General features: G+C 44.7%; 1 protein-coding gene and 1 long non-coding RNA gene across 12 annotated transcripts; both read left to right on the top strand.

Annotated features, from left to right (window-relative positions):
* Window positions 1–31143: 31143 nt before the first annotated feature.
* On the top strand, window positions 31144–50849 carry LOC134361523 (uncharacterized). The gene is made up of 3 exons (XR_010021466.1): window positions 31144–31195; window positions 32893–32989; window positions 50822–50849. It is a non-coding gene; the product is annotated as an uncharacterized LOC134361523 (long non-coding RNA).
* Window positions 50850–54790: 3941 nt separating this feature from the next.
* LOC134362151 (centrosomal protein of 192 kDa-like) lies at window positions 54791–105209 on the top strand. 11 transcript variants are annotated; one of them, XR_010021522.1, is made up of 13 exons: window positions 54791–55049; window positions 60575–60741; window positions 61986–62111; window positions 68433–68596; window positions 69980–70032; window positions 72620–72740; window positions 74239–74387; window positions 77272–77398; window positions 78288–78418; window positions 92700–93730; window positions 100151–100322; window positions 103035–103145; window positions 105034–105209. XR_010021522.1 is itself a non-coding variant. In XM_063077479.1 (11 exons), exons 4-11 carry the CDS (start codon window positions 68446–68448, stop codon window positions 105130–105132), a joined length of 942 nt encoding a protein of 313 aa, XP_062933549.1. In that variant the 5' UTR covers window positions 54791–55049; window positions 60575–60741; window positions 61986–62111; window positions 68433–68445; the 3' UTR covers window positions 105133–105209. The 11 variants fall into 11 exon arrangements, 6 of the variants coding, with proteins under 6 accessions (XP_062933549.1, XP_062933547.1, XP_062933544.1 ...); XR_010021521.1 differs by lacking the exon at window positions 105034–105209 and adding an exon at window positions 99426–99528 and having other exon boundaries at window positions 103035–104852; XR_010021520.1 differs by lacking the exon at window positions 105034–105209 and having other exon boundaries at window positions 103035–104852.
* Window positions 105210–136179: the final 30970 nt, after the last annotated feature.

Here is a 136179-nt window from a genome sequence, read left to right on the forward strand (position 1 = left end):
TTCAGACAAGAGCACTGTATGGACAAGAGGATCCTTCAAACACGGAGAGAGACAATCCTCTGCCAGACAGACGAAGGCTGAGAGGATTCCCCACAGCAGACCGCTCTCCCAAAGGGCTGCACAGGGCTCTTCCATCTCAAAGATGACGCTGACGTGCCCCAGCACCACGTCTGCAGGGATGAAAGTCAGCAGTAATGGAAGTAGAAATACAAAGAACACACTCAACCTACAAGGATGACGACAAAACCGCTCCCGCCATGCCCTGCTGGCCTCGTCCCCACTGCCCTCGCAATCGCAGCGGCGGCGATGGCTCACCAGGCCCGGGAACGGAGGACACGACCCCGTGACCAGGAGGCCACAGTACAGCTGCACCTGCTACTCCGTTCTGGCCACCACACCGCCCCCTGCCGGCTGCTCCCGCAGCGGCCCTGGGACAAGGCCACCGGCGCGCTGGGGCCGTTGGACGGACGGTCGGACGGTGGAGCAGCGCTGGGCTCCTGCGGAGGGGAGGAGGGTGCCCGCCGTCTGCATCCCTCCCCGCTGGCCTCCGCCGCCACTCCCGACGTCAGGTCTCGGGGGACCCTCCTAAGGCACCCCGCGCCGCGACGACGCTTCTCCCCTGCCTCGCTCGGGAGCCACAGTCCCCTCACATGGGCCCTAGCTACTCCGCCGCGCCGCGCCGCTCCTCTCGCCGGTCTCCTCCGTCGTCCACCGCTGCCGCTGCCGCCGCTGCGTCGTCCAGCGCTCCGGTGCACACGGGGACCGAGCAGGCTCTGGTGCGCCTACCGGCCCGGCCGCGTCTGGGAGACGTGCGCGCTCCCCGCCTCTCCAGGCCGCCACAGGGGGAGTACGCGACACCCCAGACTGGGCGGGGCCAGGACAAGGGTGGGGGGAGGTGGAAGTGGCGGGAACACAGGGGTGAATGTCCGCAGGGGGTGGGGACTAATTACATGCATCATTGTGGACCCCAGCCTGGGCTCCACAACCATGCTCTCTCCTATTCACTATACAGTTGCCATCAAGGATCCTCCTAATCCATTGGCCAGAACATCCCACAGAAGCAAATACTTAGGCCTAAACAAAATCAACTCCCGACTGGCACTTTGACAAGCTGGGAAATGTCAGGTGACTACGTGACCCAGCAATTGTACTGCTGGAGACACACGCAGGAGAACTGAAAACATATGTCCCCACAGAAGTTTGTACATGAACGCTCAGATCAGTGTCACCTACACTAGCCAAAGAGTCAAACCACACAAATCACAAAGAAAGAACACTGAAACGCATGGAGACAGAAACACACACATGCACAGACACACACACACACACACACACACGCACACACTCAAAAGGGTCCAAATACAGGTTTCAGCAAATATACGAACAGAAACCTCACAGTCCAGGAAAGAATGGGATGTTGCAAAGTTTAGAAGCAGCAGAAGGAAAGACTTCCCTATCAAGAGGACTGTACCCAAACAAGGATCCTTCAAACACGGACAGCAAAAGTCCTTTCCTAGGCTAACCAAAGCTGAGAGAACTGACAAATGTCTACGGAGAACTCTTCCAAGTCCAAGAAGATACTAACAGGGAACCCCAAAAGGAAGGATAAAAGCACACTGACAACACAGAAGACCATCGACCCACTCCCGAGAAAAGCGCTCCCAGCCTGGACCCCCGCGGCCGCGTCTCCCGCCACCCTGCAGTTGCACTTACACGTGCACATGTGCACACTTGCACGCTGGCTCCCTGCCCCCACTCCTCTGCTACCCTGGCCCCAGGACCCCGAGGCCACAGCCTTGCAGCCGCTTATCCGGCCTGGCTCCCGGCACCGCCTGCCGGCCGGCCGCTCCCACAACAGCCCTAGCACGAGGCGAGCCCGGCGCGCAGAGGGGACGGATGGCGGGGCAGCGCTGGGCTCCTCCTGAGTAGGGCAGGAGGGTGCCCCGATGTCACCGCCCTGCCGTCGCTGGGCACCTCGCCGCCATCTGCTTTCCACCGCCCAGCCCCTCCCCCACTCGCGTCTTCATGGGACCCTCCCGAGGCACCCCGCGCCTCCCTCCTCTCTCACTCTGACACTGCGCCCCTGCCCTGCCTCTTTGGGGTCCCACAGCCCCCTCTCGGGAGGGGGCCTTACCTGCTCCGCCGCTGCGCCGCTTCCCTCCAGGCCTCCTGGGTCCCCTGCTGCTGCACTGCCGCCCCCTTCTCCCAGACATCTGGGCTCCAAGGGGAGGGGGGTTGGAGGCCCACAGTGGGCGGGTCCAGGCAGGTGCAGGACCGGCTGACAGGTGGGGGGTGGAGCTTGGGGGGAATGCCCTAGCGGAGGTAGCGGCGGTAGGGAATAATGAAACATATTGCTATAGATTGATTGGTTGATTGATTTTTACTATTGGTTTTTTATTTTATTTTGTCGGCATACAATGTGGTTGACTATTGCGGCGAATTACAGAAACCTCCCTCCCTCCTCCCTCTCCTTCCTCCCTCCCAACAATGTCCTTTCTGAAAGTTTGCTTGTTGTATCAATTTCAAGGAATTGCAATTGTCGCGTCTTCTTCCCCCCAACCCCTTTTTTTTTTTTTCCTGTGTGCATTTATTTGTTTATTTTTACCTCCCACAAATAAGAGAGAACGTGACATTTCTCTTTCTGGGCCTGACTTGTTTCACTTAATATAATTCTCTCTAGGTCCATCCACGTCCTTGCAAATGGCAGTATTCCATTCTTTTTTAAAGCTGAGTAGTGTTCCATTGTGTAGATATACCACATTTTCCATATCTACTCAACTGATGATGGACATTTGGGCTGGTTCCAACTCTTGGCTATTGTAAATAGTGCTGCGATGAACACTGGGGAAAAGGTATACCTTCGACTCGATGATTTCCATTCCTCTGGGTATATTCCCAGCAGTGGGATAGCTGGGAATGGTAGATCTATGGCAGATCTATCTGCAGTTGTTTGAGGAAACTCCATCCCATTTTCCATGGAGGCTGCACCATTTTGCAGTCCCACCAACAATGTATGAGAGTTCCTTTTCCTCCGCAGCCTCACCAGCATTTATCGTTCAGAGTCTTTTGGATTTGAGCCATCCTCACTGGGGTGAGATGGTATCTCAGTGTGCTTTTGATTTGCCTTTCCCGAATGCTGAGTGATGTTGAGCATTTTTTCATATGTCTGTTGGCCCTTTGTAGATCTTCCTTAGAGAAATGCCTATTTAGCTCTTTTGCCCGTTTTTTAATCAGGTTGCTTGCTTTTTCCTTGTAAAGTTGTTTGAGTTCCTTGTATGTTCTAAGTATTAATCCTTTGTCAGATGTGTATTTTGCAAATATTTTCTCCCACTGTGTTGGTTGTCTTTTAACTATGTTAATTCTTTCTTTTGCTGTGCAGAAGCTTTTCAGTTGGATATCATCCCATTTGTTTATTTTTCCTTTGGTTGCCCATGCTATTGGGGTCATGTTCATGAAGTCTGTGTCCAGTCCTACTTCCTGAAGTGTTTCTCCTATGTTTTCTTTAAGAGGTTTTATTGTTTCGGGGTGTATATTTAATTCTTCAATCCATTTTGAGTTGACTTTAGTGTATGGTGAAAGGTATGGGTCTAGTTTCATTCTCTTGCATATGGATATCCAGTTCTCCCAGCACCATTTCCTGAAGAGGCAGTCTCTTCCCCAGTGTACAGGCTTGGTGCCTTTGTCAAAGATCAGATGGCTGTAGGTGTGTGTGTTGATTTCTGGATTCTCCATTCTATTCCACTGAGCAGTGTGTCTGTTTTTATGCCAGTACCGTACTGTTTTGCTTATGTTAGCTTTGTAGTAGAGTTTAAAGTCAGGTAGTGTTATGCCTCCAGCTTTACTTTTTTTGCTCCGCGTTGCTTTGGCTGTGCATGGTCTTTTGTTATTCCATATCAGCGTCTGGATAGTTCTTTCCATTTTTGAGAAAAATGTCACTGGAATTTTGACGGGGACTGCATTGAATTTGTATATCACTTTGGTTAGTATGGACATTTTCACTATGTTGATTCTTCCAATCCAAGAGCATGGGATATCTTTCCATCGTCTTGTCTCCTCTCTACTTTCTCTCAGCAGTGGTTTGTAGTTCTCATTATAGAGATTTTTCATATCCTTGGTTAACTCGGTTCCTAAGTATCTTATGTTTTTGGTGGCTACTGTCAATGGGCAAGCTTTCTTGATTTCTCTTTCTGCATGTCCACTGTTGGAGAATAGAAATGCTACTGATTTTTGCGTGTTGATTTTGTATCCTGCTACTTTGCTGAAATCCTTTATCAACTCCAAGAGTTTTTTTGTAGAGCCTTCAGACTGTTCGACATATAGGATCATGTCATCTGCAAACAGGGACAGTTTGACTTCATCTTTTCCAATCCAGATGCCCTTTATTTCCTTCTCTTCTCTGATTGCTCTGGCTAGTACTTCCAACACTGTATTGAATAGGAGTGGTGAGGGTGGGCATCCTTGTCTAGTTCCTGTTCTTAAAGGAATGGCTTTCAGCTTTTCCCCATTCAGGATGATATTGGCAGTGTGTTTATCATATATGGCTTTAATTATGTTGAGATAGTTGCCATCTATACCTAACTTATAGAAGGTCTTTGTCATGAATGACTGTTGAATTTTATCAAATGCTCTTTTAGCAACTATAGAGATGACCACATGGTCCTTGTGTTTGATTTCATTAATATGGTGTATCACATTTATTGATTTGCGTATGTTGAACCAACCTTGCACCCCTGGGATGAATCCCACTTGATCGTGGTGAAGAATTTTACGTGTGTGTTGCATGCCATCTCTCTTTCTCTCTCTCTCTCTCTCTCTCTCTCGCTCTCTCGCTCTCGCTCTCGCTCGCTCGCTCGCTCCTGCCTTTCTCACAGTGTGGTACACTGTGTCATTGAAGTCACCACCAAACAAGGTCCTCACCAGATGTGTTACCTAGACTTTGGGCTTCCCGACATCTGAAACTGTAAGCAATAAAGACTGTTTCTTCATAAATCACCCAGTTTTAGGTAATTCTGTTCTAAGCAATAGAAATGGACAAAGACACATGCTACAGTAATCAAAACCACAAGGTAGTAGACTAAAAACATTCACATCAACCAGTGAAACAAACTGGAGCCCCATAATAAAACTACATATTGACAGTCAAATGATTTTTCAATAAAGGTACCAAGAACGCATAACGAGCAAATGACAGTTTCTTCAATAACCGGTGTTGGCAAAACCGTGTATACACATTCAGAAAAATGAAGTTGAACCCTTCTCTTATCTTACGCCACATACAAAAATCGACTCAATATGGATTGAAGATGGAAATGGAACACCTGAAACTGTAAAATTACTAGAAGAAAACATATGGGAAAAGCTCCACAACATTGGTCTGGGCAATGATTTTTTGCAGATAGCCCCAAAAGCAAGGCGACAAAATCAAACACAGACGAAAATGGGATTCCATCAAATTAAAAAGCTTCCGCACAGGAAAAGAACAAGTAGGAGAGCGAAGACACGATGACTGGAATGAGAGAAAATATTGGAAAACTATACACCTGATTATGAATAAGTATCCAAAAATACATACAAAATTCAAACAACTCAATAGCAAGACAACAACCCGATTTAAAAAATGGGCAGAGTAACTGAACATACGTTTCTCAGAATAAGACCTCCACATGGCCAACAGGCTGATGAAAAAATGCTCAACCTCCCTAATCATCAGGGAAATACAAATTAAAATCACTAGGACACATAATTACTTCATACCCATTAGAATGGCTATTATCAAAAAGACAAAAGATAACTAGCACTGGCAAGGACGTGGACAAAAGGCTACCCTTGTACACTGCTGGTAGGAACGTACAACCATTACAGAAAACAGCACGGAGGTTTCTCAAAAATCTGTAAATAGAATTACCGTATGATCCAGCAATCCCACTTCAGGGAATATCCCCCAAAGAACTGAAATCAATAGGTCGAAGAGATATCTGTACTCCCATGTTCACTGAGGCATTATCCATAAGAGTCAAGATATAGAATCAACCTAAGTGTTTATTAACCGACGAACAGATAAAGAAAACGTGGTCTAAGTACACAATGAAATACTATTCGGCCTTAGAAAAGAACAAAACTCTGTCATTTTCCAACAACTGGGATGCAACTAGAAGACATTACGCTGAGTGACGCATGCCAGGCACAGAAAGACATGCTGCATGATTTCACTTGAATGTGGAAACTGGAAAGGTCAGACTCATGGAACTAGAGACCAGAATGATGGTTAGCAGAGCCTGGGAGCTGCGGGCGGGGGGGATGGAGGAACAAGGACGAAGGGAAGTTTGACCAATGGGTACAAAGTTTCACTCTGGAGAAATAAGGTCTGGTGATCTATTACACAGCAAGGTGACTATAGTTAATAATAATGTATATTTCAGAATGACCAAAAGAGTGGATTTTCAGTGCTCTTACCACAGGGGAGGAAGTATGTGAGGTCACGAGTGTGTTACTTGCCTAACTTGCTCACTGCACAATGTACACATGTATGCAATTATCACATGGTGCCCCATAAACATATGCAGTTGCGAGCTGTCAATAAAAAGTAAAAATTCAAGTCCAATAAAAAGAAACGCAGTGCAGCGCTGGCATAAAGTGTACATCAGAGGAACAGAATTGACGGCCTAAAAGCAAGCTCATGCAGCTATGACAACTGGATTTTCACAAGTGCTTTGGGACCACAACAAATGGTGCTGAGACAACTGAATAGCCACATGGAAAGAAATGAAATCGAGCCCTTTTCTAACCCCATACCCAAAAGTGAACACCAAACGTGTCACAGAGCTAACTGTAAGAACTCAAACTACAACACTCGAGAAACACAGGAACAAACCTTTGTGATACCGGATTTGGTGGTGGTCTCTTAGGTAAGATGCCGAAAACACAAGAACCCATATAAAGAAAGAGTAAACGGGATATCATGCAACGTAAAACTGCTGTGCTTTACAGGACACCACTGAGAAAAAGAAAAGACATCAGGCTGCACAGGAAAAATACATTTTCAATTCACAGATTAAGAACAAGACTATAGAAAGAGCTCCTAAAAGAGAGTAAGCAGAATTTTTAAAAAAATGGTCAGAGGAAGAGTCGGCCCGTTAGCTCTGCTGGTTAGAGGGTGGTGCTCTCATACCAAGAGCAAGGGTTAGGATCCCCACACAGGCCAGCCGCCAGTAACAAACAAACCACAAACCTGCTCAGATCATTCAAATGAGCATTTCTCTAAGTGACAGATAGGAAAGGCCAATAAGCACCGAAGAAGATATTCATCGTCACCAGCAAGGAAATGGCTATCAATACCACAGTGAGATAATAGGTGGTACACTTTACAAGGGCTATAAATCAAAAAGACAGTCAAGACAAGGTATTGACAAGGCTATAGAGATAGCACAACCCTCATATATTGAGGGAGAGACTGGAAAATGCTACAGACTGCCAGGAAACCAGGTCGGTAGTTTTTCAAAACGAGAAATGTAAACTTACTAGGTGGCCCAGCAATTCTACCGCTGGGGACCTACGAACGAAAACTGAAAATCTGTCCACACAAAAGTTTATATATGAACGCTCCGATCAGCCTCACTTACACTAGTCAAAGAGTCAAAACCACACGGAACGCCAAGGAACAGTACTGAAACCTGCAAGAGAGGGGCGCACACACACACACACACACAAACACACACTCACTCTCACACGCGCAAACACACACACTTACACACACACTCACATAAAGTCGTAATACAGATTTCAGTAAATTCTTCAACAGAAAACTCCCAGTCCAGGAGAGAAAGAGACGTTCTAGCCAAACCAAAAATTTAACAACAACAAAAACAACAACAAAGCCTTTCAGACAAGAGCACTGTATGGACAAGAGTATCCTTCAAACAGGGAGAGAGACAATCCTCTCCCAGACAGACGAAGGCTGAGAGGATTCCCCACAGCAGACCACTCTCCCAAAGCGCTGCACAGGGCTCTTCCATCTCAACGATGACGCTCACATGCCCCAGCACCACGTCTGCAGGGACGAAAGTCAGCAGTCATGGAAGTAGAAAAACAAAGAACACACTCAACCTGCAAGGAAGACGACAAAACCGCTCCCGCCATGCCCTGCTGGCCTTGTCCCCACTGCCCTCGCAATCGCAGCGGCGGCGATGGCTCACCAGGCCCGGGAACGGAGGACACGGCCCCGTGACCAGGAGGCCACAGCACAGCTGCACCTACTACTCCGTTCTGGCCCCCACACCGCCCCCCGCCGGCTGCTCCCGCAGCAGCCCTGGGACAAGGCCACCGGCGCGCTGGGGCCGTTGGACGGACGGTCGGACTGTCGGTCGGTTGGACGGGCAGACGGACAGACAGACGGACGGACGGCGGAGCAGCGCTGGGCTCCTGCGTAGGGGAGGATGGCGCCCCAGCCTCCTGTCTGTGCCAGCGCCGGGCACCCCGCCCGCCGTCTGCATCCCTCCCCGCTGGCCTCTGCCCCCACTCCCGAAATCAGGACTCGGGGGACCCTCCTAAGACACCCCGCGGCGCGACGACGCTACTCCCCTGCCTCGCTCGGGAGCCACAGCCCCCTCACGTGGGCCCTACCTGCTCCGCCGCGCCGCGCCGCTCCTCTCGCCGGTCTCCTCCGTCGTCCACCGCTGCCGCTGCCGCCGCTGCGTCGTCCAGTGCTCCGGTGCACACGGGGACCGAGCAGGCTCTGGTGCGCCCGCCGGCCCGGCCGCGTCTGGGAGACGTGCGCGATCCCGGCCTCTCCAGGCCGCCTCAGGGGGAGGACTCGACACCCCAGACTGGGCGGGGTCGGGACAAGGGTGGGGGGAGGTGGAAGTGGCGGGAACACAGGGGTGAATGCCCGCAGGGGGGTGGGGACTAATTAGATACATCCTTGTGGACCCCAGCCTGGGCTCCACAACCATGCCCTCTCCTATTCTCTATACACTTGCCATCAAGGATCCCCCGAATCCATTGGCCAGAACATCCCACAGAAGCAAATACTTAGGCCTAAACAAAATCAACTCCCGACTGGCACTTTGACAACCTGGGAAATGTCAGGTGACTACCGTGACCCAGCAATTGTACTGCTGGAGACACACGCAGGAGAACTGAAAACATATGTCCCCACAGAAGTTTGTACACGAACGCTCAGATCAGTGTCACCTAAACTAGCCAAAGAGTCAAACCACACAAATCACAAAGAAAGAACACTGAAACGCATGGAGACAGAAACACACACATGCACACACACACACACACAGACACAGACACATACACACACGCACACACGCACACACACTCAAAAGGGTCCAAATACAGGTTTCAGCAAATATATGAACAGAAACCTCACAGTCCAGGAAAGAATGGGATGTTGCAAAGTTTAGAAGCAGCAGAAGGAAAGACTTCCCTATCAAGAGGACTGTACCCAAACAAGGATCCTTCAAACACGGACAGCAAAAGTCCTTTCCTAGGCTAACAAAAGCTGAGAGAATTGACAAGTGTCTACGGAGAACTCTTCCAAGTACAAGAAGATACTAACAGGGAACCCCGAAAGGAAGGCTAGAAACGCAGTGACAACACAGAAGACCACCGACCCACTCCTGAGAAAAGCGCTCCCGGCCTGGACGCCCCTCGGCCGCGTCTCCCGCCACCCTGCACTTGCACTTACACGTGCACACGTGCACACTTGCACGCTGGCCCCCTGCCGCCCCCTCCTCTGCTCCCCTGGCCCCAGGACCCCGAGGCCACAGCCTTGCCTTGCCGCCGCTGCAGCCGCTTATACGGCTTGGCTCCCGGCACCGCCTGCCGGCCGGCCGCTCCCACGACAGCCCTAGCACGAGGCGAGCCCGGCGCGCAGGGGGGACAGATGGCGGGACAGCGCTGGGCTCCTCCCGAGTTGGGCAGGAGGGCGCCCCGATGTCACCGCCCTGCCGGCGCTGGGCACCTCGCCGCCGTCTGCTTTCGGCCGCCCCGCCCCTCCCCCACTCGCGGCTTCCGGGGACCCTCCCGAGGCACCCCGCGCCTCCCTCCTCTCTCACTCTGACACTGCGCCCCTGCCCTGCCTCTTTGAGGACCCACAGCCCCCTCCCGGGGGCCTTACCTGCTCTGCCGCTGCGCCGCTTCCCTCGCAGGCCTCCTGGGTCCGCTGCTACTGCGCTGCCGCCCCCTCCTCCCAGACATCCGGGCTCCAAGGGGGGGGTGGAGGCCCACAGTGGGCGGGTCCAGGCAGGTGCAGGACTGGCTGACAGGTGGGGGTTGGGGCTTGGGGGGAATGCCCTGGCGGCGGTAGGGAATAGTGAAACACATTGCTATGGATTTATTGATCTATTTATTTATTTTTAGTATTAGTTTTTTATTTTAATTTATTTTGTCGACATACAATGTGGTTGATCATTGCGGCCAATTACAGAAACCTCCCTCCCTCCCCCTGAATGTTTCTGTGAAAACTCTCAGGCTTGTCCAGATTGATGGGAATAGAGATGCGTTTGTGCAGAGGCACTGGGGGTTCTGGGGGCAGGAAGCCCTGGTAATGTTTGGAGTGATGCAGCTGGGCTGTGCTGGGGTAGAAGAGAAGGCCGTGGAGAGAAGGAAGGGAACCTACCTTCCCTGGAATAGAAGGGATGAGAAGTGATGACAGCAGACACAGTCAAGTAGTCACCTGAAATACGTTGTCATCTGAAGGCTCACCCAGGAAAGAATGGGCTTCTGACCTCACTCGGGGTGTTGGCATCATTCGTGTCTGGTGGTGTGTGACTGGGAGCCCCAGCTTCTGACTGGCAAATGTGGGCTGCCCTCAGCCTAGGGGCCACTGCAGTTCCCCACCTCGTGACACTTTCCACAGTTCAGCTGGAGGGTGTCTCTCCAGGCTGCCCCGTGGTTTCTTGTACAACAGACCAGATTCATGGTGGCAGCAGCCTGTCAGCTTTCCTCTATTCACCCGGATTGGAAAAATCACAGATTCTTCCCACACTTAAAAGAGGAGAGTGACACAGAGAGCAAAGGTTGCGGACGTCATGAGGCCATTTTAAGATTCTCCCTCCTACGCCCACCTTTCTACGGAATCTGGTTCGTGATTTTAGAAAAAGCTTCCCCTCCCATTATTGGAGAAATGGTGTTCTATTAAAGAAAACCGACATAAAAATAACGGACCCCAGAGGTGGGAGAAAACAAGATGTCCCTCGATCGGGACTTCTCAGCCTTGGCAATCTTGATATTTTGGGCTGGGTAATTCTTCGCCAGGCATGAGACGGTGCGATGTAGGAGATGATGGTAGCTACCTACTAGACGCCAGTGGAAACCTTCATGTGAAAACTAGAAATGTCTCCACAGGTGTTACAAGGTGTCTTGTGGGAGGCAAAACTGCCCCAGCCGAGAAGCACTGCTACACCCCATCTGCAAATATACACACGTGCGGGCAGTCTTTGCTTGGCGTGGTAGTGCAGAACTATAAGAATGACCATACGAGCTTCCAGTATTTTACTGTTTGAACTTTCAGGGCTGTGAAATACGTCTGGGATTTCCTTGAATGTGCAGTGTTACTGGCATCACTATTTCTGGGCTATCTGTTCCTTTGACAAGTTCTCTTATTTGTGTGTGTAAGGTCACCTTCACTGTGGCTGAGTAGTGGGAGTCTTTGCAATGGCAGAAGTGTCAAGAGTCTCACAGTTGCCCACTTTCCCCGCCTCTATTTACATTTGATTCCAGTTTCCTTTCCAGCCTCATCACTTCTTGTTTCTTTGTTGCACTTTCATCCTTGTCGGCAAATTCCCTTTCCTGAGTGAGTGAGTGTCGGTCTCTGTTAACTGCCACATGGCTTATCACTGGGAGTCCGGGAGGCGACACAGCTACACAAGCTGCTGTCTGTGCATGTAGTAGGGAACAGATGCACAGCCACCCCTTGCCAAACAGACTTTGAAAGCAGGCACATGACTGGACACTGATGATGACGCCCATCTGTTGTTTGTGTAGGGACTGTGGGCCGACGGGAGAGCCCTGAGTTTGCACGGTAGCACTTGAGGTGTTCGCTCACGGTTCCTGGCCTGTGGTACTGACATTTGAACAGTGTTGTTGAGGGACTGGTGTATTTAACTAGACGGTGGTGACACAGAACCATGCGTATGGACACACTTCAAAGAAGGAAACACGTGTGTGTCCACAGAATGCTGAAAAATCTAAACTTTCTAACCCCTCCAAGAAAACGTGGGAAGATGTGGAGTGAGACAATATTTTAAAACCGAGCACCAAATGATCTGCCACTTCTCCCTCAGGAGATTAGACCCTGAGAATCTACAGAGAAGAGAAAATGCAGCTCCACGCAACTGCTATCGGTGCAGAAAGCTTTGCAGTAGCTTTCAGCGAGAAAGAGCTCTTCCGTCGGTTCAGCAGGATAGACAGATGGTGGCGTGTGTGCGCTGCTGGAGCTCGCTGTCACGTTGAAAAGCAAGCAGTTATTCTGTCTGTGTTCATAGGGCACCATCTCCAAAGATCAGATATCGTCAAATTAAATATTGAAAGACACACAACGTGCAACGTAAGTATATTGATTTTAATGAAAACGCCAAGAAAGACAATACTCCTGTGATTCCAGGTAAAGATAGGTGTGTTAGTCCGTTTAGTGTTGCTATAGGAGAATACCTGAAACTGGGTGTTGTATGAAGAAAAATGGCATTTATTTCTCTCAGTTTCCGAGGCTGGGAAGTCTAAATGCCATTTGGTGGTGGCGACAGTGACTCGGGGTCTCACCTTGCATGATGATGGGAGCAGAGAGAGCAGAGAGAGAAAGGCAGACTCTCCTCTTCTTCTTAACGCCCCCAGAACCACGCCCCCGACCACCATTTTCAATCCATTCACTACTGCAGGGTCCTACAATCCTCTCACCTCTTCAAGGCTCCACCTTTCATATTACCGTAATTGGCTATCCCACCCTCTTAACAGTCCCACGGGGGACTAAGTTTCTAATCCACAAAACTTGGTGGACACATTTCAAGCTTAAGTGAGTTTTGGGGGGACATAATTCAACCCACTCCAATAGGTAAAACTGAAAAAGGGATTGAATTTATTAGAATCAGGGCCGGTCGGAGGTGGAGCTGGGAAGGCAGTTGCCGCTGCCTGGCTTCCTTGGGCCTGCTCTTCTTTGCCTCGAGGGTGTCGCCGGCCTAGTGGGATGGGGGCTCCAGCTGGCAGGAGAGCTTGTAGCTGTAGGACAGAGAGGCAGCTGCCAGTCTACCTAGCGGGAGCCACACCTCAGCTCTCCCTCCCAGTGCGTGCCCCCTAGCTGGAGTCCTGGTGCCCCAGGGGTCACCGTGCAACAGGGTCTGTGGCTGACCAGACAGCCATGGCCCCAGGCTCTCTGCAGCTGCCACCAGAAAGAGTCCCCTATGCCCTGACTATCATCAAATTCCTGCAAGGCCCTCACCTCTCGTTGTCACTGAGCCACTCAGTGGAGGTAAACCAGTGTCCGAATTCTTCCTCCTTCTCGATGTGGTAATTGTTGGCTGCCACCTGGAGGAGCTGGATCTCTCTGAGGACTTTAACTTCCTGGGGCCACAGAAAAAAACAGGATGCTGACAGGGCCTGCGTGGGAGATGCTAAAGGGGCCTTGTGGGGGAGGGATGGAGCAGGTAGCTGGTTGGCAGACTTGTCTCTTAAGTGATACCCTCCTCTCCTTCCATCCCATCCATGCCCCAACCTGATCTCAGAGTCGGGTTCCAACAGTCTGTCCCCCAGAAATGTGTCCTTGATTCCTGTCCCCTTCCCACACCCTCCAGTGGGATGGGATGCCCCCCTCCGTCTCTCAAATCTTCCTAATGAATCAGAGTTGCAGGGGATGCAGGCAGGAAGTGTCCTGCCCGGGTGAGAGGGGCCGTCTCTGACTTCCACATCCCCACGCTCCCTTGAGCGAGGGCCACAGCTACTCACCTTCCGCCTTTTCTGGGTGTTGAATACCTTTCCCTGAAAGAGTGATGGTCCGAGTCTCTCAGAAAGGCCCCCTAGCCCATTTCTAGCCCCATCCTCACCCGTTCCCGTGTTGCACTAAGGCCAGGGCCACCGGGGTCAGGGGGTTTGCACAAAACAGGGCTTGCACCTAGGTCAGGCTCTGAGCTCTGGAGAAGGATGACATTGGAGCTGAGGATCGAGGACCTTCTGTCTCAACCCTCCCTTATGACAAGTGAGGATGCTGAAGCCTCTGATCAAAAGGGGCTGCTGGTCACTCCCAAGCTGCCTGCCATCAGAGGGGCCCGATCTCACTCTCTTCCCATGGCAAGCAGCGAAGGGAGAGGCTGAGTCCAGCTGAGCTCTGCGACTTGTCCACTTGGAGAACAGGGACTGGGTGGGGGCTTATGCGGAGGCTCCATCGCTCACGGGTGAGAAGGGCGTGACACCCCCAGCACACGGGCAGCCGTGAGGTCTCGTGAGTGGAGGTTTGCCGAGTGCTGAGTTCTAAGGGCTCTCCCCTCCCCAGCCTCAGGGTCCTGGCCCCCGAGCTGCCCGTCCCCAGGCTCACTCACATCCACATAGTCGTCCATCGCAGCGTCTAACATCACCAGGTCGCTGAGATAGGTTCCCAGGAAGGGGACGATGCCCTGTGACATTGGGGTGGTAGTGGTGATGAGAACCAGCTCTTGGGTGTCCACACTTGGCTTATTCTAACAAAATCTTATCAACCTCGTCTTTCTGGACCCCCCCTAGCCAGGTTTTCCACTTGGAGCCACAGAGCAACCTCGGGCGCCTCCCCTCTTTGGCCACACTCCTCTCTCCCCAGCTGGCGTCCAAAGACACCGTGTACCCCCTAGCTACCTCTGTGGTGAACGTTTCATGTCACAGTGGTTACGTGGTTCCTGCCACACCTCGCTCTGTAATCCCCTCTAGGCCAGCTCTTCCAAGTCCTGGACCTGGTGTCCCTAACAAAGGCATCTCAGATGCCCTGGCCACAGGAAGGCAGGCCCCTTAGGGTGGAAGCTGTCTCCTCTTTGGATGTGGAGGCCTCCAGCTGGAAGGGAGGGGCCCCTGTCATCTACTCCCGAGAGCCCCTCCCAGTCACAGACACACTCGCCTTTTTCTGCTGCCGCTGCCTCATCTGGGCTCTCTGATGGTTCATCTCTAAGGTGGCCAATTTGACAGTCTCCACCTGACAGGGTCATGGACAAGGTTAGTGCTATGTCCAAATGAATGTCCCCTCCAAAGTTCATGTGGAAACATGATACCCACTGTAACTGTATTAAGAGGGTGGAAGATTCTACAACACTGCTTGAAAGGTGGGGCCCTGTAAGAGGTGACTGGATTAGGACTACTCTGCCCTCATGAATGAACGAATTCATTCATGGGCTATCGTGGAACCGGACTGGCGGCTTCCTAAAGAGTGCGTGGAAATACACTCTTGCCCTCTTGCCATCTGATACGCTGTGCCACCCCCTGACTCTGCAGAGAGTCCCCCCCGCCCCGCTGGACTAAGACCCTCACTAGATGTACCCCCTCTGCTTGGACTTTCCAGCCTCCTAAACTGTAAGAAAAAAATGCTCGGTTTCTTTAAAAATGACCCAGTTTTAGGTGTTCTGTTGTAAGCAACAGAAAACAGTAAGATAGTGAATGAGACTGTCTTCGCCTCACCCAGTTCCACTCCTGCGCCTGACCTTCAGCTCTGGATATCTGACTCATGAGCTGGTGGAGTGCCACCACCTCCTCTGGCGGCTCTGGTTCTAGAGTTGATGCCCGCTGTGACACTCTCCAGTGTGTGGTCTTGGGCGTGCACCCTGGCCACCCTTCCCTGTTTCCTCATCTGGAGAGGATCCCCTGAGAACTCATATTACTGTCGTCGACGTTGTCCCCAGCACCCCTGGAGGAAGAGGCAGACACAGGCACGCTCCAAGAGCCTCGTTAACCTCCTCGCCACTCTGTGAGGCCCGCACAACAGGCTCGTCGTCATCCCTATGGTCTCCGGGTGAGAAAACAGAAGCCGGAGGCGGGGGCGTGCCTTGCCCAGGGCTTCGCGGCAGAGGCCTGGCTTCCTAGAAACTGCTGGGCTAGTTTGCCGAAGGAAGCCCTGCCTACCGCATCCACCAGCGGCCTGGAGGAAGCCACGTGCCGACAGGATGGAGCAGCGTGCGAGGCGGACACCGGCTGCTTCTGCAGCTCCTCTGCCCTCCTGCACAGCCCGGCTGCCATCACCGCGTCCCGTCACCAGGGCTCCTGCCACATTCTCCACCTGGCCACGGCAGACACATCCTTCTCCTGCTATTCCGCGCAAGACGGGACTGAAGTTTTCCTGTCAACTTTCAGTGAGAGAGCAAAACGCACCACAACAAAACCAAACAACTCACCTCTGCCTATGTCCCCAAACACCTGCCCCCATCTCTCAGCCTCTACTTTACCTTTTTGCTTAGTACCTTCTCTTTTCTACATAAGGTTTCAAAACTACGGGAGCCTTTTCTGTGAAGGGGAAAGAAAGAAAGATTAATTTGGGAATAATGGGGCGACCCGTAAGTTCAAGTTTGTTCGTCTGTTTGTGTGTTTGTTTTTTTGAGACTGCAAACAATCCAAACTGCCTTGAGGAGAGTTGTCAGCTGGCTTCCTCTGAGTCCTATGGGCTCCGGGGCCCTGGGAGAGGGGCTCTCGTGTTGGTCACCTGGGCCCCGTCCCCATTTCAACTGAGAAGCTCTGTTTTACAGTTTAGACGTGAGTAGGACAAGGTCTTACTGTGTATAGCAAACACTTGAAATTGCCAGTTTGGTAAAAACCCGTGCCTGACACTTAATGAAAGTAGAAAACAAAGCAAAATGAAACTTTAGCTTGGGGTAAGAAATCCTGGGCTAAGTTCCCAGGGAGTCTCCCAGGGAGACCCGAGTCATGAGCCCACTCTTGCCTCAGTGCCTCTGACCTCCCGGTCCCTGCCACGGTCATTAAGGGGGCAATGCCCAAACCTGTGGGGGCGTCCCCGGTCCAGCCCTGTGCTCCTACAGAAAGAGGCCCACCCACCTGGAAACTTCTCTCCATGTCCTTCTCATTCGATGGATCGGTGTGCTCTGCAGAGCGGAGAGGATGGCGTGGACTGAGGAGAAGTTCCTGAGGACCAAGCACTCCTGGGGAGGAAAGAGAATGAACCAGGAGGTGGGGAGTTGGAGCCCGCCTGCTCCAGCTTCAGCCCCTCGGCTGACATCTCCCCTCTTGGATGAGGCAGAGAGCCGGGCAGCCACGGGAGGGCACAGCTGGAACCCCACGAGCAGAACTCACAGAGGGAGGATGTTAGCTCAACCCAAGAGCCCAGATAGGAAGTGAGCCTCCAGCACTGGGACATGGGGGTCAAGGCCAGTGTGCCCTGACAGGAAAGGCCCAGGGATTGTGCAGGGACTTGACCACAGATGACTACCCTGATGGTGGCTGTTAATAAAAGGCAGTTCCCAAGTCTGCAGAGAGGGGATCCCCTGGGTCCTCCCACGGCTTACCCTGGCCACCTTGATCCAGTGCTCCAGCACCCTGGCTCTGTCCTGGGCCTTCCTGCTGTCATCCCCAAGGCAGGTGGTGATGACGCAATTGGCCACATTGTTAAATTGGGCGACGGTGGCACGAACGGTGGGTGCCAGGTGCTCCTTCCCCTTCTTGTGGCGTTGGGACCAGATGGAGCCCAGGCAGTCATAGGGCACCACCTCCCTAAACAGCTCCTGGAGAGGAAGAGTGTGTCACACACAGGCTACTCTTGTGAAAGAGTTTGGATCTGGCTATGCGCCCTCTAAAGGCACCCAAGAGCTAATACTGGCAGGCAAGGAACGAGTGGCATGGTCAGGCAGGCCGTTCTCACTAGCTCCAAGCACTAGAAAATGGCTCGGGTGTGCTCATCTTGAGGCCGTATCCAGTGTGCATCCTGATGAGCCCTTTGTTCTATTTCCTTCCTCAGATGCGCACTGCCTGTGGCAGCTATAACTACGGGTTCTCTTAGGGGGTCTGCTAGGGAGTCGAGTCCATCTCAGGTCCTAAGAAGTGCTGAGGTTGGTGAGGTCACACGGGAGGATGGGTGGGTAACTCCTCAACCCAGCTGCCCCTCAGTGAGCACCCTCCATCACCCAGAGAAGCCAGGCCCCCGTGCTGCTTTCTCTCTGTCCCTTTTCATTTTAGCTTGGGTCGCTCTGCAACTGGTACTGTTGATGTCTCAACTTGACTGTCGACATGTGGACAGGGAAGGCTTGGGAATGAAGAAACTCATCCGGGTCACATCATTGGTAAGATGTGGAGCTGGTATTGGACCCAGATCACTGGACTCTGGTGAGTAATGGCTTGTCTGGGACACCAGGTGCAAGAAGGACAGCCTGTCTAGGCAACCCTCCCCGCCCCCCGCAGAGGCGAGCTGCTCACCGCGTCCATCAGAGTCAGCTGCTCTGTCAGCAGCTTAGGAGGGAATGCCCTGATGTCCCACAGGTCTCCACGGGGCCGGTTCATTGCCGCCACAGGAGAGGGGCACGAGGGCTTTGAAGGGTCCTCTAGCTTCAGTCGTATCACTTGTGGTGGCTCTTCTCCTGGCACTGCTGCTGGCACGGAAGCTGGTGCTGGACCCAGTTGTACAGGTGACTCTGAGTGCAGGGCAGGCCCCAGCTCTACCGGAGGTGCTGGCACTGGCTCTAGAGCTTGCCTGGGAAGTGCCTGTGGTTCTGGACAAGAAACAGGAGCAGGGGGAAAAATAGAAAAGATTCACCAGCATCAGTCATTTCCCACTGGCCTTTCCAAACTCGGAAAGGATCTGACTGCATTAAAGGGAGTTCTAGCCCCAAAGCACCACCCCTGGTAATTCTTCCAGACTGCGGTCCCCTCACCATCTGTTTCTGCCTCAAAGAGCTCTGGATGCCTCAGGTTGGTCAGCAGAACGTACACACTGGCACCCGTGTCCAATCCAGGCAAGCTGACCTGCACGTGGTCGATCTTCACTTTCAACGATGGAAAGTGCAGGGGCTGATGGAAATCTGTGCAGAAACGCTCCAGCATAGTGACCACAGTGTGACAGTTGGTGCTGGAAGTGTGAGAGTGGGCAGCAAAGTCAGAGGCTGGCCTTTGCTTCCACGCTGTGCTCCCAGGGCACGCTTGCGTGGTTCTGGGCCCCTGGGCCTGCCACTGCCTGTCTAGAGGACACACACCCCCACCCAAGTCCTGTGTGGCGGTCCTGACAGTCGCAGACCTGGCCATTAGACAGGACAAGTACAGACCCTCGTGAGCCTCACCCTTACACTCACATGGGTTTTCCGAAGGGACGGGACACCCACCTATGTGCACCTGTGAACTAAGGACCAAGGCCCCAGGCAGGTCTGTGGGCAGGTTGCTCATAACTTCAGGCCTGAGCCGCTGTTGTCTGGGTCAGGAGGGACAGAGGTGAGATGGAGGATGGGCAGAGCTAGGATGCCACTGTCCTGGGGACGTGTCTCTCGAGAGCTGGCGGTGAGCCCCAGACTCCCCCTGTTTTGCAGGGAGACTGTGACCCCATCCACAGCTCCGTTGGACTCCTTTTCACTTGCAGGGAAAGCCCCCAGACCTCAGCGCCCTCGTGGGAATTACAAGTTGTCTCAGATTCACAGCTTTGTCAGTCCCTCCCCAGCCACGGTCCGTATGTGCCCCCGCACTCTGGGGTACAGTGAGCTCTCTTTCTGGATCAAAAGTCCACATACTTTCTAGTTGGGTGCTGGGCCTGTCATTGTGGGTAGGACGCGGGAGAATGCACCTCCACCTTGAGGAGGCCACGAGGGCGTCACAACTGACATGCTGTGGACGTGACTTGCTCACGGTGTCTACCGTGAGTATCTCACTCCATGACTAGAATTGAGACCCACTGTCGGTTGTCTGCTTTGGTCACTGAATTATGCCAAGCGTCTAGAAAAGTGACTTTACAAAGGAAGGGCTTCTAAATGTGTTGAATAAGTAAGCCCCAAGCAGAGCATTCCCAGATATCTGAGTGGACCTGGGGTCCCTTCCTCTGGTGCCCATGGAGCCTGTTCTTTCTATATCAAGGACAAAGACAAGTTAGAAGAAATCTCAAATAAAAGTGCTAAATCAGATATGCCTTCTCTGGGCTTTTGCAAACTCAGAGAGACACCGGCCATGGGGGTGGGGGGGCATGAGGCAGAGAGCTTTTTCAGCCAAACAGGAAAGAAAAATAATAAATATGAACAAGCACAGTGCATCCAGCTGAGCCAGGCACTAGGCATCTCCTTGCCATGTCTTATGCCATTTGGCCCCTATAAAGACTCTATGGGGTTCATCCTCTTACCACCCCACTCCTCAGAGGAGCAAACAGGCTCAGAGTGCTGCAGTGGCATTCCCGAGACACAGCTTCTAGGTGGCAGAGTCACCACGGTGCCTTGGAGGGGGCGGGCACTCACCTACTGAAGAGCTGGTCCAGGAACTGTGGGATGGTGGCGAAGTCCCAGTAGGAGCAAAGGAAGGCGGAGAAGTGAGGGACCGTTCTGCCCTGGAGAGCTGGCAGTAGGGACTCCAGCAGCTTCGCCCTCGTGCCTGGCTGGAGGTTCCGCATCATGCGGATCTCTTGCAGGTCCAGGGTACGACCCTTTTTACCCTGGAAGGAACAAGGAGGGACATGCTTTCAGTGTCATCACCGTGAATCGCCAGAGAACTGGGGCCTGGAGCTCAGACCAGGAAGTCCCAACGCTTTAGGGATCTGCTCATGTGGAAGACATGAGTGACCGTCGTGAAAAAGATTATAGGCTCTCAAAGTAAAATTTGACATGGGGGCGCTGGACAGAAAAGAACTAAGAAAATAGTACCTTCGCAGTATCTTCAATGTGGTTTGTTAGCTGTGGAGCAACTAAGTGCCTGTATTAGTAGCCTGTATTAGAGATCACTGTCCCAGTGAGTTCTCAAAAATGACTCCCACTGTAGCCACAGGAAACACAGGCATTTGGATGTCAGTGGCTGCTCGACAGCACACAGGTCGGCACTGAGAACTGTCCTCAGCTGTGGCTGCAGGTTCCCACTGAGCTCCCAGGGGCTTGGTCTGCTGCTGGCATGGGAAGGAAGGGGGCGGTGGGGGAACCTCATTTCCTCCCCATTTTGGAGACAGCGTGCAGAGAAAGACACCTGAAGAGAACCCTCACAACTTAAACAACACAATTGTGCTCCTTTCATTTAGATCAGAGAGAGCCACGGTGATCCCAGATGCCACACAGTAGGAATGCTGGCAGCTTCTGGGGCAGGAGGAAGCCCATTGCAGTGCCAAGATCTGAGCAGACGATTGAGGAAAAAGAAAGACCAAGTGTCCAGTAAGTGGCTGACTGTGACTGAGACGTTATCAGTTGCGAGGTTGAAAATGAAGAAAAACAAATGGTCATCTTATTTGCCACAAGGTCTTCAGACGGGTAAAATATTGAAAAGAATGTTAACACCCAGGAAAGGCTGAGGCAGGGAAGCAGCTCCGTTCTGAGACTGCTGCTGACCATGCACCTGCTACATCACTTTGGAAAGTCATCTGGCTTTAGCTATCAACATTTGACACGTGCATAGCTTTACACCCAGGAATACCTCTCCCCGGAGGCTGTTTTAGGAGGGGATTAGTATATGTTCTGGGCTGAACTGTATTCCCTTCTTAAAATTCACAATTGATGTTGTAATACCCAGTGCATAAGACGATGACTGCGGTAGGACACAGGTCTTTGGAAAGGCAATTAAGTTTGAGTAAATTTGTTAGTGTTCGCTTTGATTTGACATGACACGGGCCGTCACAGGAAGACGTGGTAAGGACACAGAGAAGCAGTAGAGAAGAGCATGTGAACAGAGGTATAGAACGTGGCTGTCTCCAAGCCCAGGAGAGAGGCCTCAGGGGAAACCACCCCAGCCAACAGCTTGACATCAAATTTCTAGCCTCCAGAATTGTGGGAACATATATTTTTGTTGTCAGAGGCCTCTAGTGTGTGGCGCTGTGTTACGGCATCCCTAGCCAGCTCACACAGTCTGTCGGGCACACATAAGATGTTCCCTGCAGCGCGGCTGAAGTGGAAATTACAACTGAACCGTGTCACGTTCCACCGGCACCGAAAGACTGAACTGCCAGGGAAAATGGCCTCTGTTACAGGAAAACATGAAGACATGGGAGGGCACAGCTCCCGGCCTGGTGGGGCTCCAGCGATGTGCTCTGCGAGATGACCCATTGCAGACAAATGTATAGAACAGCCAGACCCCCTTTTTGTGTGTGACTTCTCTTTTTTGTGTGTGTGAACACCCCCCTCCCCCATAAGGGGGATGGTTTGTAAGTCTTGGAGGAGACCTGGGAGGCAGTGGGGCTGACTGCTGCACAGGACACCTGGGGTGGGGAGCTAAAACAGTAAGAAGAGTGGCAACGAGCAGAGATACTCACGGCCTAGTGTAGAGTGAAACCACACAGAAGAGCCTACTCTTATAGTCCTGCAAGTGAGAGAACAGGGACTTTGCACCGAAGCGAGTTGCCAGTGGGTAGTACGAGAGGCCAGATTCCTGTGGGAGTGGGACTGTGGGTCACTCCAGTGGGAACGCTTGAGTATAGTTTCCAGGGGAGTCCCCATATTTGGGTCGGGGTCCTGGGACCACTCTGGTCATTTTGCGTTCCTTTCGGTGGAGACCTCTCTGTGCCTGCTCTCACCTTAGACCAGCGCTGGCCTTGGTGGGTGACATGGTGCGCCTGCCCCTTGTCCAGGGAGATGGGGTATTCGGACCCATCAAACACCTCCTCGGTGATCTCCTGCATGGAGCTCTGTAATGAGAGTGGCCGGCATTTGGGCCAATAAGAGTCAGCAGCCTCCTGCCTGTGTGCATGGGAGATATCCCGACTAGAAATTCTGCCCCCCTGATCAGGCACAGAGAAGCATCTGCATAGACCTCTAACCAGGGAGGAAACCAGATAACAGCTAGAGGTGAAGAATTTACTTCTGAGGATACAGACTTGGTCCCTAACAGTTACTTTCCCATCCTGCCAGCCACAACGTGAGACGTGGACAGACCTTCCAGGGTTTCATCCCCTAACGACCATCTCCTGTTCAGGAGGGGCCCTTCTCATCCTCTTTATTCTCTCTCTCTCTCTCTCTCTCTCTCTCTCTCTCTCTCTCTCTCTCTCTCTCTCTCTCTCTCTCTCTAACTCTATCTTGCACACACACACACACACAGGCACACACTCACACACACACAGACACACTCCCACAAACACAGAGACACACACACACACACACACACGGTGATTGGAATTTGGTGAAAAACTGCCCAGATGGGATCACAGGTGTGGACTGTCCTGGATTGGGCTACCCTGTGTTACCTGGGGGTGCCCCCTGCCAAACGGCCACAGGCATCGGAGGAGAGGACGGAACCAACGTCTCCATCGTCTCCACAGGCTCTCTCTCCAGGAATTCCTGAAGTGAGATCGTCGAAAACTCGGGATGCGACCTGAATCCATCTTTCTCTCTTGGCAGTTGCTTGCCAAGTGAGCTGCACGGTTACCAGAGTTCTAAGTTCTCTTGCGGTCCATCACTAAGGAAGTGAGGTCACTTCTTATAAGATTCCATGACATGGGGTCCTTCCTTCAGTATGATCTACGCAGTGGTCTCTCTGGGCTGACGACTGCTCACCCTCTTCCCCCATGTCAGCTCCTTAACTGCACACAAGTGTGCAAACACAGCACTCCCTCAGCCCCTTGGGTGTGCAGCAAGGGCCCCAGGTTTCAAGGCAGGGGTTGGTCAGAATCTGCTTTTTCTCACCATTTCTGTGATCCAAGACAGGATATCGTGTCTCTCAAGACCTGCCCAGTTTCCCAACATGCCCAATGGGGATTGTGCAAGCATTTATTTCCTCCGAAATTCATGAGGTGTATATGAGATAAATCTTATGGAAACTCATCGGTTGGTGTCTGTAGTGGATTGAATTATGTCCCCCCAAAAGTCATTGAAGCTTGCATCCCCCGCATTTTATGTATTAGAAGTTTAGCCCCCACTGTGATGGTTAAGAGGGTGGGAAATCCTGTTATGGTAATTGAAAGGCAGAGCCTTGGAGGGGATCGGATCGTGAGACTGTGCTGAATGGATTAAAGATGGTGGTCAGGGATGTGGTTCTGAGAGCTTTAAAAGAAGAGAAAAATCTGTCTTGCTCTCTCCTCTCTCTGCTTCCACCATCTTGCAATGCGAGACACCTGGGTTGCTGTCACCACCACCAGATGGACTTTGGACTTCCCAGTCTCAGAAACTGTAAGCAAATAAATTTCATTTTCTTTATAAATTACCCAGATCCAGGTATTCTGTTAGAGCAGCACAAAAGGGAATGAATACAGTGTCAAATGTACATACTGCACATACATGGAGATATTTGAATTACAAGAAAGAGTGAAATATAGCAGGAGATACAATTCAAAGAGGCCTGAGTTCCAGCAGTATAATCTTGGGAAAGTCCTTTGTTGTGACCAGGTTTTTTGGGGTTTTTTTCCCCCCCTGCAGTGATAACACACTGAAATTAAATTCAGGTATTGTCATCTCCTAATAGTAAACTTTTCACTGCCTTCCTATGAGATTTAGAATCAGTCCCATGGGCTTTACCTCGGCCTATGTGGTGGCAGCATGCACAATGAATGGCTCCCAGCACTAAGTGGTCAGCCACTTCCTTCTGACCAGGAGAACACAGCACAAGTGATGGGATGTCACTTCTGTCTGAGTCAGTTCAGGCTGCTGTAACAAAGTACCATAGTGTGGGTAGCTTATATCCAACATCAATTTATTCCTCAGAGATCTGGAGCATGGAAGGTGGAGATCAAAGTCCCAGCAGAGTTGGGTTCAGGTGAGGAATCTCTTTTGGTTTGAAGACAGCAGACCTCAGGTTGTATCCTTTAGAGACAGCACTCAAGTCAGCTTTCAAAAGGTACCTCTGACCGTTGACGACAGCTGAAATAACGGGTGGACAGAAGGTCAGAGACAGAACGCGGGAAAGTTGCGGGACACGAGGGAAGAAAGCCCTTCCCGCAGCACTTGGCAGGGAACAGAAACTTAGCGGCCAAACCTCCACCCTCCTGGAGGAATTGCCACACCAGGGTGTCACGATCACGCAGAAGTGAAGGTCGGACATCAAAGCAGGCCCTGTCGATACTGTTCATGGTGGGCGGGCGTACCCCCTCGCGTCACTCTACCCTTGCCAGAGGAAAGCGGGCAAGGCCCAGGGTTACAAAACAGAGACACAGACTAGGCAGAGGGAGGCCTATGTCTTTTAAGAAAAAACAAACAAGGCAGCTTCAAAAAGGAGAAAGATTACGTCCTCAGAGGCCCATACGTATCTTCTCCTTTCAAATGGTGGAATGCACCCGTCTTTATTGAAATATGAGTTATTTAAATATTGATTTCTGACCGACTGAAGCAGACAGAACAACTGAGGCTTACTTATAGTTGAGAGCTACAGATGAGGAAATCGACCGACATATGATTTTTACGTATGTCCGTATGCGTGTATATGTCTCACGTATGTGTATATGTCACATATAGACACACACAGAGACCCACGTCCGTAAGAGATAAAGTTCACTGTAACTTCTTCAGTGTGGCCTCGTACAATCTGCCACCTGTCCTCATGACATCATGTCCTCATGTCCTTATGTGTCAGAGGTGGGGTAAGGTGCCCTAGTAGGCTGAGCTTGTGCAGTACGGTCTTGGTCTTGTGTCTTCTCATCTCGGAAAGCCAGCCGAAAAGCACAGAGCTTCATTGAAATGCATTTACTGTTTACTTCATTTCAGTTTATTTAATTTAGTTCTTTGTCGTCACATCTCTCAACCCAAAGTGTGACCCTAAGGAAATGCAACTGGTTCTTTAGCCAGCACATGGGAATTTCAATATGTGGTTTGGGACTCTTCCCTAGGAGGCCATCCTCGACGTTCTGCATCTTCTTCTTGGGAACAGGTTTATGAAACAGAAACAGGTTGAAGTGCTGTACAGGAAAAGTAGACGGTCCTTGATAACCAGCTTCCTGTCTTAACAATGAAATGACAAAACTCACACGGAGAAACAGATTTGTTGTCAGTCGACTCATCCGTTTGTTCAACAAATATACATTGAGGGCCAGTCCTATGCTAGGCCCAGAGGTCTGTTTCCAAAAAGCAAACCCAAGGTTTTAAAGTGTCAGCACCCAAGATGTTCACATCATACGAGCTCAAGCTCAGGAGACAATTCCAAGCTAAGAGTCCTCAAAATGTTTGCATTATAATATCCACTTCACTAGAATATGTTCATTAACTTTATAGACAGCTACCTTCATTCATTCAAATATTTCAGTATTTATTTAAAGGGACTAATGTTCAAAATGAATTCCATTGCTAGCTATGGCATATACAGTATGTATATGAAAGCATGCATACCCATAAAGCTAAGTACATAAAATATGAACGTCACCTAAAAAGAGGATGGTTAAAGCCAAAGGGGAGGGAAGTTGCACAAATTCGTATGGCTTAAAGAAAAAAGAGGACCAGACAGAAATAAAACTAGTTTATTAAAATGTAGACTCATCCCTCAATACTTTAAACATAATCAAGAGAAATACTCATTAGTCACTTGTATCTTAATGAACTTAACACTACCATAGGTTTAACTGGATGAAAATTAAGTTAAAAAAAAACATTGGGGGTGGAGGGGTGGGCGAGCTGACCAGTGTGGGCAGCCGAACCTCTGGCCATGTTATAACACCACGTTCTAACAAACTGAGCTAACTGGCCAGCCCCAAATTAAGTAAATATTAATGAAAAATATAAAAACTCATAACCGTGATTACCAATTCACATTTTATAATCGAGATAACTATATAACCCATGGGTCAACTTCCTAATAGCTGTTCGTATTTTGGAGCCTAGCTTTACTGACTGCTCTTAACTCCAAAAAAGTTCATTCTCCCGACAAGAAAAATTAGAGAAAGAAAATTTGATACCCTGCTTTCAAGGCTTAAGCACTCAGTAAGTATAATAAACACCATCACACCGTCACTGAGACGCTGAAATAAGCTGGGGGGAAAAAAAACCTCATGTAGTTTGCAAAAGAAGAAATGAAACTGTGTGGTTGCAGGATGGCCTGTTTATCTTTATAGACTATCCCAAGTAATTCCCCCACTCCCCGGCGGGCATTCCCCCCCTGTCTTCCCGCCCGTCCCACCCACCCTTGGCCTGGGCACTGGCCTGGCCTCGCCCACTCTGGGGTGTTGACTCCTCCCCCTGAGGCAGCCTGGAGAGGCAGGGAGCGTGCCCTTCTCCCAGATGCGCGGCAGGGCAGGCGGGCGCACCAGAGCCTGCTCGGTCCCCGTGCGCAGGGGAGCGCGGAGCGACGAAGCGGCGGCAGAGGTGGAAGCAGTGGCAGAGGCTGCAGAAGGAGGAGACCTGCGAGGGGAGCGGCGTGGTGGAGCCGGTAGGACCCGGGTGAGGGGCCTGTGGCTCCCGAGCGAGGCAGGGGAGTAGCATGGTCGGGCTGAGACGGAGGCGGCACGGGGTGCATTAGGAGGGTTCCCCGGGTCCTGAGTTCGGGAGGGGCGGCGGAGGCCAGCGGGAAGGGATGCAGATGGCGGGCGGGGTGCCCGGTGCTGGCAGAGACAGGAGGCTGGGGCGCCCTCCTCCCCTCCGGTGGAGCCCAGCGCTGCCCCGCCATCCGTCCGTCCTTCCTTCCGTCCGTCCGTCCCCAGCGCGCAGGATCGCCTTGTCCCGGGGCGGTGTGGGGGCCAGACCGGAGTAGCAGGTGCAGCTGGGCTGTGCCCTCCTGGTCACGGGCCGTGTCCTGGGGTCCCGGGCCTGGTGAGCCATCGCCGCCGCTGCGAGGAGTGCGAGGGCAGCGGGGACGAGGCCACCGGGGGAGGGCGGGGAGCGGTTTTGTCCTCATCCTTGTAGGTTGAGTGTGTTCTTTGTATTTCTACTTCCATTACTGCTGACTTTCGTCCCTGCAGACATGGTGCTGGGGCACGTCAGCATCATCTTTGAGTTGGAAGAGCCCTGTGCAGCGCTTTGGGAGAGTGGCCTGCTGTGGGGGATCCTCTCGGCCTTCGTCTGTCTGGGAGAGGATTTGCTCTCTCCGTGTTTGAAGGATACTCTTGTCTTGTTATTATTGTTGTTGTTTTTGAATTTTTTCTTTGACTTGAACATCTCTTTGTGAAGAAAGACCCATGAGTTTGAAGACAGGTCAATAGAACCCGTGTAAAGTGAAACACAAAATAAAAGAGTGGGAAAAAACCCCATATAACAAGGCATCCAAGAGCTATAGAACAATATGAAATGATCTAATATACATACAGCTGGAGTCCCAGAATAAAAGAAAAGGAACAGAAGAAATATTTAAAGAGATAATGGGTAAGAATTTTTCAAATATAATGGAACTCCACCTCAGATCCAAGAAGCTCAGAGAATCCCAGCAGTGTAAATACAAAAGCAAAACAACAAAAAACACAACCAAAAATTTTTATACCACAACCGTCTTAGACACATCATAATCAATTTGCTAAAAACCAAAGATAAAGAGAACATGTACAATGCATGGGTGGAGGGCATTGTATACCCAAGAAGAAAGACAATTATACTAGATTTCTTGTCACATTTTATGCAAGCTGGAAGACAATAGAGTCTTCAAAGTATTGAAAGAAAAAAAATTATTAATCCAGAGATCTCTACCCAGTGAAAATATTTTTCAAAATTGGAGGCAAAAATAAAACTCTTAGAGCAAAAAAAAAAAAAAACTGAAGTAACTTATTGCCCACAGACCTGTGCTGCAAGAAATGTTACAGGTAGTTCTTTAGGCTGTACGAAAACTATACCAGATGGAAATTTAGATTTACACAAAGAAATGCAGACCACCAGAAATGGTTAAATTAAAGTTGATTTTCAAAATATCTTATGATTAATTATTTAAAAGATTGTGGACTAAATTAAAAATAGTAAATAAGATTTATAACACGTAGAAGTAAACTCCATGAAAACAATTGCACAACGGATGAGAGAGAGGAGTTGTAAATATAATGTTATAAATGCAAACTACTATGGTATCGTAGTATTTTGAAATTTGCAATGTTTTTCAGGCTTAGAGTAGTAATTTCAGATCAGTTGCTAGTATCAATGAATTATCAATGTTTGAAATATTGTCAAACATTAAATAGTATAAGTAGTTAGATGTGCAATCTGCAACTTAAATTTTTGAAAAGAAGACATTTAATTCAGTGGTTCCCAAATTTAGCTAACATCAGAATCACTTGGGGGAGTTTGTTGAAAAAATGTTCGAACTTTCTGGGTGCCATCCCTGAGAAATCTGATGCTGCAGGGCTCCTTTAGGTAATGCCTCTCTGTTTAAAAAGCAGCCTCCATGGTCAACATTTTTTGCCTCTCTTGGGAAGAAACTGACCTCAACTGTAATGACCTTCCTGGAGAATGATACAGAGGGGTGGAGATCCTCACACATGGTCCTCACACGGTCCTACACTAGCATGTGACAACCTCCCTCTAGAATAGGAGATACTAGTTTCCTTGGTTAATGGCTGAGCTGAGTCAGGATAGGCCAAATCAAGCAGAAATAAATTGAGTTTTTAGCGGTGGAGAGACTGCAGCCTTGGCTAAAGCAAACATACCCCTTCCTGTTAATAATGAGGTGTTTATTGGGATGGTCAGCATGAAGAAACACGAATTCTCAGAACACTGAATGTACTTGATTAAAATAAGAGCCTTTCACTCCAGGAACTTGAAGTCCATGAGACTGTGGGACACAGGTGGCAGATACACCAGCCTCTTGGTGTGGTCCTCTGTGTGGTTTTGGAGCCTCTTTGGTCACTGGAAGACCTTGCTGACCCCTTTACTTCAGACAGAGGCCATGGTCACAGTGTCTTTTGAGGGATGCAGGTGGGCTTTGAGCCATGAGTGTGGCACACCCCATGGCACCAGGGTTGAGTAGACAAAGTTGCCAAATGCTCCTGAGTCTACAACAGCCTCAGTCTGGAGGTGTGAGTATGGCAACAGAAGAAGCCATCAGTGTCGGGACAAATCACCAAGGCTAGGCATCAGCCAATGGGGTGGGCAATTCTAACATGAGGGGCTGTGGTCTGGTGGACCCCTTGGGGTGTGGTGCATGGGCAGTACTGCTCTGCCTAGAGGACAGAGTGGGCAGTGCCTTCCTCTGAGGACATCATATGGAAGCAAGAATCAGGTTTGTCTCCTTCCCTCCATGGAATAGCAGACAAAGGATCTTCCTTCTTCCCCAACCAGAATAATAGAAACTCTGGTGTCTCCCGAGTTAGCCTTTCATTTCCTCTGGGTGGCAGGAAGAGGAGATGCCACCTTGCCTTTGTGGCTATCTTGTTTTTTTCTTCTTATTCCTTCATTTTGAGGTTCCTGTATGTAAAGCCCTGATGGACACAGTGATTGTGTCTACAAACCTTACACCTGAATGAGAAACTTCTCTGCCAACTCTCCATAGAGGTGCTTCCCAAGAGGCAATATTGGCCCCAAGTTAGCAATCATAGCGTGGAACTGTAGTTTCATTGTTTAGTGGAAACTTTCAGCGATCTTCTGACGTTGGATCGGTATGAAGTTAGATCTCTGCCATGACTGTGTTAACATGACCTAAGCATGGCCTATCTGCTTGTCCTCCTGCTAGCTCTCCAATTTTTAACATCTGCTGTGTGTCAAATGCATACCTTTGAGATAGCTATGTCCCCACAGATCACATGTGAGGAGACTGAGGCTCAGAGACGTGAAGTAATTTACACAACTCGCCCAGTTAATAAGTAGTAAAGATTCAAATGCTGGTAAAGTTCCAAAGTCCATGCTCTTAACCAGTAAGTTACCTTCCATTTCAGTAAAGAGCCTGTGTTTGTGTCTCTATCCAGATGACACCCCACCCCCACTATATTCTCACATCCTCTTGTGTCTCATTTTTTATATACTTCCACTTCTTAGGTTTGAGCCCTTTAAAAATATAACCAAGAGAGGGAATTTCAACTTTAAAAGAAATTCAGAAGGAATCTGAGTACAGTCCAGTATGGGCTTCTGTTCATTTCCCTGAAATGTATTTGGCCAGTGGCCAGAAGCATCCTTGTGCATTTTGTCAAATTAAGCAGTTTTATTTGACAAGATGTTTATAATGTCTCTGTGGTCTCTGGCAGGGTGGCAAACATGTTTAGAGGGACCCAAAGTAAGGAGAAGTTGGAAAGGAAGTTGCCTGGCCACTGATGAAGCTTCACGTAAGTGTTCCGCATAAAAGCCATCTACTGTTTTTCTCTTTCAAGTTAAAACCTCTTTCCCTTTTTAGATGACAAATCACAAAAGTGGTTTGCCGAAGACTGCTGCTACCTCACCCTATCTACACATCAACTGAAGGTTGATACAAGATCGGGTCTACCGATTGCTGCAAAAATGAGCTAAGCTTTTTAAAAAGCCCACACTCGTTAATTAGTAATGTCAATCACAACTTCACATATGCATTGACTTGACAAATGTTTCTTGAACACCTGCTGTGGGCTAGGCCCTGCTCCTGACAATGGGGAGACAGCAGGGAGCAGACAGTTCATGCTTCTCCTCAGCTAGGTCTTGCATGCTAGTGACAGCAAACAGACAAATGTGCAAGGCAGGGACAAGTGCCAGGGAGAAAAGTAAAGCAGGGTAGGAGCCAGGAACAGGGTCGGAGCCAGGGGAAGTGAGGGCCCACCATGTGGCTATCTGGAGGAAGGTGTTCTTGGCAGAGAAGCAGCAAGGACCGAGGCCCTGAGTCAGGATGGCTGAGCAACGTTAAGGAATAGTGCGATTGCCAGGGCTACTGGTGTAAACAATGGAGCGGGGAAGGAGACAGAGCCAGGGAGAGGGGCGAGGAAGGGAGTGGCAGGTCCCATGTGTGCCCCTAAGTCACAGTGAGGATGCAGGGGCCTCTGGGAGCTCCTGGAGGATTTAGACTAGAATACATGAATTGACATGAGTTGGTGATATTAGATATCTCACTTTTTCTGTCCAGTGGAGAATTGATTATGGGGGGAAAGTGTCGGGTCAGGGAGACCATGAGGCAGATGAAAGCAGTGGCCAGGTAGCTGGTAAGGAGCAGAGGGAGAGGCGACGGGACATGGGACACAGGAAGTGTTCTAAATGCTGAAGGGAGAGCTAAGAGGATTTGCTCATGTGTCACATATGGAGAAAGGGAGGATTCAAGGATGACTTCAAGGTGTGTGGCCTGAGCAGCCAGGAGGAGCCATCTTTTGCTGAGATAAACCTGATTGTGGAGGATCAGGTTTCGGGGAGGGAAATTGACTTTGGTGTCAGAAACGCGAGGTTCTTCTGAGTGCTCAGAGTGGGCGTACTGATGTCTGGAGTTCCAGAGAAGGATGTGGACTGTGGATACAATTTGGGGCTGTTGGATAATGTGTCCCCCAAATTCACATACACCTGGAAGCTCAGAGTATGACCTTATTTGGAAGTAGAGTCTTTGCAGATGTAATTAGTTATGGGTCTCCAGTAAAATCATCTCAGATTCAGGTGGGCCTTATAAGAAGAGGAAAGGACACAAAGAGATAGAAGGTGGTGTGAAGACAGAGGCAGGGACTGGGGTGATGTGTCCACAAGCCAAGGGGCACAAAGGATTGCGACGGCCGCCAGCAGCAGCTGGAGGGAGACAGGGAACGGTTTCTGCCTCAGAGGAACCAACACTGCCGGCACCCTGATTTCATGCCCTTAGCCTCCTGAGCTGGGAGAAAATAGGTTTCTGTTGTTTTAAACCACCCTGTTTGTGGTGCTTTGTGAAGGAAACTAACACAGGGTCAGTCTACAGACGGTGTTTAAAACGCGGGTCTGGATGAAGCCACACAGGCCTGAGCCCAGGGACCCTGATGTATAGGGGGAAGGTGAGGAAGACTCAGAGAGGAGCTTGACAGCCTCTTTTTTGTCCCCGTTCCAGTGAAATTTAAAATGGTAACCAGTGAGGAACAGCAAGGAAGAAGTGGAGGCTGAGCTTGTGAGCTGCTTTGACCGACGTCCCCTCTTCAGCCTTCTCGGTGAGAGCTGTGCGACAGGCTGTCCATCGTGGAATCCCACTGCAGCCAGCAGCAGTTATCTGCCCGATGACACCTGTGCTGGGTTGGGAGGGTGTCACATATTCTTTAATATCGACTTTAGGGAGATACAGTTCACACACAATCAAATGCATCCTTTTTCAGGGTTATTTTAATGAGTTTTGACAAATTTATACCAGAGTAACCACAATCACAATCAAAACACAGACCATCCTACCACCCCCCAAAAGTTCCCTGTGTCCCTGTGTGCTTTCTGTCAGTCCCTGCTGCAAGCAACTGCTGATCTAGCTTCTGCCACTTACATTAGATGCCTCTCTGAAAATTTCATGTGCGTGGAAACCTACAGAATGCACTTCTCTTTTGCTTGGCCTGCTGTTTCCAGAGTCTTCTACATGCACCCTGTGTCCAGTTGTGCGCTGCAGCTGTCTTCTCGAGCTCTCTGAAATTCCTAGAGTATTTATCATTGTCACCTGGATCTCCTCACAGTTTCCATGAATTCCTCGGGGTGTCAGGGATATCTCGTGTTTGTCAGGAAACAGAAACAATTCAGTGCGATGTTCTCACTCTCTACACAAAAACCCAGTATCTAGTGGTTCCGAATTCTAATTCTGCTTCTGTTAATGATTTGCTTTGTAGTATCCTTGGTAAAGTCAAACTATCTCTGTGTTTGTAAAGGAAGAACTCTCAGCTGCATGAGAACAGCGAGGGTACTAGGCATTGAGGGCACACCGTGAGTCGCCCAGGCTGCAGTGAGACAGCGATGGGGACACTGAAGATGGCCCCCAAGAACCCCCACCATCTGTTTCACTTCCACTCTTTCCAGCTGGCTCATGTGATCAGAAATCATATAACCACTGTGTACTTTTCACCCTTTAGAGCAGTAAAATGGTTTACTAAACACCTAGCAACTCGGGGTCGATTCTAAGATAGGCTGTTATATCTGATCAGATATTTCACGTTCTGTGTCTGTGAACATGAAGCGTGGTGTGACACATCCCCACAAACAAAACGACCACAGCTGTGAGACCAGCTGCTGGTGTGGGAGCTGGGAGGATGTCGCTCTGTACCGGCGAGCAGGAGGGATCCCTTTCCAGTGCCTGTGCCTGAGCATTCTGGGTTCCAGCACGCACCTGTGGCAGGTGGATTATTGGATAGTAACCATCTGTTCATTTGTTAGAAAGTTCTCCTTAGGACGAGCTGGTATCTACTGCAACTTCCCTTCCTCTATTTTTGTCTGCATCTAGCATAGTTCCTGGTAGATACCAAACCCTCAGAAAGAGTTAGGGGAACTGAGAACAAGCCTGTTTTCTTCCACATAATAGCTCTTCACAATTTGAAGAGAGCTTTCATGTTCTCCCCTAATTTTCTCATTTTGGAGACTAAACACACTCAGTTCCTATAATTCTTCATGGAGGGGCCTGGCCCACGTGCTTGGCCATTTGGGTTGCGTTCCTGACCGAAGCTCATATTGCTTCTCAGATGCAGTGCCCGGGCTGCTGTATGTGGGCCTCTGTGCGACATGGCTCCCACATCCTGATCCCACCCGGGGTGGACCCACAACACGGTTGGGCCCAGTGATAGGCTCTGTTACCTTGTAGCCCTGTCGTTTGGTATGTGTTTTCCTAGCTCTTCCCATCAGAGGGTGGAGTCACCTTCCCTACCCCATGGATCCGCCTTGGCCTGGGACTTGCTCTGGTCAGTGGACTGTGGCCAAAGTGATGGGGTGTTAGTTCAAAGTCTACCCAAGAGGGGTGTGTTGGAAATGGGCCTCCATCATGGGAGAAGGCTTGGGCTGGCCGCATTAGGATGCGTTGGCTCCGCTGAGGCCTTCCTAGCCCAGCCTGCACCAGCCACCCTGGAGGCTGAACAGCAGTGCGTAGGTGGACCAGTCACCATGAGTCTACTGAGTCTGTCCCCATCAGCAGAACTGCCTAGCTCACCTGTCCTCTTGTGGGTCATTATTGCATGCCACTGAGGTTTTAGAGTTGTTTCTCATGTGGTGCTATTCTGGCAATAGATTGACACCTCATATCACTAGCACTGCCTAAGATTGGATTATCTATTACAGTGGCTTATGTCAAACATGTGACCAATCACCTGCATCTGATAAATTTTAAATGTACCAATTTCTTGACATGCATTGCCCACTATAGTAGTCACCAGACATGTGAGATTGTGGAGCACTTTAAGTGTGATTAGTCTGGACTGAGATGTGCTGTAAATGTAAAATACATGCCTGATTTTTAAGACAGTACCACAAAAAGGTAAAATATCTCATTGGTAATTTTTATATTGATTAGTGATGAAATTATTATATGTGGAGTATACATAAAGCAAATGTATTTCACAGGGCCTGGTTTTCCAAAGCATTGCAGTTTCAGGTTTGGCCTAGCTTCTTAAAAGTACATATAAGATGTTGACCTTGCAAAAGACAGGAATTTTCCCCAGGCTATACTCTCTTTTGTAAGGTAAAGAATTGTAACACAGCAGGTTATTGGTTCAAAGACAGTCAGGTTACTGATTGATATGTAAAGATACTGGGAAATTGCGGTAATGAGAGAGAATGTTTGCTAAGATCAAGCTTTTGTTAGTGGATCTACTTAACTTCTTGCAAATTGCATTATGGAATGTCACCTTGCTTGTTTTACTGAATGTTATCAGCTTCTATTATTAAACTTGTTAAACTATACTTAGCAAATACCCCACCTATGTTCGCTTCCTGTAACTTGTGTGGAGAATAAATGTGGGAAGAGAACCCCAATTCGTGGTTAATTTCCCAAATGGAAGGAATGGCTCTCTCTTGAGGGTTCTGGGAGATTAACCCCTTTCAGGGCTTCTCCCTGCTCAGAAGAGATAGACTTTGAAGTAATCTTTGGCGGCTCCGTCACCCAGGGGAAAAGGGGTGACAAATCCATGGGAGGCAAAGCAACAATTATATTTTGGATATATTGAGATAAAATTTAAATATTTTGAAAATTAATTTCCCCAGTCTCTTTGTACTTTTTAAAATTCAGCTACTTGAAAATTTAAAATGACATACGTGGCTCATGTTATATCTCTAGAGGACATCACCATTTTAGACAAGCCCTACAGTCCACATGTTTGTAGTTCTCTTATCCCTGATCTTATTGCTTTCAGCTTAGAGTTCCAACCATGTGAAATAACATGGAATTTTAAGCCTTATCTGGAGCATCAGTGTCCATCACAGGTCTCATAATCCAGCAAGCGTGATGATCATCTTTCCGTTTTTCATCCCAGTCACGGATTTATAATAACTGCAGCCAGCGCAGGATCCATACCATCAGGCAGAGTGCTCCTTTCATCAATTGCTTTCACACTGACAAAACCACTTACCATTCCTGTTGTACAAAGCAATTCAATCAGCAGATCTTCCACCTACTGAGTAGTGTCATTCGGCCCACACTTTACCATTTTATCTAGAGGTACTTAAAAAGAATCCTTGTGAAGTGCTTTGCTCAAATCAAGATGTGTTTGTGCAAATTGAGATCTGCAGTCGGCGAGGTGCCCCAACCCTCTCAGCACGTCAGCAACAGAAACGTGGTTGCCTCGGGATGACACACTCACAGTGTTCACTGAGTCTTTTCTAAATGCCCTCAAAATATTTACTAGACAATATGAACATGTTCTAGAATATTTCCGGGCATCGAGTCATGACTAGCTGCAGGCTTTCATGGCTTTCTTTCTGGACTCAGAGCTGTTGTTGTCCCAGCTCTGTTGGCACCTTCTCCAGCCCTGCTCGCGATTGGAGCAGATGCTCTGAATGTCGTCTTCATCATGGAGACGTCTCAGTCCAGGGAGTCCCATGCAGCCACTCCAAGGCCAGGACCAGATATAAAAAGACACGGTGGTAGAAGCAAGCTCCCTTTCTCACTTAAAAAGTGGGTAGATTTCATTTTGCAAGTGTGATGTAGTTGACTCCTTCCCTCATCCTTTCTCTTTTACTTTTCTCATGTCTACTGTGCTCCTCACATATGACACATTCCTCACAGATGAAGGAAATGTACACACTTCCCCTCCAGGTCTCGTCAGGGCCCAGACCTCCCCAGCTCGGCCCAGCGGGCCGCACGCGTGCATGGGACTACTGCGGGTGCCCGGGTGGCAGGAGCCAGGAAGTCCTGCTCCGGTGGGTCTGGCTCCCTCTGCTCCAGGGCTGTGCTCGTGCAGTTCCCTCAAGCCTGGAACGTTCTTTCCCCACTCACCTGTGTGGCAAATTCCTGCTTGTCCTTAAGGCTCCATGCATAGACCTCAGCTGTCTTAGCTCAAGGGCCCATGAGGCTTGGGTTAAAGGTGAAGGGTAAGGGTGTCTGGGGCATGTGACTTTAAGGATGTGAAGTATGCTTCATAACCTAGAAGTGTGCATCATCCCCCAGGTATGAAAAAATCCTGACTCAACAGCATGAGTCAAACCCTTTATTTGTGTCTTCTCCAGGCAGGGACCTTGCCAGTCCATCCCCACACATCCCCAGACCTCCTGCAGCTGTCTGTCCTGTTCCTCTGCTGACACCACTCACGCCCCCAAGAAGGCCCTAGTTCCTGCTTCCTGTCACCCTGTGTCCTAGCATCCCTAAGGACAAGTGTATGGTCACTGCTATGTCTCCTGCACACCTGTCTTCATTGGGCCATCCAGAGCTCTGGCCACTGTCATTGATTCTGTTTAACCCACAGCCACTCATACCCTGGGAACTCCCTTGTGGCTGGTTTAAGCTATTTCTGATCTTTTGTACTTGTATCATGTAACACTGAGCTGCTCTTCACATGATGGAAAACCTAAAGTAATGGAGACTTAAGCTGGAATTGGGTTTTTCTCTCACATAAGGCACTGTTATTGTGCTGTCCGGGACAGGCAGGGCAGCTTGCTCCGTGGGTCCTCACGTGGTCCAGTTCTTTTCTGCTCAGCCGTCCTCAGTCCTTAGGATGTGGCCCCCAGCCCTGTGGTCAAGAAAGCAGCATCACCATCCCAGGCAGCGGGTTGGACAGTCAAAGGGGGCCAAGAGCACCTAACAGATGACTCTTGTACTGCCCTCAAACATGCGTGCCACATGCCTCCAGCCAGAGCTTTGTCACACGGCCGGATGCAAGGGGGGCTTCTGTGAAGATGTGGTGTTGTGCTTCTAGGTGCCCATGTGCCAGGCAAAAGTTGTGTGACTGTGGGAGAAGAAGAGAACAGAACGGGGTGACGAACCTTTACTAAAGTACTCTCATGCTGTCTTCACACAGTCATGCCTTCAGAGGGCAAGGACCTCTCACATGTTTCAACTCCCCCATGGGTCAAACATGGGGCTGAAGACAAGACAGACACTCCAGAAATTTTAGTGGTCACGCCGTCAGTTTTTGCTGGTTCAAATGCCATGCCCGGAATCAACCACTTGAGTCCAGGTAAGCGGATACTCTTCATTCTTCCTGCAAAACATGCAATTTCAGCTGGTTCAAAATCAGAAAATGAATGTGTCAGTGGTTGGCATCTTTTGACACTGCACAAAGGAAAAACTGTTGTCCTCTTGAAGTTGCCTGACAAATGAGACAGACACAATTCAGACCCAGAAGAGCTGGAAGGGAGGGCTCGGTGTCTGCTCCCCTGAATAAGTGGAATGGAGGGGAGTCTGGGCTTGGAGAGGAGCAATGGGTGCTCCCATCGGAAGCTGGTGATAACCAGCATGCTCGCCCTTGTTTAGTTAACACCAGGACTCCCTCGGTGAGTGGAGAGACTTAGAGAGAAAAATAGAGTCGAAAGCATTTGTGAACAGGAAAACCAAGCTTTGCTTCCAGGCCACTTAGAGAAAGTATGGAACTTATGACTTTCACTGGTAACAACTAGAATAACTGGTCATGGATTAAAACAATTTTCATCACTTTTATATGTCCAAGGAAATGTCCCAGAAACCAAAGGTCATGGTCCAAGGAGACATTTTGATTCCAGTAAATAAATGCGGAATGGAAATCTGGACTTGGGAAAATCCTAATAAATAGGTTCAGATTTGAGCACAAAATAGACACTTGGTAAGCAGTGACCAAGTAAGAAAAAGAAAAATATTGTAGGAAAATTTTATTTATTTACAAGTTTCACTGGGTGGTTGAAGGTGCATAAGTTTACTATCATAGACACCTTTGCACAACTGTTAATGTGTTGGTACGTATCTGAAGAAAGTTGTGAAGACTGGAAAGGAAGCTACGGCCAGAGCTGGCAGGTGACAAATCTCCACAGACTGTGTGCTTTGAAAGGTGCTCCCTGGAGCTGTGCAGAGTACATCCTGTGCAATTGTGAATGGCAGCTCTGCTTACAGCCACTAATGTCTAAATTAATGTCCAAGTGCCCAGGGGAGTGGTGGCTGTGCACACTTGATGCAGGGCATCAGAACCCAAGTGGGCTGGGGAGGGTGTCTGTGTGTGTGTGGGTGGTGGGGGGATGTAGATGGCAATCCAGAGTGGGTGTCAGAGCCAAAGCAAGGTGCGAGGGCAGCAGTGCTGGTGAAGACTGGTCACACAGAGGAAGAGCTGATGAAACAGAAAAATAACCCAAAGATTAGTGGAAGCCACGTTTCTTACAGTCCAAGAAGGAAATTACAGGTATGGAAAGAGAGAAGACTGCATAGCTGAGTTAGAATTGGAGATATTGGTGGGGAGTCACGGTGTCAGTTTATATCAGTCAATGTAGACACAAGTGTAGATGTAGACGTGTGTGTGTGCATGTGTGTGTGTGTGCATGTGTGTGTGTGCACATGACCATGTCCCTAGGTTGGTCAGAGAAGGAGATGCCCCAGTACAATGAGCACGCTAGAGTCCAGGCATTGGTTTCTACATACCCTTCTCTGCAATGAGGAACAAGGCTTGGAGAAATGGCAGATTCCAGGGCTGGGAAGTAAGGAAATGCCTGGGTGGTGATGGGGAAAGCAAAAGGGCATGACCAGCCTGAAGGGCTCCTGTTAGTCAAATCTCGAATGACTCTTACACCAAAATAAATAACAATATCAATAATCTGTAACCCATTGAACAAAATAGGAATCCATGAGTCCATTTTGACATGAACAAAGAAGGTGCAGAGAAAGCTTTTGACAGGGGGACACCTGCCTCTTGATGAGGACACAGTGGCAGAGTGGACACTCACACCGGGTGCCTCCCGGACATCAGTAACCCAGGGAACAGCCAAGCATGCTGCCAGCGGTGGCAAAAGTCTGATGAGGGTGAGGATATTTACACAGTTTCAAAGTTTCCCTTCTTGAAATACTTCTTAATTATGAAGGAAAAAGAATGACTTTACAGTGGTGGCACCTGGCACTCACTGTCACCTTAATCACATGGTCACAATTAACACAAACTAAGGGACAAGCAGAAACTGTGCACGACTGGACAGGACCAATGAGAAAACCACAGCATCACTGCTGTGACGTTTCTGCCAGAAATGCATCTGGTCACAAGGAAACGCAAGACACACCCAAACTGAGGAAGAGCCTACGTGCTACAGTGTCAAAATGTTGAGGCTCTGGGACCAGTGGAAGACTGGGAAACTGCGGGATTTTTAAGGAGACTCAGAACTAAACACCACATGAAATTCCAGATGGGATGCTTTTGGCATGAAGGTTTTACTGGGATGATTGGTGATGCTTAAATGGCCTGTGAGGAGTGGCTGGACGTGTCAGAGCTGCTGTGCAGGACTCACCTCTTCCCACCTTAGCAAACCCACTCACCCTCACACGTCGTCGAGGACTGATCGTGCTGTTGGCCACAAATAGTTTCTTTTATGTTGTCTGCCTTATTAGAGTTGTAAAACATGATGATGATAAAGAAAATAGAAAAAAAGTCAGTAAAGAGAAATAGAAAAGCAGTTTGCCAGACACTATTTTGCACAGAATAAGAAATGAGAGAAATAGGTCCAGTGGCTGCACGGTGAGGCCAGCAGGCTCAGATTCTATCTTCATCCTCACTGTCCTTTTAGCATCGGAAATTTGGGAACTATATCTACCTCTCATTTATTTTTACTTATCACCTTTTTATTTAATTTGGCCACGTGTTGTTTTTGGAGCACTAACGTACAGAAACAGCCAAAACCACTAAAAAAATTGCTCTCAGTGGCTTGTATCTGCATGCACTAATGTGAGAGATGTTTAGAAATTTGGTCCTGAGAAATAGCAGGATTATGCCGGGAATGGTAACAACTATGCTCACCTTCCTCAGAACTTAACCAAGACTTCACATCGGCACCTTTTCTTGGGAGGCATGGAAAAGGAGTAGATGAAAGATTGAGCTTTTTCACTCTAATCATTAAAACAAGGCAGGCAGGCAGGCAGGAAGGTCGCAATAATAGGTGGAACTTTCCATAGAGAACAAATCTATGCTTATTAGAGGTGGAGTTGGGGAGGGAGGGACGGGTGGGGAGAGATGGGGTAAGAGGCACAGAGAACAATTATGATTCGTAATAATGAATATGCTAATAATATTGATTGGATCAACACATGTATGCAGGTGATGGTAGTCGACCCTGTACCCCCAAAATATGTATAATCAACTATGCTTCAGTAAGAAAAAAAAACAGCTTTCCTTTTGGTTCATAAGTATGATCGAAATCATAATCATTGATGGCAGCAGGCAATATTTCTAAACAATTAGATCTTAATGTGTATCAAAGGCAGTAATGACCACAAGATTGCAGGAGGTCCCGATTATCTCTATTTACACCAAATCCCGAGTCCCATGTGTGTGGTAGCGCATTCTCATCTTCACAACTCCAATGTCATTAGTGATGGATGGTTCTTATTTGAAAACGATAAAGCCCACAGCATTGTTCTGTTTGGCTCTAGGAGGTAAAAACTGGACCCATTTTATCCCTCCAGAAAAAGTGACCTTGGTGACGGGCACTGGTTCCCTCAGTGGATGAGGAGGAGCCCTGTGGGCAGAGGCTGTTTTGTTCGCTCTGCCACGTCCCAGTGGCACCCTTATCGCTGCGTGTCTCAACAAACCAAAGCAAAAGGTTTAACAGTTAAATTGTGTGTGCGTGTACTGAAAAAAGTGTAGGTATTAAAACAATGAGAGCAAATGTTTTTCCCAGAATGATAAAGTGTTTACAAGTTTTGTATGTACTCTCAGTTGGGGGGTTGCTAAAAGCAGCCCCTGGGTTTCAGTGTGAGCATTGTACCTGGTCGGAGGCCACCAGGATCCTGGACAGTGCTGGGGGAGCAGGGAAAGGAGGGTAGCAGGTGGAGGGGTGCTGTCTGGCAAGGTCCCCATGGGGGTCACTGGGCCAGATCCCCAGGGAACTCTGGCCAAGCTGAAGTTACCCCACCCCAGGGAGAAGGAGCAGGGCATGCACCCACCAGTGCCTGCCAGACCCTGAGGGGCCACTGCTCCACGGGGCGCTGGTCCCTCAGCACTCCTGCCTGGACCCTGCTGTGACAGCCCTGGATGGCAGGTGACGCCTGAGGATGGAGGCTGGGAAGCCCCCGACACCTGCTGGAAAAGTCAGTCTCACTCACATGGAAACAGGAAAAGTGACGCGAAACACCTGGACAGAGGGTGTAATGATGCATCACTTGCTGCATCACGTGTCCGTCACCTGGCCAAATGGCTGTCATTGGTGAGGAAAATGTGACTCTTAAGCTTCTAATGGCACAATTGTTGCTGCTGTCTTTCCAGCTGTGTGTGTTTTGGCTCTTATGAATGTTTTCTTCGACAAGGAACATTCTCGGCAGTATGAAGACAAGCAGCCGACTTATGCTGACAGTGGGGCAGGGGCAGAATGGGCCAGATCACCAGATCCGCCGAGTTTGCTGCTCTCTCGTCTCTCAGTGAGGGCCGTGGTGCCCACCTCGAGGGCCATGTGATGGGTGTGCACGGGATGTCTCCACCATGGACAGATCTCCACTGGAGGGCATGAGGGCTGCCCCCAGCAGGTGGCTCGCCACAGAGGCAGTGGCCACACAGGGAGGAAGCGCCATCCCAGGAGGGTAACGCTTCTCCTGCAGGGAGGGGGGGTTGGGAGAGGAGGGCCTGCAGCAGTCTATGCAGGTGTGGGGGACAGTATTGTGGCCTTGGGGGAGAGGACTGGGTCATGCTACAGGTTTTTTTTGTTGTTGTTCTTAATAAGTTGCTGAAAGTACCTTTCCTCCTCCTCAGTCACTCAGGCCATCCCTGAAGGGAAGGACCGAGCGCCCCTCCTCCGTTTGCTAGACAGGGGCTGTGCCCGAACAGGCAGGTCGTCTGCCTCGGCTGGGAAGTGCAGGGTGTCTCTGAGGGTCTGTGGTTGACAGGAGTTTCTGTTCCCCCGTCCTCAGCCAGCCCCTCGGGAGGTCAGGCTCCTTGACCTGCTGGAGAGCTGAACTTTCTCAGGCCCTGTGAGTCCTGCCTGCTAAGTGCCACGTCTGAGTGTTTGGGTCCCCCCAAATGTACATGTTAAAAACTAACCCCCAAGGTGACAATATCAGGAGGAGGAGCCTTGGCAGGTGATTAGGTCACAAGGTGGACCCCCATGAGCAAGATTAGCCTTGATGAGAAGAGGCTCCAGAGAGCCAGCTCGCCCCTTCTACCATGGGAGGACACAGCGAGAAGGCACCCTCCCTGGACACCAAATCCACCGGCGCCTTAATCTTGAACTTCTAGCCTCCCGAACTGTGAGAAGTAGATGTCTGTTTACAAGCCACCCAGTCTGAAATATTTTGTCGTAGCAGCCTGAACAGAATAAGACACGTGCATTAGTTTCTTGGGGCTGCCATAACAAAATCCCACAGACTGGGCAGCTTACACAACAGAACTCTGTCGTCTCCCTGCTCTGGAGGCTGGAGCTCTGAGGTCAAGGTGTCAGCAGGGTTGGCTCCTACCAAGGGCCACGAGGGAAGACTCTCCAGGCCTCTCTCCTTGGCTTGTAGAGGGTCATCTTGCCCCATGTCTTTACATCGGGTTCCCTCGCTGCATGTGTCTGTGTCCAAAGTTTCTCTTTAGGACTGGCCCGTTAGCTCAGTTGGTTAAAGTGCAGTGTTATAACACCAAGGTCAAGGGTTAGAGTGCAGTGTTGCAACATCAAGGATCCCTGTACCAACCAGCCACCAAAAACCCCCACAAAGAAGTGGAGGCAAATTTCCGCTTCTTACAAGGACATCAGTCATGTTGGATTAGGGCCTGCACTAATGACCTCACCTTACCTTGATCATCTGCAAAAACCCGATTTGCAAATAAGGTCACATTCAGAGGTACTGAGGGTTAGGATTTCAACATCTTTTGGGGGCACACAGTTAGGTCAGTTCAGCCCGTAATCTTCCATTCACTTTTTCCATCGTACGTGGCAGCACCTCAAGGACTCCCCAGGCTTCTGCCCACATTGCTCTGGCTTCACTTTATGGAGAAGCCCAGAAACCAAGAGACGTGTGCTCCACGCGACCTGTTCACCATGGCCTGCGGGCCTTAGCTTCGAGCTCAGAGAAGCCACCGCTCTTCCTGAGTAGAAGGGCTCTGCCTTGGCACTAAATCTCTGGAGACCCCAGACACTCAGGAGGGGAAAGCAATTTTGAGGATGTTTTAGCAGATATAATGGCACGAAGAATTACCCTCTTTTGGTTCCTGGAGCCATGAGTTCTAGCTGTGGGAACTAATTTGGAGCATTTTATGCATGACTAGAGACTGTGTTGTAGCCTTTCTAGGTGCCGTGATGCAGAGAATCCTGTAATAAATGAGTCTTCTGTGGTTTATTCCAACAATTTTTAAGGCCAATTGCTTTGATTTGATGAGTATGTGACAAGGCTGCTGGATCCCACTCACGTGGCTTTGCTTCTTTCCTGATGAGCTGCATTTCTTGGGAACTACATTAAAATGAACATCATCCCAGTAAACCATTCAGGGACTCCAGGTGATATGAGCAGAGGCATGAGAGGCAGAAAAAGCAAATCTGTGTCTGTTCTAGTGAAGACCAAGCCCATCCCCTCCATGATGGGAGAACCCCGTGTAGTTGGCCTGCTCCTCTGGGCCACTGTCTGTGTCACAGCGCCACACTGGGGGTGCAGGCCTGGCAGGGGGTGTAAAGCTGTCAGTCAGCCTTGGTGAGGGGAGGGCATGTTGTCAGGCCCAGTCACAGCCTCGTCCTCTGCCTTGCATGACCCTGCATGTGGCTGGTGACAGCAGCTGAGCGGCACTGCTCAGAGCCTCTCCTGCAGTGGGTGCTCTCACGGGGCATTACATACACGGATGTTAGTGTTTTTTGTGGTCTGGAGTTGTTGGGGAGGAGCAGTTTATCCATATACACCCTTCTCCAACCTCCCTGTCATGCGTTTTACCATCGTGTCCTTTCCTGTTCTGAGCATCTCTCTGGCTAAGCCAATGACCACTGAACAGGAATGAACTGAGACCCCGATCTGAGGCCATTTCCGCTCCCCTGGCAGGTCAACCATAGTATGTTCAGTCATTTCCCCCTGAGGTGATTTCTCTTTTCTGTTTACCTTAGAACATCCTGGACTGGGCTGGGGCAGCCACCTCCAGTCCCTCCAGGACGGTACATCATGAACTTACTAGGCCAAGCATTTTCGTCGTCCTCATCTCCTGGCTGCAGGGAGCCATGAAGCCGTGGGTTTGGGTTGAGATGGGGATAAACATGCTGGAAATGCAAGCAAAATGTGCGTGCAGCTCGCTGCTCTTTGAGGCCTGTCCAGGCCTGAGTGTGCTGCTGTTACTTCATGACTACATGGCCCTGGGTGTGCCAAACTTGAAGACTACGTGTGGATCATGAAATAGCATGATCGGCAGCTCAGATGCACAGACATTTGGTCTTCGGTGGACAGACTGTCCATACCAACCAGAGCTTCACCCCAAGTCTAAGGACCTACTCTATAATTCCCCCACTGGGGCCTTGACAGGCTGCACACAGGACCCTGATCTATGAAGATGGTGTTCAAGGCACCTCTGGTCATCGGAGCCCCAGGGAAGAGTCACCCACATCCACCCTGAGCCATTCAGGAAGTCTCATCCTGTTCTCAGGCCCACAGGAAACTGGCATCTTTTCAGGTCATCCAGAAAGTGGTCTACAATAAGCAGAATATGCAGCTTCAAAATTCAAAGAAGCCTAGACAGGGTTCAGCCTTCTTGGTGGTGAAGAATTTCAGCTCCAGATGCCCAGATCGGTGGGACCATTTCCAAGAACACAGACCCTTCGGGTGTTGGATGATTTATCTCCTGTCCACGACCCACGTGTGTCTTTCCAAAGCAGCCCAACCTCCTACTCCTTAAGTCTTCTCAGCAATGGAAACATCAGTGTGGTGACCCGGCATTCTGTCTCATCATGACTGTCTCATTTTAAATCCGTGGTGGCCTGCCTGGTCCCCTGGCAGTTCTGTGATTCCTTAGCCCATCATTCTCCTCTCCCCAGATGCTGCCTCATTCCTTTTCCTCTCTTCCGAAATGCTGACACCTCCTTTCCATCTCCCTCACTGATGAGCTGGTTCTCTGTTTCACTGAGGACACAGGAAGCATCAGAACAGAGCCTCTGTGAGCAGCGCCCCCATGTCCATGCTCTGCTGGCCACGTGCCTGTGGGATCCGCTTCCCCTGCCTCTGGAAGGACTGCCCAGCTCCTGACGCAGCGTGTCCCACAGCGGTGGCCCCCACCTGCCTCCCTGCTGTCCTCAGATGCAGAGCAAACACCTCTCCCTCTCCTTGCACAGTTAACGTTTTCTCTTTACTGGGTCATCCCCACCAGCGTGCATGGGCTTCTTATTATCCCTCTTGTCTTAACCAAAATAGTTTTTTACTCCAGAATCATCTTCAGCTGGAGCTCTTTCTCTGTTTCATCTCATGCAGACTCCCTGCAGTAACTGTTGGTGACCACTTCTCTCTCTTTTCCCTCTTCCTTTCAAGTTTTTTTTTTCCCCTGTACAGCTCCACAAAAACTGTCAAGTCTGCAGTGATCTCCAAGTTGCTAAATCCAGTGGTCAATGTTCATTTTGTGCTGCTCGATTGGTTGGCAGCATCGACCTGGCGGATTCCTTTCTTGAAGCACCATCTCTTCTTGCCCGTCTACGTCCACCCTCTTGGTGGCCTCATCCATCTGTTAACTGGTAACTCCCAGATCCACATCTCCAGCCCAGCTCTGCTCCGAACTCCATGTTCAAATAAGCAAGTTCATGCTGGACGTCTGCACTCAGATATTCTAACAGGTGTCTTTCATTCCTCCAGTGCTGGCTCACTTCCCCATGTCCTCCCACTGCTGATTCTGACCTATTTCCTGCTGTACCCAACAAGCTCTGTCCTTTCACTGCTCGGGTTGAGCCCTTGGGGTCATGCTTTGTGCCTCTCCTTCTCTCAAACCCCATGTCCAGCCTGTCAGTAAGTCCTGTTGACTTTACCCCAAAAGACCCCCCTCATATCTTACCTGGATGGTTCTTAATCCCACCTGGGTTTCCTTGAATCCACTTTCAACACTGCCGCCAGAGGAATCCTCTTAAAACATAAGACAGATAATGTCTTCAGAACCTTCTGACAGCTTCTGTCTCCCCTGTAAGGATAAGGTAAGGTCATCACGATGGACTACAAGGGCCCCTGACCTGTCCCCATCACCCCCTAACTCCCCCTCCCCTACCCTCCCAGGCTCCCTCCAGCCTCACTCACCTCCTCTCTTGGTCTCGAGCATGCCAGGCAGACACCTGTGGCAGGGACACTATCCTTGCTGATCCTTCATCCTGAAATGCTCTTCTCCCAGATAAGCACATGGCTCACTCCCTCCCTCTCTCAGGGCTCTTTTTAAATGTTGCATTTGCACTGAAACCTTCCCTGTTCACCCTAATTAAAGTTGCAGCTGCCCCACGATCCCTATCCCTTCCCTGCTTGATTTTTCTCCATGGCACTGTCACCATCTGCCATACTGTATATCTTTTTCTTTATTTTGTTTACTGTCTGTCTCCCATGACTAGAATGTACATCCCACAAAGTCAAACATTTTGTCTGTTTTATTCACTGCTGCATGTCTCATGCCTAACAGTGCCCAGCACAATGTAGGCAGTCAGGAAGTGTTTGCTGAAGGAACAGATGAGTTGTGGCATAAAGGAAAGGGGACTCAGAAGACCTAGGTCTTATTTTCTGACTCCACAAGTCCTGGTTTGTATACTCTTGGACAATGGACAAATTACGTAACGTGTGCTAGTTTCTTTCCATCTGTATTGTTGTTTTTTTCTATTGGTGGCTGGCTGATATGGGGACACAAACCCATGACCTTGGTGTTATAAGGTGCTTTAATCAACTGAGCTAACCAGACAGCATCCTCTTTCTGTAAAAGGAAGGTAATAATACGCATTTTATCAAAATTGTTTGCAGGATGGAATGAAATGATAAACATGAAGAGTACTTTCTAAATTGTATTATACAAGCATTCAGTAACATTAACAATACTACTTACAATCATATAAAAGAGAGAGTTAAACAAACCAGAGATGTATACTCTCACTTCTTGCGTGGCAGGAGTTGGAGGGTTTTGTTTATGAAAGACAAATTTAGATTTCCCTTGGGCATTTGTAGCTAGACCTGGATGGAGAAGGTAACCCCAATTTTCCCTCAAATTACAGCGTTATTCCCAAACTGGATGCTGATGGTTGGTCTGAGGATTAGGGACACTTAGCTTTCTGCTGTCCCTAAATAGGTCAAATTCTGACCTAGTGGCCATATGCTATAGAATGCGGTTAACAAAGCAGCATGAACATGCTGAGAGTGACATTTCCCTTATACTTGAGTAACGCCTCCTTTTGTAGCTGAGCAGAAACTTACAACAGGTGTTCATGAGATGGTGATTGTCTCTCTACTCATATAGCATAAGTCGTATGATGTTTTCAGGTTTTTTGTCCTTTGAAGAATAGAAATGTGGGCCGTTGATTATAAAGTTCATTTTGTGGAACTTTTCAGAGAACTTTGTAATCATTCTCACTAATTTGTAATTTCCAAGAAGAATCAAGAAATATTCACAAATAATTCTGAAACACAAAAAAATTTGCATCTGAAGTTGAAATGATCAAGTGACCTAGTTACATAGGCTCGCCTCCCTTCCTCCACCTCGTTACCTTTATATGCTCTGAAGTGAGCTGGAGGAATAAAACTTTCGTGGTGAGGCAGCTCCCCACAGCAGCCCGCGTGTGGGCAGAGCGAGCGACGGCCCCGGGCAGCTGAGCGTGAGCAGAGGGGCCCGCGTGCAGGAGCCAGCGCAGCCCGGCGACGTGCCTCCTCGTCAGGAGGAAAAAGGCCAGCACGTGCTGCGGCTGAAGAGAAATCCAAAAATTTAAGAAATTGGAAGCTTTTTGTTAAGACATTGTCACCAAAACAATTTTTTTTTGAAATGTTCCTGAAACTAACTTGGGTTTAAAAATTAAAAGGGTTGTTACCATCCTTATATAAGTAGTTGGGAGAAGGGAAAATAACACTTTATTCCATTTGGGGAATATATTTCTTTTGTTTTTTAAAACAGCTAAAATGATGAATTTTTATAATTTTAATTTGAAGATTGAATAAATATTTTTCATAAAGATTGTTTTGAGGGCCATCCCCATGGCGCACTCGGGAGAGTGCAGCGCTGGTAGCGCCGAGGCCGCGGGTTCGGATCCTCTATAGGAATGGCCGGTGCACTCACTGGCTGAGCGTGGTGTGGACCACACTGTGCCGAGGGTTGCATCCCCTTACTGGTCAGAAAAAAAAAAATTGTTTTGAGTGCTGATTTGTCTACCTTTTGTAGAATTGCTTTATACATGATATTATTCAGTACAAGTCTGTCATTTGTTTGCAATATTTTAGAAATATTAGTAAAGGAGTAAATTAGTAAAGCAGTAGTAGTAAAATGAAAGTAATTTGACTGTACAGTTTGTAGCCAAGTTAAGCGTATGGTATTGTTTAAACATTTATGATTTGTTAGTAAAATGAAAACACCTTTATAAGTTTTCAATTCATATTCACTAAGGAGAAAATATTCTAAAACACAGTTGTATATTTTTAATGGTGTGATTCCATGGCTTAAAGTTTCCTTCAAATCAAAATGGAAACATAAGAGAAGCAGTTAAAATTTTGCCAGAATTGTGCATGCAAATTAACTTCAACTTTCTATGTCTCAGGATTTTCTTAATTTAGTTGGCTGTTTCAGTTAGTTCATATCCTGTAAAGCTCTGACCTTGATGACAAAGCTGTAAATCTCTAAGTTTGCTAAAATGCATGAGTATTATGGGTAAGTTATAAAATGGCAGAAGAATAACAGTAGGGCATAATAATTCTTTGTATTCTTTTACTCAAAATTTGTGTAGCTATTCTAGGGTTTTTGCAGAAAGGTATGTTTGATGATGTGTTTCTTCCTACATATGTTGCAGTAGCCAGCCATACTGTGTCAAAGTATATTTGAATTGGTTCTCAGTGTCATGTATGCACTGGAAAAATGTGTGCCTGGTGCTGCTATAAATGAAGCATTGCTTAAAATAAAGCTCATTAGATTTATAAATTTTCAGAATAGCATCAAATGTGTTTTTGAGAGTTGAGAAAATGTTCTAAATTTATAAAATTAATGTCTTTCTTTGTAACATTCATACTGATAATTTTTTTTGACATTTTAAGTTTAACAGACCGTATTTATTTCTTTCAAATTTCTATACCTGCTTAAGCAATCTTGCTTTGAGTAAGGGTCTTGATTTGTGCTATTATGTTTTGTTAGTTTTGGCATGAATATACTAAAGCTTTTTTTTTCCAGCATGTGTTTTCTCCTCTTTGGTTCTCTTTGTATTTACTACTTTTCTCTTTTTCTTGTTTTTTTTTCCCCCTGTTGTTTTTGTTTTGTTTTGGTGTTTTGTTCCTGTCTTCATTGTCTCAGGTATTTCTTTACCCCTCTGGATTCCCCACGGGCTGTATGGAGATGGTCCAGTCATACGCAGCTCCTTCCTCCTCCTCCTCCTCTGGTAGAGCACTCTTGCGATGCTGACACTGCCAGCCTCCAGTATCCTCACCCTTGCAGACAATACCTCTCTCAGCCTGTTAATCCCCTACCTGGGAATGAAGGGGTTTAAAACACTGATTTAACATTTAAAGGCCTCATTCAAATGCTTGTAAATGCTTTCATTCCTGGCTGCTTTTCGTTTTTCTTCATTTTCTTTCAGAAGATTTTTCTAATTTAGGGTGTGTCTTGCATGTGTTACAACCAGAACATAATGTTTGGAACTTAAACCTGTTTGTGCATCTGCGTCAAAGGAACATTTACTTCACCTTTGATGAAATGAGAAACATACAAGTAACATTAACTGTGGAAGTTACACATAGTAGCTGACTTCATAGTGCCTGTTTTGTAAATTTTATTTTGAACTGTTATCATAATCTTAAGTTTCTTATGCTTTGTCATACTGGTTAACGTGGAAGTGTATCATTAGGAAATTCAGTCTGCCTTTGAAACATTAAGAAATGTTTTAATTTTACAGGCTAATGTTGCAACTAAGTTGCGTGTAAAATAAAGCATTCCTGTGTAAAAAACAGCAAAACATTATGGACTTTTTGGTCTTCTTTTTTTAAAAAAGGAAATTGTCTTTTACTACTTGGAATTAATGTTTAAAACTTTTATAATTATTATTGAAGTAGGTTATTTAATAAAATATATTTTAAAAGACACGAGCCATTTGTGTTATAAAAATAGAATGTGTTTTATTTAAGATAGTTTGTAAGGCTTATTGTCCTTTTACCGAGTTGCAAAAACAAAAAAGTAACTCCAAACAAATAAATTAGGGGATGAACAAGTACTACGTTTATTTAAAAGGTAGAAAGTCAGTATGTAGACTAACATCTAGAACTGATAGACTGTGACTTTCAATCTAAATAGTAAACATTAGAACATATTTGAGAATAATTATGGTGAAATGGCTAAAATTGTGGGACTAGTAATATTCTTTTGGGCTCCTTTTTCTCCGGAATTGTCAAGGATGTACTCCTCAGGATTAGAGAGAGAGATGTATTTTGCATAGCATTTCATGTCTATTAGTTAATCACATAGGTGACATAATTGTTATAACTATGTGTATTACAATTTTCAAAGACACCTTTCCTTGAATAGTGTCATACTCCCAGAGCTTCTTAACATTGTGAAGGATAAAGAGCTGATGGAATATATTCTATTAATTTTAATTCAAGGAACATTTGAGTTTTGCTGTGTGTAATCATTAAAATGTTTTGTCTTTAAGTTAGCATTTCAGTGTAAACAGAAAATCCTTTTCAAGCAATTCCCAAAGGACTTGCTTTAGACTTGTAGACTTATGTAGGATCACAGCAAGGGGTTCATGTCTTTGAAGTTTCAATCTTTATAAAGGTATACCTAGGGTTAGAATGGGATAATGATTTGCAACCATTCTCCAATTTAACTTAGTGAATATGGAGCAGGTACTATGTGCAAGATACTGTGCTAAACACTATGGTTGTGTAAAAAATAGAAAGGTAGTCTGCACACAAACTCACTCTAGTAGGAGAAGGCATTTCCAGAATTTACAAAAGGTAACAACTTTGTAATAAAAGTAGAAATTATACAGTAGGCATAAAAGTGACTATTTGAGCTGGCAGGATTTGGAAGGGATGTGGGTTCAACAGGTGGAGTGAGGATGGGGGTATGTTGGAACAGGATGTTAAGTAATAGTCTGGTGTAAGAATAGGGTGCATTTAGGGAACTAAATAGCGGGAGATTAATCTGGAAGTTTGTCACATTTTGGAAGGCTTTGGATTTTGGTGGCTGAGGCATGCTTAAAATTGGTGAAGGGGAACTAAGGGAGATATCTGACTTTTTTTTAACTGGATAAGTATCACCTCTTATTCCCTGGGAGGCACCCCTGGCCATAAGACTCTACTCAATGTCTGAGGAGATTTGGAAACCACAGTGGGAGTTCTATTCCTCCTTTCCATTTGGCAAGTAAGGTTAGGTATTGAGATGCAAGATAATAGATAGCATTTGTTGAGTACTTCCACATGCCAGTGCTTTTCTAGATACACGAGTTAACTTCTTTAAATCCTCTCAGTAAGCCTCTGAGGCAAGTGCTGTACTTATCCCAATTTTACAGATGAGGAAACTGGCAGGTTAAAGCTACTTGTCCAAGGCTCCACAGCTAGGAAGAGGGAGGGAGAGCTAGGATTCAGATGTAGGTAGCCTGGCATCAGAGTCCAGGCTCTCCTGCCTGCATATACCTTGAATGGCAGATCATGTCACTATATATTCATATCAGGTTGTTGAGTGTTGTGGGGAGAGCTTTGGTGACTAGAGGATATTTACAGAGGAAGGACATTTATTGAATTGGGTGCCAGGGATACAAGATGAACAACAGTCTGGAACGTGTAGACATTCCAGCAGTTCACCTCTAATGTATGGCCACTGTGCAGAGAGAAGGGTGAAAGAAGGGTGGTTCATTACACTCAAATACATCTCTTCCGCTCTAGAGCTAAGTATTTGCTTAGTTTTTTTCAGGATTCAGAAAGTCTTGAGATTTTCTCCGCTTATCTTTGCTCATGGAGTGTGGACAAAGGTAAAATAGGCGTAATTACACTCTGCAAATATGAAGGCTGGAGGGTTTCAAGAAGAGATGTCAAGAGAACTGTGGAGATGTCAATTAAGAGGCCATTCCTAAAAAATTAAAGCCAATTTTAAAGTAGTGTTCGGGGCCAAGCTAGATAACATGGAATTGGTGAAAATAAGGTGCAAAAGTGGAGGCAATGAAGGGACGCAGAGACAGAATGGCCTTTAGGTGATAAAGCAGAACCAAGGCGGAGGGTGTGTGTGTGTGTGGATGGAGAGGTACAGCAGTAAAGGTAGAGAGAGGAACCGGTGGATAGGGCATCCGGGAATGACAGCTGAGCAGTGCTTTGGAGGAGGTACCAAGTTAACAGATGTCTTTTCCCACCAGGCTAACCTCAAGGAAGGAGACTTAAAAAACTGTCATCTCTCTTCCCAAGTGCACCGACATCCGAAACATTCAATCATTGTTGAATGAAGTTGAGGAGTTATCTTTGGAAAAGAGGGACTCTTCTCTCTCAGACTGTATGGAAGAAACTTTGAAATAAAAGACTGTATGGGAACATTTTTGGGATAAATCTCGAGTGAAAGGTGTGGAACAGTTACCTCTATGGTCTCAGTAGTTAAGGGCCGAGCAGATGGCGGTCATGGGATTTGTGGCCTAAGGTGGATGGGGAAAAGTAGGAAGCTAATTAGGGAAGACTTATGTCTCATCTCACTTCTTCCAACCGAGACCAACTCTACTCCATCACAAAGAGGCGATCAGGTGTAGCGAACTGTCACGAAACCCGGCTCCGGGAATGGCGTACGGGCTGAAGGCAAGTCATGATGTTCCAGCGTCCACCAAACAGTGGCGGGAAAGGCCCGCATCTGCTCGCGCGGGGCAGACGCCTACTGGGGAGTGTGGGGGGAGGTTCGCCGGCAGTTTCTTTGTGTGTAAGGTGACTGACGGTGCTTTGGGGTTCCAGACTGAATAAGGGAAGCATTATTTCCAAGTTGGCCAGGACTTCCGAAGTGGAACCTCTAGTTCTGCGCGAACAGGAAGGCCTCCGCCGCCCGGGCGCACAGCTCAGCCCCGCTTCCCGACCTGCGGGCGCGCTTCCTCGATTCAAACTCAGGCACGCGCCGTTCTCACCAATCACCAGCCCCTGCCCGCCCCGCCCTTTCGCGACGACCAGTCCAAAGTCGGCTCTGAGTCCCCGCCCCTCGCCTCGCGCCGCGAACAGACGTAAACCCGAGAGGCGCGCGGTACGGCCGATCCGGGCGGTGCGGCTGCTGGGGGCCTCGCGCACGCGCACTTGCCGTGCCGCGGGACGACCATTACGTGGGTGGTCGCGGGCTCGGTGAGGAGGGCCGCCGGTGTCTCGGCGTGCGCCTGGGCGGAGGGCAGGCTAATCCACTCTCGGCTGCCGGGCCAGCGGTGCAGGGACGGTTGGGCGGGGCGGGGGTCGCAGGCCCCAGGCACGGGCGGCCGGGGTGGTGTGCGCCTCAGCCCCAGCCCGGGCTCCAGGCTGAATTCCGCTCGGTGAGATTAGCCGCACGCTCCGTGTCCGAGGCTCTTGGCCGGGTGAGTCAGCCTTCTTGGGGCTCTCTTCTTGTTCCGCTCCCACGTGGTGCTTGCGGCTCTTGGGGGACAGACGCCGCTGCTCTTTGCTCTGGAGTGTCTTTCTCGCTGTGGTGACTGGTGGTTTTTGCTGTATGCGTGTTGTGATGGGCGGTTCTGTTTCTCCTTAAAACTCTGACCCGGGAAGTAACCTTGTTAACTCAGCGCTGAGGGATCTGCCCCTGTCGCCCGGTCACTCACTTTTGATTTGGTTTCTGCTAGGTTGCGTTCATATTTGTTCCTACCTTACCTAACGTTCTTTGCCTGTGACTTCATTATGAACGTAACGTGAAATGAGTAAAGAATGCTTAATATCGGGCCGAGCCCGTGGCGCACTTGGTAGAGTGCTGCGCTGGGAGCGCAGCGACGCTCCTGCCGCGGGTTCGGATCCTATATAGGACTGACCAGTGCACTCACTGGCTGAGTGCCGGTCACGAAAAAACGCCAAAAAAAAAAAAAAAAAAAAAAAAAGAATGCTTAATATCGCTCTACTTTGCTTTGCATTTAATTTCAGATTTTGTTTAGTAATACATGAGGTTCCTTTCGACGCGGTTGTTTGGAGGACAGTTTTTTATATGACAATATTTCCATTTGCTGTTACCTTTTTGAAGTCATTCAGCTGGCGTTTTTACTGCTCCATAATCAATTTTTTTCCCCCAAATTTCAGTTTTGTGAGCAAATTTTACGGTAAGAGTTGAAAAACTAATGTACTAAAATGACTATCTAAGTATATCTTAAAGTGCCAAGAGTAACTGATGAGTCTTAGGGAGGTTTGAGTGGGTTTTAGGTTCCACGGAGCGTACTTTTAAATGTGTTCAATTGTACGTGTAGATCTACAATTAAGGATTACAGTAAACTTATGTACCCAGCTCTATGTCAGGTACTGGGCATATACCAGTGTACAATATAGACGTTTCCCCAAGAAACTGACTTTCTCCATATACAGGGGTTAAAGTCAAAGATGAGGCCATCCACTGAGAATCTTGTCAATCATTTGTTCATTTCAGAGATATTTTTTGAGTACCTACTATGTGCTAGGCATTGTTCTAGGTTTTGGGAAATAGTGATGGACCAATAGGCAAGGCTCCCGCTGTTAATGGGCAATCATTTCAGTGGAAGAAGACAGATACAAAAATAAATAGTGGTGAGTGCTGGAAGAAATTAAAATGGATGTGATAGACTGGGGGACTACATTTGACTTGATGATAAGGGATGACCTTAGAATGTTATCTTAGAAGATAACGTTTAAGTTGAGGTGAATGTCAACAGGAAGGAGCTAGTTATGTAAAGATCTGGAAGAATACCCTAGATCCTGAGATAGGATTGGGCTTGGGGAGTGTTGTAGGAGTAGACATTACAGTATGTGGTGAGTGAACCCGAGAGGGGTTAAAGATGAGGTGGAAGAGGTTGACAGGAGTTCACAAGGTTTTCAGTAGGGGCACGGTATGTGATTCATATTGAATGGTCCTTTTGATTGCTGTGTGGAGAGTTAATTGTAGAGTGGCAAAAGGAGAAGCATGGAGACTGGTCAGGAGGCTTTTCAGTAGGGTAGGGTGGTAGTAGTGGAGACAAAAAAAATGTAAAACGTTTTGCAGTGTTTTTTGGACGTAGACATGTTCTGCCCTCAGGAACAGACTACACCAGTAGGTTTTATTCGGCAACAGTGTTTTCATTGAATATAATTGGCTTCTGGTGGGGCCTGTAGTTTCCAGTTGACCTTACAGCCCTGTTTTCTGACAGACAATATTTGCACCTGAAGTCATTTGAGTTTGAGATTCCAAGTGTATAAGATGTAAATTGCATTACATAAAGTCTGAAGTCAGAATCCTGGGTGATCCTAATGTATAAGGAGCAGACAGAGGAAGAGGATGTCAGGTAAGATACAGGAGCAGTAATTGTGGAGTGTTCTCCTAGGACACTTGGCTGTGAAGGAAAGGCAAGATGGTGGTAGCAGGATGGGCAAAGGAAAGATCAGGGCAGGTTGTCCTCTGCTACCTCCATCCTGATATCGGAGAGTTTTGAACATGTTTATAGAAATCAGGAAGAGAGAATAGTTAGAAATATCAAAGAGAGGGAAAAGCTGGGGCATGATCTGAGTAGAGGGAGCTTATATGATAGTTTGTGATGAATTTGCTGTGTATTGACATAGTTTGAAAACATTTACTTATTGATTCACTCAAATTAATTGAGGGTCTCCTTTGTGCCAGCAGTGCAGTAGGTAGGAATGCAGTGGTAAGCCAAATGGGTGGAGTCATTGCTCTCATGGAGCTTAGGTTCTAATGTGGGAAGAAACACAAGTAGGTGTGTGAATTATACAGAATGTCAGATATTGCTCAGTACTATAGAAAAAAGAAAGCAGGGCAAGGGGGTTGGGAGTGCTGTGCCCAACTCTAGGTTGATGAGGAAAGGCCTGACATTTAAGTGAACATTGGTACAGAGACCTGAAAGATGTGAAGGTACAAGATGTGTAGGTACCTGCAGCATCAGGGGCTGGGGCAGAAGTAAGAGCAAGGGCAAAGGCCCTGGCGGAAACTGCTTAGCACATTTCAGGGACAGCAGGGAGGTTAAGATGGCTGGAATGGAATGAGTAAGAGAGGAGTAGTAGGAGGTGAGGTCAGAGATCATTTAGTCCCTTGCTGGTTATCATAAGGATAGCTTTTTATTCTGAATGAGACAGGAAACCAGTGGAGGGAGGGTTTGAGCTAAGAGTGATGCTATGTGACTTATCTTACAGGAGTAACTTTAGTGTGTGGAGAATGGACTAAGGGAGGAAGAGTGGAGGCAAGAGACAGTCCAAAGGCCACTGCAGTGAGCGTCAGATAGGAGGTGGTAGTGGCTTGACCAAGGTGGCAGCTGTGGAAGTAGTGAGGAATGGCAAGGTTCTGGTTGTATTGTTAAAGTATAGCCATTGGAATTTGCATAGGGGTTGCATATAGGGTATGTGTGTGAGAGGGCTTAGTGGAGACTAAGGTTTTCAGCCTAAGCAACTAGGGATTGGCGTTGTCATTTTCTCTGGTAGGGAAGATTGAAGAGCAGGCTTTTCTTGAGGGGGTTGGACTGAGGTGGAGTCAAGATTTGAGTTTTAGGTGTCTGTTAGAAATCTAAGTGGAAATGTCATGTGGACAGTTGAGTATTTGAGGTTCAGGAGAGAGGCCCATGCTGGAGGTGTAAATATCACATGGTATTCAAAGGTTTGAAGCTAAGGACAGTTCCTCAGAGAGGGTGGGTAGATGGAAGAGATTGAGGACCAAGCTCTGGAGTGTTCCACTATGTGGAAGTCCTGGACTGTCCAGGTTCAGACAAGGACAAGGAAAAGAGGCAACTGGTAAAGGCTTAGGAGAACCAGACAGCTGTGTCTTGGGAATCAAGTGAAGAAAGTATTTCCCTGAGGAAGGAATAATCATCTGAATCACATACTGTTAGGCTGAAGAAGAGGTCGGAAAATTGACCGTACCATTTTAGGGCTTGGCAACAGGGAAATCAGTGGTGATGTTGACAAGCATTGTTTTCGTGGGATGAAAGCCAGATTGGGTGTGTTCAGAAGTGGAACTTAATGGCTAGTCATGGTTTATCTTGGGGGATTGTGTAGTAAAGCAAGCACAGATAGGAGTGGTGGCAGCCAAAGGGCGATAATGGGGTGCAAGAAAGGGAAGGCTTTTTTAAAAGATGGGAGAGCTAACACCATGCACAGCATGGGAATGATTGCACAGAGGGAGAAGACTTGACGATGTTTAAGAGAGGATAGTTGTTGCAGTGGTGAGAGGGTTTTGATCAAAGTGGAGAGGTATACTTCAGACAGGAGCATGGGCACTTCATCCATAATGAAGTAAGTTTTTATTTTTATTTTTTTATTATTATTATTTTTTAAAGATGACCGGTAAGGGGATCTTAACCCTTGTCTTGGTGTTGTCAGCACCACACTCAGCCAGTGAGCAAATCGGCCATCCCTATATAGGATCCGAACCCGTGGCCTTGGTGTTATCAGCACCACACTCACCCGAGTGAGCCACAGGCCAGCCCTCAAGTAAGTTTTTGTAGCTCTCTAGTGGTCTTAAAACTTTTTCTACTTTATAGAGTAATTGAAATCATCCATATTACCTAAAATCTATACTTTAATCCATTTTTTCTTGGCCCTAGCACAGTCCTTTATTCTTACCATATATGGTAGGTCTTTGAATAGTCTTACATGCTTTAAGTCCTCTGCCTTCCTGTACTGTTGTTTGATTGTACCAGTCCTTTCATTGGTTACAGAATATAGTCCAAACTTCCTAATACACCAGTTAAGGTTTTTAGGATCTGACTCTATTCTGTTATTCTAGTTTTATTTGCCATGTTATTTTGTACGCTGTGGCCAAAAATACATGGGAGTATTTGTTATTGCCACCATAGACTTAGTACTTAAGAGTGGATGTTGGAGTCAGACCTGGGCTTGAATCTTACCAATTGTATATCCCTGGGAAAATTTAGCTAATTTAGTTTCTGAGTTTGTTTCTTCATCTGTAAAATGATAATACCTACATCATAAGGTTTTCAGTGGATTCAGTGTGTTAAGATAGTAGGTATGCAGTAAATTTTACTTCTTTTCCCCCTTTGCTCATGTTTATTTGTTATCCCAGAAAAGTCCCTCCATACTCTGCCTGTAAAAGTTTTTCTCGTTCTTCAAGGTACAGTGCCAAAACCCTATCAGTTTTTGAGTTTTTCCTGATTTAATTTATTTATCTGTTTGTTGTCTCCCTCCTTATATGCTTTATTGAATTCCATGCAGTGCTTGCATGATGGGCATTCTGAAAGGTTTTTGGGATTGAGTAACATCCTGGGTACTGTGATCAGAGTCAAGTTGAACCAAGCACCAGTGTGGGCTTGTAGGTTCTCCATGGATGGTGTGGATTTTGTGCCAGAGTCATTTGTGCACCACTTCTACCATTGTTGCCATGTCCATGTGCCAAGTATACTTTATTTAACTTAAACATTTTTTTTTTTTGGATGGGCTCACTTTTTAAACTGTACAGTCATCCTTAAGCATAATCGCTTAAATCAGGAGCTAGATTTTGCTACTTCTATTTTTTCTATTCCATATTGGAATGAGTATATAACTGCCAAACTTTTAAATATGCCCTAAAATCATCTGCATATACCATCAGTGTTATGCCATCTTTGCTTTCTTTACTAGGTAAGTTTGTGGTAATTCGTTTTCCTTGCTACACCAAGCCAAGGGTAAATTAAACTATGTTGTATTTCATTACTATGTAAATTATATGAAGATAAGTTTAATGTTTGCTGTTAATATTCTCAGCTATAAAGCAGCAAAGTATTCTGAGAATTACTTTACCTCAGAATATTTACCAGTAGTATCCCCTCTTAGTGATGTTCCAAAAGATGATTTTTTTTCCTAAGATTTATCAGTTTTCTAAAATTTATGAAACTTGTACTCTTAATCATTTAAAAAAGTTTTAGAGTGATGTTTGATTTATAAAATACTTTTGTTGCAGTGAGATGAAAGATTTTCAAGGTATAGCGGAAGCATCATTGCCAAGCTTTTTAACCAATTCAGTACTTGGTAATAGTGGGATTTGGGATGTGTCACTCTGTCTTCAAATCTTGGCTTGCCTGTTGCTGTTTCCACACTTGCTAGAGATAGGTCCAGCACTGATAATAGGTAAGATATGTTTGGATCGATTTTTTTCTTTCAGGTCTATAAAACCTACATCATACTGATATTTACATAAGATTTCTCAGTTAGACTTGAGCTTTTTGCTCAAGAGATGGCCAGATATGTAAAATGAATATAGAAAAAAAGAACTTACTGTCTCATTCCATGTTCCATTGCCTTATCAATGAGTGGGATTGGGATTTGAGCACTAGTGACCAGTTTTGGTCCACTAATTGCTTTTTCTTTCTGTAGATTTTTGGATTTGTATTAGTTTATCCTTATAAGAAGCTGGTAATATAAACCAATTTGTTAATGAAGTTCGAAAGGGGAATTAACCATAAGGGTGTGGGAGTATGTGCTGAAATCAAGGGCAGGAATGCAGAACTGTGCCACAAGAAGGGACAGCAATCGTGATCTGGGAAGCGACTAGGACTTGGGTTTCTGTTTTCCCACTATACTTATCTCTGTGTAACTCTTTCATTCTCTTCCTTCTTTTAATACACTTGTTTTATCTGCTTTTCTTTACCACATTGCAGAATATGGCAACACAAACTGTCAAAAGACAACTACGGATTAAATTTCTAGCTACACAAGGAGACTAATAAACTGTCTCCTAAAATCTCATGAGTTGCTGGTCTAGTTTGTTAAGTGTCTGTCACAAGTCCAGTTCACCTGTGGCTATGGTTTTGGGTCACTGGCTGTATTTAGAACTATGACGTGGACTCCCTTTTTAACTCATTTCAGCCAGGTTCATGGCTATCTTTTTCTTCCAACCTGTTGCATACTTCTGAAGCAACTTAGCTCTTATCATTTTAATAACTGTTAGTTTCCAATGTCAAATTTCTCTTTCTTAAGTACTACACCAGATTTTATTTTCTTGACTTTTCTTATTCCAGTTTTATAACCAGATAGATGTTTGGTTAAATATACCTTATTTTTTATCTTCAAATGTAATATATATAGTTCACTGTCCATTACACATAGGGTCTTGGATAATGTGTAAAGTTTGCCCATGCTTAAATATCTAACAGTTTTCCCATCTCCTCTCAACCTAAACATTTGGTGAGGCGCATCATTGTTATCTTTGGGATGAAGAGTTGCATTAACTCTTCTCTAAAACTCTGTGTATTGTTGAATACACATAACCAACCCTGATGGTTGGTTTTATGGTCATGCAACCCTATGTCCTGGTGAATTTTAAATGTGTATAATTTAATTCTTAAATATTAAAACAAAATTTTTTTGTGTAGGTGTTCTGGTGTCCAGGCATCTTACTTAGCAGAAGGGAAGTTTTCAGTTCCATCTGAGTCATCTCCTGGTAGCCAGAGTGATGTTGAACCGAGAGAGAGACTGCAGTTTAGCTTCCATGATGAAGAGTGAGTTCGTACCTTCATCTGCTTGCACTGTCACTCTTACTCAGTCTTGTGGAAAGTGAAGGTGTGATTGTGTCTCTGATTAATTCTAAGAATCTTTAAGAGTTTTCTTAAATCACATTTTTTAATCACATTTTTAATCTTTCAAAATATTTTTTATGATCGTAAAAGTAATATATGCTCATTGAAAAAAGTAGAAAATATAGAGTTTTTAGGATAATTAAGGCCTGTAATCCCACTAACTAGAGAGTAGCCACTGATTACATTTTCAATCATAGTCTTCCAGACTATATTCTATATATTAAAATTTTTTTTATAAAATAGGATTAAACTGTACATATTGTTTATAACTTTTACATATTAATATATTGTGTTCATTTTTCAATGATAAATCTATGATAATGTTAATGGCTGTATGTTTAAGTCTATGTTGGGCATTTAGATTATTGCAGTTTTCTTATGAATGTAATTAACTTATTTATACATATACATTTATACATACATTTTGTATACCTAGGAGATTATTTTCTTAATGTAAATTCCTAGGATTTAAATTGCTAAATTAAAATTCCATTTTAGGGTGAGCCAATTAGCTCAGTTGGTTAGAGCTTGGTGTTGATAATCAAGGTCAAGGGTTTGGATCCCCATACCAGCCAGCTGCCAAAAAAAAAAATTTCATTTTTAAAGACCATTACAAATTGACACCTTGCTCTTTAGAAAACTTGTGTCAGTTTACATTACTACTTGATTCATATGAGAACGCCTACTTCTCCAAGTCCTACCCAACATTTAATGGCATTATTTTTAATCTTTGATTTTAGGAATAAAAATAATTTATACACATACTTATATGCATAGGAGAAAGTCTGGAAGTGTATAAAACCAAAATGTAAATGGTAGTTATTTCTTTCCTTTTTTTTTTTTTGGTAGTTGGCCATTACAGGGATCTGAACCCTCAACCTTGGTGTTATCGGCACTATAACCAACTGAGCTAACCAGCCAGCCCTGGGAGTTATTTATGGATTGTAGTATTACAAATCACCTTAACCTTTCTATGTTTAAATTCATGTTTGAGTATTTATGGGATTGAAAATACTTCATTTATTTTTTTGATTTCTCTCCTTTTTTTGCAAGAGTTTATACTTAAATGTACAACAGGCTCCAAGACAACACTTCATTCCAGCTATAGGTGGCAAAAGGTATTGTGGCAGGGAATTTAGATGTTTAAATAGGAATGGAGTCAAGGGTCCCCACTGCTCCAAGGCACAGGGAACAGCTTACTTTCTGCCACATTTCTTCATTCCGCCTGTGGCCAAGGGCTCTTCCCTGCGGCCTTTGTTTTCAGTTCCTCCAGGTGCTTCTCTCCTCCTTTTATTTCTGCTTGAGAGCCTTATCTACCTCGTCCATCTCCTTGGTGTGCTTCTTGGGCTGTTTCCGGGGCTTCTTCTTGCCATTTTCACAGCCGGACATAGTGCCCACTGCGCCTTCCCCAGACGCTGCCACTGGAAAACGGATTGAACATACTTTAATCTCTATTCGTTATTTATATTTCTGTTGTGAATTTCCTCTTGATAGCCTTTATATATAAGTGCTTTATATATATATATTAAAGATGTTAGCCCCTTGTACACTCATTCATGCTCTGTTCATTTTCGACTGAGCACCTACTATGTGTGAAGCACTTTTGCAGGTGCTTAGGAAATACCGATGAACAGAACAGATGTTAAACAAAAGACATTAAAATATACCAATTTTATGGTATATTAGAAGGGAAAAATGCTAGGAAGAATTAGGACATGATAAGGAGGGTCGCTAGGCAGGCTGTGAAGGCAGTGGTTAGTGTGGGTCTCATTCAAGAGGTAAGATATGAGTCAAGACTCCAGGACAGGAGTAAGCCTTTTGGACGCCAGGAGGAAGATGACTTCAGGCAGGGGATGCGGCCAGCATGAGGCACTAAAGAGAGCACATGCGGTGTGTTCATAGAGCACCAGGGAGGCTGGAGGGGTGAGCGGGACCTTGATGCTGACTCTGAGTGATACGGGAAGTCATTAGAGGGTTCCATTAGAGGGTACCGTTAGAACCTTTGAATTATGTTTTCAAAGGCTCCCTCTGGCTACTACGTGGAGAAGAGACTATAGGAGACAAGGATGGGAGTAGGAAGACCATGTAGGGGGCTCGATGGTCAGGGGAGTGAGTGGGTGGAGCAGAGCACCAGGCCTCATCCGTGGGACACTTCAACATTAGGAAGGTGGGGACAGGAGAAGCAGAGAGACTAAGAAGCAGTGATCACATAGGAGGAAAACGGTGTTTTGGAAGCCGTGTCAAGAACAGGTATGAAAGAAGAGGGAGTTGTTCACCTGTGTCAGATGAAATGAGGACTAGGAGTTGACCATTGGAATTAGCGTAGATTAGGTCGTTGGTCACCCTGACAAGTAGGTTTTGGTGAAAGTAGGGAGAGGCACAACAGCTTCCACAGGGTGACTTTAAGAGAGAGTGGGAGGTTAATATTAGAGACAGTGGACAGCTTGTGGAGTTTTGCTGTAAAAGGAAACAGAGAAATGGGGCTGTGATAGCTGGTGGATGTAGTGGGTCAAGATAAATTTTCCTTTTTTTATGTGGTGGGAGAAGTTGCTCCATGTTTGCATGGTAATAGGAATGATCTTCTGGAAAGAGAAAGCTTGATTATGTAGACAGAGAAGAGAATTGCTGGATCAATGTCTTTGTGAATAAGAGGATAGTGACTTTGGATGGGTAGGACCATGGACAGTTCCTCTGTGTGCTCCAGCGGAGGATGGGCTGTGTGGGCACGTGGAATGGTAAGTCTGTGGAAGTTATCTTTTGAATGCTTCAGGTTAAATGTAGGCTCAGTGAAGTAAGAAGCATGGCCGTGAAGTCAGGGAGGGTGGAGGAGGAGTTGGTGGTTTGAAAAGAGGTGTAAAATATTCATATGGGAGTGTAGGAAAGTGAATGAACTGGGGAAATAGTAGCATTGCCAGGCAGCATCCAGGGCCCAACTTGAGGGTCGTGGTCATGAATTTAGCGTGAGACCATTCAGTGTGATTGTGATGTTTTCTCCAACCTCATTCAGTTGTAGGGGTGCAGATGAGGAGAAGGTGGAGAGTTGGATGTAACCGCGATTGCAGTTTGATGGAGGCAGTGAGGGACAAGGGAGCTGAGGATGTTGGCTTGGCTATGGGATTTAGGTTGAGGAGGAGGAGAGGATATCAAAAGGTGAGGGAGAGTGCCATGTAGTGGTACAGATAGATTGGAGGCTCAGGTGGGGTCAGGATATAGAGTTATGGCACTAGAGGCAGAGGACTTTAGGGGTGATAGGTATTCAAAGCTGTGAGGCTCTGGGGAGAGTGATCTGGAAGTGTTCCTGAGGGGCAGGAGGGCATACGTATTCCACCTCAATGCCATCAGTACCAACACTGTAGGAGAGACGAGTTCCCATTTGGCAGAGCTTAGGGAAAGCAGTGTCCTCACAGGATATCCAGGCTTTTGTTAAGCGGTAAGGTGAAAGGAATGGTCCGAGAAAGGGTTCAGGAACAGCAGATCTTGCTGGAACAGTACAAGGGCTCTGTCTGTTGAGTTGGGAGGAGAGAGGATGTGCAGTCTCATGGGGCTTAGGGTGCCAGCAGTGTGGAGTCCTGAGCCTGTTGTAGGAACTGAAATCAGTAGGTAAAGGGCGTTATCAAGTTAGTCCCACCCAGCAGATGTTGGTGATGAGACTGCAGATGTGGGGAGGGCTGGGGTATCTTGGGACCCTCTTGGTGAGGCGAGGAGGTCTGAAGAGTGTGCTGTCAGCCTGGTTTGGTGGAATCTCAGACACAGTGTATGGCCTCACTTCTCACTGCTGTCAGGGAGAGGTTGAGTGCTCGGTGCTGTCCCTCGACCCCTGTTAATCTGAGTGTGGGGTTGACAGCTGGAGAAGCATGGCCTTAGTCCCCGTGTGCCTCTTTGACCCCTTCTGGGGGAGGAGGGAGTTTGTGTGTTTCAGAAAGTCTTTATTCTAACCTTGGAATTAACTGAGACTTTAGCTGAGTATAGAATTTAAAGATGGAAATAATCTTTCACAAATTTTGAAGGCCTTGCTGCAATTGTGTGATAAGCCTTATGTCATTTTGATCCGTGATCTTTTATATCTGAACTATTTTTTCTCTCTGGAAAGTTTTAGAATCCTCTCTAAGTCCTTTGTGGGTGGGGGTATTTTCCCCCACTCGCTAAATTGTAATTTGTATCAGTCTGGAGATTTGCATGCTTTAGTTGTAGGTAATTATTATTACTTTTGGCAGTTTTGTTCTATTTTTCTCTCTTTTTCTGGAATTGGTATTTTGGATTGCCTGGGTTGGTCTTTTCCTATTTTTAAAAAAAATCTTTTTTTCTGTTTTAGTGCAGAAAGACAATGTTCTGTGTAAGTTTCTAATTTTTTTCCTATTCTTTATTAAATCATTTGGCACTTGTAATTTTAATCTTGAGAGCTCTTTTTTGGTCTTTCGTTTTTTTAATGGCCCTTTTTGTGGATGTAATAGCTACTTGAACATTTCTGAGGATTTTAATTAGAACATTTTCAAAGGTCTGTAAATTATTTCTTGTCTCTGTGGTTGTTTAGTTTGTTCATCTTTATTTTTGTCTTTGAGCTGCTCCTTTTCTCCTTGTGTCTGATTTGTGGCTGTCTTCTAAGCTGCACGTGTGGGCATCCTTGGCTGTTGCATACATAGGTCTCATCTCCATTAGGCCTCCTCTTGAGGGGGCCATCGTTCCTGGCTGACTTGATTTTAGAGTTAGCAGCTTGGGAGTCTTAAATTTGTGCCAAATGTTTAATGCTTTGTTCTAGGCTGCCCAGTTGGGACTGGTGGTTTTCATTCAGTTGCTTCTCTTTTGTAGATTTCCCTGCCATCATTTTAATGGACTCCTGGAAGTTGCTTCTGCCACTTTAACTTGAAGCTTGTGACTTATTTTGAAAAAATTTCACGGGCTAGTAAAAACAAGGGATGGCTACAGTTGTGAGGAAGTTGATTTTTTTTTGAGAGGTAGTAGTGGTGGTGTGATTAATTTAGAGAGCCCTGCCCTCAACTGTCTTTAGTATCCTCGAGTTCTGATGGTCATTCTATATGCTTTTACCAGGGGAGGACTTTAAAACATGGAAATTAGATGTCCTGACTTGTTTTTTATTTATTTTGTATCACCATTTTGCCCCCACCTCCACCCCTTTTTTTCTTCTGTCCTTTTTACCCTTGACTTTGTATCCATTTTATAGTCTATCTACCCCTGCTCTCTTTTACTCAGGGTGAAATTTTCCTGTACCTACAAGTGAGTGCACCTTTGACTTAAACTGATGGTTTTTTATGTGCCACAGTCTCAATAAAGAGATGGATAAACTGGGAAATAAGTTGTAGTTAGGGTTGGAGAATTGCTTCAGTCATAGAAGATTGGGATTTGGGAAATATGGAAGGGCTAATTTCTTTTCATCCATCCTGGCTGAATCTAAGCCTTGTTATTAGTTTGTCAAATGATGAATTTGTTGCATTTGGAGACCTTTTTCTGACATTACATTCCCACCCCTTCTCTTACTATGGTGAACTGCTGCAGACTCAAGAACTTTTGTAGAAGTTTGGGGGGGAAATTGCCTTTAAGGAAAAATATTTTTATCCACATGTAAAATAGTAGAGGTGGATAGAAAAGTAGGGACAAGAAAAACTCATTTTATCACTTGAAAGGCAGAGTAGCAATATGACATTCTCATCACTGGACCAAAAATATTGATTCAGTCTTCAGAATACCCAACAGTGTTTACAGACTGTAGTTGCTGGCTGGACCCAGACATGTTTGTTTTCACTGCATTCATTTTTTTCTTTTTGAGAGATTAAATACAGATGCTCCTTGACTTAGGATGGGGTTATGTCTCAATACACCCATTGTAAGTTGAAAATATTTAAGCGGAAAATGCATTTAATATACCTGATCTATCAAACATCATAGATAGCTCGGCCTAGCCTACCTTAAATATGCTCAGAACACTTATATTAGCCTACAGTTGGGCAGAATCATCTAACACGAAGCCTGTTTTGTAATAAAGTGTGAAATATCTCATGTGATGTATTGAATACTGTACTGAAAGTGAAAAACTGAATGGTTGTATGGATACTCGATGTATGGTTTCTAGTGAATGTGTATCTCTTTTGTACCATCATAAATTTGAAAAATCGAGCCATCATAAGTCAGGGGCTGTCTGTGCATAACTGATTAATAGATATCTTAAAGATTTACCCAAGGTAGCTAACATATTATTATTTTGTTCCCTAATAAAATTTCTATCTCTAGGAAAAAGGACTATATGAAAAGTCAACATTTGTCACATGCTCTCATGAAACAGTTAGCTTTTCAAAGTGATGTAGCAAGAACCGAAGAGGAGCGAGCTAAAACTACAGGATCCTTCCAGTGCCAAGATCTTTTTGATAGGGTTTTGCCACTGGACCAAATACAAGGTACTATACTATTAGAAATTTTTTCTTAATGTATATATTTTAATTTCTTTTTCATTTCCCCATCTTTGGACTGGTATTTATCTTATGCTATCATATAGCAGACTGAAAATGCTTTGGTTTGTTACGTACCTATTAATATCATATTTACAGTACTTTCATAGGAAAACGTCTCTTAACTGTCTTGACTGATTTGATGTGAAATCTGTTCTTTGGAAATGGTGCTGTTGGATTGCTACAGCATGCTTTATGTTCAAGACAAGAAGCCTATTTCTAGTACATCTTTCATGTTTCTTCCCACCTGTTAATGTGTATTCTTATCAAGAGTCATTTTTGTTTCTAAACTTACTTTTATATAACTGGTGAGTTATAAATTCTAAAAGAAACGAACATTTCTAAGAAAACCTAGTTGAATGCTTTCAAAATATTCAAAGGTGAGTCATTTGAAAAATTACTATCAAATTCGACTTGGGGAAGAAACTATAAAAATGGAGGGAAATTTTTTAAAAAATTACAGGTTTCTGCTGTCTGATTCCTTTTAAGAACTCTACATTCTTTTTCTTTCCTCAAAGAAATTAAAACTGTAAATCAAAAACTACATGCTATGGGCTTATATAGGTATGATGCCATGTAACTCCAAGCTGTAGTTCAATACTCAAAAGGTCTTGCTTGAGCGTGTGTTATAAGATTGATGAATGAATGCACATTTATATCTTTTAAGTTAAAATTTCTAAAAATATGGACATTTTCTTACATAACCACAGTGCTGTTAACACAACTAATAAGTTTAATTCTTTTCTTATCATCTAGTACAGAGGTCCGTATCAATTTGCTTGAATCGAGGTCTGAGGAAAGTTACGTTATATTACTTTGTAGTTGTAGTCTCATGTCAGTGCCTTGTTAAAATAAGTTAGATCAGTTACCTGGTAGTTTGTCCCAGTATTTGGGTTTGTCTGTTTGCTTCTCAGAGTGTCCCTTCTCTTATTTCTCTCTTCTCCACATCCTCTACGAAGCAGAAGTTAGCTTTAAAGTATTTTTTGGCGGGGGGCACTGCGGGTTGGTGTGGGGATTCAAACCCTTGACCTTGATGTTACCAGCATGTGTTCTCCCAAGTGAGCTAATTGGCCAGCCCTAAAGTCTTGGTTAGATTCATACTTAAGTTCTTTGGCAAGTATGTGATTTTTTTATGATTCACTACCTTAACATTTTTAAGAATTTAACTGACCAGTGATGGATTCCTATACCATTATTTGATTTCTGTACCATTATTTATTTGTTCCTATAACATTATTTAAATGTTTAGTTCATTAATTTGCTATTTTTAGGTATTACTGGGTTTTAGTAGATAAAATAACCTGTCCTCTCCGTTTTTGTTTTCTTAAACAGACTCACCTGTTGATTTTTGTTTACTATCATGGATGAATAATAAGGAACACAAGGTAAAATTTTATATATTTCTTATGAATTTCTGGAGTGTTATAGGGAAGTGAAAGTTCATATTTCACATATATAAGTGTTAATATTAGTTAGAAGTCTTCTACTTGCATATGGTAGAACTCCAGCTTTCCTAGCTGCAGCAAAAATGGGAGTTTAGTGCTGGCACAGGAAACTGTTTTTCTGGGCTTCATGGTGCTGTCAGGGCTGTTTGCATCTCTTTGCTCTGCTTCACACTGTGCTGGCTTCATTTAGAATGTTTGCTCTGTGAGTGCAAGGATTTCTCTATGTGTGTATGATTTTTAATTGTATTTTGAGTGCCTGAAACAGTTCATGGCACATAGCTGTCGCTCAATAATTTGTTGAATGATAGACAAGCTGTCTTCATTTGTAGACAACCCAAGCTTTTACACTCACCGTTCGTAATCAGAAAAGGAAGAGCATGATCATTTAGGGTAAATTTAAAAAAAAAAAAAAAAAAGACAAGACAATCTAATGAGTTCACTTGGGTCAGATGCCCTCCTCTGTGGAAATCACTGTGTCAGGGAGTGGGTAGGGATTTATCAGCCTGGATCTTGTCTCTATTTCATGTGTTGCTTGTGCATGAGTGTATATGCACTCACAGATAGAGGAATATGACTGACAAACCCACCAGGACCACATGAAGTAAGAAAAGGTGAACTTTTTAAAAGGAGGTGTGCTGAGCAGAGAAGCAGTTTGTGTCCGACATAAGCAGTGAACCTGGATTTCAGGCATGTTGTGTTATGTTTATGAGACTTGCTCATAAAAGGAGATGCAGTTTTTGTTTTATTTTACTTTCATAAGAATTTTAAAGATTATTTTATCAAATGATTGCAAACGGGTCTAAAGTAAAAGTTATTTCTCTGTGCCAGGATTAGCAAACCAGAGCTCACAGTCCAGATCTGCCCTGCTGCCTGTTTTAGTAAAGACTGTTAGAACACGACCTGCGCATTTGTTATGTTTTGTTTATGGCTGGTTTTGTGATACAACAGCAGAGTTGAGAAGTTGTGACAGAGATCGGACAGCTCACAACACCTGAAATATTTACGAGTACTATCTGGCCCTTTACAGAAAATGTTTGTCAACCCTTCCCTTTATTCTCACCCTGTATGTAATCACTAGTAAGTTTCAAGTGTGGGAGATACTTTTTAGAGGAAGTTCAGGTGTAGTGAAGTTAAGTCAGAAAGTGATTTCTTGAACAATAAATTTAATTCTTACCCTACAACAAATTATATCTCACTTACTTATTTTGAGGACATTTGGAAAAAGTGGTTTCTAAAGTGAGAGAACATAAATTTTCCCTATGGAAAGTAATTGCTTTTCTTAGGATAGTCTTATAATTGACTTCATAAAAGTATTAGAGATAATTGATTGCAAAAGAAATGGACGGTAAAACTGGAAAGCAACAAAACAAGTATAGAAACAAGAGATGCTTGATAAAAAGGGGAAGTGAGAGGAGGGGGAAAATAAATGTATTTGGAAACTGAGACCAGAAGGAGCTACCTCTGGATTTGACTTTTTGACTTAGCTTTGCTTGTCTTGGCTGCCAAGTCTAAACTGTGAAAGTTATACCACCTTATCAGAACAGAGACATTTCCCAGGGTTGCTTTAGTTCATTTGGCCTCTGTGTAAGGCACCACATATGGAAGAGTAAATGGGTTCTCAATTGCCACAAAGGCAGTGATGTTTTACATATTGTTCTTTCTTATATGTATTTCCCCCTGTTTTTTCTTATGAAAAATTCCAAAACATAGAGCTTATATTCCACAGCTGTTAATACTTGCCATGTTCCTAGTTTAAATAACCATAGGTCACTGTAGCCCTCAGTGTCCCTGGTGCCTCAAATATTTATGAGAATAGCTCAGCACTGTCTTCCGTAAGTGTAAAATTGCATTGAGGTCCCATGTTCTTATCTTAAAAGTTAGCGTGCAGTTTGCAGTCTAATTCTTAAGCTGCTATTAATTGTTTTAATACAGCCATGTGTCACATAACAGCTTTTCAGTCAGTGATGGACCTATACCATATGGCCTAGGTGTGTAGTAGGTGCTACCGTCTAGGTTTGTGTAAGTACTCTCTATGATGTTTGCACAGTGACAAAGTTGCTTACCAATGCATTTCTTAGAATGTATCTCTTGTTATGTGACGCATGACTGTACATATTTAATATTATTGTGAAGTAAAATTGACACTTAGAGGGGAACGTCATATTTTCATTTTGGACCTTGAGTGTCCTTAATAAACTGCTGTGTGCCCTTTAGGGTTTACACTGTCCCGGGGCTGAGGAGCAGAGGAGGCAATTTTTCCAGTGTAATGGATGAAAAGTTACTTAGGTAAAGGTTTCTGAGTCAAATTTTGCTATTGCCTTCACTTCTATCGTAAGCCTGCCTTGCTCAAATTTAGTTGTGTGAGCGTTAGTATGCTGTGTTACTAGGTTCTCTGAGCATGTGCAAACAATCTGTAGATCCGGAGCACACTGGAGGTTGAGAAAATACTTGGTCCTTTTTGTAGCTTTGTACTGTGCTCTTAAAGCAGTGAGTGTGCTTTTCTTATTTGCCACTTTATTTCTTATAGATTGTTGTGCCCGATACTGGAAAACATTTTGAAGACAAGACTCCAAACAGTGACTTAAGCCATGCTAGCTTATTAGAAAATGAGAAACTTATGTCATTGACAAGCTTGGAAGATTCTTCTGGTACTATAAATTCGCTTGTGTTTTCTAGTCTTTACCTTTACCACTTTATTCTACTTTCTTTATTGCAGTAGTTGTTATGCCAACTTTCTGTTTTATTGCCTTTCCCTTTTTCTCCTATCTACCAGCACTCCAATGGCCACTTCTGTTAAGGGAAGGGATTTTAAACGTTTATTTCTATGTATCAATCCTGATATGACTATATTCATTTGTCAGTTTAGCATCATTAGGGTCCAAAGTAGTCACCTAAAAGTGTCACTTAGTATAAAGCACTATGTTAAGAAATTGGTGGAACAATGAAATATTTAGCCTATGTTCCCTAAGAAACCTCAGCCAAGTGCAGAAAAGAGATGCATAGCTAAATTTCAGATTGTATTAAATATACCTCAATGGTACAAAAATGTGCTTGGGAATCATAGGGGAGGTGATAAATTAAGGTATTTGTGAAACTTCCTGTTGAGGATGGGGCCTGTGCTAGGCCTTAGATATGGGAGGAGAAGCACCTTTCAGGAAGCAAGAACAGCTTCAGGCCAGTTGTTTTTAGTAGCCAGTGGTTTTGTGTGGCAAGTTTACAGCACCTGTAGGAGGCTCATTGGTAAATAAACCCAGAAAAGTAGGCTGGGGCCAAAGCATTCATGGCTTTGAAGGCCAAGGCCAGGCTCATGAACTGAGTGGGATAAATAGGGACTATAAATCGCATCACATCAGTTCAGGATGGGTTTTGCTGCCAAAGGAGTTTTCACATTTCTTTGGATTGTGTAATTGTGGATAAGTAATTACTTGTTTGACCTGAATTGATCAGATTTTTGATTGTTTAGTAGGTTAGATTCTTGGACGTGAAATTGCTAAGTCAAAGCTTATGAGCCTTATTAAGGCTCTTAATATTAACCGCAAAATCAACCTCTTAAAAAGTCAGTGCCAACTTATAATACCATTACTGTGATATAGAGTTTTTGTTTTATTTTGCCTTTGCCAAGCTGGGTGACACAACATTGAAAACCACTGCAGTGTCTCCCTCCTTCCCTCCCTCCCTTTTTACTTCTCCTGTGATAGGCTTATCTGTTCTTTTGGACAGAGTTAATCTTTTGCCATATCATTTACTGAATAGTCTGCTCTTTTCCCTTTGATCTGTGATGCCACATTTATCATATCCTAAGTTTTGATAATATGCTAGGATCTGTTTCTGTCTTGTCCTCTCAAAGAGGTTATATATTTAGCTTGTATTAAAATGCTTATAATTACTTATAAATGACTAAAGTTATAATAGTTTTCTCATGTTAAATGTAAAAAGAAATCATATAGTTTATTAACTCACTTATGTCTTATCAGCCTTTTTTTTTTTTTTTCCTTAAGTTTTGACAGCTGGCCTGGTAAGGGGATCTGAACCCTTGACCTTGGTGTTATCAGCACCACGCTTAGCCTTTTTGATTAAAAATTATTTGTAGTTCAGTCACTTCTTTAAAGCCTGTTCTACCTATTTTTTTCTCTATTTTATCAATAGATGATGATATTGATGATGAAATGTTTTATGATGATCATTTGGAGGCTTATTTTGAACAGCTGGCAATTCCGGGAATGATATATGAAGACCTAGGAGGACAGGAACCTCCAGAAGAAGATTTTAAGTTACTTACAAGTGATCCTAGTCAGGTATGTTCTAATCGTCACAGTTTTTCAGGAATTTGACATTAGAAAATTACTATTGGTCTGATTGGATGTTAACATTAAATTTAAACCTTTGGTTTTCTTGGGACTGTTTTTCTGAGATATGAATTGATGATATGAATGCCCCCGCCACTTCTACTTCCTCTTAGCCTTCCCTCACTTACAGAAAATGAAAAGAATGGTACAATGAATGTCTATACACCCTTCATCTACATTGACCAATTGCTAACGTGTTGCCACCTTTGCGTTTTCATTTTCATTTTGCATTTTCTCCCTCCATAAGTACTTTCTTCTGTGAATTATTTGAAAGTCAGTTGCAGATAATATGACATTTTACCCCAGTGCTTCAGCACTTACTTCCTGCAAATAAGGAAATTTTCCTACACAATCACATTTTCTGAATAGATATGTAGTTAGTATAGAATTATTTTTTTCATGTTTAGATAACTTCTGCTTTTTCCTTTATACTCAAAATTATTAATTGATTACTGGCATACTGAAATATATCTTTAATTCATGTAAAATTGCTTTAATATCTCAGTTTGATATGGTAATTTAAATTAATATACAGTCCATATTCAGATTTACCCAGTTGTCCCAAAATGTCCTTTATTTTTATTGTTTTTGATCCAGATCAAAGATTACACTTGCCTTTGGTTGTCACGTCCCTTTATTTTCTTTTAATTTGGAGTAGTTCTTTCATGACATTAAACATTTTATAAAATCTAGGCTCTTTGTTTTGTATAATGACTCATAACCTAGATGTATCTCATTGCTTCCTTTCTCCTGATTAGATCAGATTAAAACATTTTTTTCATGGGTGGATTCATATTAAACATGAGAGAAATTGTGTCCTCACAGCCTCTATCAGGAGACATAGAAGTCTGTCCCAATGTGAGGCTGTTTTTGATAATTTTGGTTGAAGTGGTGTCAGCCAGATGCCTCCTTTTGAAGGTACCTTGCCCCCTTTGAGACATCAAGGTCATTTGAACATCCTATTCCCCAACAACCCTTCATGAACTGGTTTTAGTATCATTGCTGAAGCCTCCTGGAAACAGTTACTATACTGATGGTTACAATGGTGATTTTTCTAATTCTTTCTGCATTTATTACCTGCAGTCCTTCTGTAAAGCACTCTCTGCTCCCTACCGTTTACTACAGCTAAGGTAATCTTTCAACAGGCAAATGAAAACAGTAGCCTAAGCTGTAGATTTCGGTCAGAAAATAACAGCTCTCTGATTTCCCATGGTTCATACTCCTCAGGAAATTCTGAAATAACTCACAGCGAGTCTGAGGAAGGCCATATAATTTTTTCTTATATTAATCTAAGTATAGACAAAATGTTCATTTCTTTCTGAATAGATATGTAGTTAGTATAGAATTATTTTTTTCATGTTTACATAACTTCTGCTTTTTCCTTTATACTCAAAATTATTAATTGATCACTGGCATACTGAAATATATCTTTAATTCATGTAAAATTGCTTTAATAGCCTTCATGGATATTTCCATATTTTTTAAAACATGATTTAAAATGAGGTAATCCTGTTTGTTTGTAGTGAAGATGTATCCCTTTATAAAGATTCTTATTTGTAACATTGTGAGGGCTCCCTGTAGGAATTGGGTTTTATCTCAGATGAACTGGGGAGAAATGCTTGGAGGCTGGGAGCAACTTCATCTTGGTGCCTGGGCCTGTCTCCAGGTCCAACAGGATGCCACCATGTGTGTCAATGCCTGGGTGAAGAAAGCGAGTGAAGCACAGATGAGGAAAAGTCATAGGCAGAGGCTTAGGAAACAGGAGCAAGGAGATGAGGGCCAGGACTAGGATGATGTGTGCATACGGGCATTTCATATGAAAATGTGAAAATAGAAACAAGTGCAAGGATTCAAGATTTATTCTGGAGACAGAGTCCAAGGACTTGATAAATTCCACCTAGGGAGTTAGGGTTATTGGAGGGAGTGTTTATTCAAACTGGATTTCGCTAAGAATATACTTTCACTAAGAATATAATTTTGATATAATAGATATAGTGTTAGAAATCACAGTTGGTTCATAGAACTAAAATCTGAAACTGAACTCTGGTCCCATCCACCTGTGCAGTGGATTAAAAAATGAAATAATGAAAATAAATAGAGCTGGATTTTTGAGATTGTGAGAGACGTTGAAGAGTAACCGAATTTCTCATTAAACAGATGAGCAAAATACTGGATCATGGAAAAATGGACCTATTATCCAGAATTTTTATTTTGGCATTAGTTATGAAATTTTACTTGTATTCAAGTCCCTGGATCAAGGGAAGAAATTCCCAAGTGAAGATCAATCAAAAATTGAGTGCGTTTAACAAATCCACATTTTAGGTCTATTGTGAAAGGTGTGGAATTTCTTCTTTTAGTATGCTCCTTGAATGTAAACCTTTCTGAAACTTTCATGCGAGGCAGTTGGAGCATTCTAATCTCAATACAGATTTTTGAGAATGTATCTATTGTATAAAATAAAATGCTATTATATTGTAAGTTCCAGGAGGCAGGAATTTTTAATCTTTCTTATTGATAGGGCAATGATGATTAGAACAGTGCCCAGCACATAGAAGGTGTTCAGTAATTATTGAAGGAATAAAGTATCATTTCTGTGTTGTTTTAATTGTATTTCTTAGGGCAATTTATTCGACAGTTTTAGTTCTAACGATTAAAAGATAGCGAGTATTAAGGACACAAAAGGGCCTATCTTGACTGTCAAAGTTTGTCTCTAATAATTGAAGGTGAAGGGGAAGAGCAGTCCTGTTGGAGTTATTTAGTTGTGTTTCCAGTGTGAGAATCTCTCAAAGCAGTGGAAAATTAAGGAAGTAATTCCTGTTTAATTATTTTGCAGCCATCATTTGGTTATTTTATTAGATCACCAGAGAAGAGAGAACCTATTGCTTTAATAAGAAAATCTGATGTGTCAAGGAGTAATTTGGAAAAAGGAATGGCTCATTTTACCCATGATCAGTTTTCAGGTAATGGATTAAATGAAAGGGTTTTTAGGAGCCTTTTTTAAAAAAAGCCTGTAATTTAGTGGTTGTGTGATCCTGTTGTTCATCAATGAAAGTGTATATACCACTTTGTATTTTTTCAATATTGGTTATAGATTTGATTTTTATATAACCCCACCTTTCCAATTCAATCTAAGGTGGAGACAAGTCAGCCAAAATCCACCTAAATCTCTTTGTTAAAACCAGAGTAAATGAAATAATTTCAAATGGGCTAGTTAATTTTGGCCTACTAAATGGCCAAATTAATGAATCCTAGATATTATATTTATTATTTAGGTAGACTTTTAGTTAAAGGGATGTTCTGAGATTTAAACTGACAGTCTAAATATGATAAATATTTATGATAAATATTTAAAATCAAACTTTCTTGGTCAACTTATACTTATTGAGCAGCTACTTTTTGCTAGTACAGTGTCTTGTGCTACATATCATATAAAGTTGAACAAGATATGCTCCGTTCCTTAAAGAGCCTGTATTCCAATAGGGGAGTAGGGATAAAGGGCATGTGTATATATAGTTTATTTTCTATTACTGTAAAGAAGTACTCACTTTTGAATTAACTTATTGTATATTTGTGAAATATTTAAAGCTTAAAAATATTAAATGAGTTTGAGTATTTGCAAGGGAGATATCCATAATCTTCCTTCAAGGTTTAGACTTTGCAGAATTAAGCCAAATTTACAATACTGTTGTCCTTTGTCCAAATGACTATACATTTAAACAGTTTTAGTGAGAATGATATTTGGGGTATAAGACTTCTTGGCAGTTAATCATTTTCACTGGTCCTTATCCCACAGATTGTTTCTGTGAGATAGTATATACTTGTAAAGTAATTGTTGTATGTTTCCTGCAGGAGATTTAAATGAACAATCCCCGGCACAACTAAACGAAGGATCAATTACACTTCAGGTTGAAGCACTGGAGAGTAATTCACAAGTGGATGAAAATGATGTGACGTTAACTGCCGATAAAGGGAAAACAGAGGTAGCTTACGCCTTTCATGAAGGAAATCTAAGATTATTTTGTTATTCTTGTATAAGATCAAGACAAGATCACCTGTGAAAAATATATGCAGTTTAATGTGTTTTTCTGACATCAATTTTATTACACGTACTTTTAGATTAAAAAAAATTCCATCAATGTATAACATGCACAAGAGTTTATAAAACAAGTTTATAGTCAATGAATGAATTATAACAACATGCACACCAGTATACACCCCAAGTCAAGAAACAGAACATTGCCAACAGCACAAACTATTTTTTCTTTTTTGTTGCCTCCCAACTACTCCCTCCATTAGTGCTCTGACTTCTAACACTGTATTAATTTTGTGTTAACTTTTAACTTCACCTTTTATTATACAATAGAAGTATACTTTCATTACCATATACTATTCTGTGATTCCAATTTTCTGCCCCTTATATATTCATTCCACTTTTGATGGTCATTCAGGATATTTCCACTGTTGGGCAATTACAAAATAATCACTTCACTATTTTTGGCATAGCTTTCCAGAGTGGTTGTACCAATGAAGGTTCCTTCCCATAGTGTGTGATAATTCCACTTGATATTGTTAATTATTCTGGTAGATGTGTAGTAATACCTCCTGTTTTAATTGCATTTCCCTGATTACTAATGAAGTTGAATAGTTTTCATGTTTATTGGTCATTTGCTTCTTTTTGTGAAGTGCTTGTTAAAGTCTCTTGCTCATTTTTTCTAACGGGTTGTTACCCCTGTTGATTTGTAGGCATTCTCTACATATTCTGGTTTAGAGCCTTTTGCAGAATTGTAAAAGGTTGTGAGCATTTATCTTCTCCCAGTTTGTGACTTGCCTTTTTCCTCTTTTAATGATATCATTATTCATCAATTAGGCCATGTTTTCTCCATTTCTGTAGAGTTCCAACTTTGTCACAAATCAAATATCTATGAATTTGTGGTTCTTTTTCTAGATTCTCTGTTGCGTTTCTTTGGTCTGTTTGTCTGCATTGTGTCAATGTGACACGTCGTTTTTTGTGTGTGTGGCTGACTGGTATAGGAATTCAAACCCTTGACCTTAACAAGGCTGCACTCTAACCAACAGAGCTAATCAGCCAGCCTGACATAAGTCTTGATATTTAGTAAAGTCCTCCTATTGTATTTTTCATTAGAAGTGTCTTGGCTAATCTTGGCCTTTACATTTTCATACATATTTTAAAATCAGCTTGTCAGCTTCCACCTACCAACCAACTAACAAACCAGCAGTCTTGTTCTACTTTTATTACGATTACTTTTAATCTGTAGAACAGTAAAATTGACATCTTTCTAATATTGAATCTGCTAATCCACGAAAATAGTGTATCCCTCCAATTATTTAAGTTTTAATTTGTATTTTGTGATTTTTTTTTTTTTTTTGGTGCAGGTTTTTAACATCTCTTGTTAGATTTCTTCTAAATTGTTGAAACATTTTAATATTCTTAACTTCATTTTCTGTTTGTTGTGGCTAAACAAAAATATGGTTTGGTTTGGTTTTGTCTTATATACTCACTTCCTATCCAGCAAATTCACTTATTAACTCTAATAATTATCTGTAGACTCTTTGGATTTCCTGCGTATGCAGTTGTATCATCTAAGAATAACAGTAGTTTTATTTTTTTAATTCTACTTTTTATATCTTTATTTTCTTGTCTTGCCTTACTTGACTGGACCTCGGAACAGTGTTGAATTGAAGTAATGGCGTTTTCTGACACAATGGCAAAGCTTTTCAGTATTTTATCTTTTTTTTTTTTTTAAAGATGACCAGTAAGGGGATCTTAACTCTTGACTTGGTATTGTCAGCACCACGCACTCCCAAGTGAGCTAACTGGCCATCCCTATATGGGGATCCGAACCCATGGCCTTGGTGTTATCAGCACCACAATCTCCCAAGTGAGTCACGGGCCGACCCCTTCAGTATTTTATCTTTAAGTTTTATGTATGTTGTAACTTTTTGTTTATCATTGGATTAACAGTTTCCCAACGTTCCCCACATCTTTCCTAGTTTTTGTTTGTTTGCTTTGGTTTTTAATTTGTAAAGAGGTTGAATTGTTTCAGATGCTTTTCTGGATCTATCAAGATGAACATGAGTGTTTTAGTCTGTTTTGTGTTGCTCTAACAGAATACCTGAGACTGGGTGACTTATAAAGGAAAGACGTTTATTTGGCTTACGATTCTGGGACAGCTGCATCTGGCGTGGTCTTCAGGCTGCTTCTACTCATGGTGCAAAGTGGCAGGCAGCCGATGGGTACAAGCAGATCACATGGCAAGAGGAAGCAAGAGAGAGAAGGAAGCGAGAGAGAGAGAGAAGGTGCTAGGGTCTTTTTAAACAAGGAGCTCTTGTGGGAACTAATAGAGCGAGAACTCACTCATTAATCCTCCCTCCCCCAGGGAGAGCATTAATCCATTCATGAGGGATCCGCCCCATGACTCAATCAGTTTCCAACACTGCCACATTGGAGATCAAATTTCCACATGAGTTTTGGAGGGGACAGCATATCCAAACTCCATCAATGAGCTTTCTCCTTTTTTTGGTAAATTACATTAAATGGTTTTTTAATATTAAACCATTCTTTTCTACTTGGAGTGAACTTGTGTCATGATGTATCATCATTTTATATGTCATTTGATTTGGTTTGCTAGTTGTGCATAATTTTGAATCTTTGTGAGTGAGAAGAATGACCTTTGTTATAAATGTCCTTTTCTGATTTTGGTATCAAGGTTTTGCTAGTCTCAATTTTTTTATTTTCTGGAAGAGTTTTTGTAACATTGGTACTATTTTTCTTTAGATCATGGTAGAATATATTGGTGAAATCATCTGGATCTGATATGTTCTTTATCTAATTCTTTTTAATTGCATATTCAATTTCTTTAATAGTTATAAGACTATTCTGATGTTCAAAATTTTTTTGTCAGTTTTGGAAAGTTGCAGTTTTCTTGGATTGCAGTCCTTCATCTAAACTTGAAAATTTATCACCATAACACTGACTGTAATATCCTCTTGTCATTGTTTGTCATACCTTAGATTCTGAAGATGTGTGCCCTTTGTTATTTCTAATATTGGCTATTTTGCCTCTCTCCCTTTTTCTTGCTCAGTCTAACAACATATTTTTCTGTTTTATTAATTTATCCATTTTATTTATTCTATATTCTATGTATGTTTTTCTGTTTCATATTTTCTGATATTCATTTTTTTCTTTCTCCTTACTGTGGATTCAATTTGTTGTTTTTCTAACTTCTTGAGATGGATGCTTAGCTCATTCATTTTTCTGCCTACTTGCTTTTCTAATATAAACCTCAAGTGGTATAAAATTCCCTGAAAGCAGAGCTTTTGTTGCATATCGTATTTTAAAAATTTCATCCCATATATTTTGATATGTCACATTTTATTATCATTCAGTTCAATATATTTTCTAATTTTTTTTTTTTAAGATCGCCATTAGCTTTATTGTGATTATAGAATTGGGGAACACAACATTTCATAAAATAGAATAAGTGTTCCAATGAGCTGTGCAAAAGCAGCTGATTTTATAGACAGAAAAAGGTTGAAGAAAGCAGAAACAAAGAACTAAAAGAGGGTTGGTCATTTCAAAGTTATTTTCTTTGTAAGGTGGGAATAGGAAAATAACTGACCAATTAACATCAGGTTACTTCAGACCATCTCTTTCTTGTAAGGATTAAAGTAGAGGGAACTTCATTATTGTATCCACTGAAGATTTAAACTGGCCCATTTGGGAGATTGGCTCTTATCTCTTCCTCCTGATTTCTGGGAAGGTCATACCACAACTTCAGTGACATGGAACATAGCAGGGATGACTCCATTTTGATTTTTAGTCTGTTCTGTTGAGGCCTAGTGCAGGAAATTAGTCCAAAACAATGGCCGCCTGTAATTTTTATTTAATACACTTTTTAGCTACTTTGAATAACGGGGCTATCAATGTTCATATACACATTTTTTTTTTTTTTAAAGATGACCAGTAAGGAGATCTCAACCCCTGGCTTGGTGTTGTCAGCACCACGCTCAGCCAGTGAGCAAACCGGCCATCCCTATATAGGATCCGAACCTGTGGCCTTGGTGGTATCAGCACCGCACTCTACCAAGTGAGCCACGGGCCGGCCTCATGTACACATTTTTTTATGAATACATATTTTCATTTCTCTTAGAAGTATACCTAGAAGTATAATTGCTGGGTCATTTTAAACTCTATGTTTGATCTTTTTGAGGAACTTCTAGGCTGTTTCTCAAAGCAACTGCACCATTTTACATTCCCACCAGAAAGGTGTGAAGGTTCCAATTTCTATTTTTTTGAAAAAAAAATTATTTTATTTAATTATTTATTTTTTTAAAAATTTTTTTATTGATTCATAATTGATTATACGTATTTTTGGGGTTCACCATTGAGATATGTTGATCAAATCAATATTATTAATATATATATTGTTACAAACATATATATTGTACTTATTCTTTGTGCCCCTTGTCCATTCTCTCCCTGTCCCTCTCTCCCTCCCTGCTCCCCTCTCTAATTACCCTAGATTTCTTCTCTCCTTCTGAAAGAGTAATGGTTACTCTGTTGATTTGTTGCCTAGATGATCTGTCCAATGCTGAGAAGTGTGTTCAGGTCCCCTGATATTATTGTAGAGCAGATGCTTCTCTCACTCTGGAACAGGCTTTGTGGAGAGAAACATCTCCTTTTCTTTGGTCTCTGCTGGTGACTCTCCTTGTGTCAATGCACACCATTGGCTGGCGGACCATCTGCATGGTGGTTGTGGTGTCTCGCCGCTTTCACGGCAGGCACGGTTATCGTGGTGGCTGTGGTGGGCCACCAAATTGAGGTGATGTTTTTGGCATGCTCCTTGGTGCTGATGGTATGCCTGGTTGTGGGAGGGGGTGTTCAGTCCCTGGTTCCATGCCTCAGGTCCCTGGATGGGCCCCAAGGTGCTGGCAGTGTGTCTGGTTGTGGGAGGGGGGGTCCGGTCCTTGGGTCCAGCCCTCTGGTCCCCAGGTGGCCCCCTGAAGCACTGGCAGTGTGCCTGGGCATGAACTAATTTTTTGTCCTTTGCTTACTTCTAAAGTGGGGAGACTTCCTATTGGGACCAGTACTTGAGCTCTGTGGTTGAAATTGCTGTGTTTCTGCTGCTTCCCTAGGGAAGGCTTTTTCTGCAGCTCAGGTTATAATGGTTGACTTTATAGGTACTTCTGGCTCTCCAGAGACCCAGTGCACCTGGGTTATGTAGAAACTCTGATCTGGGACTGAGTCTTTTCATCAAACTGCACCCTATGCAATTCTGTATTCCTGACCAATCTCCTCTGAGTGGTCCTATGCTGATTGGGAGGCAGATCAGCTGTTCTTTCTGTGTCCCGATGTTCCCCTGGTGGGCCCATTTCCCCCACTGCCCATGCTGCAAACATTTCCTATGGGACTGGCTGTGCGCTGGTCCCTTGTAGTGACTCACCGGCCTCTGAGTAGCTCCCTTTTTTCAATTGTTGTGACTCCTCGCTCCTATGTGGTTCCATGGGAACTCTGGAACCCTATTAGTGGTCTTGCTGTCTTGGGGGCCACTAAGGCCCTCTTCTCCCTTGCTGCCTCTAAGCAACTTCATCCAAAGGGCACAGCTGTGACTTTTGCCAGCTCCTGCTCCATGCACTCAGCAGTTCCAGCCTTAAAGGAGCCGCAGCACATAATGTTTGGAGCAGTTTTTTCTTTCTCTCCTCATGGCTTCTCCTGCCTTCATGCACTCTGTCAGTCTCTCCTCCTCTTCCCCTGAGCTCTAGCAGCCCCAGCTTGGCTGTTGTTGCTTTTTTATAGTTGTAAATTGGTGGATTTGTGGGAGAGAGTGATGCTGGGGACCATCTATTCTGCCATCTCAACCGGAAACCTCCCTATTTTCTAATTTCTTTGGCCCATGCTTTTGTTTAAAAAGTGTATTGCTTAGTTTCCAAACACTTAGGAGATTTTCCAATTTTTGAAATACTGATTTTAGGCCAATTGCACTGTAGTCAGAAAATTTTTTGGTTTTGGTCTGTTGAAATTTGTTGAGATGTGATATATGGCTCAGCATTTGTTCTATTTTTAAAAATGTTTCTGTGTCCTTGAAGGGGATGCCTGTTATATGATTTGGCTGGGCTCTTCTGATGTTTCATTTCAGGGAGATTTGTTTAAATCAGGATGCGAAGCTGCGTGCATTCTTAAAATGATTGTTCTGTTTTTTCAATTACTTAGGTTTTAATATCTCCCACTGTGTTTGTGGATTTGTCTGTTATTTACTATGATCTATTGATGTTTGCTTTAAACATTTTGAGGCTATATTTATAGGTGCATACAAATTAAAATTGTTCTCTCTAGCAATTCAAATGTTTTATCACTGTATATGTCTCCCTCTGGCTCTATTAATGCATTTTGCCTAAGTCTAGTCTGATATAGACATAATTAACACCAGCTTTCTTTGGTTAGTGTTAGCATGTTATATCTTTTCCCATTATTTTACTTTCAATCTTTTTGTATTCTTATATTTTAGATATTTCTGTTATGAGGACATAGAGTTGGATTTGATTTTTCAGTCAGTCTCAAAATCTTTCTTTCCACTTATAGGAAAGTACTTCAGAAAGTTTGTGGAAAAGTAGAATTAAAACATAATACACATCTTCCCCTGAGCTTATGTTAAATACCCTTGTATTTAATTGAATTACCAATACATGAGGGTGTGAATCTGTTCTTTATTTGCTTTCTGTTTGTTTCACCTAGGCTTTGTTCTTTTTCTTTTGGTGTTCTTATGAATTGTTCCAATTTTCTGCCTCTATAAATTTGGTAATTATGTATATTAGGGTACTTTGAAAAGGTCATGGAAAGATTCCTATTATCTTTTAATTATTTTTTTCCATGAACTATCCACATACCCTTATATATATATTTTCTCATGTTATTTTCGTGATTATCCAAGAAATTATAACCTGTCTCCTTGGCTTAATAATGTTTAATATAAATCACTTTTTGTCTTTTTGAAACCTTTTATTTGACATTACAAGGATCATAAAATACACAATTTACTCCAGACTTAAAAGCTACTATTATTTTATACTTTAATTATCTCTATATTTAAATTTCATAAGACATTATGGTGATGATGATGATAACAGCTATTATTACATACAACCAATATACATCTCTGACTTTCTATCTGAGATTTCTTTTCTTCTGCTTGAAGAATATCCTTACTATTTCTTTCGTTAAGGTCTGCTGGTAATGAGTTTTCTGTTGTTCTAAAAATGTCTCTATTTCCCCATTATTCTTGAAGTGTAGTTTTGCTCGGTGTAGAATTCTGGGTTAAAAATTTTTTTAGCACTTTGAATGTATTACTTTACGTCATTTCACTTTAAAACTTGGCTGTTACATGCCCTGCGGTGCCGCCACACGACCCAGCAGCCCAGCCCAGTGTGTGCGGAGCAGGGAAATGTCCAGCAGGGGAGGAGGAAGCTCCACAGAGACCACACACCCTGTGATGCCAGCACATGACCCAGCAGCCCGACCCAGTGCACACGGTGCAGGGAGACGTCCAGCAGGGGAGGCGGAAGCTCCGCAGAGACCACACGCCTTGTGGTGTTGCCACGTGACCAAGCAGCCCGGCCGACAGAATACTGACCAGAGAGGTGGCTCCTCGGAGAGGCGCAAGACCTGAGGCAACTACACACTCAAGGCACTAGTGGCCAACTGAGCAGACAATGAGGTAGCCATACCAAATTGGCAACCCCAGTAACATCCTAGCCAGACAATATTGTCAAACCTGTGGACTGTGAAACCCCCTGCCACAATGACTAAATATCAAAGGACAGATACCAAAAATATGAAAAATCAAGAAAGTACACCACCAAAGAGTAATAACTCTCAAGCTCTAGATCTTATAGAACAAGAAGCCCTTGAAATGTCTGACAAGGAATTTTGAATGATAATTCTAAGGAAACTGAATGAGATACAAGAAAACTCAGCTAGACAAAATGATGAAACGAGGAAAAGTATACATGACCTGAAAGAAGGAATGTACAAGGAAATCAATGCCCTGAAAAAGAATGTAGCAGAGCTTGCCAAACTGAAGAATTCATTCAATGAAATAAAAAACACAACAGAGAGTTTAACCAGCAGGCTTGCAGAAGTAGAAAAGAGAATTTCTGACCTTGAAGATGGGCTGTTGGAAATAACACAGGCAGACAAAAAAAAAAAAAAGAAAAAAGAATTAAAGGCACTGAAGAAAATCTGAGAGAGATATCAGGCAACCTTAAGCGCTCAAATATCCAAGTCATGGGTATTCCAGAAGGGGAGGAAAAAGGAGATTGCATTGAATACATATTCAACAAAATAGTGGCAGAAAACTTCCAGGTATAGGAAAAGGCACAGATCTTCAGATTCAGGAAACTCAAAGATCCCCAACTGTATTCAACCCAAAAAAGTCTCCTCCAAGGCATGTTAGAGTCAAATTGGCAAAACTCAAAGACAGAGAAACTTAAAAGCTGCAAGAGAGAAGCATCAAATCACCTATAAGGGAGCCCCAATCAGACCAACATCAGACTTTTCATCACAAACCCTAAAAGCCAGAAAAGAGTGGGATGATATATTCAAAATACTAAAAGACAGAGATTGCCAGCCAAGAATACCCTACCCCACAAGGCTATCCTTCTGAAATGAAGAGCAAATAGTATATTTCTGAGACAAACAAAAACTGCAGGAGTTCACTACCACACGACCACCCTTACAAGAAATTCTCAAGGGAGCACTGGGTTTGGTATCTGAAAAATAACTATCACTGCCATAAAAACTCAAGAAAAATCAAAACCCACTAGTAAAATAAAAATGGCAACAATGAAGAGAAAAAAAAGGTTATCTACAACCCAAGGAACCAACAAATACAGAAGACAAACAGTAAGTCAGAAAGAAAGGAACAAAAGACACTTAAGACATCCAAACAAAAATAAATAAAATGCTAGGAGTAAAATCAACACCTTTCACTAAAAACTCTTAACGTAAAATGATTAAATTCCCCAATCAAAAGACACAGACTGGCTGACTGGATTAAAAAGGAGGACCCAACTATATGCTGCCTTCAAGAGACCCACTTCACCTATTAAGACTCACATAGACTAAAATTGAAAGGATGGAAAAAGATTTACCATGCAAACAGAAATGAAAAACGAGCTGGAGTAACTATTTATATACCTGATAAAATAGACTTTAAACTAAAAAGCATAAAAAGAGATAATGAGGGCCACTACATAATGATAATATGATTCATCGATCAAGAAGACATAACAATCATAAATATATACACACCCAATGTCGGAGCAGCCAGATTTATAAAGCAAACTCGATTAGACCTAAAGAAGTACGTAGACACTAATACCATAATAGCAGGGGATGTGAACACCCCACTATCAATATTGGACACATCATCTAGGTAAAGAATCAGCAGAGAAACACAAGATCTAAACAATACTCTAGACCAGTTGGACTTAGCGGATATCTACAGAACATTCTATCCAATGACCTCAGAATATTCATTCTTCTCAACAGCACATGGATCATTCTCCAGGATGGATCACATGTTAGGTCACAAATCAAGTTCAACAAATTTTAAAAAAATGTAATTATCCCATGTATTTTTTCAGACCACAATGGATTAAAATTAGAAATCAATAACAAACAAAATTCTGGAAACTATACAAACACATGGAAATTAAACAGCATTCTCCTTAATAACATATGGGTCCAAAAGAAATCAAAGAGTAAGTCAAAAAATTTCCTGAAACTAATGAAAACAATAATACATCATACCAAAACCTGTGGGATACTGCAAAAGCAATACTAAGGGGGAAATTTATTGCATTAAATGCTTACTTCAGAAGAATGGAAAGATGGCAAGTGAACAACCTAATACTTTACCTTAAGGAACTAGAAAAACAAGAACAATCCAAACCCAAAGTTAGCAGATGGAAAGAAATCATTAAGATCAGAGCAGAACTCAAGGTAATTGAAACCCAAAAAGCGACACTAAAGATCAATGAACCAGAAAGTTGGTTTTTTAAAAAGATAAATAAAATTGACAAACCATTAGCATGGCTAACTGAAAAAAGAAGAGGAAAGACCCAAATAACAAAAATTAGAAATCAAAAAAGTGATATTACAACTGATACATCTGAAATACAAGGAATCATTCGAGACTACTATAAACAACTATATGCCAGCAAATTTGAAAATCTGGAGGAAACGGATAAATTTCTGGACACACACAAACTACCAAAACTGAGCTAAAACGATGTAGAAAATCAGAACAGACCAATAACAATAAAGGAGATTGAAGCTGTTATCAGAAGGCTCCCAACAAAGGAAAGCCAAGGAGCAGATGGATTCACAGCAGAATTTTACCAAACGTTCAAAGAGGAATTGACACCAATTCTTTGCAAACTATTCCAAAAGATTGAAACAGAGGCAAATCTCCCAAGCTCATTTTATGAAGCAAACATCATCCTGATACTAAAACCAGGTAAAGATACAACTAAAAAAGAAAACTACAGGCCGATATCCTTCATGAATATACATGCAAAAATCCTCAATAACATACTAGCTAACAGAATACAGCAACACATACGTATAATTATTCACCACAATCAAGTGGGATTCATACCAAGGATGCAAGGTTGGTTCAACATATGCAAATCAATAAATGTGATACACCATATTAATAAAATCAAATACAAGGACCATATGGTCATCTCTATAGATGCTGAAAAAGCATTTGATAAATTCGACATTCATTCATGACAAAGACCCTCTATAAGTTAGGTATAGATGGAAACTATCTCGACATAATTAAAGCCATATAAGATAAACCCACTGCCAGTATCATCCTGAATGGGGAAAAGATGAAAGCTTTTCCTTTAAGAACAGGAACTAGAGAAGGATGCACACTCTCACCACTCCTGTTCAACATAGTGTTGGAAGTACTAGCCAGAGTAATCAGAGAAGAGAAGGAAATAAAGGGCATCCAGATTGGAAAAGATGAAGTCAAACTGTCCCTGTTTGCAGATGACATGATCCTATATATCGAACAGCCTGAAGCCTCTACAAAAAACCTCTTGGAGATGATAAATGATTTCAGCAAAGTAGCAGGATACAAAATCAACACAAAAAAACCGGTAGCATTTCTATTCTCCAATAGTGGACATGCAGAAAGAGAAATCAAGGAAGCTTGCCCATTTACAATAGCCACCGAAAAAATAAAATACTTAGGAATCGAGTTAACCAAGGATATGAAAAATCTCTATAATGAGAACTACAAACCACTGCTGACAGAAATTAGAGAGGATACAAGACGATGGAAAGATATCCCATGCTCTTGGGTTGGCAGAATCAACATTGTGAAAGTGACCATACTACCCTAAGTGATATACAAATTCAGTGCAATCCTCTTCAAAATTCCAATGACATTTTTCTCAGAAATGGAAAAAACTATCCAGACATTTATGTGGAATAACAAAAGACCACAAATAGCCAAAGCAATGCTGAGCAAAAAAAATAAAGCTGGAGGCATAACACTATCTTACTTTAAACTATACTACAAGGCTATAATAACCAAAACAGCATGGTCTGGTATAAAAACAGACACACTGATCAATGGAATAGAATAGAGAATCCAGAAATCAACCCACACACCTACAGCCATCTGATCTTTGATGAAGGCACCAAGCCTATATTCTGGGGAAGAGACTGCCTCTTCAGCAAATGGTGCGGGGATAACTGGATATCAATATGCTGGAGAGAGAAACTAGACCCGTACCTCTCACCATATACTAAAATCAACTCAAAATGGGTTAAAGAATTACATATCCACCCTGAAACAATAAAACTTCTTAAAGAAAACATAGGATAAACACTTCGGAAAGTAGGACTGGACACAGACGTCATGAATACGACCCCAAAAGTATGGGCAACGAAAGGAAAAATAAACAAATGGGATTATATCAAACTAAAAAGCTTCTGCACAGCAAAAGAAACAATTAACAGAGTTAAAAGACAACCAACATAGTGGGAGAAAATATTTGCAAAATATACATTTGACAAAGGATTAATATCCAGAATTGACAAGGAACTCAAACAACTTTACAAGAAAAAGACAAGCAACCCAATTAAAAAATGGGCAAAAGAGCTAAATAGGCATTTCTCAAAGGAAGATATATGAATGGCCAACAGACAAATGAAAAAATGCTCAACATCAGTCAGCATTTGGGAAATGCAAATGAAAACCACATTGAGATACCATCTCACCCCATTTAGGATGGCTAATATCCAAAAGACTGTGAATGATAAATGCTGGCGAGGTTGCGGAGAAACAGGAACTCTCATCCATTGTTGGTGGGACTGCAAAATGGTGCAGCCTCTATGGAGAATGGTATGGAGTTTCCTCAAACAATTGCAGATAGATCAACCATTTGATCCAGCTATCCCACTGTTGGGAATATACCCAGAGGAATGGAAATCATCGAGTCGAAGGTACACCTTTTCCCCAGTGTTCATCGCAGCACTATTTACAATAGCTAAGAGTTGAAACCAGCCCAAATGTCCATCATCAGTTGAGTGGATACAGAAAATGGTATATCTACACAATGGAATACTACTCAGCTATAAAAAAGAATGAAATGCTGCCATTTGCAACAACATGGATGGACCTAGAGAGAATTATATTAAGTGAAATGAGTCAGACACAGAAAGAGAAATATCACATGTTCTCACTTATTTGTGGGAGCTAAAAATAAATAAATAAATACGCAGAAAAACCCGGGGGTGGTGGGAGGGAAGAAGACACAGCAATTACAATTCCTTGAAGTTGATACGACAAGTGATCCGAAAGGACATTGTTGGGAGGGAGGAGGGAGGGAGGTTTGGTAATGGGCCGCAATAATCAATCACAGTGTATATTGACAAAATAAAATGAAATTCGGAAGAAAAAAAAAACACAATGAGATATCAAAATATATATATATCATATGTTAAAAAAATTACCTTTTTCCCTTTAAAAACTAAAATAAATAAAAGTTGGTTGTTAGTCTTATTGTTATTTCATTAATAATAGTATATCTTATCTTTGCCTGCTTTTAATTTTTTTTCTTTGTTTTTTTTTATCCATTTTACTCAAATATATAAAGTGCTTAGGTATCTTTTGTTTTATCTTGCTGTTTACAGGAAAAATTGTTGAAGTAATTTGAGGCCGAGGGAGATGATATATTCCAGACTGGATTTGTGTTTGTTTCTGACCAGGAGGGAGGAACACTGGCAATCTCAGATCACTTTAATTTAGTTATCTGGATTGGCAGATGGGAACTGAGCTTCAGTCACTGTGAGGGCCAGTCTAATGTTGTTTTGTTGGTTTACCTTTACTCCTTTGTGGTCTCATCCCAAAGCATGGATGTTTTACTGTGGTGATGTACACACATGCCACTCTACCCTCCTAGCCCCCCAACCTCAGTCATTGGCAGACTTTAAACTCAAGTTTTACACCCTTATTCCCACAAAAAACAGCTTTTCATAGCCTCTTCTTGAAGCAGCAGATCCCCCCAGGGAAAAGCATCCCCAATATTAGGTTTACCTCTCTGGGATACTTTCGTCTCTCAGATATTGGCCCCATAAGTTTGCACTGCATTTTTAGCTCTTCAGTACTCTGAAAGAGATGTTTTGAATATGCTGTTCTCTCAGCAAGAGCTTGGTTTGGATTACCTACTCTGTTATTACTGGAGGTTGCTATTACTGGAGACAGAAGTTTTAACATGCATTTTTTGTTAAATAGTTCTGTTTCTTTGCTGTTGGGCCCATTTCAGTCTTTTACTCATGGTTCTTATTTATGTCTTGCTTATAAATATTTCTAATAATTGAATGAAGTTGCCAAGATTTATACTTGTAGTCAAACACAATGACTCAGTGGCATTTCAATCTCAGTATCTTCATATTTTGGTTTTAAGTTATTCTCCCAGTTTTAGCATCTCTTTAGTTTCTGAAGATTTTTTTTAAATGAGTGACAATCATATTTTGTGAATAACGTGATCCTATGTAATTAAAGTTGGTAACAACTGTCTTTTTCATGGGGATATTTAACTGGTATATCATTAATTTCTCATTGCTATTAAACCTTACATAGTGCTTATAAATAAAGATTAATATGTACATGTCCATAGAACTGGGGTAAATTTATCTGTTGTAAATCTTCTCGTTTCTAGGACACTTTCTTCATGAAAAACAAACTCCGTAGATGCAAAGACAAGCTGCCTGATAGCGGTGATTCTGTGCTGAGTATAAGCACCATTGCTTCAGCCATTGCAGATGCCTCAGTTAGTTCTGATCCTTCTCAGCTTGCTGCCATGATCAAGGCACTTTCAAATAAAACCAGCGATAAGGCTTTTCAGGAAGATGATAAACAGAAGGACTGTTCCAATATGTCTCATTTCTTACCTAATGATTTAGAAAAAAGTAATGGATCCAGTGCATTTGATATGGAGAAATACCTTTAAAAAAGAGAGGTTAGTAGATGTGAAGGTGGACTGGAAAACTTTTCAAGATGTAGTATGTCTGATATTTTGGATTCATCTTTGCCAAAAGAACAAATTAAAGACATCCATACAGTGGACTTAGGTGCTACTGATATAAGTGTAAGGGACCAAAAGAAAACATAGCAGCTATTTTTTGTGGTGAAAATGGAGAGAGTGAGAACCAGGAATCATTTAGAACTGCATACTCTTCAAGTTCAGTGCTGACAAATATAAGAGACAATGAGAGTGCAGCAGTTGATTTGAAAACAAATTCCATTGACAACAAATTACCAGATATTGGTAACAGTGAAAAAGCTACCTCAGTTTCCACTCCCACAGCTAAAACGTATTCATCAGTAAGGAACCCCAGAACAACATCCCTTTGGCTGTCAGAGGAGTGTGAAGAAATACAAGATGATAGAATCAGAACAGAAATGAGTATGTTAGTGAAACAAGCAACAGTGAAAAGCATGTGACTTTTGAAAAACATTGTGTAGTCTCACCTAAAAATACTGGTAAGTGTCTGAGTAATTGATCACATTCACAAAATTATGCAGAACTTTTTTCTGTTCTCATTGGAAAATACACCTATCTGATATGAAAAACGCCTCTGCTGAGCATGGTGGACATGACAAAGAGGAGGACCATGAAAGATTCAGACCTTCCACTTCACCACTTAGTCACTCTTCTCCCAGTGACATTTCTGGAACAAGTTTATCAGGGTAGGTACTTACCTTTTTTTTAAACAACAAAGATGTGCTCAGTATAGGAAAATTGGAAAAAGTGTAAAGAAGGAAACTTACTCATCTTTAGGTTCATCTCTCAAAGGTAACCATTGTAAATATTTTGTGAATTTCTTTCCAGCATTTTTCAGTGCAAATTTTTGCACTGTGCTTTTTTCACTTATTGTAATATAATCATTCTATCTATTTGAAAGAAAATTAGTGATGTTACAGACTGCATAATACGTCTGTCGTGGTTTATTTGATACTTCTGGTGAATACATACTTGCTTATCTTATGTTTGGCTATTTTGAAGATATTGAGATGAATAACCTTGCAGATTTAAATTTTAATGCCTTCTTTTATGGCTTTATAAGAGATTTTTTAACTGTTTCCCTTTTGAAAGGTTCTAATAATTGGCAAATTTTGCCTAACAAATGAAATTATCAAAACTGTTAAATAGTTTTACTTCATTTCAAAATATTGGATTGCAAAGTTATCTGTTAACTCTTTACCAAGCTGCCATTGACATTTTGCATCTTCACCTGAAATGTGATTAGGTCAGCTGGAGGTAAACATCAGTGGAGAGCTTAGTTCTTTTGTGTTTAAATGACCCCTTGTGGATGCCTCATTTTGAAATACTTTTCATGTACACAGCCACTTCTTCTTTAACAGTTAAATTCATATTTTGAAAGACATTAGAAGTCATCCAGCCAAAGTAAATTTGAAGGTCATCTGGCTATGACATGTTGTGGTGTGTTTAAAATCCTTGGCTTTTATTTTCTTCCTTTAAGTTTCTTATATGGATCACTTTACTGTTTCTATAGAATATTGGAGGGAAATCTGGGATGAGCTTAATTGTTTTTACCTTTGAATTGACTTGATCTTTTTCCAAGGCTTTGCAAAAATGAAGAATCTTTATTTTTCAAGTCTAGTAATTTTACTAAGCTGTATCTCTGTGTTGACTCTCTACTGTTACTGTGCCCTCTGCTGTGGTTTGAATGTATTCTCCAAAAGTTTATGCATTGAAAACTTGATCCCCATTGTAACGGTTTAAGAGGGTGGGAAATCTGACTACTGCATTTGAAAGGTGGGGCCTTTGAGAGCTGATTGGATCGTGAGGACTATGCGCATTGGAGGGGTTAATCCATTCATGGGTTAATGGTTTAATGGGTTATCAGGGAGTAGACTGGTGGCTATATAAGGAGAGCAAGTGAGCACATTAAGTCTCGCTCAGTCCTCTGTGTGATACCCTGCACCACCTTGGAACTCTGTAGAGAGTTCCCACCAAGAAGGCAGCCCTCACCAGATGCACCCCCTGGACCTTAGACTTCCCAGCCTCCAAAACTGTAGGAAATAAGTTTCATTTTTCCATAAATCACTCAGTTTCAGGTATTCTGTTGTAAGCAATGGAAGATGGATTAATACACCCTGTCATACAGTATATACCCTTTCAGTAGGTGGTGTCAGGCATTCTTTTATTTAAGGAAACTTTTTGAATTATTTCTGAAAATACTGGTTCTGCTCCATTCCTCCCCCAGGAACTCTAGTGATGCTGTACGACCCGTGCACCATGCACAAATCCCACATGTTGGGATGGCTCACCTCACAAAGACCACGAGTTAGAGGCCGTTGCAATAAACATGAGGTTTTATTATTCCAGCATGCTGGGGTCGCTTCGTCTCCAGGACAAAAGCGACGCCCAGTTTACAATAAAAGCACCTTTTATACAGTTTTTCCTGAATAGATCTTTATGACAGGATGAGTTGTTGGTTATCTGTGGCGCCCTTGGATTTATGGGCAGACTTTAGCAGGCTGGTACCCCCGATAAGGAACGGCGCTTCTCTCAGTTGTATATCTTCCCTAAGGCCTGGCGAGGAGGCTCTTAGATAAGGTACTAGTCAGTTCCTGGAACCGGGTGGGGGCCATTCCCTTCTTGGAATGTTTAGTGTACTTGGGCCCGCCTGCCCTTTGTATGGCCTCTTTAGAAGCTGCTTAATAGCCCCTTAGAAGCTGCTTTACATCTCAATAGCCCCTTAGAAGCTGCTTAATAGCCCCCTTAGAAGCTGCTTTACTTAGAATGTCATTAGCAAGCATTTGTCACAAAACTGTGTATACTAAAGTTTATATTTTTCTACAATCTCCTACAATTTTACTAAAGTTTATATTTTTCTACAGTGCATATGTGGGATCTATTTTGCTTGACTTCTGCATTTATTTTTCTCTCTAATCCTTTAAAAAAAATTTATATTTTGTAATAATTATAGATTTACAGGAAGGTGCAAAGGTAGTGTAGAGAGGTCCTGTGTACCCTTCACCCAGTTTCCCCCACTGGTCATATCTAATTATAGTGCAGTATCACAGCCAGGAACTTGACATGGGTACCATGTGTGGGTAGAGTTCAATGTCATTTTGTCACCATTGTGGATTCATGTATCCACCCTGTTGTCAAATATACTAAATTGTTCTGTCACTGCACTGGTGTGCCTCTTTCTTCATTTCTCTTTCATTTTGTTTACATTTCCCATATCCAATATCTAGGTTCCTGACAGTGTTTTCTGCAATGTCTCTTTCCCCTTGTATACTTTCCAATTTCAACTTATTTTCTTTGGTTTTGACATTTTAAAAAATGTATATGAGGCATTCAATAAAAACTATAAATTTTCTATAATGACTTGCATTTTGTGATTTTTCTCTTCTAAACTGCCCTTTACTGCATGATCAGAGCCAAAATACAGGGCTGAATGGTCTCACTCTCAGACCCACCTGTTTTGTTTTGTTTTTTTTAATATACTCTTAATAAAATTTATTTATGAAATGTAGATAACATGCCATAGGGAAATACTGAATTTTCTCAGAAACTTGTCATATGGTCAGATATTATGAATGAGGACATCATGTTCACCTTTCTAAAGTGACCATGGCATTGGTGAGCTCACTCCACATGGTAAACTAGCCATGCACATGCACCCTCACCTCTCTGCCTGGAGCAAAACCATGGGACTTAGTGAGAAATGGTCAATTTATCAGAGGGTAAGTATGTTGTGTGCCAAAATTGCTGGAGAATACAGTATGAGAGTGACCTTGTGTTGCTGAGTTGCTTAGCATATTTTTTTTTGCTTCCAGACTTAGTAAAGCAAATACCAGTTGAGGTCTGTTGATCAGTGTCTGGTGTATAGTTTAATCCATGAATACTTCAGAGTCAAGGTTTAGCCTACTAGCAAGCTTGTAGTCAAGTTGTAGGCCACTCCTCACCCAATTTTACAATTTCCCAGTATGCATTTTTGTATTATATTTTTTATTGTAGTATAATTAACATATCTTAGGGGTTTCATCTGATGAGTTTTTGACACTTATGTACACCTGTGTAAACACCACCCACCGAAACATGTAGCACATTTCCGTCGCTCCATTAACTACTCTTGCTTCTTTCTAGTCCGTTCTCCGTTCCCCACCCTGGCGCCCACTTTCTGATTTGTGTCACCATAGTTCAGTTTTGTTTTTTCCTGGATTTTATAAAAATGGAATCATGCAGTAGGTTCCTTTTTGTGCTTGGCTTCTTCCACTTAACGTGTTTTTGAGATTCCTCCCTGTTGTTGCATGTATCAGTAGCTAATCACGTTTACTGCTAAGTAGCAGTCCATACATTCTCCTGTTGCACAATATGCATTTTTGTCTAAGACTAAATTTCTGGCTCTGTTTTATGGTTCTACCACTGTTTTCCCTCATCAGCTTCAAACGAACATGTCAGTCTCTTTCAGTTGATTTTCCTGGGATGTGGTAACCTCTGCATGCACAGTTTCTTTCTGCTGCTGAAGAAAGTTTTGTTTTCTGTTACCATGGATTATTGCTCGTGTTCTACTTCTTCTTGCCTTCCTTTGAGTACAGCAGTTGGCCATTAGCTGATACTCCCTTCTCTGGTCATCCATGACTGTTTTCTTTTTCCTCACGTTTATGTAAGTCTATAATAAGGGATAGTTGTTTAGGTGTGTATCTTCTGCATCACTAATTTTCTGTAGTATTAACCATGCTTTTCATTGCTGCCAATGTAGATTTTAATTTTGTATATATTTGTCTTTATTGAAATCCTTCTTAAATACTTTTTTTATTGCGATGAAATGGGTCTGAGATCTTTTCTCCTACTTTTTTTCTGGTTCCTACCAGTTCATATTTCATTTCTTCCTGATTTCTCTTCATGTCCTCTCTTCCTTCATCTGTCTCATCCTTAATAGTTTGTATTTCTGCTTTAGGATTATTGTTCGTAGAGGTGATTGCTTCATTAAGTATTTTGATATTCATGGTGAAATGTTGGTCAAAATTTCTTCTGTTCAGTGGTAACGTTTTTCTGATGATTGTACTTTACCTGGTAAATTTTGCTGCTCTTTAGCACTCCTGCTAGCTGGTCTCTTGGCTCCTAGCTAGTTTCTAGCTGGTCTGCAGAGCCAATTTAGAGATTCTAATTCCAGAGTAGCCTCTAAGTCTCTGTGTGGCCAGCACCTGGGCAGTTTTTGGATTCCTTTGAAGTCTGACCTCTTGACTGAAATTTCTCTCCTTTTATTTCCACATGTGTTCCTGCAGTTCATTTGTCGTACTTATGGTAATTTAAGCTCAGCGCATTTATTTCTGTCAGCAAAAGGAGCCAAATTAACACAACACAGTACTACAGTGACCCATAACTTTCTTTATTCTGTTTCATGGTGTGTGTGTGTGTGTGTGTGTGTGTGTGTGTGTGTGTGTGTGTGTGTGTGTAGCCTTAGTAAATTTTTGTGTTGCTATAACTGAATGCTACTGACTCAGTAATTTATAAAGAAAAGAAACTTATTTCGTACAGTTTTGGAGGCTAGGAAGTCATGGTTGAGGAGCCACCTCTGGTGTGGGCCTTCTTGCTGGTGAGGACTCTGCAGATCCTGAGGCAGGGCATCACATGACAAGGGTGCTTATGACGGCTAACCTGGCTTTTATAAAAGACACACTCTTTTGATAACTAGCCCACTCCCCTGAATAACCCATTAGTCCATTCACCCACGAGGATGAGCCCTCATGACCCAATCACCTCCCAAAGGTCCCACCTCTCAACACTGCTGCGCTGGGAACCAAGTTTCCAACACATGAACATTTGGAGGACACATTCAAACCACAGCAATAGTCCTGAAGCAATTTTGTTAATAATTTGTCTCCAATAATTTGGTTAGAAACTTACTAGTATTTTGACAGTGCAGTCTTGATTTGGGGATTTTTAAAAGTCCAAAATTCAAATTTGAATTTTCTCTGCGTGTCGATTACCTAGCTGAGTATTCTGAACTTTGTGCAAAAAGAAAAAAAGGAGGGGTAAAATTCAGTCAGTTTAAGGGTTGAGCTGAAGCAAGTGGCAGAGCATTCAGTATGTGTGGAAACTGTTTCCAAAGATGGCTTGACGCTGTGTCCTATCCCCTGTGCTCTTTTGCACTGTGACTTTGGCATTTCCCCTCAAGAGATGCAGTCTGTTTCCCCTTTCCTTGGCATCTGGGCTGGTGGGTACTGACAAAATAAGGTAACACTAGTTTGGTGGGGGCAGGGGGGCGTCTCACTATTTTTTGCTTCTAATCTTTTTTTTTTGTCTTAATGTATCATGAACATCTTTCTGAGCTGAAGGATAGTATTCAACAGCTTGATTTTTTTTTTTTTTTTTTTTTTTGGTGGCTGCTGGCCAGTACAGGTATTGAACCCTGGACCTTGGTGTTATCAGCACTAACTGAGCTAGCTCTCAACTGAGCCAGCCTTCAACAGCATGATTTTAAAAGACTGCATAGTGTTTTATTGTATGTTTGTTTCATAATTCCCTTAACCTAGTTCCTCCTATGTGACATTTAAGATTTTCTACGTTATTGCCAATAGCTATGTGATGACATCTTTTTTGTGATATCTTTACATTTATCATTAATTTTTCTTAGGATAAATTTCTAGATGTAGAATATCTAAGTCAAGGGGCTTTTGATCTACATCACTTAATTATCCAGCTGAAAGTTGTACCACATTATATTCCTATCAGTGTGATATGACTGTTCCCATTTTTTGCCCTTTCTACATAATTCTTTTCTTATTCTTTGCTCTCCAAGGGCAGGAATATTTGTATGTTTTTGTTCAATGCTCTATGTAAGATACTCAATAAATTTTTGAGTGGATAGCTAACATTGTATATCTACATATGGTATTTATTAATGAAAATACCATGACATTTTTCTTTTACAGTAGCTTACCAGATACTTCATTCAGTAGGAATATAATTTACAATTTTTGATAAAGTGTAAACAACGAATGCTTGGTTGAGTTATTTGCAAGATTTTGGGCAAGCAGGAATTCCCTTCCCCTCCCCACTAATGTAGATAATGTTAAGTAAAGGAATGGATAATTCCAATCATGAGATATTCTTCTCTCTTTCAGGTGTGCTGTAGAGTCTTTTGGTTCAACAGCACATCATCAGAAACCCCCCTGTGAAAGTGAGTTGTCTCAGTTGACATATACACGTGCTAGTGTGAGCAGGCTGACCTATGTGTCTGAACAAGAGAGCACCTATCCTACCACAGCTACAGGTTATGACCTAGAGGACCATAAGGTGGGCAGGCACTTGGATTATATTTTTAGAAAGGCTTCCAGCTATAAAATGTTCCTGATATTTGATTCAGACTGAAGTTCAAACCTGTATAATTCCTTCTTACTATTTTACCTTTAAAATGAATTAGTGTGTATATAAATAGTTCTTCATGCCGGGTGAGCACTAGAGGTACAAACATTTAGTATCTGCCCTCAAAAAGCTCTCAGTGTGGTAGAAGACACTGTGTAATGAAGTATGTACTGCCTATATGCTATGGGGATTCAGAAGGTGGAGACTGAAAATATGAGTGGGGGATGGTTCAGCAAAGGTTTGTGGGAGGGGTAATGTATTGAAGCCATATTTTGCAGGATTACTTGGAGTTAAGGAGGGTGTGGGATTGTGAGATGCATGCTGCATTTGAGGCACTCCAGGAAGTTTAGGATGGCTGCAGTGAATGAAGAGTCTTGGATGTAAAATTTGGAAGTTTGAAGGCTTTTAAGCTGGACACTGACTTGATCAGTTTCAATGTTTTAAAAGATTACTCCAACAGCTGCACGACAGAGGGATTAAGCGGGGAGCAAGATTAGAATCTGGGAGATATGACATGAGACTATGGTAGTCATTCAGGCAACAGACTGTGGGCTTGGCCTAAGGTAGCTGGGGGATAGGAGAGCAGACACGAGAGGTTTATTCAGGAGAATCTAGTGTGTTATTATCTCTGTGTGTATTTTGTGAATGTGACAGAATTCATTTTTACAGTGAGCTAAGTATGACTGTTGTAGGTGTGCTGTGTAGGCCTCCTCCACTGAGCTCTAAATATATGCACTAGAGATGCTAAATATATGATGTTAGATAAAACATTATGCCTATTTCATTGAAAGTTATCTTTTTGATGTTATTTTTAGATATTGAGCCTATATATTCCTAGCATAGTGCTTAAGAGCTGAGTTAAGGAGTCAGACAACCTCTCCTTTGCTACTTCCTCAGACAGAATACTAAACTTCCCAAAACCTGTTTCTTCATCTATGAGGAAGAATTATATATGAGGGCAATGCTTGTCACCTAATAAGTCGCTCCTGAGTACATATCATTTGTTATATTAACAACTGGCCAATAATCTGGTCATTGTTTGTCAGTGTCTTTGTTTCTAAAACTTTGTCCAGGAGAAATTTCCAAACAAAGTACCAAAAATAACCAGTGAGGGATAAGTATGACTTGTGTATAAATTCCAGCCGGTCGATAATGCAGAGCTATAGATATCACCCTTCAGGTTATGCATTATAAAGAAATAAGTATGTAAACATTCATTAGTTCATACTTAAGAAAATAGAGCCATGCAAGTTTAGAAATTGAAAAAAGCTTACTACTCATGAAAATTAACATGTTCAATTCTTCAAGCGTACGCAGCAGTGAAGACAGATAATGGGAGGGGAGGGCCCAGTAGCTGCTTTGTGTTGATTCTTAACCACCTGTTGATACCATTTGAAAGCTTACTTGCCCCCACTCTGTTACACGTCCCTCTATGTAACTGAGACAAAAAAAAGAACCACTCAAAGTAACATGAATAAGGCCTGGAGGGACTGCCGCACATCAGGGGAGCAGCCCCGATTCAAAATCAGCCTTTCTTTTTCTTGACAAGACAAGGAAGTTTCACAAGAAAAATCGGTTGATTCAGTCATCAACTGGGCATAAAAACAGGCAGTGTTACAGAAGTGACTTATGGGTAAGTTCAGCTTTAAACTGAAACTAGTAATAGCCATAAAATTAACAATGTGACATTCCAGAATGCAATTTATAAAAAGCTAAGTTTTTTTTTTTTTTTTTAAATATTTATTTATTTATTTATTTTTATTTATTTATTTTTTTATTTTTTTTTCGTGACCGGCGCTCAGCCAGGGAGTGCACCGATCATTCTTATATAGGATCCGAACCCGCGGTGGCGGGAGCGTCGCCGCGCTGCTAGCGCAGCGCGCTACCGAGTGCGCCACAGGCTCAGCCCTAAAAAGCTAAGTTGATCCACCAAACAAGCAGCTTGTCCTTAGCAAACATTTTCTTTTCCACATACTTCTACACCGATTTCCTTAGCATATTTAAACAGCATTCAAGCAGTTTCCTTAGCATATCTTAAGAACAATCAGTACGTTAAATAGTCAATAGTCCTTTGAGCTGGAATCAAACCAGCGACCTAAAATAATCAAAGTACACAATCCCATCCCTAAATAGTGATTAGAATTGATTAGATGGCTTTTGCCAAACTTATCGTGGACTATTTTTGTCCCCTACTCAAGGGCTATAGCCCCATGCATGCATTTACCTAAAAGTCCTATTCTAAGATCAAAGGAGAATCAAGATTTCTAACCCACTGCACACTCCTTTGTTACTAATTTATTTAGAGTTTTATTATAAAGTTTACAGGAAGAAATCTCTTAAATTTGTAAAAAATTACTTGACTGGTCTTTTATCTATGTAAAATTTTCAGATGTAACTGGTGTATACCTCCTATTTATTTTCCTCATATTATAATTCTTTTTATAAAACAATGAATGCAGATTTTCTAATGTAAGCCTGCATTTCACAATTGCAAAACTACTTTTTTTGTGTCAACCTACTCTTTTCCAGAGGGATAATGTAATGTAGATCTTTTTATTATATTACTTGAGACTATCAGCATGGTTTGAATTTGTTATATTCAGTTTATCTGGATTGTTTTTAAAATATTTTTGTCACATTCAGAGTGATATCACCAGTGAGTTGAGCACCACGATTATTCAAGCCAGTCCAGCTCCATCAGAGGAACAGGCTGGATTCCACAGTCCTCCGTGGCCGCTTGTGCAGAAACAGCAGGTGGGAAAACCAGCTGGTTGCTGATTCTGCTTCTCTGAAGCCCGTGAGCATTCTGGGCCCCTCTCCTGAAGCAGACGCAAAGCCCTGGGGTGCCATCTGCTTCCAGGGATGCCAAGGCCATCATTCCACAGAAGCTCATACAGCAAGCCTTGGTCAGCAGCACGCGAGGGCTTCTCTCCTGAAATCAGCTTTTCTTTTTTTCAGAGTTTATTGTATAAAACAAATGCAGATTTTTTTCTTTTTTTGTGCACAGCAAAATGTTACCATAACTTTCACTCTAAATAAGAAGTGAGAGCTGCCCACATTGACAGTTCAATTTCTGCAGTGACCAGTTTCTCTCGGTGTAATTTATTTCAGTATAAATAACATCACATCTCAATCTCATGGTGTGCTCCCAGGCCATGCTGCTGTGAGTTAAAATCTCCTCAGATGGTGGAGTAGAGGCCGAGGGACTGCCTGGCTCAGTTCTTTCAGTGTGGCCGGAGCCTCCCATCCCATGAGACGTAGGAAACCACAGAATTTAGGGCCCCCCTTCTCTGGCTTTCTCCTTTCCAGGATTTCTGGGCTGTCCAAGTCGTGTTCTTTGGTTCTTCAAGGCAACAAAGCTGCATGTTTTCTATTCGAATTCCTGCTGCCCCTGCTGGCAGGGTTGGGCTGGTCTCCGGGCTAAAAGCATCAGAAAGCAAGATGCTTCCATTCCGCGTCGCCTTCAGATGTCACTCCCTTCAGGGTGGCACCTCCTGAGCTTCATGGCCGTTGCCTGCAGGAGGAAGTGCTGGGTGGCCCTGTGGGTCACAGCACCATGGGTGCCCAGCTGCAGCCAGGGCCTTGTGGCCCCTGGAAAGTGAGACTGTCTGTGAAATGCTCCCCTTATCCTGCAGGAGGAGGAGTGTTCCAACTAGAGCCTCTGAGGTAACATCACTTCATGTGTGAAATTTATTTTTTTCTCCATATTCATCCCATGGGACTGCTTTGCTCTCTGTGGCCCCCTCTCTCCTCTGCCTGGACCTCAGCCTCATGTGTGGAGAGCGCTTTCCCTCTTATACTTTGACTTGAATGATCTTTATTAGGCATTTGAAGTTTCTCTGTGAAAAAGCTGGGCAGACTTTATGGCGACTTTTTAGAGCTGAGAGAACAGAGGCCCTGAGAGTCTGAGGGATCAACTGGGGGTGAGGGCTGAGGGCCCCAGGAGGTGGGCTTTTGTCCCAAGCATTGATGTTAAAAGACAGTTTCTGAGTCTTTTTTAGAAGTGTAAATGGTATTTTATCAAAATACAGCTCTTTCAGAAAATTAGTAAGTTGTTTGGACTTTTGAACAGGGTATTTTCAAGTTGTATAAATCTGTACCAAGGCACCATGGAGTCTCGCTTGGTACTGGTGGTGCGTTGCACATGGCAGGTGACTTTATCATAGCTCAAGTGAGAGGTGGACAATTGTGTCCAACATCTGAGCAGCACGAACTGGTCAGCAGTGTTGCTGGTGAATTGAAAGAATTACTGCAGCTCAGGGATCTTTGAAAACAAACCACCAACAGGGGAAACCGCTCCAGGTTACCAGGACAAGCCTAGGGAGAGGGCACCTGGCCACTAGTCCACATGCCAGATAAGCCAAGGAAGCACCCTGTGCCCGTTGTGCTTCAGAGGTGTTCACAAACGGGGCACAGTCGACATCACAACCTACACTTCAAATAAATGTGTCAATATGTATAATTGATTGTTTCAATAAAAAATAATGTATCAGTTACCAAAATGTATAGTTTTTCTGCAAGACAGTGTTCAAAGTGGCTTTTAAAATTCCTTTACACATCTTATAACTTTAATTAATACAAAGTTTTCACATATAAGTTTAACACATATACTTATTATTTGCTGTGCTGTTTACTTTCTCAGCAGCAGAGATCTGTGGTTCGTGTCACTGCTCGGTCCTCAGCAGTCTCCCTGTGTGGCTGCAGTGACAGTCCCTCAGGTATCAAGCAAAGTCACCAGTAAAGGGTGAGCCACTCTGTCTTTGGGTTTGCATGCTCTCATGGCATTCTAAATTATTTGCAAAGAATATGTTTTAAATTTTAATAAATTTAAGTTCAAGTAGGGTAAGAGAATTGAGTCTATAGGAAGTGTTTTTTGTGCTCTCCTTTGTTTAGGGATTAATACCATCTCCCTGACTGGAATGGGTTTAAAATGGAACTGATTTCATTATCATGTTATAATTCGTTAGCATTCATTATTAATTAGAATTTGTTAGTGCCTTTAGTGTACGAGTCTATTGACCAAGCCACATAGAAGGACATAATATGTGATATTATTAAAACTTCCAATTGTTTATAAATGCCATGGACAGATTTGTTTGCAGGTTTAGATAACTTATTATCTGTCCCTGAAAGTGTGAGGTTGATTTGAGAATGACAAGCTTAGCCTGGGACCTGCTCCAGACGCCCAGGGCTATGGCCCAGGTTGGTGTAAGACCCCTCTGTGCCGATCACTTGGCTTAGCAGGTGCTTCTGAGAGCATGCATGCATGGTGGCACCTCTCACCCCTCCCCACCAGGTGCTTGCTCTGCTGCTGCCCCAGTGGACCCCTCACCAGCTACAGGTCCATCTTTCATTGAGTTCTTATATCAAGCCTATATCCAAAAAAAATTTTGAGATGCCCAAAAAAATTTTTGAGATGCTTTACAATATTAAGACACATAGGCAAATGGGCTGCCAGGTTCAAATGTGTCCCCTAAAAGTTCATGTATTGGAAACTTGACTCCCATTATTACAGTGTTAAGAGGGTGGAAATCCAGTTATGGTATTAGAAAGAAAGGTGAGGCCTTCAATAGGTGAATCTTGTGAGCACTGTGCCCTTACAATTGGGTTGATCCACTCATGGAGTAGCAGGCGTGGTTCTGATGGCTTTATAAAAAGACGGGGTGAGCAGGTCAGCTCTCTCTTGCTCAGCCCATTCTCACATGTGACACCTGGTCACCATGGGACCCTGTACAGAAGAAGGTCCTCAACAGGTGTAATCCCTGGATCTTGGACTTCCAGCCTCCAAAACTGTAAGAAATAAATTTTGTTTCTTTATAAGTTTATAAGTTACCCAGTTTCTGGTATTCTGTTATAAGCAACAGAAATGGACTAACTTAGTAAGCACTCTCAGACAAAAGGAGTCCAGAAATATTTTAGAAAGAGGGGATACAAATATTCCAGGCCCCTATCATGGGATCTTTATCACTTTTTTAGGGGGGAGTTACTTGTTAGTTTTGACAGCTTTATTAAGATATAATTGATATTCAATTAATTGCACATATTTACAGTATACAAATTGATGAGTTCTGACATGTGTATATACTCATGAGACCATCACCACAATCAAAGTAGTGAACACAACCATAGACCACTATCAACTCACAGCTGTTACTATCAGACAGCTCTTGAGGGAAGATGGAAAAGAGGATAATTTTCTGGACAGAAGAAACACCTGAGCAAGGTAAGTAGCATGTGGAGAAAGAAGTACTACGAAGGGGCCGAGCCCGTGGCGCACTTGGTAGAGTGCTGCGCTGGCAGCGCGGCGACACTCCCGCCGCGGGTTCAGATCCTATATAGGACTGACCGGTGCACTCACTGGCTGAGTGCCGGTCACAAAAAAACGACAAAAAAAAAAAAAAAAAAAAAAAGAAGTACTACGAAGTACTAGCCACCAGAGAGATGCAGATCAGAGTCCCAATGAGCTACCACTTCCTGCCCACTAGTATGGCAAAGGTAAAAAAGTCAGATAATTGTGGAATATACTAAAAAGCATATGTACTTCACAGGGCCTGGTTTTCCAAAGCCTTGCAGTTTCAAATATTGACCTTGCGGAAGACTAGAAATTTCCCTGAGGCTACAAGTCTCTGTTGCAAGATAAGGATTTGTGGCACAGCAGGTTGCTGGCTTAAAAAACAGACTAGTTACTGATTGTTATGTAAAGATACTGAGAAATTGCCATAGGAAGGATTGTTTGCTAAGATCAAACTGTTGTTGATAGGACCACTGAATTGTCTACTGGAATGTCATCTGGCTTGTTTCACTGAAAGTTACCAGCCTATACAGTTAAACTATAACCCCACCTTTGTCTCTTCCTGTAACTTCCTGGTCTGGAAAATAAATGCAGGAAGAGAACCCCAATTCAGTGTTAATTTCCCAAGGAAGGGATGGCTCTCGCTTGAACGTCCCAAAGGGAGATTAACCACTTCAGGGCCTCTCACTGCTCAGAAGAGATGGGCTTTGAGTAATCCTTTGCATCTCCGTCACCCAGGGGAAGTGGGATGACAAATCCTTGTGGGGCAAAGCAATGCAAAGCAACAAAATGGTGCCCCATGTGGGACATTCTCCACAGATTGGAGACTGACCTGCCAAGCATTAGAGAGGAATAGGACATCCGATTCATCCCACAGCAAGGGAGTCCCTAATAAGGAAAACGCATCTCAGTAAGGGAATCACAGGTGGCTTTCTTTTTTTTTTTTTTTTTTGTCGTTTTTTCATGACCGGCACTCAGCCAGTGAGTGCACCGGTCATTCCGAACCCGCGGCGGGAGCGTCGCCGCGCTCCCAGCGCAGCACTCTACCAAGTGCGCCACGGGCTCGGCCCACACAGGTGGCTTTTGATTAGTGGTTGCACGCCTGCGGCAGGTCAAAGTTAGGCTTTTTCAACCCCGGGGATATTTTTTCATTTTCTTTACTTTTAAAATATGAATAATTCATTAACAGAAGGGGAGACTGAACATACATTACAACTCCAATGTCTCCTTAAAGCAGCAGCCTGTAAGTAACTGAATGGCAGCTTGTAAAACTGTTAGTGGATATTAATCAACCCATGTCCCATTTCTGTTTCTTCTAACAGAATACCTGAAACTAGGTAATTTATAAAGAAATGAAATTTATTTCTTATAGTTTTGGATGCTAGGAAGTCCACAGTCCATGGGGCGTATTTGGTGGGGGCCTTCTTCTGGGTGGTGACTCTCTACAGGGTCCTGTGGCAACCAGAATACCCTGTGGCAACATGGCATGAGCTCTCTCATGTGCTCCTTGTAAAGCCACCAGTCCACACCCATGATAATCGTCACTCCATGGATGGATTAACCCATTCACGGGGCACAGTCCTCGTGATCCAATCACCTCTCAAAGGCCCCACCTTTCAAATATCATGTCTGATTTCCCACCCTCGTAACACTGTCACAGTGGGACCAAGTTCCTGACACATGAGCTCTGGGGGACACATTTGACTCACAGCAGCACCCTTTTTTGCCAGGCTTTTTTTCATGCAGCACAATGAAGATTCATCTCTGTTGTGTATGTCAATAAGTCATTATTTTTTTGCTGAGTAGAAGTTATCGATATACCACAGTTAGTTCATCCATTCAACTGCTCATGGGTATTTGCATTGTTTCCATTTTGGGACTATTCCAATACAGCTTCTATGAACATTTGTGTACGTGTCTTTTTATGGATGTATATTTCCTTTTCTCTTGGGATACCTAGGGATGGAATGACTAGATCATGTGGTAAGTATATGCTTAACATTTTAAGAAATTGCCAGACTTTTCCAGAGTGGTTGTACCATTTCACATTTCCACCAGCAGTATATGAGAGCACAACCAGAATTGGAACTTGACTGACCAAAATTCCAAGACCTTGAGAGTAACTGTCACTCCTGAGGTGGGAATGACTAGTGGCTCAGTACTTTGTTTTTGCTTTTTCTTTTCTCATTACACAACGTAAACATTTTTTGTGGCCTTTTACCAATTTCTCCTTAACCCCCCTCTTCCTCCCCCTTTCCCAAGCAACTGGGTACTTTGAACCAGCAATCTCTGCATGTGCTCCCCTGAACCCTCTGCACCTGCTCACCTGAACCTCTACACCTGCTCCCCTGAACCCTCTGCACCTGCTCCCCTGAGCCCAATGCACATGCCCCCTAAACCTGCACATACTCCCCTGAACTGTTTGCATCTGCTCCCCCGAATCCTCTGCACCTGCTCCTGGAACCCTTTTGCACTTACTCACCTGCACTCACTTCTGCTAAAATCAAACAACTGCAGCCGCTTTGGAGAAGATGATTCCCCCTTTCTCATGTGTCTTTCTTATAGCTTTGGTGGCAACTTTTGCTCCTGTCACTATGTACTAGCAAATAATAAAGCAAATGAACAGGTAGCAAATAAAATTGAGTTAAAATTAGTTCATCTTTATTAGGACATTTTGTTATTTTCCTTTAATGTAAGCTTATGATTATGACTTTACATTTCACACATAAAATGTATTGACCTTTAAAGGCATTCTGCACAGAGTGCCACAATTTCCTACCTGTGCTCAGAGGTGTACACAGGAAGCCACTGATGGGTTCTGGGGCACTGGGAGCCAGGGACATGGAGATAGCACAGATGCCTTAGTCACTGTCTTAGAGCAGCAACTTGGTGCCTGCAAGTGTCCTGCCTGGCTTACGTACTTGAAGTAAAAAACAAATACATACAATTCCTGTTTTCATCATTTATTGGAAAGGCAGATGGCAAAAAATAAAATAAATAGGAGTTGGTGTACATGAAATTAATTACAATGTAAGAGGGACGGGAAAATAAAGAGATGAAATAGAAGAATTAGACAAGATGCTATTATTGTTAGGGTGACCATACGATTTTTTTCCAAACCAGCATAATTTTTAGAAACTTTTAATTTTGATGTAATTGTACATTCGCACACAGTTGCAAGAATTATCACAGAGAATTCCAGTTTCCCCAACAGGAACATCCTGCTTACCCAGAACACCACCACAGCAGGGTCACCAACAATACACTGCACCAGCGCTACTCAGATCTCACTAGTTTTATATCGCATGTGACAATTCTGAGAGTGTAAGAAAGCACGATTACAATTTTGCCTAGATGGTGGATGTGAACTGTGATTGTCCTGGGCAAATGCGCCCAGGGTCTGCCTTGTTTTTTCTAGGCTTTTACAGAACCTGTTCAGGGAGATAGAAAGTTCCTGCCATGAAGGCTTTCAGTCTACCGGGAGGGACACTCGGGAATTCCGACAACTCCCTACAGATACTAGAGATGAGGGGCGTGGAAGGGACGGACCCTACTTGACAGGCGGGAAGAGCCGGTGAGTTCTCGGCCCGGGAGGCCGCCGAGCGCAGCTCCAGGTAGGACGCACCTGTGCAGCGGCGGGGCCAGACTGCGCACGACGGAATCGGGCCCCACTCGCTTCCCGTGCGGCTTCGGGCAGGGGGCCGGGCCCTCTGCGCCCAGCTCCAGGGACGGAGTGAGCGCCAGGGAACGCCTGCTCACGCCAGGATGCGAGAGGGGACAGCTGGCTCGTCACGCGTGGGGGCGACCGTAGCATTTAACTTGGGGTGTTGGGAGCCCACGCAGGAGGACAGGCAGCAGGCGGCTGGGGACATCGGTCAGGGGTCGGGGCGGAGCTGTGCCCGAGCTTGAGACATAGCCGAGGTGGCCCGCTGAAGTTAGGTGCGAAGAGGACGCAGCGCCGGGGACAGGCCGTTTTCCGAGGGGACAGGAAGGGTCGGGGAAGGCTGAGTGGCCCCGTGAGTTCTCCAGGAAGCGGCTCCGACCGAGGCGGGTGCGCCGGGGGGCGCGGGAGGCGTCGCGGGCGTGGCGGCAGGTGGCGGATGTGGGAGACGTGCGGCCTCTCCCGCGGGGGGTCTGGGTGCGCCCCGGGTCCCCACAGCGCGGCACGGCCAGGTCACCGGGGGCGCCGGGAGCGGGGCTTCGGGCCTCGGCCCGGCGGGGTTGGGCCCCGCGCAGCCCCCGTGCGCCGCGCCCTCGGCCGCCCGCCGGCTGGTTCGCTCGCGGAGCCGGGACCGGGGAGCCGAGGGCCGGACTCCCTGGCAGCAGAGGCCCGCGACCGCCTAACGCCGCCGCCAGCCGCCGCGGCATCGGGCACCCCGCGCCTCCTCGCGGGCCTCAGCTTCCTGGGCTGTGACCTGGCCGTGGGTGATGAGTGTCCCCTACCCGTGCAGCTGTCGCGCGTCCGCTGAGATCACGGAAGCAAAGCATCAGCCACGGGAAGCGTCCTGGGGACATCTGCTGTCACTGCACTTGCTGTGGCTTTAGGCAGAGCCGTCGGCGGAAAGTCCAGCTAGAGCTGAGCGGCTGGGTTTGGGGTCAAGATCAGCGGTCCCCGCCCGCACCGTTCTCGCCCAGGGTCCCTGACCTCCCCCTCAGACAACGAGCATGCCAAGGGCATAGGCTTTCCAGCGACACTGGCCCACCCAATCGGCAGCAGCAGCTGGACAGGAGTCCTGTCCCGGCCACGGGGCTCTGGGGGTGACAGCCACGGCCACTCTGCAGCTGCCACATGCAGTGCGTCCACTGGCCGTGGGCCGGCAGCTGGCTGACGGTCAGATGTGCGCTCAGCTGTCTCAGATGACAGCCCGGACCGGCGGGGTCCCTGTCACAGTGAGGAGACGCCGCCTCCACCTCCTGGCCTGGGACTGCAGGCCGCTGTGAGGGCAGGGGCCTGTGGGCACGGCCACAGCAAAGGGGCAGCGTGGGGACAGTCGAGTGCAACCTGCGGCGTCCCCTCTCTGAGCTCAGTCCTAAACACAGACACTTGGGGCGGGAAGAACCCGAGCCCCGCCCCTTCCTTGGGACACTTGGGGACCGCTCCGCCCATCCCTCTGCACGGGCGGCCAGCTTTTATTCATTTTTTGTATCCACGGGGCCTGGCGCAGCAGGTGGCTGATAAATCCCTGCTGAATGAAGAAGCCACGCCGGGTCCCCGGTGACCTGGGGTCTCCTCCTGGCGCAGCCGGACTAAGGACGCGGCGCCCTGAGCAGCCGGCTGGTCTCGGTGACGCACCTTCTGTAGGGCTCACCTTACGCCCGGGCGTCTCACCAGCTGGGGACACTGGCCGTTAAAAAAAATCAGTCTGTTCAAAACTGCGTGCCCGTCTTTCGTTTGCCACAACTGTCACGCGTGCTGCCGGTTTCTCATGAAATAAGGCCGTGGTAAAAGCTCTATGGCGTGTTTATTGATTAGCACGCGTGAGGCGTCGTGCAGGGGCCACCGCTCCTGAAGGCGCAGTGCAGGAGGAACCGCGGTCACTCATCCTTACCTGTGCGTGTAAACAAAGGCACACGGCGTGACCTGCAGGCAAAAGCCCGCCAGAGGAAGGAAGAAGAGATCCAATGAGATACAGGAGCAACACCACTTTCCAACTTATGCTTTGAGCTAAGAAAATTCCCTTTTTTATAACACAACTATTCATAAAATGCAGGAGTAGTGATGAAATGCCAAATGTAAATACCATGGTAGACATAGTGGAATGAGAACTTCCTTCATACATGTGCATTACATTTTGTGAATTGTATGTAATACGTGTTTTCTTCTTTGTATTTATATCTCTTCAATAATTATTACCTAGCTTAAGGATGTGAGTTACATAAAAGGTGGAACCTAATTTCTAAATCTTTTCAGCTCACTTCTTAGACTTAAGAGAAATGTTTTTTGTTTTGCTACTGAAGTGTTCTCCAGAAGTGAGCCCCAGAGGAGACTACGTCCCCACCTGCCACTTTGCGGGACCAGCGTGGTCCCTTACGTGTAAGGACCCCAGGTGTGGAGCCCAGTGGGGATCTGGGAAATTGTGCATCCATCGAGCAGGTTTGGAGAGGAAAGTGCTGAAAAAATTTTAGAATCATATTAGTCTCAAAATTAAATTAACTGTCAGACATTTCCCCTGGTTCTGATTAATGGAATAATGTTCTAGAAATTTACTCTAAAGATACACACATAAAAATACGAAAAGACTTGGGCACAAGGTTATTCACTGTGGCATAATTTGTAATTGCAAAAGATGTCCATCAGCAGGGACCTGCTGTGTAAACCAGGTCCACCCACTGTGGGGACAGGCCCCGAAGAGAGGCGGGACCACAGTGCCCAGATCTGATGCAGGCAGTGCCTGGATACGTGGTCAAGTGGGAAAATAAGATGCAGGACGGTGTAGAAGCTGTGCACATTTTTGATAAGAAATGTAGAGAAACATGAGTGTGTCCTAGGAACTTGCTTGTACAGTATCTGTAAGTAGGAACGCCACAGAATAAACCAAAACTCCAGGGGAAGGAAGGGACAGAAGGAAGAGGCTGAGGATGGGGACTAGACTTCCATGGCATAAAGTCTTGACTGTAGGGTCATGTAAACAGCTTATGTATATATATTTAAATGCAAAAAAGCAAAGACAACCCCTAAAAATTAAAAAAACTAAATGAATGAAGCTGTTTGATTGGTGACATATTGGCCCAGAGAAAACAGTTATATTAAGAGACTTTATTTATTTATTTATTTTCCTTTTTTAAAAAAAATTATTATTATTTTACATTCTCAAATGTTGTTGTGGAGCAGTTGTGGGGAGGGGGAAAGGGAAAAGGAGAGAGGGATAGGGTGGGAAGAGGATGAAGGAGGGGGCATGGTTGAGGCCTGTGGCAACCCCTCACTCTGCAGGGGAGCCCTGGGCATTTCTAGTGGTGGCTTGGTGGTTATCGCTGGGCTGGATGTAGATGTTGGGGAGTGTGGCTGAGGCCCTCAGGCTCCCCCATTCTGGCTCAGGAGCCTGGGCGCTCCCAACTCTTTTAGGTTTCATGGGTGTTCTTTGGTGGTATTAGACCTTTACTCGTTAATAACAGAATTTTTCTCTGATCTGTGGGTGTTTTGTGTTTTCTTTCAGTTCTGTGTTGGACTATTAGCCGCCCCCACCACTTAAACTCTGCACTGGAACTAATTTGTTGTCCTTTGCTTACTTCTAAGATGGGGCAACTTCCTGTGGGAACAAGCACTTGAGCCCTGTGGTTGAGCTAAATTGCTGCTTTGCTGCTGATTCTCTGGGGAAGGCTTTTTGTGCTGCTCAGGTTTTAACTGTTGACCTTGTAAGCACTTTCGGGTCTCCTGAGGTCCGGTACACCTGGGTTGTGTGGAAACTCTGGTCTGGGCCCGAGTCTTTTCAGCAAACTGCTCCCCTTGCAGTTCTATGTTCCTGACCAGTCTCCACTGAGTGGTCATGGACAGCTGATCGGAGGGCAGATCAGCTGTCCATGCTGTACCCCAATGTACCCCCAGTGGGCCCATCTTCCCCACCGCCCGTACTCCATATACTTCCCATGGGACAGGTCATGAGCTGGTCCCTTGAGGTGATTCACTGACCTCTGAGTGGGTCCTTTTTTCAGTTGTTTGTGGCCCCTCTCTCCTATGTGGGTCCATGGGAACCCTGTCAGTGGTCTTGCTGGTCTGGGGGCCACCAAGGCCCTCTTCTCCCCTGTCACCTCCAAGCAACTTCATAGGAAGGGCACAGCTGCAGCTTTTGCCAGCTCCTGCTCCATGTGCTCAGCAGGTCCAGCCTGGAAGCAGCCGGGGCTCGAAATGGTCAGAGTGATCCTTTCTCTCATTGTGGCTTCTCCCTCCTTCATGAACTCCATAGGTCTCTCTTCCTCTTCCCCTGAGCTCTAGTGGCCCCAGCTTGGCAGTTGTTGATTTTTAATTGTTGTAAATTGGTTGACTGTGGGAGAGGGTGACTCTGGTGACCGTCTATTCCACCATCTTGATTCTTCACCCAGCTATATTAAGAGACTTTAGAACACGGTATTTACACTCTGCATCCTTGATGGAAAACCTTCTAATCAGCAGTGGAGCTGCAGAGAGACCTTCAACTCCATTCAGTAGTCTTATTGTTCATAGCAATATGGGATCGTCAACTGATAAAACATTATATATATAACAGATAAATTATTTTTATGTAAAATATGTAATATAAACATATATTTATGTATTTTATATTTACTAAATATATTTTAAAATTTCTACATATATATTAGGCTAAAATAAATAAGAAATTAGGTTAAGGTTGTTAGCAACCAAGAGTTTTAGAAGATTAAATATTATAATACAAAGATAAAATCAATGTATTAAGTAAAGTCCCTTTGAAGTTAAATTTAAATCAGAACTATTAGCTTGCATTCATGATTTTTAAAAAGTTCCGTATTTTCAGAATATTCATTCTTCTCATCAGCACATGGATCATTCTCCAGGATAGATCACATGTTAGGTCACAAATCAAGTCTCAATAAATACAAAAAAAATTGGAATTATCCCATGTATTTTCTCAGACCACAATGGATTGAAATTAGAAATCAATAACAAACAAAATTCTGAAAACTATACAAACACATGGACATGAAACAGCATTCTACTTAATGACATATGCGTCCAAAAGAAATCAAACAGGAAATCAAAAAATTTATTGAAACTAATGAAAATAATGATACATCATACCAAAACCTGTGGGATACTGCAAAAGCAGTACCAAGGGGGAAATTTATCGCATTAAACTCTCACTTCAGAAGAATAGAAAGATGGCAACTGAACAACCTAACACTTCACCTTAAAGAACTAGGAAAACAAGAAGAATCCAAACCCAAATTTAGCAGATGGAAAGAAATCATTAAGATCAGAGCAGAACTTAATGAAATAAAAACCCAAAAAACAATACAAAAGATCAATGAATCAAAAAGTTGGTTTTTTGAAAAGATAAATAAAATGGACAAACTATTAGCACTGCTAACTAAAAAAAGGAGAAGATCCAAATAACAAAAATTAGAAATGAAAAAAGTGATATTACAACTGATACATCTGAAATACAAGGAATCATTCGAGACTACTATAAACAACTATACACCAACAAATTTGAAAATCTGGAGGAAATGGATAAATTTCTGGACACACACAAACTACCAAAACTGAGCCAAAATGATGTAGAAAATCTGAACAGACCAATAACAATAAAGGAGATTGAAGCTGTTATCAGAAGGCTCCCAATAAAGAAAAGCCCAGGACCGTCCAGCCTTGAGCCCCACTGACTTTTTTTAACATGGGAGCATTTTAGCTGACTCCTCTTTTTTGTTCATGGCCATGTGAAATGTATGCGCAGTGAGGCCAGGCCTCTGACTTGCTGCTGCACCCCTGCACCTTGACAAGCCCGGCACACAGTAGGACTGGGATACGTATCTACTGAATGAAGGAATGGAAGGCCTTTTTTTTTTTTTTTTTGACCGGTAAGGGGATCGCAACCCTTGGCATGGTGTGTTTCACACCACGCTCAGCCAGTGAGCGCACCGGCCATCTCTATATAAGATCCAAACCTGCGGCCTTGGTGCTACCAGCCCTGCACTCTCTTGAGTGAGCCACGGGGCCAGCCCTGGAAGGCTCTTTTAAGGGGCCTTTGAGATCATCTGGTTTGTGTCACTCCTTTTCTAGATGATGCCTGTGGCTCAGAGAGGTAAAGTAACTTTCCCAGGTTTGTGCAGTTAGCTGGCAGCAGAGCTGAGCTTCCTGGTTCTCTTTTCTCCTTTTTCACCACCAGGGTCTTCAGTAGAATGGTAAGCTTTTAAAATATTGCTTTCTGCATCAGTAGTCTGCTTCTCAGTATGTCTGAATCTGTCTCCTTCCTTTAGCAGAAAAGCATGCTGGGCCTCTGGAATCCATAGCAGTTGGTCCAGGAAGCTGCTGAACGTCCTTATGGCATTGTGGGTCACATCCTTAGGCCAACCTCTTCCCTTTGAGAACTGACAATCTAAATAAACCAGGCAAAACAAAACACATCTGTTGGACAATATTTTTATGTCCTAACTTGCATTGGTTTTCTGTTGCTGAGTCACAAGTTACCACAAGCTCAGTGACCTGACACAGCACCCAGAGAACCTCACTGTGCTGCAGGACAGAGGTCGGGCCTGGCCTCGCTGGTTCTGCTCAGGGGCTCACCTGAGGCTGCACTCACGGGGTCTGCTGGGGCAGGCTGTGATGGAGGCTTGGGCCTTCAGGCAAGCTCAGCTGGTGGAGGCAGATTCTACCTCTTCATGGCTGCAGGACTGAGGTCTACGTTTCCTGGCTGGCTGTCACTGGAGTTTTCTCTCAGCTCCTGGCCATGTGGCCCCCTCATCTTCAAAGGCAGCACTGGGAAATCCCTCACTTTGAGTCACTCTCACGCCATGAATCTATGGCTTTCTCTCCTGCCATCAGGCAGAGAAAACTGCTCTTAAAAGGCTTATGTGATCTTCAAGAAGTTTTATTGTTTCAGGGTGTATATTTAATTCTTTAATCCATTTTGAGTTGATTTTAGTGTATGGTGAGAGGTCCAGGTCTAGTTTCATTCTCCTGCATACTGATATCCAGTTCTCCCAGCACCATTTGCTGAAGAGCCAGTCTCTTCCCCAGTGTGTAGACTTGGTGCCTTTGTCAAAGATCAGATGGCTGTAGGTGTGTGGGTTGATTTCTGGATTCTATATTCTATTCCATCGATCAGTTTGTTTTTATGCCATCCTGTTTTGGTTGTCTACACAATGGAATACTACTCTGCTATAAAAAAGAATGAAATACTGCCATTTGCAACAACATGGATGGACTTAGAGAGAATTATATTAAGTGAAACGAGTCAGGCACAGACAGAGAAATACCACATGTTCTCTCTTGTTTGTGGGAGCTAAAAATAAGTAAATAAATACACAAATAACCTGGGGGTGGGGCTGGGGGGAAGAAGACACAACAATTGCAATTCCTTGAATTTGATACACAAGCGAACAGAAAGGACATTGTTAAGAGGGAGGGGGAGGGGCGGATGGAAGGAGGTTTCGGTGATGGGCCACGATAATCAACCACATTGTCTATTGACAAAATAAAATAAGATTTGGGGGAAAAAAAGGCTTATGTGATTAGGTCACGGCCCCAGGGCACCCTCCCTATTGTCAAGTCATGTAAGGTAACCGGACCACAGAGACCTACCTCCTTCCGTGCGTAGATTTATGTAACAAACGTGTGTATTTTCTTCTCTCCCTCCTCCTTCATTCAGGCACATAACTTGCTTTGCACTTCAGTGTAAGCTCTTGCAAGGCATGTGGAGTGGCAGAAAACAGAAGCAGCCTGTGCGTCTTTCTTTCTGGCTTCTGATTTTCAAAATCCTAGGCTTCTAGGAGAGCTTGGGGGGAATGTCTGGAGGAGGTGAAAAGGAGACAGGATTTGTGGATGAAGATAAAGTGCTTACAGAATCAGGAAAGGGAAGGGTTTTCCCATCCAGAGAACACTGAAATAGCTGTGGGCCACAAGCAGGGGGTCCTCAGCCCTTGTTCCTGGAAGAGCCTCCAGACTGGTAGCAGGTGACTGAAAAAGACTAAGAAAATGGAATCACAGGCAGCCACAAAAAGCACTTCTGTGCCTGGGGGCAGGCAGTGGCAAGTAGCTGCATCTCAGGTGGCCACATGTGGTGACAACAGACATCACAGCAGAAACATGTGCAGACTTCCCCTGGCATTCCTAGTCACCCCAGAATAGTGCCAAAATTTGGGGAGATAGTCCCAACGACTGCAGGATGGAAAATAAAATTGTTTGTTGCACATCTGGGTTTGTGGACTGGGATTCATATACTCCCTACACAAATAAAAAGGATGGAATGGCATGTCAGGAAAAATATGTGAATAATGGTATATGGATGTATATTAGTCTGCTTTCGGTTGCTTATAACAAAATACCTGAAACTGGATACTCTATAAAGAAATGAAATTTATTTCTTACAGTTTTGGAGGCTGGGAAGTTCAAGGTCCAGGGGGCGCATCTGGTGAGGGCCTTCTTCTTGGTGGGGACTCTCTACAGAGTCCTGTCACAGCACAGGGCATCACACAGCAAGAATGGCAAGAGTGCTGTCATACACTTTCCTTATAAAGCCACAAGTGCCACTCCTGTGACAACCCACTAGACCATTAACTCATTACTCCACCAGTGGGTAAATCATTCACAAGGGCACAGTCCTCACAGTCCAATCATCACTTAAAGGCCTCACCTTTCAACACTGCCACAGTCTGAGTTCCCAGCCTCTAAACACTGTTGCAATGGGCTTCAAGCTTCAGTGAGTTGTGGGGGGACATTCAATCCACAGCAAGATGTGTAGATTCAGAAGGAGCGTGTGTGTGTGCGTGTGTGTGCGTGCGTGTTTGTGTGTGTGCGTGTGCATGTGCGTGTGTGTGTGTGTGTGTGTGTGTTATGGGGATGGTCCTAATCATAGCAATACTAACATACATACATATATCAGTGCTGTGGTCTGAGTGTTTGTGTCCCTTCAAAATTCATGTTGAAACTTAATCCTCAGGGCAATAGTGTTGAGGCAAGGCCTCCTGGGAGGTGATTAGGTCATGAGGGCGCAGAGAAGGAGGCAAGTGTGTCTCATGGGCATGTGTGTCATGAGCTTTAGGTCCTCTTCATTCATTCCGTAGAGATGAGTTGAAACTTTCCATGTGGCAGGAGGAAGACTTGCAAGGTCTTCTTTCCTCTCTGCTATTCCCCCATTAGGAGAGGTGGCCCTACTGCTGAGTGACCCACCTTACGAAGTCCTGAAACATCCAATAAATCCACCTTCTTCAAAACTTTAAAATTTTCCTATATAACTGTATGTATATATCTATTGATATATGTATGTCACTGATTTTAAGTGTACAGCTACTGAATTTTTATATATTCATATACCTTTGCAAACACACCCAGATCAAAATATAGATGAACATGCCCCCTTCTGCCCCGGGGAGGTGCCCTTTCCCATTTAATCGGTATCCAGAGGTAACCACTGTTGTAACTTTTATCACTACCGATTAGCTTCTCCTGTTTTGGAATATCACAAGAATAAAATCGTATGTTACTATTCTTTTGTGCCTGTCTTCTGTAACTCAAGTTCCTGTGACAGTCGTCCATGTCGTGCGCCAGCAGTTTTAATTTTTTTGACCTTCTGTGTAGTCTTCCATTATACGAGTGTACCAAAATTCATAGATCCCTTTTCCACTGAAGGACATTAGGTTGTTTCCAGTTTTTTCTTTTGAATTTAACAAACAAACTGGTGTGCACATCCTTGTACTGACCTTTTGTGGACATCTGGGCTCATTTTTCTTGTGCCCTTTTGAGAGCAGAATTGCTGGGAGGGCAAGTTCTAGTGGCTGCCCGTCCGCAAGTTCTAGTGGCTGCCCGTCCTTGTTAATGTGTAGAATCATCAGTCTTTTTCATTTCAGCCATTCTAGGGGGTGAGGTGTTTCATGAACTCAACGGAAGTTGAGCACCTTTTCATGCGCTTATTGGCTGTTTAGGTATCTTCTTTTGTAAAATTTCTTTTCAAGTAATTCGCCCATTTTTTACAGAACACCCTTCCTTCAGGGTGTTATGTTCTCTTCAAAAACCCAATCTCCAGCTGAGACAGCAGGTGCATGGCTTGCTCAGAACAGCAGAACCTTCGCGAGTGACATGGAATAAAGGACTTGTTACAGGCAGTCGTGGGTGCTGGTGACAAGTCTGTGGAGGGCACTGACTCTGGTGCTGGCAGGTGTGCAGGTGGGAAGAAGGACTGGCTGTCACCTGGGGGCAGCAAGAGCAAACTCACACACATGGGGACCACCTGGAGCCCACGAGGACAGATGAACCATCTGTCTTTTGTTCCTTCAACTTCAATAATGCAGGCGAGCTGTAGAAGAGGCCGGAGCCCTCTGCTCACACCCTGACCCAGGACTTGGGGACACGGGGGTCTCAGGTCAGGGAAGTGGGTGGGCTCCACAGCACCCGGAGCCCCACATGGCCCTGCAGAGGGTGATGACCACTACTGGACTCTCTCCTTCTGAATCTCACGCAACTTTCCGTTGTGGCCGACCCGGGCTCTCAACCCCACAGGAAGGGAATCTGGAAGTCACAGATCCAGTGTGGCTAAATTGACACAATATAAGTCACCAGAGACCCTGTCCTCATCTGGAAGGAAGTGAAAAGGGCCGAAGAAAGCCAATGCCTACTGAGTTCATTTTGGGCTGGGTACTGTGCTAAACACTTAGCTCTGGCAGTTCTCATGCTGGTCAGGAGCTGACGGACCGTGCGAGAGAGAGATGGAGCATTCAGAGGGCGAGTGGCCACTGCGCCGGCTGCCAGTCGCTGCAGCTGAGAGCGCCACGGAGCTGAGGGACAGACTCAGTGAACCCTGAGATGCTAGGCCGGGGTGCGGGCTAACTTGGGGACAACGTGGGTGCCAGAAGAGGTGGAAGCTGTGGCCGCAACACACCGAGGGGAGGCAGGAGCTCCAGGGATGCCTAGTGAACTTTTAGGTCCTTTAATATTGTAGATGATTTGAAAATATATGTATCATTGCTCAGGAAATGTCTCATAATTTTTGTAACTGATTTTTAGATACCATACATGAATGTATCTGGATGGATAATCTTTTTAAAAATTTTAATTGAAATGTACTGATTGTACATATTTATGGGCTACAGAGTTGTATTTCGATGCCTGTATACAATGTGTAGTGACCAAATCAGGGTAGTTAGCAAATTCATCAGTGTAAAAATGTATCGTTTCTCTGTGATGAGGACATTTGAGCTGGGATGAGTAATCTCTGAGGTATGCTATGGCTTGAATGTTTGTCCCCTCCAAAGCTCATGTTGAAACTTAATCCCTATAGTAACAGTATTAAGAGGGTCATCTGGCTACGGTATCCGAAAGGTGGTCTGAATGGATTAATGGGTTATCGTGGGAGTAGACTAGGGGACTCATAAGGAGAGGAAGAGGACATGTGGACACACTCTTGCCCTTTTGCCTTGTGATGCCTGTGCTGTCTTGGACTCTGCAGAGTCCCCATTAGGAAAAAGGCCATCACCAGATGTGCCCCCTCGACCTTGGAGCCTCCAAAACTATAAGAAATAAATTCTGTTTCTTTGTAAATTACCCAGTCAGGTGTTCTAGGTGACAGAAAATGGACTAACACAAGATAATTTCTTTTCTTTCTATGTTTTCCCTTTTCTTTAGCCCCCACCCCTTCAAGGAGGGAGCAGGTGCTGTGTTTTTGTGCAAGGAGAGTATTGCAGCCAGGCTGAAAGCAGAAGTTGCCTGCAAAACACTTCTTCTGTCTCGTTCCTTCTGATTTTAAACCTAATCCCAAAGAAGGAGCATGGTTTGTGGGTCCTGGAGCAGTGGGGGCAGCAAGATCCCAGAGAGGGCATATGTGTGCGGATGGGGACATGGCCAATGTCACAAAAGAGTCATGAGCTAGGAATTATTATCATCTCCAGTTTACAGATTGAGCATCCAGGCATGACTATGCTGCGTAACAGGATGAAACGCGCCATGACATGGTCACCGTGTGCAGCAGACCCTCCCTCCTGGAGTTGCTCATCCATGGATTCTAGTCCTGGGTCTGTCTAGACTGAGGCTCTCACTTCCCCTGGACCAGAATTACCCGCGATGCAAGCTTCTCTTTCTCGTTTCCTCCCCTCCATTTCGTATTTAAATTAAAGGGTACAAGAGTAGGATGAATCATTTTTGAATAGCTTAAGTTTCGCCTAAATGTTATGCATGAGATCCAAATCATGGAATTATATTCTCTGATTCATATTCATCTGGAGGTCAGTTGGGGCCCTCAGATTCTTTATTTCAATCTTTGCTCATATTTGCCTCTTCTATTTTTCTCTCTTTAGATGACTTACTAGTAACCTTCTACGGACTAAGTATGGTCAGGATATAACTGACACGAGATAAACTGCAATGGATTTACAGTGAAAAAGAATTTTTCTCACCTCCCACTCCTTGAAACAAATTGCAGTTGATTTCCATCCAATTTAGTGAAATTGTACCTCAATATTGTTTACTTGTCTATCCCAATACTAGGCTCCATTCATTCCACAAAATCCTTTGAGCCCTTAGTGAAAATGACAGTCATAGATTTAATTTGATATCATATTTTAAGATTCGAAATAAATATTTTGCTTAGTTTAAGAGTCTGAGCCTCTATGGCAGTAAAGCATGTAGGTCTCAATAAACTAGTGGGGGGGCTTACTTCAGGGAAAGTGTATGAGAAGTTGCGTAAAGAACGTCCTGCTTACCTTAAAGAAAAATGTAGCCAGTTAAACATATAATCATCATCAGCAGCAGCAGCAGCAGCAGCAGTGATACTGGGGCATGAGGTGATTGTTCCTTGAAAAATGGTCTGTGATTCATATCTGATGTCAGTCCGAAGTTTGTTTTTCAGATGAAGCAAGACCACCAGAGATCACAGACTTGCTGAAACACACATACTCCCCAGATCCGATGAACCCATGAAAGACATTGCTCAAGATGCCGGAAATAATTGTGCTGACTTCACCACAAGCCAATTAAATCCTCACACGACTCCTGAGACCTCACGATTTTTGCTCTATAGCTTGTGATTTTAAGCCATTGGGGAGTCTGGGTTTTGAAAGCACAAGCTTCCTGTTCTCCTTGACTGACACCTTTCAATTGAAGCCTAATATTTACTACTGCAAATCTTGGTGTACAAATGAACTGGCACAGTTGTGTAGTGGGCAAGTGGAGCCTTCTAGGTTTGGTAATATTAGTGTCAGGCCCTGTTCTGTGAACTGGGGATATAAATTCTACAACAGACTGAGAGAAATGAAGTCCCTGCTCTCCTGAGCTTCAGTCTGGGCCCTTGGATTGAATGCTATAGATTGCTAATGGTCAGGATGAGGCTGACATACAATTGTGTTGAATTTTACAAAGAGCAAACATGCATCTAAATACCTCCAACTCTCCCAATGCTATAACGAGTGTGTGCGTGTGCGTTTGGAAGGGTGTGAGAGGGAACAGCTGAAATGGAAAATGAATACAGGGAGGACAGAATAGAAAATACAGAGATAGTTTCTTCCCATAGCTGTTTTTTAGAAATAGAAATAGAGATCTGCAGTTTCTAGTGATAAATGAGAGAAAACAACGAGAAAAGGCAGTGTGCGCTTAATTGAGATTCATCACAAATGGTAAAATTGAGGTTATAATTTTAAAACTTAAAGGGGTTAAATTATACACAAGGAAATTATGCATAAATGAGTAGAAGAATAAATTTCATGGTCTTGGAAAAATATTTTCTTCTTTAGTGTCCATGGGGGTTTAGAAGGAAAAAGCCATTTCTCTTTCTACCCAAAGTGGGCAAGAGCACAGTTTCTGCAATCCTTTATCGTGTGAGCTGTTATTAGTGTGGTATGCATCCGTGTACATTAAATATCAACTAATAAGTACATGCTTGTCAGATCTGGATAACATGTATTAAGCACTGTCAGCTCACTGCTCATTAAAAAGTTTACCCTAGGGCCGGCCCCGTGGCTCACTCGGGTGAGTGCAGTGCTGTTAGCGCCGAGGCTGCGGGTTCGGATCCTGTATAGGGATGGCTGGTGCGCTCACTGGCTGAGCGTGGTGAGGACAACACCGTGCCGAGGGTTGCGATCCCCTTACCGGTCAAAAAATATATATATAAAATAAAAATTTACCCTAGCAGCCAGACTCCAAGTTACCTCGTCTGCACACTCCTCTATTAGACAGGGATCTGGGCATTCCCAGCTGGTGCCGGCAGTGCCTGGCATAGAGCAGATGCTCGGCTGCGCTGGGCTGAGCTGGCTGTCAAAGCTGCCGCAGGTAGGTGGCAGTGTGGTATGCTGGTTCAACTCCCAGCTTCACATGTAGCCAGTTAGGAATTGTAAGCCCATCTCTTTGCGGCATGGGGACAAGTTACTAAATCTTTCGTAGCCTCAACTTCCTCATCTGTAACAGCTCACACAGTTATTGTGAGGATTAAATAAAACAGTCCTTGTAAAGTGCTTAGCACAGAGCTCTCAGTAAACGGTAGTTATTATTATCATACTATATACGAACACTTAACAAATGCTACATACCCTTAGAGTTGAGGAGAGCTAAAGGCTTACGGAATTAAGCCAACATTTCACTAACTAAAAAGTTACTGACAAATTAATCATAGACCTCAAAAGATTAATTTCGTTGACATTATGCAAGTATGAGCTGGAGAGAGCTGAAAGTTGTTAACGGGTTAATCACCTGTTAAACCGAGCCTGAAACCCCAGGTAAGCGTATTTTGGTACGTTTGCAGGGGGTTAATTTTGGAGGAGGGGAACTGTCTAATTCCGGTGGCTGTCACACAATTGGGTACGGGCTATGTGCTCTGGCAGTAACCAGCCCTCTCTGAAACATGGCTGGGTTGGTTGTACCAATGCAAGTCCCTCTGGAGAACAGAACGGTACACCGTCTACTCTCAGCGGAGGTCAAGTCCGAAATGGCCTTCGGAGGAGAAAGGGGCACAGCTCCAAGAAGAACCCATCTCACCTCCAAGTCTGGAGCCTAAAAGGGTGACACAGTGTGGTCCGGAGGAGCCGCCAGCTCGGCGGGGCTCCTCTGGCACTAGCGGTCCTACCACGTGTCTTGCGGCCCTACTGTGTGCCCGCGAGCTGCAGCCCGCGAGCCCGCTGCCGGTTGGGCACACGCAGCCCGCGCGCTAACCGGCGCCCGCACCACGGCGTGGAGTTCCCCGTCCGGCCTGCGGTGGGCGCGCGCCCCGCGAACCTGAGCCCCGGCCGTGCGTGCGGCCGCCCAGCCAAGCCGGGTGCCCCGCGGCCTCGGCGCCCGCACGCCTCCCCGAGCCTCCGGCACGCGGCCTGCAGAGGTCGGTGCGGCCTGTGCGCTCCGGGACCAGCGGCGGAGCGGGGGAGGGAGAAGGGAGGCGAGACCGGAGGAGTTGGAGACGCCACAGCCGCGGCGCGCACAGCCAGGGCGGGAGGCAGGCGGCGGCGGCGGCGCGGACCCCTCCCCCGGCGGCCGCAGCGCCGTCTCCCCTCGCCCCCGCCCCGAGGTTGCGGAGCGGGCCGGAGGCACAGGCAGCCGACAGCGGCTGGCCCTGGTCGCCCCGCGCGCCGCCGTGGCCGGCCGGGGATCCCCTGCGAGCCGGGAGGAGCCGCCGCCGCCGCCGCCGCGCCAGACAGGCTGCGAGTCCCTGGGAAAGCGAGAGGGGGCGGAAAGCGCGGGGGACGCCCGGCGTAAGGTCCCGGCTCTTAAAGAGACCCGGGCGCCGCGCCGCGCTCCCCACCAGCCCCCTGCGCGCGCCCCGCCGCGGCGGCCCCGCAGCCCGCGCCCCTCCCCGGGCCCGCAGCGCCGTGGCTGGGCGAGCGGCACCGCGGACGTCCCCGCCTCCGCTCCGCAGGGGCGGCCGCAGGTGAGTGTGGCCCTGAGTAGGCTGCTGTGCTCGTGGCGTCTGGCCCCAGTGCAGCGCTGCGCTCGGGCGGGAGGCGGTGCCGAGGGGGGCGGGGGACGCTGGGACGGGGCGTTTCGGGAACGGGACGTCGTGAGCCTGCGGCGTCGGCGGGGCCGGAGGGAGCGGCCGGGCTCCGCACGCCCTCCCCGCCCCGGCGCGTCCCCTGGAGACGAGTGTGCGAGGTCTGTGAGGCCGTGTCGCGGGTGGGCTCGCGGGTGGCACGGCGACGGCCCGGACGCTCGCCCGGGGGCGGGTGTGCTCTGCTGGGGAGCCTGGCCGACCCCGACTGCGTCCGCTCTCTATTTCCCGGTGCCGCGGGGTGCGAGGTGTCGCGCGGTTGCAGGGCTTAATGCTGCACCGCGGGGAGGTCGGGATGGGCGCGGGGTGGCTGCCGCCCGGACTGTCTCGGCTCTCTTAGGCCTCTGGGCGAACCGCGCAGCGGGGCGACTGAAGGTCAGCGGGAAGCGGGAAGATTGGGCAGGACCTTGCGGGGAGTTTGCAGGAAGGACGGGGGCGGGAACGGGCCATACCCCGCGCCCCGCAGCTCGCGTCCCCGCACTCCGTGCTCCCGCACCCCTGGGCCCCTCGGGCCCTCCTCACCCGGTGTCTTCCCGGGTCGCGGTGCTGCCCGGAGCTCCCGGCAAGGGCTGGAAGTCGATTGTCTCGGCGGCTGCTGTGACACTTAGGCTGGGTCTCCGAGCTCGGCAGGAAGCAGGCGTGTGTCGAATTTCTCTTTGACCCTCACCGTGGAATAAACAGGAAGCGAGGAGCACCCAGCCTGGGTCCGCGCTTGCCTTTGCGGAGGGGTCTGCCCTGCACGGCCGGTGGGGAGCGGGCTTCCCCTGGACCCCTGCCGGTGCGCGGACCCGCGTGGAGCTGGGGCGCACCCTGTGAGTGCGCTGGTGGAGGCAGTGGGCTCTGTTTAGACTAATTCCCCATAGTGGCGGAGGGTGCATCTGCTGGTTTTAAAACTTTTTTTAATTGGAAAAGGAGGAGGCAGAGGTTTTCAGGACGACAGGGACGCGTGGTGGGTGGGCGGCACCCAGAGAAGGCGCAGCCATGAGCACCCGGTTCGGGCCACCTGCTGGGGCACCGCGTGGCGGGTCAGGACAGCGTGAAACTGTTTAAAGCAAGAGGGGCTTCCTAGATCCTACCCAGGCAGAGCAGTGACTGCTGAGTGGCAGTGACCACGTAAACTAGTGCAATTGTTCCTTTCCCTAGAGAATCTGTTAATTAGCTAGACATGGATAATTCCCATTTGCTTCTGTTCTTTTCCTCTGTGTTCTGTCTAGTCCCTTCTCTCTCTTTCTCTGTTCTTTCTGATTATTTTTTCATCTTCCTGTCCCTTCTCCCCTCACTTATGGTTCGAGGCTGCTTTCTAAATGTGCATTACAACTGTGATAAATACTTATTGATAACCTACTAAGTGCTGGGCACTGGGGGTGTGAGGTGAGAAATAAGCTATACAGAATGTTGATTCCAGGAGCTCCTATTCCTACGTTATGTGCAGGAGAGGTGGCTGGAGAGCAGTGTAGGTGCTTAAAAATAGGATCCTGTGGCTGGCATGAGGTCAGTGCCTTCCCTCAGGGCCAGTGCTGGGAAACTTCCCTTTGCAAATGGCCCTTTCCGCTAGTTTGGCTGGCCAGGAGCAGTACCCTCCTGCCTGTCTGTCCTGGAGCTTCAGGACCGAGTATTGAATGACAGGGAAGGTTCTGCAGAGTCTGCACAGAGAAACTGCCGTTGCATCAAGTCGTGTCTGCATTTTGTATGTGAAGATTTAGTCTTTTCTAGTATTTATACTGAGTTTACCATCATCTGTAAATCTGCCTTTGTACTCTGTAAAGTGCTCTTGGAATACAGTCTTTGTGTTCAGTAGAGAAACATAGTGTCAAGTTTGAGTCATTGCGGAGACAAATGAGTAGATCTGAATATATTATCCATGTACGTTCATTGGATTATAATGTTTGATTTCCTGCCAACCCTTGAAGTGTCATTTGATGGCCCTTACAAAGCAGTGCTTTCTAAAACATGGGGGTAAATTCCTCATGGTCTTTGAGAACTTAATTCTTTTAAGAGCTTCACTTTCTGCTGACATTGAACACACTGTTAGGACTTAGGGCTGAGACTGTAAATGCCAGTAAGGGATTGTAGCTACCTTCCTGCCTTGTTTTAAAAGACATAATTTCCTGGGCCCAGCCCATGGCGCACTCGGGAGAGTGCGGCGCTGGGAGCGCAGCGACGCTCCCGCTGCGGGTTGGGATCCTATGTAGGAATGGCTGGTGCACTCACTGGCTGAGTGCTGGTCACGAAAAAGACAGACAAATAAATAAATAGATAGATAGATAGATAGATAGATAGATAGATAGATAGATAGATAGATAGACAGACATAATAAGACATAATTTCTTAAACTTCTGCTGTTATCCTTAGAAGAATTTGCTGTCATTGGCCATGGTTCTAGTTCATTTAGGTTTGTATTTACATGGAATAGACTCTTCCTAACAGGTTTTTGGGCTGTCTGTTAAATCCTCTTGGGGACTCAGTTGCATGACCACAGTCCTGCAGTGGAACCCAGCCAGTGCCAGCTGCTTATTGAGGGATTTTGTGCCAGTTTGTTGGTGCGTGATTTGAGATTCAACAGCTTCCCCTCCCCCCACCCCCTGATTATATACATACATAGACAAATATTTATTTTCCCCCAACTGCTGACAGTGTTCTAAGAATAGTTTTCTTGCCTGGCATGCTGAGAGCAAGGGCCTGCCTGCAGAGGTGTTTACAATTTGGAACTGTGCTGTAGTCTTGGTTGACTTGGCAGCTTGGCAGAGCAGCCTTGCAACTCATGGGACACTTTTATCTGGACTGCTGGAGGGGTACTTCCCAGCCTGACAGGGGAGGAGAGAGAGGGGAGTGACTTTTGCTCCCTGTATGTAGTTTCTGGCTAGCCACCAAGTAGAGACTCCTGAGCTCTGGATCCCTTTGCATTTACCTGGCAGAAAGTCACCTTGTGGTGGTGTGCGGAGGTGACTGCTCTGTGTCCTCATGTAAAACCAAAGCCACCTCTGAGCTCTGGGCAGGAATACTCGCAGTTGTCACCTGGTCAGATTGTTCTGATAGCCCTTGCCATGTTTCTTCTCCTTCTGAATCTAGGCTGATCGAGTCTCTGTGATGTGTCTGTTCTTTTGGGTGAGAGTTAATAGAGAGTTAATAGAGTTAAAAGAGCATACCATTTTAACCTGGAACATTTTTAGAAATACTTGACATAACTTCTATAGGCACATAGATACTAAATGTGAATAGTGGCGAAGTTGCTGGGGGTGGTAGTGGTCTTAAATTGTTTCTCCTTTCTCTGTTTTCTTCCTCCCTCCTTCCCTCTGTTTCTTCCTTTTTTAGGTCTCAGAAAAATCTCCTGGAAGCCGTTATTTTCTAATGTCAGGGTGACTTTCTGCCTCATAGCTGTGTCAGTCTAGAATGACCTCTTGACCTATATCAGGGATATGTGTGAAGGTGAATCTTAAGTTTTAAAATAGGAATGCAAATGTTCTGCCTAGTATTTGAAAATTTAGGCCACAAGATCTGCCACTTTTTGGGATTTGTGTGTGTGTGTTTGTTGTTAGCAACTAAAGGAAACAAGCGAGCACCTGTACTACTAATCACTATAGAAATACTGGGTTCAAATGAACAATTAAGATCGTTTTTTTCCTCTGTCATAGGAGTACTTGAAAATAATGTCTGTGTTGTCACATATCTATGTGATTTAGGTATGGCTTGCTTTTCTTTGAATTCCCACTAAAAATGGTGCTTTGGCCTTTTAAGCTGTTTCTGTGAGGACTTTTCTTTCCACCAAGCTTGTTTTCCAGATAGGTCTTGGAAATTACCAAGAACATAGCTATAATTTCTCCCTTGATTGGCAGCTGAGAGCTTTCCCGGACAAAAATAAGGCTGCACTGTGCCAAATGGTTGACTTTTCTAGAATAAAAACTCTAAGGGGTATGCAGAAAGTCCTCTGGTTAATATATTGGCATTCCCAGAACCCACTAAAACTCTGGCAACCTGCCAGACTCCACTTAATGAGGGTGCAGAATGTCTGGCTCAAATCCCCAGGAGTGGTGGGGGTGGGGGGCTGGATGTCCACACCCTTTATTAATTTTTAATGACTGTACTTTTGTTTGCAGATTTTGCTCAGATTTTGCCCCTCTCACAACTGACTCCCACAACATCACCCCTTTTCCTCAATCAATTTATTTAGTTATTTTTTTGGCACTGGAAAAATGTTAAGACTTTCAAGGTTAAGAATCCTGCTGAGGGATCATTTCTGTTTGCATCTTTTGTTGTTTGTTGTTTTTCTTTCTTTTCCTTCCTTTTTTTTTTTTTGGAACAGGAAGACAGAAAAGGAACAGAAAAAATGAAAATTTTCTTTCTTTTTTTTGATGCTTTATTGTCTGCTGGAGAAAGAGCAGTATTTACGAAACTTTAAGTTTGTCAGACAGTTTATATGACAGTGCAAGTTGGTGCTTGCCAAGCTCCAGACAGATTGTTAATGTTACATGACAGGGATAAATAAATGACCACTGTCTGCAACACGCTTGCCCTGCAGAGGCCCTGCAGCCCTGGGCTGCTGCGCTCAAGCCGGGTGTATGTGCAGCTGCCTGGAGGGCCCCGCCCACTGCCTAGAGCGCTGGGGCTTGGTTCGGAAATGTAAAGGGTGTGGCTCTCACTTTTATTTTTGGCTGTGCTGCAGGGCAGTAGAATCCACGCAGCAAGTCTGGGTCCTCTGTTTTGCCAGCTGGCTCCTCTCCTGCCCGTTGCCCTCCTGCTCTCGTCCACACCCACGTTCGTTCCTGCTCCCCACCAGGGCATCCTCTTCCCAGGAGACCTAAACTCTGTTCTTAGGTGCTCTGAGCCTAGGTGTCTCAAAGCCCAGCAGCTTCCAGCTGTTTACAGTTGTGCTCTTTCTGCAGGTGCAGACACTGGGAACAAACCGTGTGCCATAGATAAGTATGTGCTGCTGGGGAGGGGCTGGGCGGCACTCCCTGGGCATAGTGTACTTTTATCGTGGGCAGTTTGGAGACTCAGCTGGCAGAGAGACAGGTGTAATGAACTTAATGGTCCTGCTGTAGTTGTTAGTGGACACACTGCTCCTGTTACAAAGCCACCTCATATGCAGGGCCCTTGCCAAACGGTTTGCTCTTATCTTTGCAGACAGCACTGGGCCTCGACATCCCAAGTGTGGGTGACATGTCTGTGCCCTCATCTGCATGTTCCTGAACAGACCTAGAATTTCTCTTCAAAGTAAGATCTCTTCCATCCCCCGGCTGGTGCTCCTCCATGTCAGGTGTGGCAGGCCCCTCTGTGTAGGTGTGCCGGATGTCTTGACTCTGGCTTTGCAGAATGGCAGGCTTCCTGCCCTGCCTGGCGGGTTCCTGTGCCTGGCCGGCCACTATTCTCCAAACTGGGCTGGGCTGGAGGAGGCAGAGCCAGGCATTGTTCTTACAATACCCGCAACCTGTGCACAGAGGTGGGATGGGAATTTCCATAGTAAAATCTTACTACGGCCAAAGGCCAGAGCTGGAGGGCCTAAGCGGGGTCCAGGGCTGCTTTCTGAAGGGCCCTGGACCTCTGGGCAGACCTACCTCAACCTGCGTTTACTGTGTGCCAGGCTGATCTAGTGCTATGTGTATTACCTGATTTAACCCTCGCAGCAGCCCCACGACACAGGCACAGCTGCCATCCATGGTACAGACAAGATAAAAGTCAAGATGCTGCCCAGAGGCATGCGACTTGTTGATGAAGGGTGATGCCCAGCCAGGGCAGTCTGGCTCCAGGGAGCCACATGAGGCAGGGCCCTGTCAGAAATTCTTCCCCAGCTGGGTGGAGGAAGCCAGTGACATTACTCTTCCTGTCTCTGTGCAGTCCTGCTTTGGATTGAATGTCCCCTCCAAAAAAAAAAAAACTCATTGAAGCTTAAGTTGTGTCCTCCAAAGTTCCAGGTATTGGAAACTTGGCCCCCATTCTGACAGTGTTGAGAGGGTGGGAAATCCTATTATGATAATTGAAAGGTGGGGCCCTGCAGAGGTGATTAGATTGTAGGATTGTGCAGTAGTGAATGGAGTAATAGTGGTGGTCGGGGTGTGGTTCTGAGGGCTTTAAAAGGAGAGCACATGAGAGTCTCTCTCTCTGTGCTGCCATCCTTGCCATGTGTCACCCTGCATTGCTAGAGTCACCTCACTAGATGTGTTCCCTGGACTGTGGACTTCCCAGCTTCCAAAATTGTAAGCAATAAATTTCATTTTCTTATATATCACCCAGTTCCGGATATTTTTGTTATAAGCTGGGCTCTGCACCAGCAGGCTCAGGTGGCTACCTGGCCACCTCCCCAGGCCTTGTTCTTACGTGTCACCTCTGCTCTCTGCCTGTCTTGACTGTGGCAAGAGCCTCAGTTTTGAGAACTGCACCTTCGTCAAAGTTGGCTTTGTCCACACTGTGCCTGGAGTTCCTTGAAAGAAAAGTGAGGCAGGAGTCAGCAGGAGTGCCTGTCATTTCTGCTGCATCCACCTCCCCCCGCGCTGCTTGGTGTCTCTGCTGGAGCAGGATGGCCCTTTTCCCAGGACACGCCGAGGTGGGCAGAGGGAGGCGCAGCCATCTGCGGGGCTGAGGGGAGGCTGGGAAGGCTCCTCTTCAGTTGTCTGTCCACTCAGAAGGAGCCCCTCCAGGACGTGGGCCCCTGCAAGACGTGGAGCCCTGCAGGATATGGGTCCCTGCAAGATGTGGGGCCCTGCAGGACATGGGCCCCTGCAAGATGTGGAGCCCTGTAGGACATGGAGCCCTGCAAGATGTGGGGACCCTGCAGGATGGGGCCCCTCCAGGACGTGGAGCCCTGCAGGACGTGGGGCCCTGCAGGATATGGGGCCCCTACAGGACGTGGGCTCCTCCAGGATGTGGAGTGCCACACTGAGTTTCCCTTTGACTCTCACATTTGGAAAAAAATGGAAAGTAAAATCTTTTTTTAAAAGTTTTTCTGGGGCCGAGCCCGTGGCGCACTTGGTAGAGTGCTGCGCTGGGAGCGCGGCAACGCTCCCGCCGCGGGTTCGGATCCTATATAGGACTGACCAGTGCACTCACTGGCTGAGTGCCGGTCACGAAAAAACGACAAAAAAAAACAAAAAAAAAGTTTTTCTGTTTTGCTCCATGGAAGCAGAGATTAATCGACCATGCATATCGCCGTGTTCTTCCTGTAGAATACTGTCCATCTTGGACCTTCTAAATGTTCAAGATTATGGGACCTAAAGTGAGTTCCCAAGTGACGTGTATGTAATTGAGCCTGATGGGACAAACCCTCAGCCCTTGTCAGTCTTTCCAGGACAACGGGCAGGAGAGGGAGCCATGGCAGTGCCGAGCTTGCTCTCAGGAGGGCTTCCCAGGGCCTGCGGCACCCCGGCTCACAGATGCAGCGTGCTGAGCAGTGCCGGCAGGTGGCGGCCACACCAGTGCTCTGGCTGGCGGGGCCCCTCGCATCTCCTGGGGAGAGCACCCCGTCGTGGCCTGGGGTTCCCATTTCCTCCACCAGGCCGTGGCTGGGTGAAGGCAGCTCTGTGGGAGTGGTGTGTGTCGACGTCGCTGTGTGGGGTGCAGGAGTGTGTCCTCAGGGCACACTCGCGTGTGTTGCTGGCTGGAGCATGTGGGCCTGGCAGACCCTCTGATTAGACCTTGCCATTCGCTGGCTCCTGCAGCACGATGATGGAAGCCTTTTCTAGCAGGGACAGAGAGCCTTTTGGATACAGCATGTACAGGATCTCAAGGGTCTCAAGGGTAATGTTGATTAAAAAAAAAAAACTCTGATACGTACAGTTTCTGACAAACTTTGAATTCATAGCTTTAAACTGACATTCCAAAATGTTAATGAAGAAACTGATGGGTTTGTGAAATTGTTCACAAAAGTCAAAACAGCCAAAGTTAATTGGTAGACTAATTAAGAAGTATTATGGGTTTTTACAATTTCCTTATTTTGAAATACTGCTGGTTCTCCTAATGTTTTCCAAATGTAAGAAAACTCTACCTCTCTCTTAAGCTATCTATAACTAACAACAGTTTGGTAAAATGTCATTTAAAACAGATAAAAGCATTTGTTTTCTCCTTATTTGATCCCCCCCAAAATTCAGTAACTTTAAGTATCCTTATGATTATTATGGCAATGTGGCTGTTTTTATAAGTCCATGAAAATTAACTCTCTCTCTCTTTATAATAGGATATAATTTAGAACTGTGGATATAAAATAGCATGTCTCATTTCCATGTTGCTGATCCCTTCTTTCTGTTTGCCGTCAATTTGGCCTGGTGCTGCTTCATCCTGCTGTTCGTCTTTCCCCCCCGACGTGGGACAAAACAGCCTGGGAAACAGTCTTCCCCGCAACGTGGGACAGATCATTGAAAGAAAGTGAGCTGAGATGCTTCTTTCTATCATCACCTGGGAAAGAGCCTTCCCAACACTGAGAAATTTATGCAACCAAAGGTAAGACTTTTTCAATCAAGATATTGATCATCAGTGCTTTTATGAGGAATGCCTTGATCATAAAGGGGGAAATAACGTCTTCTCTACAAAAGCAGTTCTCTAAATTTTCTTGGCCTTAAAGAGGGTGTTTGCAATGTGGATGAGACATCCTGTTCTTATACAAAAGACTTGTAATTCATCCAAAATTTTACACAAGACTAGATGCTTTGGAAACAGTAACGTCCTGGACAGTTTTAACATTAAATGCTCTGAACTCAGAATCAACTATTTTACGGACCATTCCGGAGTTTCAACAATTGCTAATTACACCCAACTCACAGCACCTGGAGTGATGCTGCTGCAGCCGCACCGAGATGACATCACCAGTCCTCACCTGAAGGAAATTAAAAGGACTTGCCATGCTAAACGATACTAACTTTGCTTTAAATGCTTTTTGTCTTAACTGTACCAACCTGATCTATAGCTTTTGCTTTTTCTTTTAAATAAGGCCGGCCCATGGCTCACTCGGTAGAGTTTGGTGCTGATAACACCAAGGCCACGGGTTCGGATCCTATATAGGGATGGCTGGTTTGCTCACTGGCTGAGTGTGGTGCTGACAACACCAAGCCAAGGGTTGAGATCCCCTTACCGGTCATCTTTTAAATAAATAAAACAGGGGAGATGTGGAATATACTAAAAAGTATATGTACTTCTCTGGGTCTGGTTTTCCAAAGCCTCGCAGTTTCAAATATCGACCTTGCAGAGGACTGGAAATTTCCCTCAGGCTATAAGTCTCTGTCCCAAGATAAGGATTGTGGCACAGCAGGTTGCTGGCTCAAAGACAGACTAGTTACTGACTGTTATGTAAAGATACTGAGAAATTATTGTAAGAAGGTATGTTTGGTAAGATCAAGCTGTTGTTGATAGGCCCACTTAATTGCCTTACTGGAATGTCATCTGGCTTGTTTCACTGAAAGTTACCAGCCTATATTTTTAAACTATAGCCCCACCTATGTTCTCTTCCTGTAACTTCCTGGTCTGGAAAATAAATGCAGGAAGAGAACCCCAATTCGGTGTTAATTTCCCAAGGAAGGGATGGCTCTCACTTGAATGTCCCAAAGGGAGATTAACCACTTCGGGGCCTCTCACTGCTCAGAAGAGATGGGCTTTGAGTAATCCTTTCATCTCCATCACCCAGGGGAAGTGGGGTGACAAATCCGTGGGGGGCAAAGCAATGCAAAGCAACAGAAGATGAGGTGGGGAGGTTGTATTCTGGACATGTGAGTGAGATACAGTGTTTTGGGGGATGTATGTATTCAGGGACTGGGAATGTTTGCACATGTGTTTGTCCATAAGTGTGTGAGAGTTGCGTGTGTCTATAGGAGTGCAAGAACTGTTGGTGTTTTTGTGATTTGTGTATCTGAACATGTGGATGTGTATTCATGGGTAGTTTGTGAGTGTGTAT

This window comes from Cynocephalus volans, chromosome 13 (genome assembly GCF_027409185.1).
Source record: "Cynocephalus volans isolate mCynVol1 chromosome 13, mCynVol1.pri, whole genome shotgun sequence".
NCBI classification, from domain to species: Eukaryota; Metazoa; Chordata; class Mammalia; order Dermoptera; family Cynocephalidae; genus Cynocephalus; species Cynocephalus volans.

Excerpts from the sequence above, each read along its gene's own strand:
- LOC134362151 (XM_063077477.1), top strand. The coding sequence starts at position 68,446 with ATGAAAAGTCAACATTTGTCACATGCTCTCATGAAACAGTTAGCTTTT. Across the intron at positions 68,597-69,979 it reads GCCACTGGACCAAATACAAG|ACTCACCTGTTGATTTTTGT; the intron begins GTACTATACTAT and ends TTTCTTAAACAG. Across the intron at positions 70,033-72,619 it reads TGAATAATAAGGAACACAAG|ATTGTTGTGCCCGATACTGG; the intron begins GTAAAATTTTAT and ends TATTTCTTATAG.